The sequence below is a fragment of the Columba livia genome, chromosome 27 (genome assembly GCF_036013475.1).
Source record: "Columba livia isolate bColLiv1 breed racing homer chromosome 27, bColLiv1.pat.W.v2, whole genome shotgun sequence".
NCBI classification, from domain to species: Eukaryota; Metazoa; Chordata; class Aves; order Columbiformes; family Columbidae; genus Columba; species Columba livia.
In genome coordinates, this window is record NC_088628.1 from 4,068,469 (window position 1) to 4,205,162 (window position 136,694).

General features: G+C 54.5%; 10 protein-coding genes across 22 annotated transcripts in view; 6 read left to right on the forward strand and 4 right to left on the reverse strand.

Moving 5' to 3' along the window:
* The first annotated feature begins 9,112 nt into the window (after window positions 1–9,112).
* Window positions 9,113–21,277, forward strand: KANK3 (KN motif and ankyrin repeat domains 3). 5 transcript variants are annotated; one of them, XM_065042365.1, is made up of 11 exons: window positions 9,113–9,236; window positions 14,603–14,677; window positions 14,962–16,677; window positions 16,891–16,990; window positions 17,122–17,322; window positions 17,801–17,888; window positions 18,235–18,454; window positions 18,704–18,846; window positions 19,153–19,353; window positions 19,438–19,536; window positions 19,778–21,277. In XM_065042365.1, the coding sequence occupies exons 2-11, from the start codon at window positions 14,641–14,643 to the stop codon at window positions 19,832–19,834; spliced, it is 2,862 nt and encodes a 953-aa protein (XP_064898437.1). In that variant the 5' UTR covers window positions 9,113–9,236; window positions 14,603–14,640; the 3' UTR covers window positions 19,835–21,277. The 5 variants fall into 5 exon arrangements, with proteins under 5 accessions (XP_064898437.1, XP_064898436.1, XP_064898435.1 ...); XM_065042364.1 differs by lacking the exon at window positions 9,113–9,236 and adding an exon at window positions 9,293–9,430; XM_065042363.1 differs by lacking the exon at window positions 9,113–9,236 and adding an exon at window positions 9,980–10,130.
* Window positions 21,278–22,904: 1,627 nt separating this feature from the next.
* On the reverse strand, window positions 22,905–23,534 carry RPS28 (ribosomal protein S28). The gene is made up of 4 exons (XM_065042372.1): window positions 23,432–23,534; window positions 23,309–23,356; window positions 23,108–23,233; window positions 22,905–23,015 (listed from the first exon to the last, which is right to left on the reverse strand). Exons 1-3 carry the CDS (start codon window positions 23,468–23,470, stop codon window positions 23,111–23,113), a joined length of 210 nt encoding a protein of 69 aa, XP_064898444.1. The 5' UTR covers window positions 23,471–23,534; the 3' UTR covers window positions 22,905–23,015; window positions 23,108–23,110.
* Window positions 23,535–23,545: 11 nt separating this feature from the next.
* Window positions 23,546–25,328, forward strand: NDUFA7 (NADH:ubiquinone oxidoreductase subunit A7). The gene is made up of 4 exons (XM_065042371.1): window positions 23,546–23,655; window positions 23,765–23,814; window positions 23,886–24,035; window positions 25,076–25,328. The coding sequence occupies exons 1-4, from the start codon at window positions 23,605–23,607 to the stop codon at window positions 25,170–25,172; spliced, it is 348 nt and encodes a 115-aa protein (XP_064898443.1). The 5' UTR covers window positions 23,546–23,604; the 3' UTR covers window positions 25,173–25,328.
* Window positions 25,329–26,669: 1,341 nt separating this feature from the next.
* Window positions 26,670–30,910, forward strand: CD320 (CD320 molecule). Of its 2 annotated transcripts, none has more exons than XM_065042370.1 (5): window positions 26,670–26,854; window positions 27,056–27,265; window positions 28,198–28,275; window positions 28,623–28,771; window positions 29,180–30,910. In XM_065042370.1, exons 1-5 carry the CDS (start codon window positions 26,764–26,766, stop codon window positions 29,192–29,194), a joined length of 543 nt encoding a protein of 180 aa, XP_064898442.1. In that variant the 5' UTR covers window positions 26,670–26,763; the 3' UTR covers window positions 29,195–30,910. The 2 variants fall into 2 exon arrangements, 1 of the variants encoding a protein (XP_064898442.1); XR_010468264.1 differs by having other exon boundaries at window positions 26,681–26,854; window positions 28,506–28,771.
* Window positions 30,911–31,056: 146 nt separating this feature from the next.
* On the forward strand, window positions 31,057–36,595 carry LOC135575244 (potassium voltage-gated channel subfamily V member 2-like). Its single transcript, XM_065042369.1, has 2 exons — window positions 31,057–33,824; window positions 35,620–36,595. Exons 1-2 carry the CDS (start codon window positions 32,577–32,579, stop codon window positions 35,890–35,892), a joined length of 1,521 nt encoding a protein of 506 aa, XP_064898441.1. The 5' UTR covers window positions 31,057–32,576; the 3' UTR covers window positions 35,893–36,595.
* A 954-nt stretch (window positions 36,596–37,549) lies between these two features.
* On the reverse strand, window positions 37,550–40,472 carry LOC102098143 (bone morphogenetic protein 2). The gene is made up of 5 exons (XM_005513294.2): window positions 40,159–40,472; window positions 39,905–40,041; window positions 39,426–39,548; window positions 38,878–39,076; window positions 37,550–38,507 (listed from the first exon to the last, which is right to left on the reverse strand). Exons 1-5 carry the CDS (start codon window positions 40,418–40,420, stop codon window positions 38,101–38,103), a joined length of 1,128 nt encoding a protein of 375 aa, XP_005513351.2. The 5' UTR covers window positions 40,421–40,472; the 3' UTR covers window positions 37,550–38,100.
* Window positions 40,473–48,887: 8,415 nt separating this feature from the next.
* POLE4 (DNA polymerase epsilon 4, accessory subunit) lies at window positions 48,888–51,283 on the reverse strand. The gene is made up of 4 exons (XM_065042374.1): window positions 51,052–51,283; window positions 49,938–50,022; window positions 49,608–49,649; window positions 48,888–49,281 (listed from the first exon to the last, which is right to left on the reverse strand). Exons 1-4 carry the CDS (start codon window positions 51,250–51,252, stop codon window positions 49,268–49,270), a joined length of 342 nt encoding a protein of 113 aa, XP_064898446.1. The 5' UTR covers window positions 51,253–51,283; the 3' UTR covers window positions 48,888–49,267.
* A 760-nt stretch (window positions 51,284–52,043) lies between these two features.
* Window positions 52,044–62,306, forward strand: PRAM1 (PML-RARA regulated adaptor molecule 1). The gene is made up of 10 exons (XM_021285356.2): window positions 52,044–52,743; window positions 54,429–55,107; window positions 58,531–58,603; window positions 58,975–59,084; window positions 59,383–59,437; window positions 59,801–59,894; window positions 60,150–60,312; window positions 60,888–60,921; window positions 61,522–61,556; window positions 62,019–62,306. Exons 1-10 carry the CDS (start codon window positions 52,741–52,743, stop codon window positions 62,021–62,023), a joined length of 1,251 nt encoding a protein of 416 aa, XP_021141031.1. The 5' UTR covers window positions 52,044–52,740; the 3' UTR covers window positions 62,024–62,306.
* A 733-nt stretch (window positions 62,307–63,039) lies between these two features.
* On the forward strand, window positions 63,040–79,734 carry LOC102096782 (excitatory amino acid transporter 5-like). Its single transcript, XM_021285361.2, has 11 exons — window positions 63,040–63,358; window positions 65,563–65,642; window positions 67,887–68,099; window positions 68,831–68,873; window positions 69,760–69,982; window positions 72,521–72,620; window positions 72,826–73,059; window positions 74,742–74,936; window positions 76,248–76,382; window positions 78,396–78,495; window positions 78,595–79,734. Exons 1-11 carry the CDS (start codon window positions 63,182–63,184, stop codon window positions 78,730–78,732), a joined length of 1,638 nt encoding a protein of 545 aa, XP_021141036.2. The 5' UTR covers window positions 63,040–63,181; the 3' UTR covers window positions 78,733–79,734.
* Window positions 79,735–99,602: 19,868 nt separating this feature from the next.
* The window catches only part of ELAVL1 (ELAV like RNA binding protein 1), a 37,437-nt gene continuing 345 nt past the window's right edge, over window positions 99,603–136,694 (reverse strand). The window contains exons 2-7 of one of the 8 annotated variants that reach the window (XM_065042381.1): window positions 130,979–131,380; window positions 125,143–125,326; window positions 109,672–109,775; window positions 108,779–108,932; window positions 106,349–106,574; window positions 99,603–101,154 (exon numbers count right to left, since the gene is read on the reverse strand). In XM_065042381.1, the coding sequence (XP_064898453.1) occupies window positions 100,830–101,154; window positions 106,349–106,574; window positions 108,779–108,932; window positions 109,672–109,775; window positions 125,143–125,314 (981 nt within the window). In that variant the 5' untranslated portion in view covers window positions 125,315–125,326; window positions 130,979–131,380 and the 3' untranslated portion in view covers window positions 99,603–100,829. Of the gene's footprint in view, window positions 101,155–106,348; window positions 106,575–108,778; window positions 108,933–109,671; window positions 109,776–125,142; window positions 125,327–129,758; window positions 131,381–132,416; window positions 134,273–136,694 lie in introns of all 8 variants that reach the window. The other 7 variants (XM_065042380.1, XM_065042384.1, XM_065042382.1 and 4 more) reach the window with 7 other exon arrangements.

The window sequence follows — 136,694 nt, forward strand, 5'->3', positions numbered from 1 at the left end:
AGGCCATTCCTTTCCTATCCGCTTCCTTCCAGGGAGCCCCAAACCTTCTGCACATTCATTTCCACCTCACTATTCCTCTTAATTATTTAAACTCGCCTTCCCGAAAGCAGAGCCCTTCCATTATCAGTCCTTCCTCTGCGGCACACGTGGAATTTGGGGACTTGCAAATCCACTTGATTTCTTCGCATTCGTGCCAAGCAGCAGGTTTCTGCGGGTTCCCCCCCTGCTCCCCTCCAGCCTGTCCCCATCACAGCAGAGCATCGACGCTTTTCGCTGGGGCCCGTGATGCTGCAGCGTTTCCCGGCGTGCCTTTGATTATTGCCATTGCTCTTCTTGCTGCCGGTTTTCCCCCAAAGCCACATGGGGGGCTGGTTGTACCAATGTGGTTCACATTGCCCATAAGACACCAGAAGAATCCCTCGCTGCTCCATTGCCAGCGCTCATCAAAGCTAAAAATACCCACAAGGGCTCCCTGCGGGGTTGATCCCATCCCTGCCCCTCAAGTGAGACATCCCTAATTAATTACCTTAAAACTAGAAGGTTTGCTGAGCACAGCTCGCCAAATAATAGAAGTTAAAGCTGTTGGAGAAATGCAGTTTTCAGTAACATAGATATATAATAATACTTTCTCTGCCTGCTTCTGCAAGTCAGGACCTGTGTTCGAGCATCACCGCACGTGCCCTTCCACCTGGGGACACCCTGTGTCACCGGAACCAGCCACGGCTGAGAAACGAGGGTTCTGGTGGAGCTCCAGGGGATGCTGGCGGGACACTGGAGCTGTGGGAGGGGGTGACTCAGACGGGTTTGACGCATTTTGATCTCCTCCCTCCATGCCTGGACCTATCGGCTGCTCAAGACGGGGCTTTGCAGCTGGATTCCCACAGCTGCGTCATCCCGGCCCCTGTGCTGCGCCATGGCTGGGTGTGAGCGGCACGGCCAGGCCCTTGGCTGGAGCAGGACAACCTCAGGCAATGCTGCTTCTCCCCATCCACCTGCTGCTTAAGGGTTATTTTCTGGTTCACTTTACTAGACATTACCCTGGTAATGGTCTCTTGATTTGGCTCATCCTCTTCAAGGCCACCATGGGAGGGTTGGGGTCTTCTCGCCACAAGGGCGGGATGAGGGGTGTGGGGAGGTGCAGCGTGAGCCCCACAGACTGCCCATCTCCACCAGCACCGCGTTATTCCTGGTACTATTCATTTATGCACTTACTGGCAGGCTGGAAATGGGGTAGGGGCTCCGAGGGGACCCCAGCATGGAGGGGCTGCCAGAGCCCTCAACCCCCAATACCAACACAGTGTCACCGGAGCAGGGACACCCCACTCAGGGCAGCTCCTGGCTTCATAACCCCCCCAAAATACTCCAACAGGGGCAGAGGAGATACAGTGGGAACATCCACCAGTCCCGGGGTGGACACTGGTAAGGGGCACGGCCACATTGCTGATCTGGGACCCTGTGACACCAGCCCCGGGGGAGACCTGTCCCTTCCCACCCCCTCACTCTCCTCATGGCCGGTCCCCAGCAGTGGGACCCCCGTGCGCGGCTCTGGGCCCAGCGCTCGCCTCCGTGCGTCATTCCCTGAATTAATCATCAGCCTCGCTCTGCGTCAGGCTCTTCACTTAAAGAGATTTTTACACATTAAAAATTAACGACGCTAAATGATTGATGGTCGGGCACCCCCGCAGCCCGCGCTCTGCGGCAGAGCTCAGACCGCCCCAGCTTTGCCGTGTCCCTGTCCCTGCCATCCCCTCCACTGCTTTGGGCACCATCGTGGGGAGAACGCCAGCATGGCAGTGACCCCCCAAAGCACCCGTTAGCTCCACAGCGTTGCTGCTGTTCTGCTGGAGATGTTTAGGCGGTGGAGCACCCTCAGGGCTCTGGGATGAGCCGGTCGTGCTGGTCACCCGTGGGGAGGGATGCGCAGAAACGCGCGGTGCGGCACAGGGCTGCAGGATCTGGAGGGGAAGATGCAATTTGGGGTGTTCTGCCCCCTCTCCACCATGAATCCACCTCTGTGTGTCACCCCCATGCTGGGGCCAGGCACTTTGGAGCCACCAGTGAGGGACTTTGTACCATGGAACCACAGAACCAAATCATCATTTTGGTTAGAAAAGACCTTTAAGATCATCAAGTCTAACCATTAACAATCTTGATACCCAGCTGGTGCCTGATCTCAACAGAAAATGGTGGCTTTTGTTTGGAAAGCTTTTAATAACGTTCCACAGAAATTGATGTTTAGTGCTGGCATGTCCACTAGGATGAAATTCTAGACCCCTGTTACACAGAATGGTTAAATTGCTTTTAACTTCACGATGCCAAGAACATTTAGAAGCCAGTTTATTCATTAATATGAACTTCCAGAAGGTGAAGCTACTACATTCACCCACATTCAGGTGGGAATTGAATTAGTAAAAGAAAGGAGACTAACAGGAACTTCACATGCTGACAGTTCAACTGTGAGCCAGGGACTGAGCTCAGGGCAGGGGGGGGGGTGTGTGTATTTTTGTTTGTTTCTTTTTTGGTTTTAGGGTGTTTTTTTTGTGGTTCTTGTGTTTGTTTCAGAGGGTTTGGTTGTTTTTTAATTTTTTTGCGGGTTTTTTTTGTAGATCAGGGTGGAGGACAAAAAGCTGATTTGTGCTGCCCTGGGTTGTGCGGCCTCATGTCCCTCCTGTCACTGTCCCACGAGTCACTTGCCCTCCCCTCCTGCCCCCTGCCACCCCCAGCACCCCCCAGCGCCCATCTCAGGCTCAGCCCCAAGTGTGCGCCCCCTCCGCATCTCAGACCCCCCTCGGCACCCCCCCCTACACCCCCCCGCCCCAACCCCCCGGCCCCCCCGCCCGGTGCGCGGTTCCCGGGGCGGCAGCGCCCCCTGCCGGCCCAGCCCGGTGCCGCCGGAGCCGCCTCCTACGAGGGGACCCGGGGAGCTACGGGAACATCGGGACGGGCCCGGGGGTGGGACAGGGCGAAGGGACACGACTGTGGACGTGGCTTCGGGATTCATCGAATCACAGGATGGTTTGGGCTGAAGGGACCGTCCCAGCTCCCCTAGTGCCCCCCCTGCCATGAGCAGGGACATCTTCCCCAGCTCAGGTTGCTCAGAGCCCCGTCCAGCCTGGCCTGGGATGTCTCCAGGGATGGTTCATCCACCACCTCTCTGACCAACCTGGGCCAGGCTCTCACCACCCTCAGGGCCAGCAATTCCTTCCTCATGTCCAGCCTGAATCTCCCTCCTTTAGTTTAAACCATCACCCCTTGTCCTGTCACAACAGGCCCTGCTCAAAAGTCCGTCCCCATCTTTCTTATGAGCCCCTTTTAAGTCCGGAAAGGCCACAGTCATGTCTCCCTGGAACTTCTCTTCTCCATGGTCACCAAGATGGTTTGAGGAGTTGTGGGATCTTTGCCTTCAGAGATATTCAAGACTCCAACAGAGAAAACACAGAACAGTCCCACCCAGCTGTACCTGCTTTGAGCAGAGGTCTGCACTGGAGGACCTTCAGACGTCCTCTCCGGCTTAAATCGCACTGCTGGAGCTGTGAGCATGGGGTTACCGCCACCCTGTCACCCTTCACCCCTCACCCTGCCACGCCCTCACCCTGTCACCCCCTAACCCTGTCACCCCCTCACCCTGTCACCCCCTCACCCTGTCACCCTCTCACCCTGTCACCTCATCATTCCATCACCCTGTCACCCATCACAGCTGCTCCCAATGGCTGCCACAACCTCCTCCCAAAGCCCCCTGGCCCCACCCCGGGGGTCACACTGGGCAGGACCCTGATGTGCCGCCCACCCCACCAGTGAGCCCAGCACTGCTCCTGCAGCCCTAGCCCGGCCATGGGCCCTGCTCCCCCCTCCCCACACAGGGCCACTGAAATGTGGGGCTCAGGACCCTTCAGCCGCCCCGGGTGTCACTGTCCTGCTCAGAGCGGGGCCGGACAATCTGCACCAGCCATCACCCTGGCACTCAGAAAGGCTTTTGCTGCCCATCTCCTGGAAGCCACATCAATCCGGGGGACACACTTTCTCAGCTTTGCACTCCTACCCCAACTTGCTTGGCTTCGATGCCCAGAGCCCGTGTTGCATCCCCCAAACATACATTAGTTGCTAACAAATGTCCCTCATTTCGGCTGTCTGTCCTTGCTCAGTGCCAGCACTGATGGGTGTCCTGTGCTCAGGGGGAGACAGGTCTGGAGGGCACCCATGGGTGCTGCACTGCGTTCAGCAGCCCCTGGGTGCTGTTAGTGCTGCGGGTGCTCCCCTGCCCCACGTCCTGTGTCCGTGGGGCTGGGACATGCTGTCCATTCTGTCCTGCTCCCTGAGGGAGGAGGGACACAGGTCCTGCACACCCAGCTGCTCCCGGTGTCCCCACAGGGCTGTCCCGGTCCCTGCAGTGCACGTGGGCTCGGGCCAGTAAGTTAGTGCATCATCTGCAGGAACAAGTCCTGCAGATCGGCCACCTTCCAGCTCCTCTGCGCTTGCTGGCAAAGAAAAAATCAGCTGGGTGCTGGCACAGGGGCCAGTTCCCTCCCTGCAGTGGCCACCAGGACTCCTGGGCTCCCTGGACAGCAGTTGGCCAGGAGGTCTCTCACAGGTGGTGGCGATGGTGCGATGCTTGGGCAACCTGCTTCTGTCCGAGGTTGGGTGGGAGGTTCCCAGTGGAGATCCAAGAGCAGAACACAACAGCCGAGCTGCTGCTGGGGGGAGGATTCAGGCTCTAAACCAGCCCACGGAAGGGAGGGAGCGGGAAAGCTCATCTCCTTGGCCCCGCTCTGCTGTCGCCGACTCAATGGCTTGATTGTGCGCTGGGACCAGATGCTCCGCTCCGGGCGACAGCACAGAAAGGCTTTTCTGCTGCAGTTCAATGGCAGATCTATGCCGTTCTGCTAGGGAGGTCCTGCTGCACTGCCCCAGCTCCTGCCAGACCCCCGGCGGCCGGGAACCTGCTGGCTGCGGGCGCCGGGCGGAGAAGGGCGCTCTGTGTGCCAGACACACGCGGCCTTTCTCGGCTTCGCTGGAAATGTCAAAGCGGAGTCGGATGCCGTGAGCCCAGGGGCTCTGCAGCAGGGGGAGCACAGCTGGCGTGGGGGGAGCGGAGAGACGGAACGGGCTGGAAATAACTCCCCGTGGAAAGACTGAGGGGTTGGTTTGCTGGTGGCTGTGGCAAAAGGGCATCCACTGGGCAGGACATTCCTAAGGACGCAGTTGGCGCACTTGCTGGGTGCTAGAGGGCAGGGAGACCTCAGAGAGAGTATTTTGGGGCTGGTTTGTTCCCTCAGTGCACACCCATCTCCATCCTGCTCTGTAGGGTGAAGGGTTGAGCTGGAAATCAGTGGGTGAAGCCGAGCCCATGTCACTCGCCAGGTGACGGGGACACCTGTGTCCTCATGCAGGACAGTGTCCTCCCCTCTCACCGAAAGCCCAGGCTGCTGCTCCTGCACAAGAGCATTTCCATTGGGACAGGCAGCAGCCTAGAGCCCACCCTAAGGTGGGACCGACCCCAAGGTCGCATGAATTCACATGAGCAGATGTTCCCCACTGCAGGAGTGACCTCTCTTGGGGAGAATCAATATCGGCACTTGTTTTCAAAACACATTTTGCAGCTCACCAGCTACAGATGGACATAAGGAGACAGCCCAGAAGCTCCAGAAGAAAAATGCCCATTTTTAAGGAGCGCTGAATTTAAGCCAAGCTCACAACTTTTCAAAGCACCCCAGGCTGCAAATTCTCCGTGCGCAGGATGACCTGGGTACCAAGCATCCCGCAGCCGTTGGGGAGTGTTTATGGCCATGCCACAGCAGAAAGCCGCTGGCCGGCGGGACAGGTCCCCCGGTGCTTCTGGGCCCCAGCCAAAGCAAATCCTGGCTGTGGAAAACCCGCACGGCATTTTCCTCAGCCCTGATAAGGCTGAGCTGCAAACGTAGCCACAAAAAAAGCGCCATCCCAGCCTCACCAGGACCGGTTGGGTGCCGTGCCAAGCACATGAAATATTGCCTGAGATAAAAGGCTGTGCCGCCGTGCTGCGCAGGCATGAAATGTCACCTGCAGCCGGCTAGATCATAGGGAACACAGGAGAGAGGATGGGGGACAAGGGTACCTTGCGCTTTGGTCTTGCAGGGCCACACTGGGGGTGAGAGGGCTCACAGGGTCACACACATCAGGGGGATGTAGGAGAGGGTGGCACGGCTGGAGGTCCCCAGGGAGCGGGTGACATTGCAGGTGTTCTCTATTTGGTGCAGTTGCCACAGCACAGCCGTAAATCAGGTTCAAGGGGGTGGTGAGTGGTGGGAAATGGCAAGGGGGGAGGCTGTGGAGTGGCTGTCCCACCGTTGCGGTGCAGCTTCCCCCAACAGCTTCAGCCTCCACCAGCCCAGCCGGGTGTCACCAGCAGGTGTCCATGTCCAGCAGCCCCTCCAGGACCCTCCCCAGGTCCTATGCACAGCTGGAGAGCTGGGGCAGCTGCTCCTGCTCTGCTCTCAGCTCCTTTGTTTTGCTGCAGCATCCCAGGGAGGAAGGATCCGAACAGAAGCAACGAGAGGAAATGAGCTTCCTGCCTGCTCTGAATGTGCAGGCAGCAAAAGGGACATCCTGCGCGGCCGGGCTGGGCAGGGACAGCCAGCCTGCGGGTGGGAAGCGCCTGCGCTGGTTTGTTTTATCAGCGCAGAGGCGTTCATGCTGCTTTCCTCCGGGACCGTGCCAGGCGAAGCCCCAGCCAGGCTTTGCCCGTGGGTCCCGTGCCGTGCCCGGCCTGGCCAGCCTGTTTGCGGGCCGTGGACGGGGCGACGGAGCCGGGCTCGGAGTGGGGTGGTGGGGCTGGGGCGAGCGGAGATGAACTCAGCCAGCCAGGAAACGGCTGGAACACACCCCACCGGCTGCTTTTCCAGGTGCACCCTGAGCACACACAGCTTCTCCCGGCCATGGACACCACCAGCCAGCCCCGGACACCCGCCTAGAGAGGACTGTGATGCTCAGGGCTTTGAGAACTTGATGCCCGTGGAGGGGACCAGATGCCCAAGGGCTTGGGATCCCACCGCCCATGGAGCAAACGGGGCTGTCGAGAGCTGCAGGAGCAGTCCAGCTCACGCTGCAGCACACAGTGCAGCCCTCCCCCGCCGGCACCTCCAGCAGGCTTTCTCAGGCTCTCTCCATCCGAAGGCCACCTGAATGAGGCAGAATGACAGCAAAGCTGCTCACAGCCAGCCGAAAGCCTGGCCGAGCTTTGTGTGTTTTCTCATGTGCCGACACCACTTGGTTTCTGTGCTGGGTGTGGAGGGACGTGGACCCAGCCTGTGTGTCAGTCTGCAGCCACTTCCAGCTCCCGGGGCTCTGCTCCCCAGCACACTGCAGAGAAGCGCCCTGCCCCGCCGGTGCACGTCGCAACGCACACATACACACACACACTCCCTTTCCAGCTGCCCTGATGGGGAAACTGAGGCACGATCACATGCACAGTCCCAGTCGGGGCTGGCAGCAGGCAAAGGATTTGGATTCACAGGGAGAGCCATTTTTGAGACCCTCTTCTAGACAAAAAAAGCTTTTTAATGTTTCTGATTAATTGGAAACTCAGCGCGTCCTGGGGTTTTTTGTTTAGACAGACGCTCTTGGGAGAGTCAGGGCTGGATTCCCTGGGCAGCACAAGGTCCAGGACCGGGACCCCACCACAGTGCCATGAAAGTCTGCAGAACCCAACAGCTGAACTACAGCACTCCAGCACCAGAACAACACCGGGGTTTGGCAAAACTGCTCCTAGAGCAGGAGCAGGAGCCTGGCCAGCCCTCCTCTCCATTCCACATAGGGTGATGAGAGATGTTGAACAAAAAGCTCGGTTCCAGGCTGTGGGACCTGATTGTTACCTGTATCCTCACAGGGGCTGAGCATCTGGGCATCTTTAGCCCATGCAGCACCCACCTGGGTATCTCCAACCAGCACCTCAGAGCTCGGCACGTAGGCGGGAGCAGCAGGAAAGCCGCAGGCGCTGCCGTTTGCCTCCCAGCCTGGGTTCGGCTGCGGCTGCCACAGCTCAGACCGGTCCTGGGGTGGGTGTCCCAGCCGGGGTGAATTCACCACGCCAGCCAACAGCCCAGACTTGGAAGGGCCTTTCTCTGCGCGGCTGTGATTTACACGGCTCTAAACACCGACCAGCACTTCTGAATTCTCTGGACACGTCTCCAGACTCGAGCTTCGCAGAATTTCCACAGAAAATGGTGAATATTAGAAACAAGGTCTGTCTCTTGGGTTTAATTCTTCTCGGTCACCAGTGGAGTCTGATCAACACTGGGAACAACTCAACACCTCTTGTTTAAAGGCTGCTGTGGAGTTTTAGCCTCGAAATATCTCTGAGCTGCCCTGGTTCTGTGCTCCAGCACGGAAATTTAGGCAGACCCAGGTCTGTATTTCCTTGAGGGTGCTGGGTGGTTGGAGGCCCCCCCACCTTTTGGCAGCTCTGCCAAGGCGCTGGGGTGGCAGCAGCTGTGTGGGCAAGGTCCAAAGCTGGGGTGATGTCGCTTTCCCAAGCTTGTTTTTCCCAGTTTCTCCTTTATGGGATTTTCCCCCAGCTCCTCCTTCGCAGGATTTTTCCCACCTTCTCAAGAAGGAAACAAGAAACGCTGTGTGGTGATGGGTGACATTTCTGTCGGATGTCCAAGACCGGGAGTGAGGGACCTGACGTGAGCCCTTTGTGGAGCTCTGAGCCGGGACATGGGGCACGAGCTCTGCAGTGCAGTTGGTGAGTGGACACCAGTGGGAATTCACTCGTCACACCAGACTCTACCATTCCACATGCAGAGCGAGAAGACAAGTCGCATGGCTACAGAGGACCCAACCGATTCCTTTGCCAAGCAGTCAGTGAATTGACAAGAGCGGTGCTGTTCTAGACCTGCTTCAGAGACAGAACGAGGGCATGAAATCACCAGGTTCATTACCACAGGATGCTGGAGAGGCCAAGTATGTAAATGGGTTGGAGAGTGACAAGGTCCGTCGGTGGATGTAGATCCATCAGGGCTATTAAGGTACCTCGGTCCGGATGCGAACCCTTTCTCAGGAAGTCCCGGAGCTGCCAGCCGGCGGCTGGGAGGGACATGGGAAGCACATCTTGTTTCTCCTGCTCTTCCCATGAGTAGCGTTACAGAAGAGCCGCTGTGGAAAAATACCCGGGCGGGTGAGCAACTGGAAAGGAAAGAAAAAAACGCAAAAATCCTTGCCGAGGATTTCATTGTTAAAAGGGGTTGAAGCAGTTAGTGAGGGTGAGTTTTGAGGTGTGAAACCGCTGGGGTCCCTGGGGGATGGAGGACGGCCCAGACCTCGCTGGCTGAGCAACTGGTGCGTGGAGCAGGCGGGGAAGAAAGCTGGCAAGAAAAGGAGACAAACAGAGCCTGCTGCTGGGAGAAGGGAGAGCTGCCAAAACCCAGCGGGGCCAGGCCGGGGGAGCCCAGCCAGGGTGAGCGGCACAGCGCTCCAGCCATGGGGGGGACGAGGGGACGCGTGTGCAAGGCCAGGGGGACCAGGCAGGCTGGGGGGGCTGGGCTAGGGAGAGGACAGTGGGGCAAGAGCTGGACCCCCAGCAGCCCGCGGGCCCTGGCCAGCAGCAGCACTGAGCCCAGGGCAGCGGACATGGGCAGGGGGTCCCCCTTTCCCCAGAGCCACCATCCCAGGGGTGAGCAGGGTAGGGGCACCCCATCTCCGGGGGCATCCAGGGCAGGGGATCCCCCACTCCTGGGGTGATGGGAGCAGGGGACACCTCCCTTCCTGGGCTCACTGGGACCAGGGACACTCCTTCCCCAGGATAACCAGCATGGGGGACGCCCGGGGGAACCAGGGCAGGGGACACCCCCGTTCCCGGGTTCACCCGGACACCCCTTCCCTCCAGGTGACCGAGACGGGGATGTCCCAGCCCGGGAGACGGTGGGACCCCCGTGGCTGTGCTGAGCGGGGACCCCCCGTGGGGTGAGCGACCCGGGGCGGGGCCGGGGCCCGTCCCGACCGGGGCCCGGGGGCGATCCCCGCCCCCCCCGCCCCGCCCCGGCCGCTCCCGCCCGGCCCCGCTGCCGGCCCGCCCGCCGAGCAGCCCAGAGCCGCCGGGCCCGGGACGGCGGCCCCGCGCTGGGGCCCGGCTGCAGCGCAGACGCCCGGCCGGGACGGTGAGAGGCGGCGGGATGGGACGGGACGGGGCGCCGGGACCGGCTCCAGCTCCAGGCGCGGCTCCGGCGGCGGGGCGGGGGCTGGTCTCGGCGGCTGCTCCCCGTAGGGCCCCCGGAGCCGCCGAGGCCCGCCGAGGGGCCGCTCCGGAGCCCCCGGTAGCGCGGCGGGGTGGGGCGGCCCCGGCATCTCCCGCTCGGGGGCTCTGCCCGGGCGGCACCGGCACCGGGAGCGGGGCTTGTGCCCGCACCCCGGCGGTACCGGTACCGCTGCCGGCGGCTCCGGGCCCTCGGGGCCGGGCTGGGCCGCCCACCCCGGCTGGCGGAGACCGGGAGGCCCCGGGGGGTCTCTTGGGCTGGGGGCGGGAGCCCCGACGTGGGGGGTATGCAGGGTGCTGGGGCACCCTGGAGTGCTGTGGGGCTCCCAAGGTGACTCGCAAGGTGGGCAGTGCTGACGGGCTCTCCGGGGTGCTGGGGACCCGCTAGGGCTGGGGTGCCGTGGAGCACAGGGGACTCACAGGGCCGGGGTGCTGTGGACACCCCGGGGTGCTGGAGGGCACACGGGTGCTGCAGGGATTGGGGCGCTCCTTGCGTTCTTATGAGGAGCCTGCCGTGGGATTGTGTGCATAACCAGCTGTGCCTGTGCACCCTGGGTGTAAATTAAATCACTTCATCCCCCGGCAGCAGGGCGATCCCAGGCTGCTGGTGCTTGTGTCCAACCCCACGTGTTGTCACCAGCCCCAACGAACTGGGGAGGTGTTGGTGGAAAGTGCTGGTGGGTGACTGCGATGAGGGCGCAGGACACGTGGTAGATGTTTTCTAGTGGAGATATAGGAACCCTATAGAGCTTTGGGTGTGACAGGGCACATAGACCTGATCCTCGTGTGAGTACACCTGCGTATGGACTGTGTGCCTGCTGTCCAGGTGTTGTGTGAGCTCAGGGAAGTCCCTGAGGCGCTGGAGCAAGCGCAGAGCCCGAGCAGCCCCTGCATCCTCCCGACCAACCGGGCCGACGATGACGACAACTCCAGAAATAACAGCCCAACCCTGAAATTAGGCTGTTGGGATTGAAGTGTTTCCTTTTCCCTCCCCAGCACACCCACCCGTATGGGTCGGCCCCTCTGGGAGCAGCCCCAGTCTGGGCAGCGTGGCCAAGGCGGCCCCGGGTGAGCGGCTGTGGGGACAGCGGTGGCACGGAGCACAGGCCACCCCGTACAGCCCAAGGCAGGGATGGTGACAGGCGGCTGGGAAGGTGTAATGAACCCCGGACACCTCCCATCTGCACCCAGCCTGCAGTGCCGGCAGGTGACACTGCGAGTGACAGGCACGTGTGACGGCCGGTTCCGTGCGAGGAGCCCGAATCCCATCCGGTCGCTGGCAGCGGAGGAAACCGTGTGCGTGCGCAGTGGTTTCCCTTTAACTCTGGAACAGCCTCAGCCCCGAGCTTCAGCACTTATCGCCTGTGCGCAGCTTCGAGGGAAGCGTGCCTGGCCGAGATAAATCAAGTCGTGCTGGCCAGGGCTGCTCTGGACTCTGTTCTTCTCACATTCCTCATGACCTCAGTATTTTGGCTCAGGAGGAGAGCCGGGGAGAGCCCTCCCTGCGTCCGGCCCCGGCCCCGCCGGTGGAGCGGCTCGGGCTGCACGTGGCCAAGCCGGGGCGGGGGCTGCCCCACTTCTGCCCCCAGCGAGGGAAACAGCCCAGAGGAGCCCAGAGCTTCCAAAATAGCTCCCCTAGGCCTGTCCCCTGCCAGCCCGCGGTCTGGGGACCCAGAGGGCAGGTTGCCCCATGGGGTCCCGGGGGCTGGGCTGTGGGTACCAGATGGCATGTGAGCTGTGCCCAGTCTGTCCCATCCCTGATGTGGCTTTTCATTGTCATTGAGCAGAGCAGCTCCAGTTTTGGCCCCAAGTTTCCTGTGTCAGCATAGGTACGACAGCAAGAGGGGGAAATAGATGAAGCTCAGGGTGAAGTGTAGAGCGATTGGGTCCCTGTGTATCTTCCTCTTCCTCCTCCTCCTCGTGCTGCTGAGCCTTCCCAGCAGTGCTTCGCTTTGTACCACCTTGCTTTTCTGTGGAAACACAGGGAATAGAACCAACCCCTGCATTTCTTCTGAAGGAAGCTGGGATCGTGCGGAGTCCCCCGTCTCGAGCACCCAGGGGTGCTGCTGGGTTGGGCTGTGCCCCCCTGGGAGAGCAGCCAAAGCCAACAAAAATCAGCCTTTGGCACCAAAGTGGCCGGCATGGTCTTCCCCGTCGGGAGTTCAGCCCAGGTGGAGAGCGGCTTCTCTTTGAACCGGTGCCGCGGTGATGGCGGCCGGCGGGGACAAGGGTGGCTTTGTGCGGCCCGGCCGGCAGGTGCTGGCGGTGCCTGAGCCACAGGTGTGGGGACTTAACCCTCTCACTTCTGCATGACAGGGCCGGCTGCCTCCATTGCCCACCCTGGCCAGCTCAATTTCAGCCTCCCGCTTGCCTCCACACCCAGCCCGGCACACCGGCAACTCAGTTTGCACGTGGTGGGGAGCCCAGGGAGGTTTCCACACCGCAGGGTCTCCAGGAGGGTTTGCACATTGCAGGGTCCCCATCAGCATTTGCACATCACGGGGACCCCATTGAGGTCTGCACTTCATGGGCTCCCTGGCACGATCCGCATGTGGTTGGGAGCCTGCAGGTCCTGTCATTGGCCTCACCCTTTGTTTCAGAGCTCGGTGAAGGCAGAAGCTGCTGCCCTGTGTCCAGCACATCCCATCAGACCAAAAGTAATGGGGGCTGTGTGCTGTGGGGGAGCTGCAGGAGGATCTCACCAGCTTTGGGGACGGGCAGTGCAGCCACACGGTTGACAGCAGCTGCAGGGGCAGGACGAGGTGGCGGGGGACGAGCAGTGTGTCCCTGCTCAGCGCAGGGGACAGCGAGGCAGAGCTGGAGCAAAGGGCACCATTGCTGCAAGCGGGAGCAGCAGAGCGGGATCCATCCCGGCGAGGGTCCCGGCGGGGGCGGCTTTTCCTGGCGCGGCCCCAGGCAGGACAATTCCCGGCCGGGCGGCGGAAGGGAGCTGCCGGCCGTTTCCGCACCCGCTGGCTCCAGCTCCCCTCGCTCTCCCTCTTCCTCCCGTTTGATTTACAGCGAGCGCGGAGCCCGGCGGGAAGTTTGTCCTGGCCTGGGCGCTGTTTAATTACCTGCGGTGAGGGCACAGGCTGTGCGGAGGAGGGACCTGGATGCTGCCCAGCGCGGGAGGGATTAGACAAAGCAGGGGATGAGCAGACCCTTCGGCAATGAAGCTGGTGGCGCGGGAATGCTGGGTGCCAGCATGGAGCTGGGGTGATCCCGAGGAAAGGTGGAAGCCGGGTTGTGCGTTGGCTGCAGGCAGGTTGGTAGAGGAGCGGGAGAGCCCCAGGATCTGGCCCGTGACCGATGGGCAGCGTCTTGTCCGTACCCAGTGGACTCAGCCCCTCGCGCCCGTGCGCTGGCAGCTGCCACATCACCGGGGTGCCCACCCTGCGCCCGGCCCGGCGCTGCCGCCACAGCTGCTCCTCCAGCTTCTGGCTGTTGCGTGGCTGTGGCAGCCATGGGCTGGCAACCACAGCATGGCCGTGGTGGGCAGCGGGTGTGAGCCGGGGCTGTCACTTCGTCCCCAAGCGGGTGTGTGTAACAGGGGCAGCCACAGCATCTCTGCTAGAAAAGTCTGGATCCTCTGGTAGTCACGGGCAGAGGATTTGGGGATGGATGCGGGTGTTTCTCTGCCACCAAGGCCGGATCTGGTGCCTGTTGCTGGACAGCCCTGGGCCCCGGCTTCCCTTAGTGCCCGAGCTGCCTCTGCTTTGCAGCCTGCCTCCTCCCCTGCTTTCTGCTGAAAATAGCCCCGTGCCAAATGCTTTGCCCACCAACAGCTGCACAGCCCCAGGGCCACCTGTGCCCCGCGGGCAGGGCCCCCGCACCCCGCGCTCCTGGAGGTGACGCCGTGCGCAGCTGCCGCGGGTGCTCCCTGTGCTGTTTGTCCCCATCCCGCTCCCACCAGGAACCTGAGCCCCAGCCCCCAGGTGCTGCCAGATGTGGCAGGTCCCAGGTGCTGGCAGCTGTCTGCAGGCACATGGCTTTGCAAAAACCATCTATTCCCTTGGTCCCAAGCAAACTTCTCAGCTGAGAATCGCACCCGTAAAGGCTGCAGCCTCTTCTTTTTTTAATTTTCCGTCCTGCTCCCCCGGTGTGGCCGAGCTCTGACTCATGACTCTGCACCCTCGGAGCTGGTGGCGCAGCTGCGAAACATTCCTTAAATGTACAAACAATCCCCAGCCCCGCAGCAGCGCCGCAGCGCCCAGCCCTGGCTCAGGCTCCAGCCCCGCAGCACCAGGGCTGGAGGGAGGTGGGGGGACCCACTGGGTGGCCACAGGGTGGCCCTGGGCAGGGGACAGTGGTTGGTGGCCGCGTGGGGCGCAGCGGCTCTGCACGGTTTCGCCGCATGTGGCCCCGTTGTTGTTGCAGGTTGATGGTCCCCTGGCTGGCAGCATCCCGGGGAGAAGATGGCTCAGCCTGCGCCCCTGAACCAGAACCTCCCAGGTAACACCACTGGGGTTGTCACCGGGCACGGACAGCAGACGGGGCGTGAGGGCAGTGGCACAGCTGAGCTGGCCCATCACGACAGGTTTCCTGACCCAGCACAGAGTGTGTAACCGGTGACACTGTGACACGAGCGTGCTGGGGACAAGCCATCCACTGTGCCCACTGGCAGCAGCATCATGGCAGGGTGGGGTCTGCAGGCCGCAAATCCCAATATAACCCAGTTGAGAAAGCCTTTCTGGCTCCACCAAATCCCAGCCTGACCATCCCTGCTCCTTTTGCAGATCTCGGGGGCCCATTCTTGTACCGGGACCAGGATGATGGAGAGAAGAGCTCGTATTCAGTGGAAACCCCATACGGCTTCCTCCTGGACCTGGATTTCCTGAAATACGTGGATGACATCGAAAGTGGCCAAACGCTCAAGAAAGTGCCGCTGCCTCGCAGGGCGAAAGGGGCCCGGCAGCCGCCCAGCGCCCTGCGCAGCCCCAGCAGCCATGCCAGTGCCTGGACCTCCACCGAGTCCCTCGCCTCCACGGCCAGCGAGGACGGCAGGACCGCGCTGCTGCTGTCCCCGCACGGCCGCGTGCCCCCGGAGCCCCCGAGCAAGCCAACCTCCCACCCTGTGTCACCACCGGCGCCCGTGCGGCTGCTCCAGCCTCCCACCCGCAGGTGCCCAGTGCAAAACCCGCGGGTGGAGAAGACCTTGCTGGAGACGAGCAGGAGGCTGGAGCAGGAGCAGGGCCGTTTGCAGGATGTCGCTGGTCCCTCCCGCGGGGGCCCACCCGGTGCCCCGAGCCAGCCACCCCCCTGGGTGCCGGTGGGTGCCGAGGGCCAGGGGGGCTGGTGCCGGGGCAGCCCCGGCAGCTCGGGGCGCAGCACGCCGGCCGCGGGGCTCAGCACTGCCCCGCTGCAGCTCGTGCGGGAGCAGATGGCTGCGGCCCTGCGGCAGCTGCGGGACCTGGAGGAGCAGGTGAAAACCATCCCACTCCTGGAGACGCAGATCTGCGAGCTGAAGAGGGAGAAGGCGAAGCTGCTGGAGAAGCTGTCGGCAGAGCCCACCGAGGTTTTCAGCCGACCTACTGGCACTGAGGCTGCGGTGCTGTGCGAGGAGCCTCCCCGAGAGGGGCCGGAGAGCGAAGCGGAGCCAGCAAAGGGGAGAGCGAGCAAGATCGTGGAGCTGAGGAAGTTGACGGAGAAGCTGGCCGTGCCGGAGCGAGGCGGCCGGGCTTGGCCGGGCAGGAGCCCCAGGGCCGCTGAGAGGCTGTGCCGCTCTGTTGCGGTGGGCGAGGACCGGGCCATGACCGACGCCGTCTTCTACTACCGGTCGCAGCAGCAGGGCAGCGACGTGCCGGACGGCGGGGCGAGGGAGCGCAGGGATGTGGCCGTCTGGGTGCTGGAGTCCTCGCTGGGGGTGGCCAGTGAGGCGGAGCGGGAGCTGGAGCTGCTGCAGCAGACAGTGGGGCACCAGAAGGACGTGATCGCTATGATGGAGGGACACCTGCGGGAGGCCACGCGGGAGCTGGAGGAGCTGCGGCTGGAGGTGTGCGCCCGCCGGCCCCAGGGCCGCGCGGACAAGGAGGTGATGGCCAAGCCGCAGGTGGCCGAGGCGCTGGTGGAGGCGGTGGTAACAATGCAGAGCCGGGCGGCTGGTGACCCCCCGCAGACGGCAGAGGCGGGTGTGGAGTGCTGCCCCCCAACCGCCTGCGTGGGGGTGAGCTGCCGCCCCGAAGGGCAGGACGTGGCGGTCGGCCCCGATTCGGCTGCCAGGTGTGAAGACAAAGGCAGCCAGAGCAATGTGGGCAGTGCTGCCCTGGCGGGCGAGCAGGCAGAGCCTGGTGCGGGGGATGCTCCCGGCAGCCCCGCGGCTCAGGGCACAGGAGTGACAAGGGGGACATGCCAAGACAGCCCAGGCCACGCGGCAGCAGCACCAGAGATGACACACAGTGACCAGGACCCGTCACCAGTGTGGGATGGGGGAGCTGCCCCGAGCCCTACGGCTGGTGAGTTGGTGCTGGGGGTGACAGCAGGGTCTGGGTGGGGAAGGAGGAAGGGAGAGGTGGCCCTGTTTGGGACAGTGCTTGCAGGGCCAGTGCTGTGTGTGTCAGAGCAGCTGCCTGTTCTCTGCCCATGTCCCTGGGGGTTCTGGCAGGTTTGGGGTGCCCTGCAGGGAGGTTCCTGCTCCCTGGCCCCTGACACCATCTCTCTGCCCCCAGGAGCCCTCAAGTCCATCATGAAGAAGCGGGACGGTCCCCCCCGGAGCGAGGCCGAGGGCAGCAAGAAGAGCCTGCAGTTTGTGGGCGTGCTGAACGGGGAGTACGTGTCAGGGGGTCCTGCCACCCCCCTGTGCCAGCCCTGGCCCCCCCCCAGGCTGGGAGCACAACAGAGGGGCCTGGAGAGGACCGGCCAAGCGCCACATTGTCACTGAGCATCCTCCCTCCGTGCAGGTACGAGAGCACGTCCAGCGAGGAGGAGGAGGAGGAAGGAGACAGCTCCTCCGAGAAGGCTTCGGCCGACAGCTCTGACAGCGAGGAGCAGGGGGACAGCGAAACCTCGGACGAGGAGGCCGGGGAAACCGAGTGCAAGGCAGAACAGGAGCATGAGGGGACCAGTGTGACCCTGCCGGAGCCCCCCGAGGTGAAGGAGAAGTAAGTGCTGGTGGGGAAGGGTCCCTCCCTGCCGCCTCGGGGCATCTGCCCATGGGAAAAACACATTTAGCTCCTGCAGAAACAATTCAGCAGGAAAAATCCTTCCACTTTCTTGTGTCTGCTAAGGAAAGGATGAGACCCATGGCCCAGATGCCTCTTTGGTGGAGAAGATAGTTTGGAGGAGAAACAGAACAAAACAAAAACAGCCCTTGATGGCATTTTTCAACAAAAGGAAAAAAAAATGGCCTAAAAGTGGGTGAATTGTGCCTGAGCATGTCCATATAAGGCCGGATTCAACAGGGGTTTGCAGAGGCTGAAGCTGTCAGGAGCTGGATGAGGCACCATAGGGAGCTCGGGGAGGCCCCTGGGCATCGGGGAGAGGAGCAAAACCTCGGTGGGGGGACGCGGGGTGCCCCTGCCAGCGCGGTTTTGTGGGGGTGACACAGCCCCACACGGCAGACCCTCCTGCGCTCCCCAGGTTCGAGCTGAGCCCCAGGATGCGGGAGGCCTGTCTCATCGTCAAGACACACCTGGGCCACCCCAGTGCCACCAAGAGCAAGGAGGTGGTGAGTGGGGGTGCGGGTGGGAGGGCTCGCCCGGCCCCTGCTGGGTCCCCCCGGGGCTGGCTCTCCCCAAAGATGGGCCAGCAAAACCTGGCTCAGCATCCCCCCAAAACAGCCCTTTGCTCCAGGCTTTGTCCAAGATACCCCAAACCCACGTGGCCTCAGCTCAGGCCATCCCAGCAGGGTTTGGGGGTTTCAGGGTCCTGCCTTCATCCCGGCCCCTCTAGAGCAGGATTTCTGCTCGCTCCCAGGGGTGCTGGGGGGTGCTGGAATGGGTGGGGGGCTTGGGCTGTGCAGAGGCTCAGGGGGACCTGCAGCCCCTGGCTCAGCCCCTGCTCACCACCCACAGCTTGCCAGCAACAGCCTGGTCCTGCAGGAGTGGTTCCGTCTGTCCAGCCAGAAGTCATCCGTCCCCGACACAGTCGCCAACCACCTCCTGGCCTTTGCCGAGGTCTCGCCGGCTCTCCTGGCACACGTGGTGAACCTGGCAGATGGGAACGGCAACACGGCCCTGCACTACAGCGTCTCCCACTCCAACTTCCACATCGTGCGGCTTCTGCTGGACACGGGTCAGTGGTCCCCACCCCCAGAAACGTCCCCCTGCCACCATCCTGGGTCACATCTGTTTGTGCACGGGGAGCAGGGGGGTTGGGCAGCCACCCCAGCCCTTTGGGAACCCAGCTGTGATGGGGGAGCCCGCCAGCAGCTGTGTGCCCGTGGGATGGCTCACAGCACCCTGGGCAGGGTGGCAGCCGGGCACAGCGCTCGCTCCGTGCCCCCCGCAGCACCCTGAGCCCCCCGCTCCACCCTCCCCGCAGGGGTCTGTAACGTGGACCACCAGAACAAAGCCGGCTACACCGCGCTCATGTTGGCAGCGCTGGCGGCCGTCGAGCAGGAGGACGACATGAGCGTGGTCAGGAGGCTCTTCAGCATGGGCAACGTCAACGCCAAGGCCAGCCAGGTTGGTGTGGGCTGGGGGCCACCCTGACCCTGTCCTCCTAACCCCAAGCAGCTGCTGGGGCCACACTCGACTCCTCTAAGGGCAGGACTGTGACTCCAAACCTGGAGGGGCCGGTACATGGGGAGGGGATCAGAACAGGAGCTTCTGCCTGGCATCAGGGCTCTCGGGTGTCACCCACACCTCATCTCCAGCTGGGACCTGCCCAGAGACCGTGTGGGCACTGGGGACAGCGGTGCTCCCTCTGCGGGACCCAGCGGGTGGCATAGCTGGGGCAGGAGCAGCCTGGCAGTGTCCCTTGTGTCACAGGCAGGCCAGACGGCGCTGATGCTGGCCGTCAGCCACGGCCGCCAGGAGATGGTGGAAGCGCTGCTCGCCTGCGGAGCCGACGTGAACCTCCAGGACGAGGAGGGCTCGACCGCGCTGATGTGCGCCTGCGAGCACGGCCGCGTGGAGACCGTGAAGCTGCTGCTGGCTCAGCCCACCTGCAACATCTCCATCGTGGACAGTGTAAGCCACTGGGGCCCGGGCACACTCACCCACCCTGCATCCTGTCCCCAAACCTCTTCCCAAGGGTTCTCCCTTCCTTTCCAGGATGGGAACAACGCCGTCGCCATTGCGCTGGAGGCTGGCCACAGCAACATCGCTGTGCTCCTCTATGCCCACCTCAATGGCACGAAGGCACAGCTGCCCGTGAGTACCGCAGCCCCCCGGCGCTTGCCACATGCTCTGTCCCATACAAGGGCCACGGAGGTGGCACCAGGGGAGGGGACAGGGCCATGACACAGATGATGCTCCCCAGGAAGGGGCTGCAGGGGTGAGAACAGAGTCCCAGGTGTCACGTGCTTGGTAGCAGGGAACCAGCCTGGTGGCCCTGACCAGGATTTGCTGGAGGGGTCTCTGGTGACATTTTGTGACTCTGCCCTCTCTGCAGCAGGGGACACCATCAACAGTGACAAAGAGCCCTGGGAGCCAAAAGAAACCAAATTAGACCTTGGGATCCAGCTGGGGCCAGCCCCGTACCAACCGGCCCCCACCAGCGCGGGGCTGTACCTTACGTCCCCTCTCCTGCCACGTCGCTCCCCACAGCTGCAGATGCTTTAACCCTCCCGCTCTGGAAGCGCAGCCCACGCAAAACCACCTCGCTCCGACTGACGGGAGCCACGCGCCAAGTGACAGCGGGGTGGGAAACGCCGGCCCTGTACCCCCGCTCCCCACCGCGGCTGCTGGAACTGCAACTCACTGCAACTGCCCCCTGCAACTCACAGACAGAAGAAAACAAACCTGCACCTGGTTTCTGCTCCTGGCAGCTCTGGGAAGGCAGCGGAGCTGGGACACGGACGGGGCTGCGGGAGCGCGGGCATCAGCTCCGTGCCGGCGGGGACGCAGCGCTCAGCAGGCGAGGGGACACAAACCAGCTGGTTAACGCTGCCTTGGACACGGGCTGGGAACACTTCCAGATGGGAATGTTTGCCCTTTGCTGGCATTTCCTTTCCTGACTGAAATCTGAAATTTTTTTCTAGCATACGCACACAAAAGATAAAAATTATATTGCTTAGTCAAAGGATGGAGTTCAACAGGAAATCACTCAGTGATTTGTATTGCTCGACATGAGCAAAACTTCTGGGCACTTGGGGCTGCAGCCGGGCTGGGAGAATCATGGAATGGTTTGTGTTGAAGGGACCGTCCCAGCCCCCCAGTGCCCCCCCTGCCATGACAGGGACATCTTCAGCAGCTCAGGTTGCTCAGAGCCCCGTCCAGCCTGGCCTGGGATGTCTCCAGGGATGGTTCATCCACCACCTCTCTGGCCAACCTGGGCCAGGCTCTCACCACCCTCAGGCAACAGTTTCTTCCTTATAGAATCATAGAATGTCTAACCTGAATCTGAAACCAGGGGAGAGCAGCTGAGGGTGGCTCCAGGTAGGAAGCTGAGCCAGAAGAGCTGAAAGCAAGCCCGGGGAGATGGACGTGTATGTCGGAGGACGTGTACGTTGGAGGACGTGTGTGTGTCTGTGCGAGCGTGTGTGCGCCAGGCGGGTGGGAACAGATGAGGTAAGGACTGAGGACCGGGAGGAAGAAGAGGCTTTTGTATGTGCAGCCAGCTCCGCTCTGAATCCCTCACAAAGGTGACGCGTGTGGCAGCCCCGTGTGTGCTCCTCGGCCTCCCCCGCCATCCCCCTGCCTGCTCTGAGCCTTCTCTGGGGAAACACCCCCAGAAACACGTCCCGGGCGCCGCGCTGCTGGCCTGGCCGCGGGCCTGTTCAGCTTTGCACTGAAGTTAACACACGATGCTCACACCGCTCTAGTTCACCGCTCTGTATGTATGCCGTGCTCACTGCTTGGGTATCACAGGTTTGTTTACTGATATTTTAATACCAATGTTTATTTTAAAGATATAAATAAAAATGTTAAGTAAAATTATTTTGAAACATTACAGTGCCCAGCAGCAGTCTCCTGCCTCCTTGTGCAGCTCAAGCCCAAACCCCCAGAACAGCTTCAGCCACGGGAAGGCCTGGCCCAGCCCTCACCCGCAGCAGATGCCGCACATTTCGGTTCATCCCCTGCATGTTTATGAACTGGCTCCATCCCTCAGTCTGGTTTTCCTCCAGCTGAACCGTCCCAGGTGGGAACTGTGGCGTTTTCTGGCCTGTTTCACTCCACAGACTGAGCAGGACGCTGGGACCAGACACAGCCCTTCGCTCCCCCTGGTTCAGCTGCTGCTCTGATATGAAGCTGCACTGTTAAACAACCATCAGATGGGGAGCGGGGATGCAAAGTCACCTCCCTCACATGGCCGAGGGCCACGCTGACCCCACGGGGACACGGGGGAAGGGCTGCAGCTGCTGAGCCACCCTCGGCTGGTGACCAACTCGCAGCTGACGCCTCCTGTCTCGGTCACTCAGCTCGGTCAGGGCTGGCAGCACCGCAGCAAGCGCTCTCCGGCCATTGCCAAAGCTGTGTGGGGAACAACCAGCAGCCAGACAAGTGAATCCAAGTCTTCTCACCCCCAGAGCTCGTTCCCCAGAGTTCTGCTGTGTCACACGCATCAGGGGAGCACAGACTCACCCACTGCTCTGAAACTGAATTGCCACTGAAGGGGAATCAAGAATTAGATCAAACAGCATGAGCACATATTGACAAGAGCTTCCTCCAGGCATAAAACCCACCTCAGGCCACAACACCCACAGCAGGGAGAAAAGCCAGGCCTAACAGCAGCCCCCCCATCTGCAAGTTCAGCGGTTTGAACATCTATTCCTCCTCAGCTTTGGGATACTCAAACTCTCAATCCCAACTGCCACTAAAGTGCCTTAATCAAGTTCAGGACATTGAAGGATGAAGAAACACAGCAGAGACCACAGGGCCAGGAGCTGCAGACCCGACTGTTTAAACACCACAAACCAGCATCACTCTGTTACCAGATGGAAAACACCACTATTTAAAAAACAGCCTTCGAACCATAAGTTTTCAGGCTCATTCCTAATCCTTTCAGCCTTACTTTTACTTTGTGTAATAGCCTAAAGGAATAAATCTAGCTGATCGTGTGGTGGAAGGGAAAGCCAAGGAAGAAAATAAGTGAGATTGATTTACTAACTCCTGTAAAAGGAGAGGGACAAGCGCACAACCTCTGTGAGCAACTGCCAGGAAAGACAGTGAGCAGGTGTATTTATAGCAGCATTTATAGCACAGCTTGCTCAGGACAGAAAAACAAGCAGCAGGTTGCTCTTTTGCAAGCTGGTACAAAGCTTGACTTTCAACTTGTAATGGAATTCCACATAGTCCTGGAAGTTTAATGGTGCAACTTTACCAGTTACATACAGAAAAAATCGTTCCAGGAAGCCCAGGATTAAGGTTACTGTAATCAAAAGAGTTATTTTTGTTGTGACAGGTTAACAAAAACGCAAGAACACAGTAATATTATGATGAAGGCATTATGTGCAGTCCCAGTAATAAGCAGAGTGTGCGTTTGTCTCTCCGCTGAACCGAACAACAAAAGGCATGTCCATAAGTACTAATACAAACCGGACCACTTGCGTTTAGTAAGTCAGACCCAGGCAAGGGACTATGGGGAAAAGCCTTTATTGCAGTAACACAAGCACCACGCTCCTCTCCATCCATGACCCCGCGCAGAGGCCAACCAGCCGCTCCAAGTAAACGCTGTAAAGCTTCATCACCTGCAAGAGAACAGGGGAGGCCGCGCTGGCTGAGCCGAGGGCCCGGCTCCCCGGGGGCTCCCCGGCAGGCCCCGGCCGAGCCCCGGGCTCACCGCTCAGCGCAGCCGCCGCGCCTCCCGCTCCGACTCCAGCAGGGTGAGAACGTCGCCTTCCCGCACCGGCCCCTTCACATTGCGGATGATGGAGCGGCTAGTGTCGTCCATGAACTCCACACGCACCTGCGGGCCCAGAGCGCGTCAGCTCGGCCCGGCCGCCCCGCCCCGGCCCAAGCCCGGCCCGGCCCGGCCGCTCACCTGCGTGCACTGCCCCTGGGAGCCAGTCCGGCCCAGCACCTTGGTCACCTGCGGGGACAGAGCGGGGGATGAGCACACGGAGGGACAGGAGGACACGGAGGGACAGGGGACCGCTCCGCTCACCCTGGCGAGCTTGATGGGCTGCACGCGGCTGGTGTCCATGGCGGCTCCGGGCGCTGCAAGAGGCGGCCACGCCCACCGCGCCGCCTTATATAGCGCCGCTAAGTCTCGCGAGACCCCGCGTGCTCCCGGCGTGCCCCCCGCGCGCTCGCCCGCCGTCCTTCAGAGCGGCCAAGATGGCGACGGCCACTCGGCTCATCCAGCGCTTCCGCAACTTCCTGGCGGGGGTAAGAGCGGCACCGGGCGCTGCGACCCCCGCGGCCCGCTGAGCTCGGCAGAGCCGGCACCGCAGCTCAGCGGCCCGCGGGGGTGAGACGCTCTGGCCTTGCCTTGCAGCGGAACCTCCAGGCCAAGCTGGCGCTGCGCTACACCGAGATCTCCAAGAGGTACCGGCGGGGCGGGCGGGGCCCGGCGCGGAACGGCCGGGGCTGACCCTGTGTCCCCGCTCTCTGTGCAGGACGCAGCCGCCGCCCCGGCTCCCGGTGGGCCCCAGCCACAAGTTCGCCAATAACTATTACTGCGGGCGGGACGGACGGCGGGAGGCGCTGCCGCCTGTGGTGGTGGCGGCGGGACGGAAAACCCTGGCGGCGGGGGCGCCGGCGGGCAGGTGGGTCCTGCTGGGCTCTGCTGAGCGCGCTTGAGCCTGGTTTGGCTTAGGCCAGAAGTGCAGAGCTGTTTCTGTAAGCAGTGTGTGATTGCACAGGTGGTAGGGGAGCACTGAAATAATTCTTTGTGTCTGCATTGCCTATTGAATCAGTGACATATCCCAGAATGTCAGGGGTTGAAGGGCCCTGGAAAGCTCATCCAGTGCAATCCCCCCATGGAGCAGGAACACCCAGATGAGGTTACACAGGAAGGTGTCCAGGCGGGTTGGAATGTCTGCACAGAAGGAGACTCCACAACCCCCTGGGCAGCCTGGGCCAGGCTCTGCCACCCTCACCCCAAACAAGTTTCTTCTTAAATTTAAGCGGAACCTCCTGTGTTCCAGTTTGCACCCATTGCCCCTTGTCCTGTCACTGGTTGTCACCAGAAGAGCCTGGCTCCATCCTCCTGACACTCTCCCTTTCCATATTGATCCCCAGGAATGAGTCCCCCCTCAGTCTCCTCTTGTCCAGCTCCAGAGCCCCAGCTCCCTCAGCCTTTCCTCACACGGGAGATGCTCCACTCCCTTCAGCATCTTGGTGGCTGCGTTGGACTCTCTCCAGCAGTTCCCTGTCCTGCTGGAACTGAGGGGCCACAACTGGACACAATATTCCAGGTGTGGTCTCCCCAGGGCAGAGCAGAGGGGCAGGAGAACCTCTCTGACCTACTGACCACCCCCTTCTAACCCACCCCAGGTACCATTGGCTTCCTGGCCACAAGGGCCCAGTGCTGGCTCATGGTCACCCTGCTGTCCCCAGGACCCCCAGGTCCCTTTCCCCTACACTGCTTTCTAATAGGTCATTCCCCAACTTACACTGGAAACTGGGGTTGTTCCTGCCCAGATACAAGACTCTACACTTGCCTTTGTTATATTTCATTAAATAGCTGGGAGCGGACCTAAAAAACCCCTTTAGCACTAATAAAACTTGTACTACTGCTTAGTGTGGGTCTGCTTTTCCATAGTGTCACTAAGGCCTCTTCTCTCTTTTCCTTCCTCTACCCCAGTTCGGGCTCTGCAGTGACAACAGCTGAGAAAAAACCCGTGACGCCAGGACCACCGCTTAGGAAGTGGGAACTTTCGAAAGACCAGCCCTATTTGTGAGAAGTAAACGTGCTGAGGTGGGATGCGCAGGTCACGGTTCGTTACAAAGCAGCACTTTAACGGGGAGGCCTGCGGTGGACTTTGCTGCAGTGATGCTGCATGGAACTTGTCCTCATGCTGCTGGTGCATGACTAATAAATGTATTTAAAGCTGTGATTATCTTTCCCCCCTGAATTTTGTCTGTTATATTTGAGGCACCCAAATTACTACTCTTTAATATTGTTTTGGGTGCAAGGTTTTCTTGAGGGAAAAGCACCAAGTATGTGCATTTGAGCTACACTCAGTGGATTTGTAAGCTGTGATTCTGCTTCAAGACGAAACCCAACTATACACCTGAGACACCACTTGAGGATAGAGGTGCATAAACCACACTCCAGCCACAAAGGACGTGATGCTGGTTTTGCAGTAAGAGATGTGGGTTGCTTGTGGCGCTTTTACCATAAGCGCCCAACATCCTGGTGAGCCTGTACTGCCACAGCTATGCACTTTTTAGCTGCTGAGCGCTGTGATCCAGCCCATCCCCAGTGACAGTGGGTCCCCCAGGCTCCCGCTGTGGTGACACAGTGATTGCAATGGGGTGACCTTGTACGTGCGGTGAGCTGCACGGAGGATTTTCCGGTGATGTGCTGGAGCATGTGCCTGTTCCCTGGGGCAGCGGGAGGAGGCTGGAGCAGTGCCAACCATAGTTAGGCTGAGCTTTGGCAGCGGGTTTATCTGGCTGCCTTGAGGGGAAGGTTTAAGAAGGGAGAGGCAGAGGTGAATGCAGGCACAGCTCAGCTCCACAGTGGCCAGGGAAGGCTGTCGTTGTGATCGAACCACTAGAGCAGGGCCCCAGCCCTCGGGACAGAGCAGACACTGCACACGAGCAGCATGTGGGGGAAGAGATGCTGTGCTGCTGGTGGATAGGAGCCCCCGGGGAGGACAGGTGGGGGTGTCCCCATGAGCCTGTGGCCCCACACACCCCCTTCCCACCCTGGGGTGAGCGGGAGCAGCCAAGTGGGCAGAAAAGCAGAGGGAAAGGAAAGGGAGAGGAGAAGGGGCTCGTGTCTGGACAGTGGGTGGGAAGAGCCCCCGGACGGGAGGAGCAGGCGCGTCTGGAGCTGAGCACCAGTGTGAACTCACCTGCTGGAACGAAGCTTCGATGAGATTGGAAGGAAACATGTTTCTGTAAGAGCAATTGTGCAGGGTTAGAGCGTGTGGTGAGAACACAGGAACAACCGGGGACGGCCCTTTGGCCGGCAGGGGGCCAGGGACAGCCTTGCAGCAGCATCGGCTGGGTGTCCTGAGCAAACCGAGGGTGAAGGCTGGAAGGTGAGTGAAGAGCAGGACTGTGAGCCGCGCCTAAGCCGGACTCACGGAAGGCCAGGGCCGGATGGGCACTGCCGTGCCCGGCCCCGCGCAGCCTGTGGCGCCGCCGCCCCCGGGGCGCTGGGGAGAGCGGGGGGGCGGGGCCTCCTCAAGGGCACGCGGCTGCGACCCGCCCACCCGCCCACCCCATTGGTGGACGTTCTACCCGTGCGCATGCGCCCTACCAGAGCGCGGCCAGCGGTGTAGGGTCGCGGCGGCGTGTCCTGCCGGTGGAGCCCGTGGCATGGCGCGGCTCCCTGTGCTGCCGCTCCTCTTCCCGGTGCTGCCACTGCTCCTCCCGGTGCTGCCGCTCCCGGCGCCTCCGTCAGAGAACGGTGAGCGGGGGGGGGGGGGCGGGTCCGGCCGCGTGCGCGTGCAGACACACCGTGTCTCGGATGTGCCTATTGGCTCCCCGCACACGCCCTTCGCTCTCATTGGCTGATGCCCTCGTGCGCCCTGCGCGCGGGCTCCCCTCAGCGAGGGGCGCGGGAGGTGCCGGGGGTCCCTGGTCCCCCTCACCCCCGTCACCGCCGCAGGGACCCTGCCCGGCTGCCCCCCGCACCAGTTCCAGTGCGAGCCCGGCACCGTCTGCCTCCCCCGGGAGTGGCTCTGCGATGGACACCCCGACTGCATGGACGAGGGGGACGAGCGGGGCTGCGGGACGGCGACCCCGGCGGAGCCGAGTCCTGACGGCGTCCGGGTGACCCCGCGGCGGGTCTCGGCGGTGCCGCCCGCCGGCAGCGCAGGTAACGGGGGTGCGATGGGCCGGGGGGGCTGAGCCCGCGGGAGGTGGTGCCGGAGCCCCGGCTGGCCCGGCCTGCTCGGGGCGGTAAATGGACTGAGCCTTTGATCCTAGTCCCTTAGCGGCGTCCGTCCCGCTTGCTTGCAGCAGAGGAAGCACCGTGGGGACAGCCCCACCTTCAGCTTCCTCCTGCCGACAGGCGTTTGAAACCCCCAGGGCTCCCTCGGGAAGGGCCTTTGAAGAACCTTCTTCCGGAACGTGCAATTCTGGCGGCTTCTTCCAACGAGCCAGTGCCGCTGGAGTCTGTGTCTGCGTGCTGAGCTCCTCTGATCTCCGAACAGGATGGGGGAGCACTGGGGGCTGTGCGGGCACGACTGCGTAGCAGACACTGGTGTCTGTCCCGCTCAGGGCTCTCTGCCTCCCAGGTGCTGTTTGTGTCTCCAGCACTGCTCCAAGACGCTCTGGAGTTCCTTTCTCACAGACCTCTTGGTTTGTCCGAGGTGCCTGGAGGTGCCGTTTGTTCCACTTTCCTCACCCCAGGGGTTCCGTGGTGTCCGGAGCTGAAGTTCCATGGGTGTGGGGAGGACGGGATCACTGGGCATGAGGTGCTGGATCTGCATTCGATGCCCACACCACTTCAGCAGGGAGATGAGCTGCATTTTGGTTGTACCTGGGGCTTCCCTGTGCCATGAGAAGTTAAGGTGCTGCAGCTACAGCTGGGAAATTCCCCAGCTTTCCCTATTATGCATTTCCCGTAGGACTTTTTTTTTCCATTGCTGTGGGTTAATCACAGTAACGACAGATAAGTTTTTGCTTACGTTGAAAAAGGCCTGTTGGCAGTCTTGAGGTGAGTTGGGAGCTCAGCCAAGTCCGGACTGGAGACTGCTCTGAATGCTGAGCTGTGAGCCTGATGGATTTCTTGCTCTTTCATCGCAGAGGCTTCAGCCACGCCTGTGTCTGGGTGTTCCGTGCCATCGAGGAGTCAAAGCCACACATGGACCTTGATTATTGCAAGTATGTGACAGTCAGGGTGCTGCATATAGTTTTGGTTCTGGTTTGGGCTATAAATTGAGTATCCTGCTGGAGTTAATTCCAGACGTGTATCAGTAGCTGGACTGGGGAGGGCTAGGCGCAGCTTACACCACAGTTTAATCGTTCCTCTGACTTGGACGCACTATGTCCTTGGAAAGGCTGTTCCACGGGATCTGGCACTAACTCACCTCCCTCTGTCCCTTGTTCCCAAGGGAAGCTGCTGCTCTCCAGCTGTTGGCTGAAACTGTTGGGCAGCAGAGCCCAGTGCTGATGTCGGGACCGGGCGCAGTGAGCGGATCTCTATTTGTGCACTCTCCTCTCCTCTCTAGTGCTCCTGAGCATCCTGGTTGCTCTGGGTTCTGTCGCTGTCTGGGGCCTGTCCAAAGCAAAAAGCAGATCTGACATCTTCAGTCCTGAAAAAGCATCCAGGGAACAGCTGGTGCCTGACAAGAACCCGACAGGCTCATTTCCCTCAAGGGTAAGTTTCTTGTGCTTGCTGTGCATGAGGGAGAAATGCCTTCTTGCCCTGTTTCTACTCTCTAGAGCTTTCCCCTCTGAGTGCAGCTTTTCCCAGCGGTTCCTGCTGCTGTCAGCCACTTGCTTGGGGTTTCACTCTGCCCTGAAGCAGCAGAACTCTCTCCTTCCTTCCTTGCAGGCTCTTGCTTGGCTGCAGAGATAATTGCGCAGCCTAATCTGAGACACTGACTGCTTTTGGTAGTGATGTGCTGGTCACTGTCCCTCCTCTGCTGCCAGGGTCACTGAGCGCTCACGCTCAGATACTGATCTGCTGTGGGTTGTTTTTCTCCATGTTGCACAAACTCAACTCAAACCAGGTTTTTGCCCAAAGGACTGTCGATAACCAGGTGATTTTCTGTTCTTGTAACAGGGATCTTTACTGTGAGGTGATGAGATGGGACTAGCCTGCTCTCTCCTTCCTGCTCACCGCAGAGACTGACTGAATTGGACATAAACTCGCAAATCTGCGTTGTTACACTGGAAAAACAAGAGGATGCTCCCCATGGAAATGAGTCTTAGATTGTGGGACAACTTTGGCACTGGAAATAATGCAGGACCTTCCCTGGTGCTGTGAAATCACCATCACAGAGGTGGTAGAAATTCCTTCATGGTTCTTGCCTCCAGCGGTTGTTAATACTGATTCTCACCAGTGCAGCCTTGGACCCAAATATTTTATTCTCCATGACATGACCGGCACTAGGTGCTATTCAGCTGTTTTCTTCCACTTCCAGCCAAGAGACGTTTTTCACCTGCCCCATTCTTCCCTCTGGGTTTTGTCGGGCAACAGAGGCTTTTCATCCATTCCAGCAGGAGCTCACTGACCCCGCACAGATCAGATGTGTAGTCCATGTTTGCGCTGTTGTTTTGATGCTGTTCGTTCCGGTGTACAGGCAGCTTTTTACTGACAGGTCAGCACAGGTGTGAAAGTTGAAAATCTCTCTCTCTGCTCTGGCTTTTGCTGCGCTGCCACCCCCGTCAGCACAGGGCGAGCAGCTCCTGGGCTCACTCCCTGCCAGTGTGTTGCTTCTCTAACACTCTTAAAGGTTTCTTCCTTAAAACTATTCTGACATGAGTGGTGTACTTCAAGGATCCATACTGGGACCAACGCTATTTAATATCCTCGCCAGTGGTGTGTATAGTGGGGTCGAGCGCACCCTCAGCAAGTTTATGGGTGACACCGAGCTGAGCAGTGCAGTCGATTCACTGAGGGAGGGGACACCCCCCCATCCAGAGGGACCTTCAGTGCGCCCGTGTGAACATCATGAAGTTCAGTAAGGTCAAGTGCAAGGTCCTGCACCATCACTGGAGAAGAGAAAGCTCTAGGGAGACCTTGTTGTGTCTTTTCTATATATAAAGGGGCTTGTAAGAAGAATAGAGGGTTTTACCAAAGCCTGCAGTGACAGGACAAGGGGCAATGGTTATACACTGAAAGAGCGGAGATTTCACTTGCACATAAGGAAGAAATGTTCAGTGAGGGTGGTGAGCAAGCTGGTTTAGTGGAAGGTGTCCCTGCCCATGGCAGGGGGTTGGACTAGGTCATCTTTAAGGTCCTCTCCAACCCAGTCTGTACTAATATGAGACTTTGAACATTTGTCCTTTTTTTTTTCAGCTTGAAATAAGTCGTGTCTTGAATCAAACACTGCATGTCATGGCACGTGTAGCTCTTTCTGCACAGCTCAGTGCTGTTTGCTTTCAGAAGAACTGACAGCGGAGGGAGGAGATTCCTGACCAGTGCCTCTAGTTCAGTGCTGACCACGTGTTCTGTGCACAAGCATTCACTGGGTGCGCAAAGGACTGAAAGCAGCTGCCTCGGCGCTGATCTCTGTGCCTTAGAGGTGAGAACTCGCCTTGCCAAGCAGACACCGGTCAGCAGCCTCAGGGCAGGAGTCTTCCCCTCCTAGGGGGTGTGCAAGTGTGCTGCTGCACCCGTGGGGAGAAACTTCTCTTGTGGTCTGGAGTGTTAGTTATTCCAGTGCTGCTGGTTTTAGTACCAAGGGTCCTTTGCAAGGGTGTGCAGAACCTTCCTTCTGTTTCCATAGGGACAAGTAGAGATGCAATAGTTGTTGGTGAATGGCACAGGAGAATAAAGAACTTGAAACTAGTGAGTTCTGGATTTTTTTGTTTTTCTTGGATTTGTGCTTTAGCTTGAATTCTGTAGTTGGGAACTGTATCACCTTTGGATTGTCACGACTCGTGGAGGGTGGGCAGACAGGGAAAGCGAGCGCTGCCGGGGAACGAAGTGACTCGAGCACACATTGGCTGCCACAGGAAAACGAAATACAGGGAGCAGAGTGAATGGGGAGGGAGAAGGAGAAGAGAAACTGCTTGTACAAGCACCAGAGGTGCTGCTGCAGAACAGAGGACAAGCGGGAAGCTTAGGTGAAAAACTTAAGGCTGTGTGAGCTTATTCCTCCTTCATTAGCACAGGTGAAAGGAGGGGAATGCCCCGCAGTGCAGGATGGGGCCTCAGTGATCCCAGCGGGACAGGGCTGAGCTGAGGCTGCTGGAAGTGCTGCCAGGGCTGTGTCATCAGCTGTCACCAGCCTGTCCCAGGTCTAATCTGAGCTCGAGCTGCAGAGCTGAGACTGTTGACGGGGCAGAGCCGCCTGCTGTGTGCAGTGGGGAGCACAGCCGGGGGGTAAATGCAGCAGTCACACCTCTTCCTACTGCAAGAGCATCCAGGTTCTGCTTCCTGATCTGTGAGCTGAGTGTTTCAGGGTTGAAAGAAATAATGCTTTTATGGATCTTATGCCAAAACTTGCGACCATGTTTGTGACAGCAATTTCCCTTCCTCTGTCTGGTGCCAGAAGCATTTTTGTTGTCCTAATCCCCAGGCTCAGCAACTTCAACTGTGGAGCCTGAGCTGCTTTTCAGCCTGGAAGCAGCTTTGTACTCCAGGTCTCTGTATTTAATTAGATCAGCTCATGGAAATCAATGTGGTGGTTCACATGCCGGGGTAGAGTTGTGTCCCAGGGTGAGACATCAAAGATCAGCCCATTTAATTTTTATTCCCCTTTCACTTGCAAATCCAAAGGATTATTTCCTTCTCTTCAGTTGCCATAGCCCAGGGGAACTTTTAGTGCACACCTGCATCTCTGGTGTCCCCCTCCATGTCCCCGCTCCTGCCGGTGGCAGTGATGGGGCTGACAGCTCCACTGCCTGGAGGGCGAGATAGTTCCTTCACCTCTTCCCTGTAAATCTGTACCATGGCCTTGAGGGACAACCCGGGAGGTACCGACCGTTTCCTTTCTCAGAGCTGCACCCGTGTGTTTAACGAATGGCTGGTGCCAAGAGCAGCAGCTGTTGTGGGGGTACAGAGCTGATACAAATCCTGCGTGTCTGCACCTCTTTGGGCCTTTCCAGGTTAAATCAAGGCAAGTTCATGCTCTCTGTTCAGCTTGCTGCGGTGGGTGCCCTCCTTGGAAACAGAGTAGTGTGCGACAAATGCAAACAGCTAATAAGAACAGACTAAGGAAACGTGCAGCGCTGGAAATAGTTCCTTACATAAAGGAGGACTAGTGCTTCAAGCTCATTATTGTCTTAAGGAGCAGGCACTTAGCTGCCTCCGACTCCTACGACGCAAACGGCAATCGGCTTTGGGAGCCGGGCAGGTGCCACGTGGCACCGTGACACAGGCAGTGTCCTCGGGCAGCGGCTCCTCCGAGCTCCCACCCCTGTCCCTGCGCTGGGCAAGGGTGTCCCCATGGAGCCAGAGCTGCCGTCCTGCAGCCCCTAGCGGGACTCACCGCGTCGGAGGGTCAGGCACAATGAGGCAGCCGGGGCCGAGACGCGCGAGTCTGGCTGCCAGCCTGAAGATCGGGGCTCGCCGGGGCCGCCGGACACCCGAGGAAGAGGAGGTCCACATCCCCTTTGCGCAGGACAGCCTGGTGAAGCCATGGAGCTCCATGCAGAACGTGACGGACAGAAACCAGGAGAAAAGCAAGACTCCCATCCAAAGGAACAAGTGCCTGCTCAACATTAACGTGGGCGGCAAATTGTTCCACATCGCTTGCAAGGTGGTGGCCCGGTATCCTGTCACCAGGCTGGGGAAGCTGGCGCTTCACACAGACCCCATGAAGAAGCTGCAGCTCTGTGATGACTACTCCGTGCAGAAGAACGAGTACTTCTTTGACAGAGATCCTTCCATTTTCCACTACATCTTCCACTTCTACCGCAGTGGGGTCCTGTGGATCATGGATGAGATGTGCCCCAGTAACTTTGTGGAGGAAATCGAGTACTGGGGAATCCATCTGAAATACTCCCAGCGCTGCTGCCGGATCCTGTTTGAGGAAAAACAAGATGAACTCAGTGAGTACCTAAAAATACAGAAGGAGCTGGAGGCAGAACTGGAGCCCCTGGACTCAGCAGGGCAGTTTGAGGGCAAATTTCTGGGTCGGTTTCGGAAGATGATCTGGAACCTCACTGAGAACCCATACTCTTCTGTCCCAGCCAAGATCATCGCTGTCATGTCCAGCTTATTTGTGCTTATCTCCATTGTGGGCATGACACTGAGCACCGTGGAGGAGTTGAAACACAAGACCGGGAAGAGGTGGATGGAGCATCTGGAGATGATCTGTGCCATCTTCTTCACTTCTGAATACCTCATGCGGCTCATATCCTCCTCCAACTTCAAGAACTTTTTGCGGGCAGCATTTAACGCTGTAGACCTGGTGGCCATCCTGCCCTTCTACGTCCAGATCCTCTTTGAAAACCTGGACGAAGCAGACACGCTTTACCACGAGGAACTGCACCGGGTGGAGAACGTCAGCAAGCTGGGCAAAGTCCTCAAGATCATCAAGCTCATGAGGATCTTCCGCATCCTCAAGCTGGCGCGCCACTCCACTGGCCTGCGGGCCTTTGGCTTCACCATCCGCCAGTGCTACCAGCAGGTTTGCTGCCTCTTCCTCTTCATCGCCATGGGGGTCTTCACCTTCTCTGCTCTCATGCACTCCGTGGAACATGATGTCCCAGGCACTAACTTCACCAGCATCCCCTACGCGTGGTGGTGGGCAGCGGTAAGGTGTGGGTGCTGCTTCCAGAGGGGGCTGCGCTGGGGCTGTCTTGGGGCATGAGGGGTTCCCTACTGCTGCTGGCCAGGAGGCAGAAAAGGGCCCAGACTTCCCGCCACCTCAGTAATGGTGGGAACCTGAGAGCTCTGCACACTCTGAGAAAAGAGATCAGAGATTTAGACTGAGCTCAGAGGCTCAAAAGTTGGTGCTGGGGTGGGATGGTGGGACAGAGGTGGTGACCTGGGAACCTCCAGGGCTGGGTTAGTGACAAGGGGGACATGACTCAGCCCTGACTTCATCTGTTGTGGGACTCAGGTGTTGGGTGGATGTGGCCCAAACCCATGGGCAGCTGCTTGGGGCAGCCCGAGGCTTGTGCAGCGTCTGCCCAGCTGGGCTTGGGGGGCACGAGGGGCTCAGAGCTCACGGGGCTGAGCCAGGGAACCAACGGTGCCTCAGCCCCTGACCCGAGAGGGGGCACGGCATGGGCCGTGCTGCAGCGGGGACAGGAGCCTCGCTTGCTGCCCTGCTTGTGCGAGGAGCCAGCAGCTCTGCCGAGCCGAGCGCTATAATAAACCTGGGATTAACTCTGAACTGAGGAACAGCTAAAGCGCTTGAGAGACAGGGGTTACAAGGGCGTTTTGATCTATGGATGAAATGATCCCACAGGTCACTTCTGCTCTTATAATCCCCTTTGGCCACCACCAGCTGCCTCCTTCAGACTCATCCCTCCTCAAGGAAGCGCAAAATCACTCAGTAAAATCACCAGATTTGAGTATTTAATTGTCACAGGCTGATCCTGTCCTTGGTCAGAGTGGCTCCGTGCAAAGCCCAAATCTCTCTGCCTCAGCTCTCACCCTGTCCCCGTGGTCCTACTCCCCCATCACCCCAAAACGGCTCCTCTGGCTGCATTCCGGGGCTGTGCTCCGTTTCCTCGGTAGAGGCTCTGGGAAGCACCGTTCCTGTGGGACCAGGCAGCCTTCGGCCAGGAAGCACCGGGGCCGCGGCTCCTCGGGGCAGGAAGCTCCAGCAGACAGTCTGGCTGTGGGGAAAGTTCAGCTCCACGATGTCCAGCTGCTCTGGAAGCGGCACACATGAAGGGGAGGAGGAAGCAGGGGGGGTTGCCTCTGGTCTCTGCTGCCAGGGCTCACACAGCCGGGTCCTGGGGCTCCCCCCGCCTGCCCGTGCTGCCCGTGGAGCTGAGCCCCGGCTGTGCTGGCTGCCGGAGCAGGGACAGCCCTGCTGGTTGCAGTCGTAGTGTGGTTCCCAGGTGTCACGGCCCATTCGGCGGTAGACTCGTGATGGTTTGTTTATCTTGATCTCCAAGTGCAAAATTAAGGCGACCGAAATGCGAAGGGGTTATAATTCAATCAAACAATGTAACTATATTATTTTGCCCGTGAAGCAGCACGTGATAAAGCGGAGAAAAAGGGAAAGGGAAGAAAGGAAAGAGGATTATAGCTACCACCATGGGTCCAAAGGCATCCCTATGGTCCCAGATCCCAAACAGCATCCTGCTGGTCCTTCGTTGTGATCCGTGATCTTTTGGTGGGGAGTTCTCTCTGATGTTCGGTTCCCAGGTCAGAGAGTCCCTGTAGCACACAGTTCTTTCTCTCAGGCCATTTGTTTCTTGGTGTCTCCAAGTTCCTGATGGCGATGTTGAGGCAAATACTGTACTTTGGACCAACTCTTACACCAGGTGACTCCCGGCTCCCACGCCGGGTAGGGAGGTGGTCCCAGCGCTGCAGGCAGGGTCTGCAGGGTTTGCTCACGCCGGGTTTCATCCTTCCCCCTCCTCTCCCAGGTCAGCCTCTCCACGGTGGGCTACGGAGACACGGTGCCTGACACAATACTCGGCAGGATAGTGGCATTTGGCTGCATATCCTTTGGCATCATCCTCAACGGCATGCCCATCTCCATCCTCTACAACAAGTTCTCTGACTACTACGCCAAGCTGAAGGCCCACGAGAACGAGACCAGCCACTCGCTCAAGCTCTCCAGGAGGTTCCGCCTGAAGGAGCGAGCCCTGCGGAAGCTGTCGGAGTGCTGCAGAGCTGACCCGCCCTGTCACCACTGACCTTCACCTCCAGACACCCCCCTGCCCTGACGTGTCCTGCCCTCCAGCCTGGCCGTGCCCAGCAGGTCCTGGCCCCTGGGGAGGCTCTGCTGCTGTCGTGCAGGTGCCACTGCCAGCTTGGGCTGTTTGGGTGGGATGAAATGTGCCCCTGATGGTGTTGTGACTTTCCTCAATATCACGTGCTGGAGGCTGCTGTCCCGCAGCGTGGTCAGTGAAGGACCAGCTGACGCTGTACAGCCAAGGCAGGGTGTCTGTCTGTCTGTCATGGTCAGGGGCATGGGACACCCTGAGGACACGTGGAGTGAGCAGGGAGGGTGGATGGGGCTGAACTCTGCCACCTTTCTAAGGATGGCCCATGTGGACACCTGTGATGTGACGAAGGCCAGCGTGACACTGCGCAGGCACTGCTCTGCTCCCAGGTTGAGGGGACACAGACAGAGCCCTGTGACTGTCTCAGCATTCAGCCCAGGCTGAGTCCAGCCTAACAGTTTGGGTAGAAGCCCCTAGAAAAGACCAGCTGTGCATCCTTCCAACCAAGGCTGCTTTCCTCCCCCCTGCCCCGGAGCCTGGTCCTGGCTCGGGGTGCTGCTGCCATGGAGCCGCAGGCACCCGGGGGTGCAGAGCTGGCAGTCACAGCATCCCCAGAGACAGACGTTGAATAAACCGGGCCAAAACCATTCTCTGGCTCGGATTATTGACCAAACACTTTGTGTAGCTCAGTAAACTGCTCCTAATTCAGTGGTGAGGAGGGAATGTGGCTCCAGGGCTCATACCACCTCTCCTACCCACCAGTGGGAGGACGGGGTCTTGTGTGGTGCGAGTGGGCCTGTCCACGTGCTGCGTTTGGGATGAGGTGCCCAGCCCTGAGTGTGCTGGAAGCGGAGCTGAGACGTCTGCGTGGGCTGGGGACACACGGGTTGGCTCTGCCCTGTGCTCATGGCCCGTGGCAGTGGGCGACAGGCCTGGGGGCACAGGGGAAGGATTTGCCCTCCAGTGTGGGACCGCAGCCAGTCAATGGGCTCCCAGAGGGGACTCACCCTTCCCTGGGTGGGGTGGGGAGAGGGACCCCAGGCTGCAGGGCAGGCAGCGGCTGGAAGGCCCCGTCACCTGCAAACTGGGCTGGGAGATGAAGGAGCTGGGCGGTCTTGATGTCATCCTGGGGCCACTGTCAAGTGGCGGCTGTTGGGAACGGTTGGAAAATGGCCTGGGGGAGGCGAGCCCTGTGGCAGGGACAGCCCCGCTCCCGCCGTCCTGGGCTGCAAGGCTCAGGGTCTGTGCCAGCGGGTGCAAGACAGGGACCCCTGTCCTGACCCCCAGCACCTGCACCCGCTCCCAAGTACTCACATGGACACCCGCCCTCTGTACCTCCCAGCACTGATCACCCCCAGCTTTGCTCAGCTCTGGTTTCCACCCTATTTCTCTTCCACGAGGAACCTTCCCTCACCACCGCGCAGCCTCCTCTGGTTACCTTCCCCCAGAGCTGTCCTTCCCCCAGCAGCGTCACCTCCAGACACCTCCACACCTCCCCTCGCCCCCAGACCCCATCGCTGCATCCCCCCATCTGCCACCATCGCCTGCTCAGAGATCCCCCCGGCTCTGCAGCCTGGCAATGGATCTGACATCGCTTGACTTCCAAGGAACAGGGCTCAGCAACTGAACCTCCTGCCCACCGGAGACTGTGCTGTGGCTGGATCTTCAACTCTCTGCCTGCACCCCCGGCAACCACCGCAGCGTGTCTGCTCGCCCCCGGCCAGCCAGCAGTCCCACAAGCAGACCCTCAGAGAACAGCACTTTTAATAGTTCTTCTGAGTTCATTTTGCAAGTCCCAACAAAGCAGAAATGTAAAGACATTTACAGGACACTGTACAGGCGCTTTCTGTCATATATTAGTGCTCTCACTATATACATATAGTACAGCCTGCGGGAAGCCTCTGCCTGGGCCAGGAAACCTGCACCCCCGTGCAGGGCACCCCAAAACGGAGCTGCTGCCCCGGGGCTGCCGGGTCACACGGGCTCATTCAGGCCGATTTAACCAGCGCTCAGCCCTGAGCCTCCTGGGCGCTGCTGGGGGTGATGCCACCCGGGGCAGCGCTTTTTGCTCACCCTGGTCTCTTTGGGGGGTTTTGCAGGACAGACACCCCCCCAGAGATGCTCCGGAAGGAGCGGGAGCCTCCGCCACAGCATTTCCACCTTCCTGCTCCTCCTGCCTCAGTGGCAGCCACAGCTCCCGGCCACCATGTCATCGTACTGCTTGAGGACAACGTTCTCGTCATCGTCAAAGTAGAGGAGGTTGATGGAGTAGAGCTTGTCAGGCACGCAGCAGGGGCTGCTGACGCCCTCGCTCAGCTTGAGGGCGTTGATGATGGACTGCACTGTGGCGTGGTTCGTCGGCCGCATGTTCTCACCCAGCGGGAAGGGGCAGGAGCCCTTGCAGTGGTAGGCATTGTACCCCCGCGGAGAGATGATCCAGCCGGACCAGCCGATCTCCTCGAAGTCCACAGACAGCGGGTGCCTCTGGCAGGGCTGCAGCCGGTCCAGCGAGCGTGTGCGGCGTGACCCAGCCACCCTGGGCACCGGCATCTTGGCGGGGAGAGCAGGAGCCTGGGGCTGTAAATCTGCCAGAAATGAGGACCCAGTGCCATCAGCCATCGCATGAGCCTGGGAGGACGGAGAATGTGGGGCAGCCCCCCGCAGCCACCCCTCCCCACAGGTTTTGTCTGCAGCCGTTTGGTGTAGCGAGCCCTTCGATCACAGCCCAGGCAGAGCCACAGGAGGTGACAACCTCACAGCCCCAGGGCTGCACTCAAGGCTAAATCCAGATTTAGGTCTGTGAACCTGCACCCCAGTACAGACCAAACCAGAAAGGAGATGGCGTCTCCCTCTGCTGGAGAAGGAGCTTTGGGTTTGAAGGAGCCCACACGTGGGGAGCACCCCACAGGCGAGGGGACAGCGGCACCGAGCTGTGCCGAGGTGCACGGGACCCACCTGGGAAGCTGACCGCAGGCTGAGACGCTCCCCGGCGCCCGTCATCAGTGAACAGCACCAACATGGGCTTCTTGCTCTCGTGGTGGTCCTTGCCAGATGCAAACTGCAGCGGGGAGGGCTCGAGCAGGCTCCCTCCCAGGCCCTGGACCGTCACCAGCAAACCCTGGTTACTGCTTTCATCTTCAGTCCAATCACGAACCTGGGGAACCAAACTGGGGTCACCACGGTGCTGCCGGCCAGGACAGGCACCGCGGTGGAGTCCCCATGGCAGGCGCCAGGCCCTGCCAGCAGTGGGGTGGCACCAACCAGGAACCCCCGTGGCCACACTCTGTCCCCCAGCCCCAGATCTGCCCCAGCAGCACAGGAAGGGCCTGAGCTGCTCCAGGGCTGTGACACAGGGGACATGGCGGCAGGAGCTGGCACCAGCGTTACCTGCAGAGCAGTGGTACTGGGGAGGATGGAGCAGCCCCCTGGGGCTCTTGCGGGGCTCTGACCCCCCTCCCAAAGGCTGAGGTTCCCCTGTCACCGGAGCAAGGACCAGCACTCACAGCCTGTGTGATGGCAAAGACCTCCCAGCCCGAGCCCTGCAGTGGGACCAGCCGGGCCGCCAGCAGCTTCTTCCCTCCCGGCGCGTCCGGCTCGCTCTGCTCCAGCACTTGGTAGACGCTGACCTGGGGGAGGCAGCACAGGGGGGTCACATTGCGGGTCCTTCCCACAGGGACAGAGCGAGGGCACAGGGACTGGTGGAAAATAAGGTGGGAGGTGGGAAGTTGTCAGCTTGGATTTGCCACAACTCGTGTGTGCCTTGGCCGGTGTGTGCACGAACCAGAACGATATTTAAGAAACATCTATGGATAAATCAGCATGAGTCTTTGTGCAGCACAGTGGCACTTTGGGTGCATGAATTTCACAGAGCTGTGCTGTGCTCCTGCTGCAGGCGGTGACCCCAGCGCGCCAGCGGCATCCCCAGGCACAGGTGGGGACACCCCCCTGCCCGTCCCCATCCCCTTCCCACGCCCCTCCTCACCTGGCACAAGTGGTGCCTTTTGGGCCCCTCTGTGGCCCGGGGCCAGAGGCGGAAGAGGTGCAGCTCTGCCGTCAGGATCTTCTCGTTCTTGCCCACACTGGAGAGGATGAAGAGGAACCGCATCTTCTCCCCGTGAGCTGCGGGGAAGGACGGGTTGGGAAGCGGAGCCAAACTGGGGGTGGCACCTCCGTCAGCCGCGCTTGACCCCTCCCCACAGCCCCATCCCCAGCACCACAGGGACCCCCCGCCCTTACTTTTATCCAAGAAGCTGCGGACCGTGTTGCCCTCCAGGATGTCGGGGTTCTTGGTGACACCGTCTGCGTTGGCGACGGTGTTGAACAGATCTACCATGTACTGGGGCGGCTGCTTGGAGTGAGTAGGGGGGGGTGGAGGGTCCTCCATGCCAAAAACTTCCAGGAGCTTCTTCAGCGCCTCAGCCCGCCGGCTCGCCGCACTGGCCGCACTCGGGCTCGCCGGCTTGGCCAGGGCCAGCAGCAGCAGGACGGTCCCCAGCATGGCTCTGCTGTCCCTGCTCCAGCTCCACTCCTCCCGCCTCCCCCGCGCTGCATTTATAACTCACTGCAAAGATGGATTGGAGTCAAATATGCACATGAGCAATCAGGAGGGTAAAGAGAGCTAATTGCCATGTTAACAAGGTGAGAAGCTGAGCTCCTGGGCACTCTGCACCAATTAGCCCCAGTACACAACTGGGGAGAGGCCGCTCAGCCCAGCACTCCCCGGGCTGGGGGACTCGGGGTCTGGGGCTGCGCAGCCCCTGGCAGGGCCTGTCTGGGCTGTGTTTGCTCGTTTGCTCTCCGTAGGAGACTAACAGGTTTTTAATGATGGCACTAATGGGACAAACAGAAGGACCTTTGTGTGGAGGAATGTAGCTGCTCCAGAGCCCAGCTGTCCCATCCTCATCCCATCCCCATCCCATCCCATCCCATCCCATCCCATCCCATCCCATCCCATCCCATCCCATCCTCATCCCATCCCATCCCATCCCGTCCCTTCCCATCCCATCCCTGTCCCATCCTCATCCCATCCCCATCCCATCCCCATCCCATCCCATCCCATCCCATCCCATCCCATCCCATCCCATCCTCATCCCATCCCATCCCCATCCCATCCCCATCCCATCCCCATCCCATCCCATCCCATCCCATCCCATCCCATCCCATCCCTATCCCATCCCCATCCCCATCCCATCCCCATCCCATCCCATCCGGTCCCTTCCCATCCCATCCCATCCCTATCCCATCCCCATCCCATCCCCATCCCATCCCATCCCATCCCATCCCAACCCATCCCATCCCATCCCATCCCATCCCCGTCCCATCCTCATCCCCATTCCCATCCTATCCCCGTCCCATCCCATCCCATCCCCCTCCCGTTGCCCTCCCAGCCCTGTCCCATCCCCGTCCTGCAGCTCACACTGTCCGGCACCACAGCCACTGCCCGGAGCGCTGGGAGACTCAGTGTCACACTGGTGTCCACATCCCATGTCCCTGTTGAGCATGCAGGGTGGGTGCTCAGGGACCCTTCATGCAGGGACAGCCCAGGCTGCGTGTCACCCATGCAACACCCGCAGAAACTGGCATCCTGGGGATTAAAAGGCATTTGCTGCTAATTCCTGAATGCTCGATATTAATGAAACAGCATGAGAAACCTACAGACTCTGGATTATGTGACAAAGGCCAATTTCTTTGCTCTTACTCCGAAGTCCCAAAGAAATTGGGTTGGTGAAGGCGGACATGGTGACACTATGCTTGGACTCTATACATTTACCATTAGTTTTAATGCCATGCGACTGAACAGAAGAAAATAGCGTTATACAATACCCACCAGTGCATCAGACAAAAAGAGCAGGGTTAGGAAAGCCTTTAGATCTTACAGAGAGCGGGGAAACCCCCGGGAATGAGCCCTGCGGGTATGGGCTCTGCAAGCAGCTTGGCACGGGGCAGGGAAGGTGCAGGACAGGAACCAGCACCGTCCGTCTGTCTCTGCTGGCAGGGACCGAGCAGCAGCCCCAGCCCGGCCAAAGGCTGCTCGCCCAGCTGGCATCTATAATTATTCTAACCCAGCGCATGGTGGGCAAAAGGGCTATTGGTTTTCCAGAACAGGCAGGGCGGTAATGACAGGCTTGAGTTAATCGATAGAGGAAACTATTCATATCCTCTGGCTCCTTCCCTTCCCATTCCCGGCTCTCAAGCCACAGCGAAACACCCTGTGGGACAGGGCCGGGCAGCCCGGGGCTGCCGCAGAGGGGACATCCCTGTTCCCACGTGCCCGCTTCCCTCTCCCCTCCAGCTCCTGCTCCACATTTTGTAAACGGGAGCAGCTGTGTCCGCAGCCCCGGTCCTGCCAGATGGTCACATCCCCTGGGATGCTCCCGAGCGAGGGGCTGGGGCGCTGCACCGAAACCCAAGGAGCTGCAAATTGCCCGTGATGTTTATTTTACAAGCCGCAAAATATTTTGTAGAGGGTTCATTTATACAAGCGCTGTGTAAAGCAGCTTTTATTCAAAAAAAATAGCCTTCTCTCATTTACACACAGTACAGACAGTCTGGCGGGGGTCTCGCAGGAGCCCACCTGCAGCTCCGGCCCCACTACCCCCGGCACTTGCGCTGCCGGATGGACATGAGGGTGCGGACGTGCTCTCGGCGGCTCCGAACATCAGCCCGGTGAGGGACGCGGTGGCCGAAGGCACCTAGTGTCAAACCAGACATTTCTCTCCTCCCGGTGACTCCCTGCAGTCAGACACAAAGTTCCTCTGTCCCCTGGGCCCCACGGTCCAGCAGCTGGAAAAGGCGGGAGAAGGGAGGCAGCTTCGTCCCGGCAGCATCGATTCCTTGCTCCTGCGCAATGGGGTGAACTCTCTGTGCAAAGCCGGGATTAGTTCTGTCCTTGTGGTTTGATTTGCTCCCCTTAGCGTTTGCCATGTTTTTGTGTCTGCAAGTGACACACAGTGCTGTCCCCCTGCCCTGAAACAACTGTCTGGACCAATCCTGTCCCCGAGCATCCCCCTCCTCCTCGTCCCACCCCGTCGCAGGAACGGTGCTTTCCAGGACCCCCTTCCCACCCGTGTCTGCTGTCACAGGGACCACAAGCTCTATAAGCAGCTGCCCAACAGGCCCAAGTTGGCATCATCATCAGCAGGTGATGGTTATCCCTTGAAGCGAGGGCTTCAGCTGTGCCCCTGCGTGGTGACACACAGCGGTGGGTGCCACCAAAAAACAAGCTCCTGCCCGGAGTGGGGACAGCACTGGGTGCGCAGCCGTGCAGGAGTGGGGACAGCGCTGGGTGTGCAGCTGTGCCGGAGTGGGGACAGCGCTGGGTGTGCAGCTGTGCGGGAGTGGGGACAGTGCTGGGTGTGCAGCTGTGCCGGAGTGGGGACATCTCTGGGTGTGCAGCTGTGCGGAAGTGGGGACAGCTCTGGGTGTGCAGCTGTGCGGGAGTGGGGACAGTGTTGGGAGTGCAGCTGTGCCGGAGTGGGGACAGCTCTGGGTGTGCAGCTGTGCGGGAGTGGGGACAGTGCTGGGTGTGCAGCTGTGCCGGAGTGGGGACATCTCTGGGTGTGCAGCTGTGCGGGAGTGGGGACAGAGCTGGGAATGCAGCTGTGCCGGAGTGGGGACAGCTCTGGGTGTGCAGCTGTGCGGAAGTGGGGACAGCTCTGGGTGTGCAGCTGTGCGGGAGTGGGGACAGTGTTGGGAGTGCAGCTGTGCCGGAGTGGGGACAGTGCTAGGAGTGCAGCTGTGCCGGAGTGGGGACAGCTCTGGGTGCGCAGCCGTGCAGGAGTGGGAACAGCGCTGTGTGAACAGCTGTGCAGGAGTGGGGACAGCGCTGGGTGTGCAGCTGTGCGGTCCCGCAGCTGTGCTTACCTAAGGAGCGGGGATGCCCCGAGGAGCAGCTGCCCAAGCACCTTCCCACATCAATTTCCTGCAAAGATTTGCAAAACAAAGGTATGAAAATCCCCTGCAGCACCTTGCTGGGGACACCCAAGGAGGCCAGCCCCCATCACTGTGCCCTCCATCACCCTCCATCCTCAGCTGAACCCTCCAGAAAGGGCAGCAGCCAGGCAAAGCCTATAAGGAGAAGTATTTTGGGCGGCACGAGTGTGTTTTTTGAGTCAGAGCTCTGTGTTCACAAAAGCTGTGGTGAAGTAGAGAGCAGAGTCTCCATTGAACTGAGCTCAAGACATACTTGATGATTAAATATTTTTAAAATTAATATCTCACTGCTCCTTTAAGTATTTTTAAAATAAATCCTCACCCCAAAGAAAAGGCCGTTTGTTACTTCATGGCACTGATGCATACACAAATGCATTTTATAGCATAATACAAATGTGAGACGTTTTTGTGGCCAGGATGTGCTGAGCTCTGCCCGGGTGATGCTACCACGGGGGAGGCCAAGCTGGGAAAACCAACCCGCAGCCGTTCCCCCCGTGTCCCACAGAGCTGCGCGCTATCTCATAATATATTCCACCTGGTGGTAGCACTTTTCCTTCATTTCTCAGTTCTCCCGTGTCTGAATGACGTCCCCTCCCTGCGGGTTTCTGACCTGAGCTGAACTTCGTGGGCACTCAGAAAAGTCCATCTGCAAGGAAACAAGAAATAAATTTAATCTGGGGGTGCATCTGAGGCCATTGAAGCATCTGACCCCGGGTGTGCATGTGGGACAGACCGTGTCACCTCCGGCACCCAGCGTGGGAAGTGCTGGTGTTGGTGTGAAGGTCCAAGCTGAGAGTTTGGGGCTTGTTCCTGCACCAGCTCAGGGCCTCAGCAGCAGGTTTTGTTCCTCTATCTCCCCATCTCTAGGGAGGCAGCCCAAGCTGTTACACTTCTCTTTGAGAATAAAAGGTCTTTGAACATAAAATATTAATGACAGCGCTTTTTGCGGTGACATGTTCTCACACCGTGGAGCTGGGGAACGTCATTTATCGTTCACTCATTCAGATTTCTGTCTGGATTAGCCAGGGCGCTGGAGCGGGTGTCACCGGCTCCTCTAGAGACGTGTCCCCAGGGTTTGTGTGGCCGGGCTCTCAGCTCCCCGGGCCAGCAGAGGAGCCGTTCGGGGCCGGGGCAACGGGGCAGCATCTCCCGCCCCAGCAGGAGGTGTCACATCTGCCCCCTGCCCCACGGGACAGGGGAGGCTGGGCAGGCGGGGAGGAAAGGTGCGCAGCTGTGCGGGAGTGGGGACAGAGGCAGGAAAGAGGAGGCAGGTGGTGGCCGTGGTTCTGGGGGCACAGGACCGAGTCTTGCTTTGCCTTTTCCTTCCCTGTTCAAGCTTTAATTCAATGAAAAAATCCCAGGATAAACAAACACACACGTTACGTTCAGATTTGAGACAGGCAGCCTGTTGGGACAGCCAGGCACAGAGCAGGGGAGCGCTGGAGGGACACCAAAGGGCCACGTCCGTGTCACCCCCAGGCCCGTGGGCACCAGAAGGTCCCGCTGACCCAGGGGGGCGCTCAGAGGCTCCTCCAGCAACAACTCACGTCCCAGGGGAAGGAAACGGGCACAGATCACCCTGGCTCTGTCTGAGCGTACATTCTGCATACAGAGAAACAGTTTATCTGCTAAACCTGCTGCTTTTTCTCTCCCTCACCAAGTAAATTAGGATTAAAAACTTGGTTGCATGAGCTAGAGGAGGGGAAGAGGGATGGCTAAGTTGATAGTAAGTCAGTCTGGGTCTGGGCTCTAAATAGGACCTAGTTTTGCCCTGATCCAGCCCTTAGTGCAGGTCCTTCATGGTTTGGGTTTGGTTCCAGGCTTTAAAATGGTTCTGAGAGTTTCCTGCCCCCCCGGCTCCGTCACCAGCTCCTGGAGGAGATGATTTCTGTTTTCCAGGGTGGGGCTGGGATTTCTGGGCAGGGAAAAGTGTCTTCTGAGAGCAAATCTCCCCGGGCTGCCTTGAGAGGGGGACACCCCATTTCTGGAGGCCGGTACTACGGGGTGAGATCTGAACATCCTTCTCCAGCCCCCCCTCCTCTGGTGCTCCCAGTCTTTAACATGACACTGGAGGTGTCAGCCTGACTTCACAGGGAAAAGCCAGAAGGAAAGTGCCAAGACCTGCCCCGGGGCGGAGGCAAAGCCTGGGGCGAGTCCACATTTCCCAGCCCTGGGCCATTGTCACTGAATGAGCCCCGGTCCATTAACCACCCTGGGGACAAACTCATCCAGCACCTGCTGGTCACACGTCTGGAAGTAAATGCTGATTCTGCCACTTCTGGAAAAAAGCACTTCACGCTGCCTAATTTTCTTTTCCACCGGCCGTGCGGTGCAGAGCACGACGTACACGATGCGCAGGGCTGCGCGGACACGGCAGAGCCCGGCAGCTCTGGTTTCGGTGCCCGATGCGCAGGGCTGCGCGGGGCTGTCCTGGGTTTGTTAAAAAACAAGTTTCTCTTTTAGTGAATTTGCCTGTCAGCTGGAGCTTCATATCAGCTGCATTTTCCTGGAGAACCAGATGCATGTTTTGGTAACATAGCAATGGAATGAGAGGTTATTGATAAGCGTGGATGGACATCTCGTGAGAGGGACAACAAGAAACAGGTGACCAAGAAACTGACCAACTGTGTATAACATCCCATTCATGTGATATTTCATATAAAAGTGGGAGATCACAAGGATCTCGTCCCTCTTTCCTTATGGTGACATTAGGAGAAGACCTTGTGAGTCGTCCCTGGGAACTGAGGCCAGTGACAGACTGAATCCAGCTCCGGTTGGCTGCAGAGTCCAGTCCAGGACTTCGGGTGCTGGCTCTGCAGTTGCTGAGACTTTCAAGATTGGTTTTGTATATTTTGTATTATTTTCTCTATTCTTATTAGTAGCATTAGTAAAACATTGTTAATTTTTCCAGCTCTCTCCTCTCTGTCCTCTTTCCCTCCTGATCACCTGTGCTGAGTGCGAAGGGGGAAGAGGGGGGGGCTGAAGGGGGGTGAAGAGGTTAAAATACATCTGCCAGGGTTTTATTGACACCCCGCAATCAAAACCCTTGGACAGGGGCCTGTGCGGGCACGGCAGAGCCCCGGCAGCTCTGGGTTCCCTGTCACCCGTCTGGCTCCCGGCCCCTTGGCTGCTGTTCAGCCCCATGTCAGGACTGGCGCTGGTCTCTGTCCCTCTCTAGTGGCCGCTGTGTCACAGGAGCTGCCGGGAAGGTTTCAACGGGATGGGTTTAGATGCAGAAATACCAATAAAATGACATCAACGAATTCCAGTAGAACTGACTTTATCAGGCACTTGTGATCATTTCAGCAGGACTTTCCATTCTGATAAAAACAGATCAGTTCATCTTCACTGACGTGACTCTCGGGTTATTTTATGTGTGAACTCACAAGGTTCAGGACAAACCACTGGAAGGTTTTGACGCATCTGGAACAATTTAGTTTGGACTTTCCATTGCCAAGTGATTTTTGAAACATCAGTGTAGTTCACTGATGCCAACACGAAAAGGGCATCAGAATGAAAACTCAGTGGGGTCTGTTTTCAGCACAGCTTTCATCAGCAGGTTGGTGTTCTTGCTGTTTATTCCCCCAAACCTGTTACAACCAGCTGGCTGAACAGCCCCCGTTTCACCTCCTCACCTGGAGGGTCGGCGTGATGACAGCGCTGCGGGACGACTGTGGACCTGCCCCCCTGGGGATGCTGCACCAGCAGTGCCACAGCGGTGACAATGGTGGAACAAGGGACAACAAGGGTGTTCCCAGGTCCAGCCTCAGGACACGCAGCAGCAGGCAGAGCTGGCTCCTGTCCCCTCCCAGGGTTCGTCATCCTGGTGCAGACGGGACTCCAGGCAACGTCCTGGGACACGTGGAGCGTCGCTGTGTCCCCAAAAGCACGGGCTCCTTCTAGTCCCCCCGATGAGTGACACGTGACACGGGAATGACAAGCACTTCCAAGGCCAGATATTCATCACAAAATCATGGTTCTTCAGGCAGGAAAAGGCCTCCAGACACAGCCTGGACCCGACTGAGGCCTCAGACCTGGCGTCGCCTCTTGGCTTCCCCGCTGCCCCCGCCCCGTGAAGGCGATTTGGCCAAAACCGTTCGCTTCTGGGCCCGAAGCGCTGCCTGGGGGCTCAGGTGGATCCTTCAAAACCCGTGCAGCTGTGCCCTTCAGGGCAACAAGGAAATGAGAACTACCAGCCCCCAGCCCTGCGAGTGCCGTGGGTGCTGGCGCTCACCTGTTGATGACTGATGGAAGATCCTGTCCTGACCCCTGGAAACCAAGGGGCCAAACCCACAGATGGAAATTCATGTCTGCTGGAGAGGTTGCTGGGTTGGTTGTTTTGGTTTTTTTGACTACAATTAAAGGCACAAAGATGATGGAGTGGAGCATCTCCTGTGTGAGGAAAGGCTGAGGGAGCTGGGGCTCTGGAGCTGGACAAGAGGACACTGAGGGGGGACTCATTCATGGGGATCAATATGGAAAGGGGGAGTGTCAGGAGGATGGAGCCAGGCTCTTCTGGTGACAACCAGTGACAGGACAAGGGGCAATGGGTGCAAACTGGAACACAGGAGGCTCCACTTGAATATGAGAAGAAACTTGTTTGGGGTGAGGGTGGCAGAGCCTGGCCCAGGCTGCCCAGGGGGTTGTGGAGTCTCCTTCTGTGCAGACATTCCAACCCGCCTGGACACCTTCCTGTGTAACCTCATCTGGGTGTTCCTGCTCCATGGGGGGATTGCACTGGATGAGCTTTCCAGGGCCCTTCAACCCCTGACATTCTTGGATTCTGTAATTACTTACAGGTGCAGCAATCACAGGAATTTAGGGAAGCCGGACACCCCTGGGAACAAGCCAAGTCTCCCTGGAGCTCATACACAGCTCCTGGGCTTCACTGGGGTAGGTGCCTTGAGGAGACAACTTAGCAAAAGCACAGTGCTGTCAGAAGGCATCAGGCAAACTGCGCCGTTCACCGCAGTGCTGCAGGGGCACCATCCCCTCCAGCCCAGCAGCACGGAGCAGAAATCAGGACAGCCGTGTGACAAAAGAAATAAAAATAAATTTAATTGTGTTTGGCCAAGAAACAAACGCGTACAAAGACAAATACATTCCCACTAAAAAACATCCCCCGTGTGAGCCCAGCCGGTCCCGCTCTGTGGGGCGCCGGAGGGGCCGGGATGGCTGCGCTGAGCGGCCCCGCGTCACCGCCACGCCGGAGAGCGGCCTGCGCCGCCAACGTACAGAACCTCATGGAAAAATATGCATTTTAAATAACGAACTTACAACAACTTGAACTTTATACAAAATATTACGGTTGCCATTTCAGGGTGACGATTCTAGGAACTATTTTCGAACTCTCAACATCCTATTTTCCAGCCCACGTCCATCTCTTCGGTCTCTGTCTCCGTCTCTGTTCAGCTCAGTCCAGAGTTCCTAAACATTAAACGAAAAAGAATATAGTCTCAGGAATCAGAAATGCAACGATGTGAATAAATGAAACTTGTTTACGATTCGCCAAAGGAATACGCAGTGACTTTTTAAAGTTTACACAAATCACACACAAGCAAAACCAAATGTAGCTAATGTATGTGTCAGGCTCCACCTGATCTGTGTTTTACCTCTCAGAGAGGGACACAACAAGTTACACTATGGGTTATTAGAGATGTGGAAACAGAGGGCTCTGCAAATGATTATGTTCCTTCTCTCCCAAGAAAATTACACAAAATATTGAAACCAAGTGAAACCAGGTAGAGACTCACCTTCCAAAAAAGCGAATTCATCAATAGCTTCAATGGCATTGTCTGCAAAGCAAATTGAAGACAATTAACACAGATAGACACACTCCATATTTGCATCTGCTTCAAACAGCCAAATTTGAATTGATACCACAGCACAGTCACCAGTTTCAAAGAGGCTGACCTGTTTTGGAGCTGGTGTGTGAAATTATTAGCGTAATATTTAGTAGGGTTTTTTTCTCTGATCTCCAGAGAAAGCAAGAGAAGCACCTATTGATTGATCACCCCAGGGTGGGCAGAATCCCCCATCCGAGGAACAATCAGCTCAGGACAGCACAGAACACGCGCTCGTACCCAGGTCTTTTCTCTGCAGGGTTTTCCTCTTTCCTTGCTGAGCATACACATAGGCGTCTTTGGCTATGGTTTCAACAAACAACTCCTGCAAACAAAACAAGACAGTTTCACACAGGGGATGAGAGACGGAATAGAGAATATCCTGACAAAAGGAAAGGTGCTATGACCCTTCAGGAAGAAACCAGAATCTCCATCTGAAAATTTCCCCTTCCCAGTAAGTAGCTCTGAAAATAACAAATGAAATTGTTGGGCGGTGATGCACATGGGAAGTAACAAGGGAAGAGAGAAGGCTGAGTGTACTGGACAGAGATGGTTCCTCTGAACACGTCTGGAAGACGAACTGCTCCCGGGCACCTCCGGAAGAAGGAAACGTGTCCTGCGCCCAGTGAATGAAGAGGATGGAGCCCGACTGTCCCCCCGTGCCTCCCGGCAGGTTCCTCAGCTGCAGCGGGCCCAGGAGATGCCAAAAGGGAGAGCCCAGCGGCTGCATACGGGATGCATTCACAGAGCCGAAGCCCTTCCGAACACACCTCCGCTGTGCAACAGGAGACACCTTCCACAGGAGGAAAACTCCCGGTCACGCTTTGCTCTCATGTGCACATCGCAAACTATCGACGCGCATCAGGGCGAGCTGGAAACCCAGCGGAGCGGGCGTGGAGCCGCCGGGCAGACACAGCGCCGCGGCACTTCCCTGCCGCACCGGGCCAGGCGGACGGGCTGCGGAGAGCAGGGCCCAGGGCCGCGCTGTCTCCGGCGGCTCTCTGCCGACGGCGCCGAGCGGCGGCAAACGCGGCCCCCGCGGCGGGATGGGGGTGACGGGGTGAGGACCGGGGTGACCGCCCCGCTTCCCCCGGGAGGGCTCGGGTGCCCAGCTGTCCCGGGCAGCTCTGCCCGCTGCTGGCCGCGGCACTGCTGGGGGAGCTGGGGGAGGAAACCCCTCAAACCCCCACACAGAAAAAAAAGCCCCTTAGAAGACGCCGAGCGAGCAGCCCCACGTCCCACAGACATCGAGCGCAGCCCCAGGGGCCGCAGCTCCCCGAGCGCCCGCTCAGCCCGGGGCCGCTCAGCCCCGCAGCCGCCCCGGCCCCCGCGCCGGCCGCGCGGCGCCGCTCACCGTGGCCCGCGCCAGGACGAACACGGCCTCCTGGCTGGCCAGGCTGACGTCCGGGTCCGCCTTCACCAGCGCCTTCACCCGCGCCAGCGGCAGCCGCGCCAGGCGGGCCGGCCCCGGGCATTGCGGCCCCGCGCCCGCCGCCTCCTCGCCCGGCCCCGCCGCCTCCACCACCGGCACAGGGACCGGCGCCGCCGCCGCCATCCCGCGCCCAGGGCCGCGCCTGCGCGGGGGGAACGGGAGGGCCGGGGAGGGCCCGGCAGCTGCGGAGTCTCCGCCCGGCGGGGCCGGAGCCCGCGGAGCGGCGGGTCCGGAGCGGGGCTGCCCGCGGAGCGGGGGTTGGTCCCCGCTGTCCCCAACACGGGCTTTGAGCTCTTCATCGGCCCAGACATGGCCCTTGAGCTTCCCGGCACCCTCATCCCACCGAACACGGCCCGTGTGCCTCCCTGCCGCCCCCATTCCCCTCAACGCCTGTCACCCCTGTCCTCCTCAGAGATGGCTCCTGGGTCCTCCCCGTCACCCCTTGTCCCCCAGACACGGCTCTGCAGGTTCTCCCCCCAGCCCAGCCCGTGGCAGCAACTCCGGAGCAGCAGGGCAGGTGGTGCTGGGGACCCACCTCTGGGGACATGTCTGTCCCTGCCCTGTGCCCCCGCATCAGTTCCCCATGGCCCAGTGTGCAACCTGACACCCCCTCTCTGTCCCAGCCCCAGCTGCTGGGATCAAACCCTCCAGTGTCCCCTTTGAGCACCTACCACCCTCCACAGATCCCCCGGGGCCACCGCCCTTGGCCACCACGGGCCCCTCTCAGCCTTCCCCACATCCTGGACACACCATCTTACCCGTAACACCACCCACGGGCAGGAGCTGCCGTGGGCACTGCAGGTGGGACACCTTCCCAAAGGACTGGAGGGATGTGCCACCCCGGGCAGGGACATCAGTGCTGCCCCGGGGCCGGTCAGAGCATCCCAGCCACAGGACCTGACTCAGCCTCTGAGACCTTTCCTGCCTCTGGGGCAATAAGTGGTGAAACCCAGATGTTTCAACATGGAGATGGCCCAACCGGGCGCCACGCCACGCAGAGCACTTCCCCTGCTTCCCGCTGCAGCTCGGCTCTTCAGTGGGAAAACCTCCCGTGTTTTGGACACACTGGAAAGCCGCAGCCCCTCAACCCTCCTTTGCTCCCGCAGAGCTGGCTTTGCTGGGTGACCCCTGCAAATCGCCTCCACTCTCTGCAGATCCCGCGGGGCTCTGAAGACGTGACCTGCAGCGAGTTCACGTTGGCCACCATCAGGTGAGGACATAACCCGCATTCCTGGTCCTCACAGCAGCTTGTCATTCACATCCCGAAGTTGCTCCGTGAGCTCCAGGCTTTTTTCTGGATGAGCCGTCCTGTGGGCAGCAGGGCTTGGTGCGCTTCAAGCTTCCCACCAGCAGCAGAGCCAAGGTAGTGGTGCACCAAGAGCTGCTCCTCCTCTTCCTCCTCCTCCTCCTTCGCCTCCTCCTCCTCATGCTGCTTCACACTCAGGCGACAGCGACTTCCTGGCATTGCAGAGAGCTTCTCAGCAACCGTTAGGAAAGAGCTTCTCGTTTCAAGGGAGAACAACTTCAAAGAGCTTTGCCTTGCACAAGTCCTTCTGCTCAGATGCCTCCCAGCAGGAGGTGAGCGCGCAGGAAAGTGTCTGCTGATGGAAAATGGTGAGTAAGGACTAGAGCTGGGCTGTGCTGGACCTGGGGACGGGGCACGGGGAGCGGAGCTGTGTCTCCTGCTTGGGAAGAGTGCAGTGGTGTCCTTGCGAGGGGCTGGATCCTGCCGAGACCCTCGCTTCTACTGGAAGACAAAGTCCTGTACGTCTGAGCTGGCAGGAGCTTCAGAGGTCTCTGACCAGCTCCTGGGGCAAACGCAAGATTTACTGGGTGACGTTGGGCTGTGTGTAAAGTCTATGAAGGGCGGAGGCCACACTCTGCCACTGAGTCCAGGAGAGCACCCACCAGTGCCAAATGTATTGAAAAGGCTGGCACTGATCATGGTGACAGTGGTGCTGCATCCCACGGGGGGACCCGGGAGCTCTGTGCAAGTCCCAGCTTGTGGAATGGCTCCAAAATTGATGGTTACAAACCTCTGAATCATTCAGGTGCCAAAATCCTGGTGACATGTTTAGAAATCTGGACAAAGTTGCTTTTTTCACTAGTTTGGGTAAGAGCCCCACTGCCTGGTCTGCAGGAAACTGCAAATTGATGCTGCTCTACCACAGGCTCCGCTCAGAGTGCCACGTTTGCAGCATTTATGGGTGAAACGGGGGTGACTGCGTGGGGCACTTATGTAAAAAAATATTGCGCTAGCTTCTTTGCACACTAGCCCTGCTGTTGTGAAAGAAAACAATTACACAAGCACAAACCCGAATTGAAATCCCAGGGGGAGGAGAACTTCAAAATCAAAGCCTGCGGCTTGCTAAGGGCGAGTGGAGCGGACAGCTCCGGTGCAAAGGGGCACCGTGGTCCAGGGACAAGGGGACAAGGGGGGAAGAGCCCTCCCTGAGGGTCCATCTGAGAAGCTTAGGAAAAGCCTTATGCCATCCCAGCTGACTTTGGTGCGGTACCCCACACCTGGCACTCTTCCCAAAGTCACCCAGACTCCTCCTGGCAGCTTTTCTCTGGAGGCTTCAGAAAAAGGTGCTTTTTGGTCATTCAGGAAGCCCAGCTCTGCGCTGGGGCCGGCGTGGCCCAGTTCACATGTGCACGGTGTGAGCTGCACAGGAAACACACTGGTCAGAAAAGTGGGGCAGATCTGCTGCCTCTTGGCCTCTTCGTTTTTCTGCACGCAGGCTTTGGCAGGGTGGTTTTCAGCAGCACTGTCTGGGTTTTCCTCCCGGGGGGGATGCTGACAGCTCTGTGTGGTCTTGTCCACCAACTCTTGCCCAACTGGATGATCTTAAAGGTCTTTTCCAACCTAAATGATTTTATGATTCCATGCATGCCCTGAGTTCACCATGGACCTCATGGGAATCAGGACCAGGCCAAGGCAGGTCGCTCCCATCTGAGCTCTGGATAGTCTCTAGATCTCAAATTCTGCCCTCAGGAGCTTTGCTACTAATAGGGTATAATCCCCCACCCCATCCCTCTGTTTTGATGGTCCCTGGCAGTGGAAAAAGGGTGGATCAGACCAAAATACTCTATGAAACCGCTCCTAGGTGCCCTCAAGGTGGTGGGACCTGTTCCCAACGTGGTACAGGCACATTCCAGGACCGCTTTGAGCAAAGAACACACTTTGTGGAGGCAGCTTAGTGTCAGGCCATGGTGAAGGAATACAGCATTCCCCAGGGGATGCTTTGGCTTGTTGTCCTCCATGGTGTTCTAACTGCAGCTTTTCTTAATGGTCACAGGCGCATCTGGAGGGGAAAGAGGCTATGGTGAGGCACCTACAGGCAAAGCTTCAGGGCAAGAGGAAAGACCCTCCTGAAGGGGGTGGCTGGTGGGAGAGTCGCTCTGCAGCATCCCCTGCGACAGAGCCGGGACAGACCCCCGCGCCGGGCTCCAAGGGCGAACCTCCTCCCGAGCATCCCCGCAGCAGGAGGGTGGACTTCAGCAGAGCTTCTCCATCTCACAGCAAAGGTCCGAGTGTGGGACAGCATTCGCCTCCTCAGCCCGCCTGTGAGACCCCGGGCTGGATGGTGCGACTGAAGAAGGGGATTCCTCAAGACACCAGCTGCCACCCGGCCCCTGCAAAGCCAGGAGGTGGAGACACATCGAACAAGGAGGGGGGAGCCACCTCCAACCGTCCCCAGAGAAACCCAGCCCAGCAGCCATGGCCACTCGCCAAAGACAAGGGTGCTCCGGTGGTTCCTGCCAAAGGCACAGCTGTCACAGCCTCCCTGGATGCAGCGGGGAGCCCCCACAGGACAGGACACCCATCTCTGCCTCGCAGGAAGCCTTTGCCACACGTCAAGGTGCTGGGAGCGAGGCCGGCCAAGCCCAGGCGCCCGCCTGTTGTGGATCTGGAGAAGTTTGGTGCTGGGAAGCTCATCCATCCTGCCACGGAGCCCCCAAGGAGCGCTCAACCAGGTAGGGCCACGTGCCTGCAAGTCCCCCAGTGAAGGCAGCTGCTCATTCAGGGAGGAAAATCTCCTTAGTCAGAGTCTGGAGCTCCTGGGAGATGGAAATATCGGGGGGGCTGATGAAGAGGTGCGGGCTGGTAATGCCAAAGGGGCATTGGAAAGGAGAGAGAGAGAAGGACAGAGGGTGAAGAGGTGAAGGGCACTAAGTGCTGTCCCTGGCTGGGGACAGGAATCAGGCTCTGGGGTGCTTGTAGGGTGCAGGGTTGGAGTCAATGCCATGAGGGACGCTGACAAACTGGAGTGAGCCCAGGGCAGGGCACTGAGGTGGTCGGGGGCTGGAGCACATGGGGAAAGAGGCTGAGACCCAGGCTGGTTTGTCCGGGAGGAGAGCAGGCGAAGGCGAGATCCGCTCACTGCCCACAGCCCCCCGACAGGAGGAGGAGATGGAGCCAGGCTCTTCCTAGAGGTGCCTGGGATCAGGACTGGAGGTGACAGGCGTGAGCTGCTCGAGGGGAAATGTCTCCCCTGTGCAGGTGGTGCAGCCCTGCAGCAGGCACCGGGGAGACGGGTGTCTCCATCCTTGGAGATCTTCATTTGTCACGTGGATGAGGCCCTGAACAACCTGCTCTGAGTCTAACCCTGCACTGAGCAGCACGTTGGGTGACGCTTCAGATGTCCCTTCCAACCAGCCCACCCTTGAGTGGCTGTAAGAGCAGACAAGCTGAGAGAGTTGGGATGTTCAGCTGCAGAAGAGAAGCTCCACAGAGACCTTATTACGGCCTTTCCAGACTTAAAAGGGGATGATAAGAAAGATGGGGACAGACTTTTGAGCAGAGCCTGTTGTGATAGGACAAGGGGTGATGGTTTTAGACTAAAGGAGGGAGATTCAGTCTGGACATGAGGAAGGAATTGTTGCCCTGCGGGTGGTGAGAGCCTGGCCCAGGTTGGCCAGAGAGGGGGTAGATGAACCATCCCTGGAGACATCCCAGGCCAGGCTGGACGGGGCTCTGAGCAACCTGAGCTGGTGAGGATGTCCCTGCTCATGGCAGGGGGGGCACTGGGGAGCTGGGATGGTCCCTTCAACACAAACTATTCGATGATTCTAAGCCTGACTGGTGGGAAGCAGAGCTGGTCTCCATCCCATGGGCAAGAAGTACTTTGGCCGAGTGGCAGAGACTCTCTGAAGCTGCAGCATGTTGCCTGCAACACCATCTGCCTCCAAGCCTGAGGGAGCCACCGAGACTCCCCAGGCACAGCCAGAGCTATGGCCACAGGACCACGGTGCTGGCTCGGTGTTCCTCCTCACCATGGGGCACAGGGCTCGGTGCCTCTTGGACATGGTGGTTCTCCATTCAGCGTGAGCCCTGCAGGCTCCCCAGTGACCTGCCAGATCTGTGTGGATTTGTTGGTTTCTAAACACTGCCACTCTGCTCTTCCATACTCTGGGTAATGAAACTCAATTCAAATCCTGTTTCTTCCTCAACTCAAAGTTCTGGTTCACCAGCCCATTTAAAGGACGGTTCTTAATTAACCAGTTAATGCCACAGCTGTGGGGTGGAAGACAGCTGTGGGAGGAGAGCCTCTCTTCCCTTCCCTATGAGAATTGCAAAGCCTAGCTGGTTTAGGGTGTTATTATGAGATGTAATTATTGTGTTAGCACTCTGAGGCCACTGTCAGGCCCGGCCGTGCCGTTGTGCCGGGAGATGCTCACCCACTGAGAGTGGCCATGGCCCTGACAGAGGAGGGAGTCATCTGCTCTCCATATGTCCTACAAACCAGTAGTTTTCAAATATTTATTTGTCTCACAGGTACTGAGGCAAGTTCGAACATCTGGAATTACACCCCCACCCTGATTTGGGTATTTTTGTTAATTTTCAGGGCAATCTTAGAATTTTTAGAGCCTGGTATATGATTGCACATTACTTGGTACAATAACCCGTCAGAGCTGTGGTGTTCTACCACCGATCTTTGTGCTGGTTTTCGGTTGGTCTGGTTGACCAGGCCGGTGACAAGAACAATGAGATCCTATCGGGGATGCGGGTGTGCTGGTGATCATACCGGTTGCAGCAGCACGTTCTGCCTGATGATGTTCCTGAGCACATGGAGATCATAGAACCACAGAATCCCAGAATGTCAGGGGTTGAAGGGCCCTGGAAAGCTCATCCAGTGCAATCCCCCCATGGAGCAGGAACACCCAGATGAGGTTACACAGGAAGGTGTCCAGGCGGGTTGGAATGTCTGCACAGAAGGAGACTCCACAACCCCCTGGGCAGCCTGGGCCAGGCTCTGCCACCCTCACCCCAAACAAATTTCTTCTCATATTCAAGTGGAACCTCCTGTGTTCCAGTTTGTATCCATTGCCCCTTGTCCTGTCCCTGGTTGTCACCAGAAGAGCCTGGCTCCATCCTCCTGACACTCCCCCTTTCCATATTGATCCCCAGGAATGAGTCCCCCCTCAGTGTCCTCTTGTCCAGCTCCAGAGCCCCAGCTCCCTCAGCCTTTCCTCACACGGGAGATGCTCCACTCCCTCCAGCATCTTGGTGGCTGCGCTGGACTCTCTCCAGCAGTTCCCTGTCCTGCTGGAACTGAGGGGCCACAGCTGGACACAAGATTCCAGGTGTGGTCTCCCCAGGGCAGAGCAGAGGGGCAGGAGAACCTCTCTGACCTACTGACCACCCCCTTCTAACCCACCCCAGGTACCATTGGCTTCCTGGCCACAAGGGCCAGTGCTGGCTCATGGTCACCCTGCTGTCCCCAGGACCCCCAGGTCCCTTTCCCCTACGCTGCTCTCTAATAGGTCATTCCCAGCTTACACTGGAACCTGGGGTTGTTCTGCCCAGATTCAAGACTCTACACTTGCCCTTGTTCTATTTCATTACATTTTTCCCTGCCCAGCTCTCCAGCCTGTCCAGGTCTCTGATGGCAGCACAGCTTCCAGTGTCACCCACTGCTCCCAGCTCGGTGTCACCAGCAAACTTGTGACAGTCACTCTATTCCCTCGTCCAAATCATTGATGAATATATTGAATAGGACTGGTCCCAGCGTTTGCCCTGACTTTGGTACAGATCTGGAGTTCAGGGTTTTTGCCACACACAAAACACCCATTTTGGCCTCTTCCCCTCCCCTTTCATCACTGATCCAGGGAGAAGGTGACATTAGGGATATAAGATGGGAAAATCCATATTAAAGCTCTCCGGTGAGCTCCCCGATGAGCTGTGCCCCAGCCTGCTGGGACGAAAGAAAATCTCCAGATGGGCCATGAAGCAGAAACTCCTCACTGGACCTAAATGTGCAGTCAGTTTTATGTCCCTGCATCCCTCTGCACTGAATGTGGCCCAGGGCAGCTCTGACCCTCTGGGTGGGTGATAGATTCAAGGAGAAAATGTGAAATAACCCTTGCTGCTGCCTCCCATTCCTGTTTCTACCACAGGTTATGTGAAACCAGGCCATGCTGTGTCAGCCCTGGCGCGGTCACCACCACAGGGTGCTCCCAGTGACACGGGGTAAGGACCGAGGCAGCAGTTTTATTCAAGGTGGTTTTCAGGTTTTCCCAGCCTGGTGGCGAGGGCACGAGATGGAACAGTAAGAGTGTCCGTGTGTTTCCCTGCCCGCTCCTGGAGCCCAGCGTGGGACGGCACCTTGTGCAGAGCACCGTCCTCCATGGGCTGCGTTACCGCGCAGCTCCAGCCGCTGCCATCGCGCCCCTCTGCCGTCGTGCCGTGTCACCAAGCCTTGCAAAGAGCTGCTGGCGTGTGGCACAGAGCTGCTGTCCCGCTCTGCGCACCCACCCATTGCCCACCCGCCTCCTGGCAGCCTTGGTCCCCAGTGCTGTCACTGCAACAGGGCGTCCTAATCGCTGTCTGCCTCATCGCAGGGATGAAGAGATCTATGACGACGTGGAGCCCATTGGGCTGCTTAGGAGAGGCCAAGGCTTTCTGCTGCCCCCCGTGTCCCAGCCACCAGCACATCCTCGCCCCGGCGGAGGTGGGTACAGGAGGGGCTGGGATGCTGCTTGGGGTGAGTGCAGCAGCTCAGGGAGCCCCAGGCCCCCCGAGCCGTGGGCGGTGGAGCCCGTGCTGAGCACACTGCTCCCATGATGGGTTTCTGTGCTGCCCTGTAAATGGGAAACCCCGATCCCCTCTGTGCTCGGGACGCAAACTCAGCGTTTGGTCCCAGGAGGAAAAAGCTCCTGCTGCTGTTTCGGACTTGTGTGCTGTCTCAGCGGGTGTGTACACCCTACAGCAGCCTCACGGCAGCAGCTCTCCCGGGTTTGGTTTTGCAGGTGGAGATGCTGGTCAAGCCTCTAACAGGGTTGCCTTGCTGGCTGCTACACAGAGGTAACAGGGGTTTTTACTCTAAGGGTCCCAAAATGGTCAGGGCTCCTTGCTGCTTTGACAAAGCTGGTGGTTTAATGGTCTCTGCTGGGCTCGCAATAGAAATGTCCATGGTGGAGAACACAAGCAGCAGCGGGTTTGAACCCTGCCTGAGAGCCTCGGCAGCCCCGGAGGGAGAGACCTTGGGGTGCTGGGGAGAGCTGGGCAGGGAAACATGATGGGGCAGCAGCCAGGGGGGAATTGGGAGGGGAAGGGGAAGGGAAAGAGGAAGGGGAAGGGGAAAGGGAAGAGAAAGGGGAAGGGGAAGGGAAAGGAGCAGAGGGTGGTGGCCCCTGAGCTCCCCCATGACTCACAATGACTCTGCAGACAAGCCCAGGTCCCCCGGAAGACGAAGCCAATGACACTCAAGGAATGCAAGAAAGAAGAGAAGGCAGACAGGGAGTTTCAGAAGAAATTCAAGGTATGCAGCAAGGAGTGATTGCTCATCCCTCTGAGCTCGCCCTCACCTCCCAGGGAGGAGCTGTGCTCCGCAGAGACCAGCCCAGGTCACACCTGCCCTGTCCCCCACTGAAACATCCCCAGATCAGACCAGTCCCACAGACCACTTGGATAAAGAGGGATCTGCTTTTTCCAAGAAGGGAGAGCGGTTGGTGCTGCCTGGCTCTTGCTCCCCTGGGCTGGCTGCCGCGCTGCAGCGCTGCTGTTTGTGTTCCAGTTTGAAGGAAGCATCAACGTCCTGACTCAGATGATGGTTGACCCTGCAGCAACGGAGAAGAGGGGTGGAGGGAAGAACCTGCCACTGAGACGTGGAGAAATCCTTGATGTCATTCAGTTTACAAATCAGGAGCAAATCCTCTGCCGAAACAGCCAGAGGAGATGTAAGTCTGTGGGGTCTGATGCTTTGTCTGCAGCGGGGATCACAGCACACACAGTTTGGGAATAAGCTTCTTTGTGCACACACACCCCAGGAGACAGCAGGAAACATCCCATTGCCGTTAGACAGACCTGACACCTACCTTGGGTCTCAAACGTTCCCACGTCTCTTTGCACAAACATCCTGCTCTTCCTCCTGCTCGGCACCAGCACTTCTGCTGTTTGCTGGGCTGTCACATCCCTCTGCCAAAAGCCTTTGTGGTTCCTGGAGCCTCTTGGCCACCAGCCTGGCACGTCAGACTCCACAGCCAGGTTTGCACTGACGGACGCTCAGGTGGAATGTGCTGCAGGTTCCGCAGGCAGAGAGACTGGGATGAGGCTCTTCCCTGGTGGGCTCATTCCCTGCTGAGGGTCCAGCTCAGCTTCCCACACCCGGGCTCCTCCTTGCCCCCAGTGCTCCACGGGGAAGCGAAATGTTGCTAAAACCTCCTGCCCTGGGCAGGGGCAGGTGCTGGGGTGAGACCTCGCTCACCTCCCGACTCCTGGCCAACCTGACATGCTCTTCCTTGCTCTGTTGCAGATGGCTACGTGCCCCGGGCCGTGATGCTCCACCTGTGAGTACCGCGTCCTCAGCCCCTTCCTCCCCACTCCACAACCTGTAGCAACTGCCCAGCACCAAACCGGCCCTGACCATTGGGTGCAGACTCAAACCCATCCAACCCAGGTGGTGACCATGAGCGTAACAGCGGCTCGTTACCCTGGGTGGGGAATCTGCCATTTCTGGTGTCAGGAGGTTCTGGCGCTGGGAGCCACTTCCCGGGGTGCTGCGAGCCCTCCCCAAGCTGTGGTACTTCACGTGGGACCTGCCAGACACTGTTCAGGTGCTGCCGGTGGCACAGCACGACGGGCCGGTGCTGGCCCTCTGCGTAGCCGGGTCTGTGGCTCCTGGCAGCCCAGGATGGGGCCACCGTCCATGTGCAACATGAGAGGGGCCAGAGTCAAGCACACCCCACGCTGGAGGATCCGTTCTCTGTGGGGAGAGCACGAGGCTGTGAGGAGGCGAACGGGGCTGCACGGTGACAGCAGAGCCCGTAGACACGTTAGGACGGACGGGACAGAGGTGGCAGCAGGAGCTGGGCCTCTCCTCAGCGTCAGGAGGTGCTGGGGACATGGGAGATCAGACTGCTCACAGCACCCTGTCTTTTTCCTCGCAGGGACACTGACATCTATGATGACGTTGAGATTTACGGTAGGTGCAGAGGGACCCACTGCTGTAGCCCCTTTGCCAAGTGCTGGGCAGTGATTCCACATAAGCATCCAGCACCGGGGCATCCCCTCCTGCCCCCTTGCTGTGTCCCCTCTTTCCCCCTCTCTGATTCCTCACCCCCGCTCTGGGACATCCCTTTCTTTCTCTCAGTTCCCCATGGGTCCTCATGTTCCTCCATTCCCAATTTTTCAGATTTCCCCACACTCTTTCCCTTCTCAACTTGCTCCTCCACTTGCTGCCAGACCCAGGGACCCTTCCATGTCCTTTGAGATGTCCCTGAGCCCCCAGACAACTCAGGATGCCCTTTCTCAAGCAGTTGCTCACTCCCAGCATGCAAACTCCATCCCCTGGCTCACAGACGTCTCTGAAGATGGAGCTGAATAGAGACAACTGTATTTTAGCTGTGCCGATGAGCAAACATCTTATCTAATTCTGCCTTGGCAGGCTGAGTAATCCACGCTAAAGCCAAAGGCACAAGACAGCATCAACACAGACCTCCCCAAGGACCAAGACATGATAAGTACTATATGCCACACTCCTGCTCTGGAAGGAGCTCTGTGTCCTCTGAGATCGCCTGTGAAAGGAACAGAGAGAGCCTGCGAAAGCCACCGTGTCCCTGCCGAAACAGCGGTGAGGCCACGCAGCACCCTGCAGGGCTGCGAGGAGCCTGTCCGCAGGAGCCAGAGCCTCCGCTGTGGCTTTGCTTTGTCTGTGTAAAAGATGGCAATGGTTTGAGAGGGTTTCGTGGTCTTATTTGGGAAGAGAGGCGGGGGGGGGGAGCGAAAATCTGGGCCAGAGAGGTTTAAATTCAGAGATATTTTAATATTTCCCCATTCCCAGAGCATCCTTAGCCTGGGAACAGCGCTGGATCCCTAAACCCATCCCTAAGCTCCATCCCTCCACGCCTCCTGCACCGCTCTCCTGCCCGGGTCACACTCCCGGCCTGAGCCGGAGCCAAGCTGGACATAGAAATACTTGAAAATACTGTGGGCAGAAACGATCAGTGACCGGGCACCCCAGCAGCACCCCCAGGCCCTGGGGCTGCTTCCCTGCAGAGCTGCCGCGGGCGGATCTGCTGGGGCAGATCTTGCTGGGGGTATATTCAGCATCGTCCCTCGTTGCTGTGGGCTGGCGGTCTGTGCAGGTCGCATGGGGAAATTCTTTGATTAGCAGGGAAACAGTTTTCCTTTGCAAGCTCTGCCCTCACAAAGCCCTTGGAAATGTGGGGTGGGAACGGGCTGCGCTCACACAAATCCTGTGGCAGGACCCAGATCCGTTTGGGTCAGAACCTGTGACAAAGGGGGCTCTGGGGCTGAATTCCCACTCTCAGCCCGCAGTGTGTGGCCCTGACCTGGGGCCGGGAGGGTTAACATGGGCGGGTTCGGCACCAGCACCAGTGGGATGCCAAGCCCAGATTAACCAGTTGAAGACGTCACTTTCCATTACGGGAAAGGCTCCCGAATAGCCCCGAAGCTCTGGGTCCCGGGATTAGCCGCCAGCGTGCTGGGCTCCGGCACAGAGCAGGGCAGGCCGGGAGCGGAGCCCGGGGCGATGCGCGGGGCGGGAGCTGCTCCCAGGGGCATCGCCTGGGCGGCTGAGGGGCCAGCATGTGGGAGCAGGTGCGCAGAGCTCTGCTGAACTCGCTGTCCACGACCTCCCAGCGCGTCTGGAAGTGGGTTCGGGCTTTCTGGCAGAAAAATGGCCTCTTGACGCTGTCGATGCTGTCGGTTGCCACCGGCTGCCTCCTGGGGTTCCTGCTGCGGGCGCTGGAGCTGACAGAGCTGGTGAGTCTGGCTGGGATGGGGATGGGAGTGAGGGGGACGGGGCAGCCGGGGAGACCAGCCTGGGTGCTGCAAGATGTCAGTCAAGGGGCACAGATGGACTCCAAAAGCAAAGGCTCCTGCTCAAGAAAATGAGCCCTCAGGGCAGGTTTCTCCCTCTTGCCTCCTTCCACTGGGACCGGGGGCCCCTGGGACAGGCCCTGCGGGGCTGCAGGAGCCTCCGGGTGGGACAGGGGTGGGAACTGGGGGAGCGGATGCTTGGCTGCCCGACGCTTGGCAACGGGCTCCCCCAGCACAACCACCCCTGGGGTCCGAGGGAGGGGCTGATGGGCTCCTTGACTTCCACAGCTGCGCGGACACTCACCCAAAGCCCATTTCCAGTCACTGGAGAAGGCTCAGGAAATAAGTACAGGGCTGGTGGAGAGCCTGGGGGCTTCCAGGGTCGCCTTCCTCCAAGGACCCTTGGAGAGAAAGGGATGGGAGAAAACGCACCTAAAATCCATGTTCGTTCCGCGCTTTCTAGGAGCATTGCACTGTTACATTCACCACAGTAAATTCCACGTGGCTTTAATGACATTGAGCACCTTGGCTGTGGCTCAGCCCTGACCTTCGGCCAGGGGGTGCTGCTTCGGGAGGGCTCGGCCGGTGCTGGAACATCCCCACGTCACCCACAAGGATTTAGCAAGTCTTGTCGTTCCAATTACGCCCTCCAGCATCACTCTCCGCAGCGGGGATGATCTGGTTACTCAACTGCAGGGGGTGTAATCCCGCTGTGCCCGCAACAGCCCAGCAGCCTCCCCACCATCCCACCACGTACTGAGTTCATCCATCCTCTGCCCCATCCCGTCCTCTGTCACCACAGCCCTGCACGTGGTCCCCAGCAGACACTTTTCCCCATTAGAGAATTTTGTCCCAAAATCCAGGCCAGAGATGAGGTGCTGGAGGAGCCCCTGGTCACCGCTTCCCCCCCACGACGGGAAAGTGTCCCGAAGCAGAGAAACCTGCTGCCAAAGAGATACTGTTCCCACCTGTTCCTGCTCCTTGCACCCGGCCGGACCCATCGCAGCTCCGCTCTACCCCTGGGGAGATGAGCCCAGTTTAGGCCACATGGGTGGGTCAGCACCAGGACTGCAGTGTGAACGTTTATTTAAATAGTTTGCCTTGGCATCCTGCAAAGCCTGGTGGTGTTGGTTACTTTGGAGAAACCAAAGGTACCTGCTTGGCTTGGGGCCACCTCAGATCCATCCCTGACACCTCTACAGTGGCCCAGCGAGACACTGGGGGAGGAGAGAGGGAGAGAAGGTGGATGGATGGATGGATGGATGGAGGGATGGAACTCAGCAGCAAGGAGGATGATGGATGGATGGAGAGATGGATGGAGGGATGGATGGATAGAGGGATGGATGGATGGATGGATGGAGGGTTGTATGGAGGGTTGTATGGAGGGATGGAAGGATGGATGGATGGAGGGTTGGATGGGTGGATGGATGAAGGGATGGATGGATGGAGGGATGGATGGATGGAGGGTTGGATGGAGGTGTGGATGGATGGATGAACGGAGGGATGCCTGGTGGATGCTGCCCAGGTGGCTGCTGGTCTACAGACCCCTCATTCTTCCCTGGGTCATGGCTGTGGGACTCAGGCTCTGGGGGTCTCCCCGACGTGCCCATGTGAGGAGCGTAGGAGGTGCACAGATGCCATGGGGTTGAAAACTCCCGTGGTGCAGCGTGAGGCTGCACCACAGCTGGGCTGACACCTGGGCTCTGCCTGAGCTGGGCTTTGCTGTTCGCAGCCGCAGGGTATTTGGGGTATTTCCACCTCTTGCTGCCAGCACCGGGCTGCACCCCACAGCTTCGGGGCACATTTGCATGTGCAGTCCAGCCTCTGCTCCCCAAAACAAGCGCGACGACATTCAGGAGGAGTCAGCGGTGGGGCCGTGGGGACCATTTCCTAGAGGAAAATGGACCCAAGGGTGTTTTGGGGAGGGGATCAGCCCCACACGCCTCTCTCTGGGTTTCCCATGTAAACAGTGTTTGCCATCCCGACCCAGACAAACAGTGTCTGAGTGTGGCAAGGAACATGCTGGGAACTGAGCTCAGAGCTGGGTCTGCTCAAGGAAAAGCCAAATTCATCAGGTTTGAGCCGTTAAGCCATGATCAGTGACTGCTCCCCAGCTCTCACTGACAACAGCTCTGCTCTCTGTGCAGGAGAAGCAGTATTTCTCCTTTCCTGGAGAGCTCCTCATGAGGATGTTGAAGATGCTGATCCTGCCCTTGATCACCTCCAGGTAAGACATCATCTTCTGCTTCTAAAGCACCATCTTTCACAGACTCACAGAATGTCAGGGGTTGAAGGGCCCTGGAAAGCTCATGCAGTGCAATCCCCCCATGGAGCAGGAACACCCAGATGAGGTTACACAGGAAGGTGTCCAGGCGGGTTGGAATGTCTGCACAGAAGGAGACTCCACAACCCCCTGGGCAGCCTGGGCCAGGCTCTGCCACCCTCACCCCAAACAAGTTTCTTCTCATATTTAAGTGGAACCTCCTGTGTTCCAGTTTGCACCCATTGCCCCTTGTCCTGTCACTGGTTGTCACCAGAAGAGCCTGGCTCCATCCTCCTGACACTCCCCCTTTCCATCTTGATCCCCAGGAATGAGTCCCCCCTCAGTCTCCTCTTGTCCAGCTCCAGAGCCCCAGCTCCCTCAGCCTTTCCTCACACGGGAGATGCTCCACTCCCTCCAGCATCTTGGTGGCTGCGCTGGACTCTCTCCAGCAGTTCCCTGTCCTGCTGGAACTGAGGGGCCACAACTGGACACAAGATTCCAGGTGTGATCTCCCCAGGTCTCACCAGAGTAGATCACATCTCCATCACATTGAAGAGATCACCCCAAAACCTCCTGGGGTGAGAATAACCCCGGCCCCAAGCACATCCCCTGGCTTCGTGTCCATCAAACCCCATCACTTCCCAGCAGGTCTCTGGGACAAACCCCCCGCAGACTGGGCGGACACCTGCGCCAGGGCAGCCGCTGCCCCAGCCGGGGGTTCCCTGCTCTTTGGGCCCAGCCAGCTGGGGGTGCTGGGACCACCCATGGCAACGGGCAGCTGCTTGAACTCAAAGCAGATTTCCATATTTGGAGAGTTTTGAGAATGTTCCAGTAGAAACCACGTTTCCCTCAGTGTTGTGTCTGTGTTTGCAAATCCCACTTTTATCAGCCTGTCCAGATCTAGAAATAAGAAACAGAGCTGATAGAGTCACACTCAAGTCTAAGCAAGGTCTTGAAAAGCTTACATGGATTTACATATTCAGTTGGATTTACATGTTTCAAACAATAGCTGGCACATGCTCATTAGAAATACCCAATTAGCTCTGCTCTTTGTCTCCTTGAGGTTGTGTCACTCCTCGATTGTTTTTGAGTCTGCTTGCTGTGCCATTTGCCTTTGGCTCATTTTGGGAGCTGTGTGGTCTGTCCTGACCACTCTCAGCCTTTTCGGTATCAGCCCTTGCGGAGCTGTTTCCTTTTCCCCCGGTGTTCACAGCCCCTTCCCTGACGCGCTGCCCGTGTTTCCCTTGGCTCTCGCACGCTCTTGGCCGTCCCTGCAGCCCCGTGACGCTGGGTTGTCCCCCAGGATGTTATTACTCTTCTCTTATTTCATTACTGAATGATGAAGCGGCATTTTCCCTGTATGCGCCGCCCCAGAGGGGACCGGGCACGCTCCGGGATGGATTTGTCCAGCTGGGGCTCCCCAAGCCTCACACTGGAACGTGTCACCCGCCTCCGTGGTGCTTTTGTGACCTCTCCCGAGCCCCCCCGGGGTCTGTCTCCTCTGGACATGGGGGCTGCACATCACACGAAGGACCTGTCCCTCGTGTGACCCAAGGGCGGCATTAACCTCCCAGCACCGCGTCCTGCCCAGGGCTCGGTGTGGGTCTCATGGGTCACGCTGCAGCCCCCAAACATTCCCATTTGTCCCCAGTGCCACCACTGCTGCCCGCTGTCCCCACTGCCACCACTCACTGACAGTGCAGCCTGTAAAACCACCTCTATTTTTATTCCAGTTTCATTTAAAAGTAGCTTACGGGCTGCTACTTAGGCAAGCTTACATGAATGTGAAATCTGAATGAGCAGCTTTCTCCTGGGGGGAGTGGGGTTCATCCCCACCAGGATTTTATAAACCTTACTAATACCCTTCTTGGCTTTCGCAGTGTCATGGAGCAGCACAGGGCGTCGGAGATTTAAGAGAACAGCATCACACACACAAAAGTGCAGCATTAGTTATTCACCATCAAAATATACTAAGAATGTTCACTTCTTATCCATTAGAGAAAACAGAAAACATGGCCAGACCTCAAAAAGGGACTTGGCGAGGTATGTCCTGCCCTTTGCAGCCCATCCTGGGCATGAGATGCTGTGGCCACAGGCACACGATGCGCCAGAGGTCGGCGTTGGTCAAAAAACAATCATTGGAAACTTCTCCCCTCTTGGAGATTTTGCCCATCAGCTCCATCTTCACCACGATCTTTCCTGCTGCAGCCTCATGTCCGGACTGGCCACCATGGACTCCAAGGCCTGCGGGAAGATGGGGGTGATCACCATCACCTACTACCTTTGGACAACCTTCATGGCGGTGACGGTCGGGATCATCCTCGTGGTCAGCATCCACCCCGGCGCGGCTGCACAGAAGGACAACTATTCTGTAGGCAAAGTGGTGCTGAGCTCCGCCGACGCGCTGCTGGATTTAATCAGGTATGTCGCGGGATTTCAGGAGACGGGTTTGTGATGGTGTTTCACCGAGGTCTCCCACAAAGCACTGAGTTTGCAGGAGATACTCAGATCTCTAGGGAAACGGCAGAACCATTGGCCACGCTGCCCAGGCACCGGCACCTCTGAGCCTGTGGGGTTCGTGTCTCCCCACATGTGTCCCTCTGGCCACTCTGTCACCCCCGTTGTCCTCCCAGAGCCACCAGCAAAGAGGGATGTGGCAGCAGAGAACAGGACGATGTGAATCCCCTGCAAAACCCAGCGGTTCTCCGCTGCGGCCCCAGCCAGGCTGTGCCAAACCCTGCAGCTCCTTGTGCTTCGCCAGGTTAAACCAAGCAGGACCTGGCCCAGGGCTGGAATAAAGCAGCAGACAAGGGTGAACTGGGGGTGCAGCAAACCCAGGGGCTGAGGGAGAATCGTTTGTGGAGGTATTTGGTCAATTGGACGAGGCTCTGAGCATCCTGCTCCAGCGCCACAGGCTGCGCGGGGCCGGGCACGGCAGTGCCCATCCGGCCCTGGCCTTCCGTGAGTCCGGCTTAGGCGCGGCTCACAGTCCTGCTCTTCACTCACCTTCCAGCCTTCACCCTCGGTTTGCTCAGGACACCCAGCCGATGCTGCTGCAAGGGTGCCCCTGGCCCCGTGCCGGCCAAAGGGCCGTCCCCGGTTGTTCCTGTGTTCTCACCACACGCTCTAACCCTGCACAATTGCTCTTACAGAAACATGTTTCCTTCCAATCTCATCGAAGCTTCGTTCCAGCAGGTGAGTTCACACTGGTGCTCAGCTCCAGACGCGGCTGCTCCTCCTGTCCGGGGCTCTTCCCACCCACTGTCCAGACACGAGCCTCTTCTCCTCTCCCTTTCCCTTTCCCTTTCCCTTTCCCTTTCCCTTTCCCTTTCCCTTTCCCTTTCCCTTTCCCTTTCCCTTTCCCTTTCCCTTCTCCTTTCCCTTTCCCTTTCCCTTTCCCTTTCCCTTTCCCTTTCCCCTTCCCCTTGCCCTTCCCCTTTCCCCTTCACTTTCCCTTTCCCTTTCCTTTTCCCCTTTCCCTGCCCACTTGGCTGCTCCTGCTCACCCCAGGGTGGGAGGGGGTGTGTGGGGCCACAGGCTCATGGGGACACCCCCACCTGTCCTCCCCGGGGGCTCCTATCCACCAGCAGCACAGCATCTCTTCCCCCACATGCTGCTCGTGTGCAGTGTCTGCTCTGTCCCGAGGGCTGGGGGCAGAGGCAGAGGAGGAGAAGCTGGGGACATGAAGGGGAGAGGCCAGGGAGGGGCCGGGGGGGTGGAGGCGAGACGGGGAAACGAGCAAACTCAGGGCACTGGGAAAGCACCCGCACAGCCCCCAGAAGGAGAGGGATGGGTGCGAAGGGGTCTCTCCGTGGGGACCACAGCCCTGAGCCAGCGCTGTGCCCGCAGGGACCAGTGTCACAAACGCCACGTCTGGCCCCAGGATGGTGCTGAGGCTGCAGGAACACCCACAGCTCCCCGAGCCTGTTTCCAGCTTCATTTCACCAGCCTTTTACTGCCCAAAAAACAAACTCTGAACATTCAGTGCCAGCTGGCCCGTGACGGCTTTGCCTCTGTGTTCAGAGCAAGATGCAGCCCATTGCCACAGGACACTAACCTCACCGCTCTGCTTTTGTTTCAGTACCGAACCGTTCTCGTCCCAGTGGTGAAGTCTCCCGGTTTTCCAAAAATCCCAGGGAAATCTCTCAGTTTCATTTACTTTGCACCGGACGATGAAAACCCTGAAATTCACCGGCCTGTGTTCCTCGAGCTGACCCCATCTCCTGAGATGACCTACAGGACCCTGCCCGGGACCAGCAACGAGATGAACGTCTTGGGAATCGTCATCTTCTCAGCAACTATAGGTACCTGCTCAGTAGAGAGGCCGGTTCCAGCCCTGGGGAACTGCTGCAACCCCAGTGGGGATGCTCAGAGGGTGGTTTTAGCTCTACCTGCTCAGGGTCCTGGGCAACACGGAGCTTGTCCCAACACCTCTGTCAGTACCACCCATAGCAGAGGGAGCTCACAAAGGTGCTGGGCACTAAGAAGGCCGATTCCTCCTCAAATTTTCCATATGAACCTTCACAGTGCAAACATGGGTCCTGAGGGTTTTCAAATCATCACATAAGCTGGAGGGCCCTTTCTATGAATTCTGCTGACGTGACAGCTGCGCAAACGTATGGAATGTGTAACAGGACGTTCTGAAGAAGGTGAGAAGATTCCCACGTTGGAACAGCTCACAATCCCACATGGACAAGGTGCTTGGCAGCAGTTTAAGGAAGGAAGGACCGGAGGTCGGATGGAGAGAATATGCAAGGGATAGATAGTGAGGAAGAAGGTTTAAAGGGGAGAAAGTCATGGGAAGGAGGAACTTGTAGCTGACTCAAAGGGCAAGAAAGACAGAAGGACACGGGGTGCGTGGCTGAGTGAGAAAGGGAGGAACCAGCAGGGAAAGAGAAGGAGGCGATGAGGTGAGCATGGGGCAGGATTACGTGCAGATTAAGAGGTGAGGGCAAGGAGCTTGAATTTAGTGTATAAGGAACCAAAAAGCCTATTAGAGGATTCGAGGGATGGAGGCAGCACCAGCACCGAGCACACCAGGAAAGGCCACGATACAGCGAGAGCCTGGAGGAGACGGGCACAGGGAGCCCAGGCAGGGACAGACTCACATAAAGATCCTTATGGACAAACAGACGTCGAAGGCTGAGTCCTCTGCAGTGACCAACCCCACGGACACAGGGAACACGGAGGACACGCGCTGCCCTCCGGCCCCACGAGCCCAGAGAAGCGGCTTTTCTCTCCTGAGATTAACAGCCGCCCCGGCCGCGTGGGAGCAGGATCAGCGCCGGGCGGGACACACGGGGCCACGCCAGTGAGGCCACCAACCGCGCTCCCCAGGGTGCGCATGGGGTGGATCAGAGCAGAGCATCACCTGCACCGGGCAGCTGCGAAAGGGCATCCAGACATCCACGGGAAGCTTTACCTGCCAGGAGAGGTGGAATTAACGGGGTTTGCCTGGCAGAAGCAGGAGAGGGACGGGGACGGGCGGGCAGCACAGCCCTGTGCTCACGGAGCGGGGAGCAGCTCCTCCGCAGCGAGGGGGAGGCTGCGGAGGCTGGTTGTCTCAGCAAAAGGTTTTGTGTCCAGCACCAAAATCAGACAGTGTGTGGGACTGAGACCAAGGTGTCCAGGCAGCACCCGCTGGCTGCCCAGGGTGCTTTGCTGTGACCCCACAGAGCTGCCAGGGCTGCGCCATCTCCTCACTGACAGCACACACCTCCAGCCCTCCCCACTGCTTCCGAGATGCAGAAAAGGGCAGAGACTTCAAGTTACTTGGAGTAAACTCACCATTTTTACAAGGCAATCTTCTACAAATCAGCTGTCTGTAGCACCAGAAGAGAAGTGGATTTCTTTTGAACCAGCTCTTATGGCCACTAAATCCTGGATGAACCTCCACAGAGCTCAGATTTAAATACGCCAAGTCCTGTCTCATTTCTGAAAGCCCTGGCAAAGGTGACCTTATCTCATCTGTCTTCTGAGGAAGCCAAGAGGCCCAGCCCTGCCCGGGGTGTCGGGAACCCCAGTCCTGGAGACTGAAGAGCGATGGGAGGAACAAGACAAGATTCTGACCGTATTTTTCTTTTCCAAGCCAAAGCAGACACTTGTACAGACCTTCGGAAACAACTTTAGCTAATGGCACCACACAGAAAGCACATGCACCAGGCTGAAAACTAGATGGGAAAATACTCAGACTCATTTTTCTTGTTCTCAATGGGCACCTTCTGATCTCTGAACTGCCTGAAAGGAGCTTGGAGCCAGGGGGGTCGGGCTCTGCTCCCCAGGAACAAGCGCCAGGAGCAGAGAAAACGGCCTCAAGTTGCCCAGGGGAGGTTGAGGTTGGATCTGGGGAACAATTTCTTCCCCAAAGGGCTGTGGGGCATTGGAACAGGCTGCCCAGGGCAGTGCTGGAGTCACCATCCCTGGAGGGCTGGACAGACGGACATGAGGTTCTCAGGACATGGGGCAGTGCTGGAACTGGCAGCGGTGGGTTAATGGTTGCTAACCTCAAAGGTCTTTTCCAACCTAAACAATTCTATGATCACACCCTCAGCCATATATAACTCCACTGAGTTTATCAGTTATCTGTGCAAGAAACAGTCCAAATCCCAGATTTTGGTTTGGTGGGTTTTTTTGAGAAAACGTCAGATGCTCGTGTTTGCTTGGAGCAGAGAGGTAAGTACCATGACCCGTAAGAGCATCTGGAAATCTGCACTAAGCCTGACCTGCTGTGAGTTTGCCCCGTGGAACCCATCCTGTGGCCACCAGGGCCTCAATGCCCTCGGCCCGAGACGCGATGCTGCCGCGGCACGGTCAGTAACACAAACCCCTGTGCTTGGTTGCAGGACTTCTCCTGGGAAAAATGGGCGAGCGAGGAGCCCCGCTGGTTAACGTGTGCCAGTGCCTCAACGAAGCCGTGATGAAAATTGTCTCCATGGCAGTTTGGTAAACCTGGTTTTGATTGATTCAGTTATTTTTTGACCTGCTATCTAATGGTAAAGCCGGCCATATGTCTACAATCTATTGCAAGCACTGGATTTATTTGCATATGACTGTACCTCATGGTACCAAATACTGTAGTGACTGTCATGTAGTGCGTTGGTGACTCCTGTATCCTCATAAATGATTATTTTATGCTTACTCTTTGCAGGTACTTCCCCTTCGGCATTGTTTTCCTCATCGCTGGGAAGATCCTGGAGATGGAAGATCCATCGGTGATAGGGCAGAAGTTGGGACTTTATGCCATCACAGTGGTGTCGGGGCTTGTCATCCATGGACTCATCCTCTTGCCGCTGCTTTTTGTGCTCATCACCAGGAAAAACCCCTATGCTTTCATCCAGGGGATACTGCAAGCCTTGCTCATCGCCTTGGCTACGTCTTCCAGGTACGAACACACGGCTGAAACACCTGATACCACTAAGGTGGCACCTGGTTTGGTTGTGGGAGACGCGGCTGTGTCCGCCAGGCGAGCTGTGGGAGAACACGGATCATGCAGACAGAGACAAATTCTGCCCCAGCACCATTTGAAATGAGATCCCTTCTGGTTTTAGCAGTTGGTGGGAGGCTCGGCCCTGCCCTGGTCCTCGGCGGAACAGCCCCAGAGCATCTTCAGCTCATGTTCCTCTTCCGCTCCCGCTCTCCTGGGTTTTGGGAGAGCAAGGCAGCACTGTGTGTACCTGTGTGTGCTGCTTTTCACGGCTGCAGTCCGTTTCCTTTCAGGGAATTCAAAATAGTACCATTGTAGGTGCTTTATAAAGCAGAGTGGGGTTACGATCCTGGGTTTTAACTGAAAACATCAGGAGCTCTTCTGAACACTTCACCGAAAAGTTTAAATCAACTCCTGGCTACCCCAAGCTCCTCCAAAGAAAACTGTTGCCTACTTTAATAAGATTTTATAATTTTATATTATTTTTATCTCTTTTATTTTCATTGAAAAATATTATTTATGAAATTGAAGGAACTTTTCATTAGAAACCACCATCCTTTCCGGAAGACACACAATTTAAAACATTTTCTTAGAAAACAAGTGACTGGGGAAAGGGTTCTTCTGGCCTCCCTAATGTTGCTCCTTCACATAATCCAAATGAAACCCTCCAGGATGGTGCTCGGTGCTGCAGGTCTCTCTGCCGCTCTCGGCTGCCCGAGCTCCTCAACCTGTGTCTCCAGCTCTGTCTCCATCCCTGAGCCACCCGGAGCTGCTCCCTGGGGCACTGAGACCGTCCCGCTGCTCGTGCTGGGGCCAGCACAGCCCGTCCCGCAGCGGGTCTGCTCAGAACAGCCGCCCCCGCCACCGAGGGACCCAGGGAACGGCAGGAGATGTGCCAGGAGGGTCAGTGGGACATGAGGAAAAGGTTCTTCCCCAGAGGTGCTGGACACTGAACAGGCTCCCCAGGGAGGTGTCACGGCCCAACCTGACAGTGTTCAAGAAGAGACTGGACACCGTCCTCAGACACACGGGGTGACCTGTGGGGTGTCCTGAGCAGGGACAGCAGTTGGAACCAATGATCCTGTGGGTCCTTCCAGCTCAGGACATTCTGTTGTTCTGTGAGAGTCTATCACAATCCCATTGGCCTCTTTTCCATGCTTGTTTCCTTTCCTCCACTCCTTCTTTTTCCTCCATGTCCTCATCCCAGCTCCTGTTGTCATGCCAGAAACAGGAGAGAAATCTCGGGGGTGCAAGAGCCATGGCGGCTGCTCCATGTACAAGCAGCGCAGACGGACAAGGAGCGTGGGTCGGGGCAGGCGCTGCCCTGCGCTGATGCTCGAGGTGCTGCGGCATTAACCCGGGGACGGGATGTACAACGAACCGTAACTGGCGCTCAGCACCACTCATACAGCGGTGCCTGCGGCCACCGAAATTCCCTTCTCACATTTTGACTACTTAGCTAATTGTGTATATTCCCCAGGTAGTGTAAAATGAAGAAACTTCAATTGCTGTAGCAATTTGTATAATATTGCCACTGTATTTACCCTCAGGAGGACTTGTATTTCTGTCCCTTTCTGTCGATTCCTATTTATAAAGCCCACGGTAAAGGACAGAGTTACTGCTCCTTTCTTGTTCTGCAGCTCAGCCACCTTGCCCATCACGCTCAAGTGTCTCCTGGAGAACAACGGCATCGACCGGCGCGTGGCGCGATTCGTCCTCCCCGTGGGCGCCACCATCAACATGGACGGCACCGCGCTGTACGAGGCGGTCGCTGCAATCTTTATTGCCCAGGTCAATGAATTCGAATTGGATTTGGGACAAATTATAACCATAAGGTACATGTGTCTTTGCAGCAGCTGAATTATTTATCTGTATTAATATTTATAGACGTTATAACAATCTCTCACACCTTTCCCATCGTGCTACCAGAGTGAATTTTGCTGGCAAGCTGAGCACAGGGAAAGCTGCCACATGTCACAGCCCCTTCCCCGTGCGCCAGGGACGGTTTGGGCTCTGACCCCCAGAATGTGCTGCAGAATCAAAGACCTTGCCCATGGGTAAAAGCCAGAGTGTGAACCAACAGCATGGCCAGAGCAGGTCAACACCTGCACTGCAGATGCATCACAGAATCCCAGGATGTCAGGGGTTGGAGGGCCCTGGAAAGCTCATCCAGTGCAATCCCCCCATGGAGCAGGAACACCCAGATGAGGTTACACAGGAAGGTGTCCAGGCGGGTTGGAATGTCTGCACAGAAGGAGACTCCACAACCCCCTGGGCAGCCTGGGCCAGGCTCTGCCACCCTCACCCCAAACAAGTTTCTTCTCAGATTTAAGTGGAACCTCCTGTGTTCCAGTTTGCACCCATTGCCCCTTGTCCTGTCACTGGTTGTCACCAGAAGAGCCTGGCTCCATCCTCCTGACACTGCCCCTTTCCATATTGATCCCCATGAATGAGTCCCCCCTCAGTCTCCTCTTGTCCAGCTCCAGAGCCCCAGCTCCCTCAGCCTTTCCTCACACGGGAGATGCTCCACTCCCTCCAGCATCTTGGTGGCTGCGCTGGACTCTCTCCAGCAGTTCCCTGTCCTGCTGGAACTGAGGGGCCACAGCTGGACACAATATTCCAGGTGTGGTCTCCCCAGGGCAGAGCAGAGGGGCAGGAGAACCTCTCTGACCTACTGACCACCCCCTTCTAACCCACCCCAGGTACCATTGGCTTCCTGGCCACAAGGGCCCAGTGCTGGCTCATGGTCACCCTGCTGTCCCCAGGACCCCCAGGTCCTTTTCCCCTACGCTGCTCTCTATTATTATTATGGTAGCAGAGAAGGGTTTGTGGAGGTATAATTTACTTCTGTTTGGGAATAGATTATCCTCATTTTATAAGCAGGGAAATGAAGCACCTATCTAGACAAAAATAAGTATGGATGCGAATATTTAGTGATTTTATGCACTGGAAGGCAGAAGCTGTTGAAGCCAAGGGCACCTGCTGCAAGCGCTCAGCTCTGATGAGCACGGGGAGCGGGAAGGTGGAGGAACCCAGATCCAATCCAGTCCTTCAGTACAGAAATAACTCACTTTGTCACACAAACATGCTTGTTTGTAAAAAACAAGCAAACAAGCAATAGTTTTACAGCTGCCTTCTCTTTGCAGCATAACAGCAACAGCAGCGAGCATCGGGGCGGCCGGGATCCCCCAGTCCGGGCTGGTGACCATGGTCATCGTGCTGACTTCTGTGGGGCTGCCGACCGACGATATCACACTGATCATCGCCGTGGACTGGGCTCTGTGAGTATTGCCCAGATGCAGCATTGCGGGTGGGTGCTGGGTGCCAGTCCCTGGTGGTGTATTTGAAGCAGCTCTCCCGGAGACACATGGAGATTGAGGCACCACAGGACAAGGCCAGGAGCCAAGCATGAGATTCTTCATTTTCCCACTATTTGCACAAATAGCCCCGATAACTATAAGCAAACAGTCTTCTAAAGGAGCGTTTGACTTGAGGCCTTTCCGTTCCGAGGTGGCCGTCACATCTGGGAGGAGGGGACGTGGTGCCGGCGCTCGGCCGCTCTCACGTACCGTCCTCAGTCTGAAATACCAGCTTGTCCTGATCTTTTCTCTGAACCCTTATCCAATTGCACAACACATCTTTGTGGGAGGTCTCAAACAGGTTTCACAATCTATCTGTTTGAAACACATCTACATTTATACTTTTAAGAGACCAAAAGGATGCTCCTCTCTGCAGCGAGAGGCGAAGAGCAGCGCGGGCGCGCAGTCGCGTCCCCGGGAAGCGCTGCTGTGCAAGGCAGCCGGTTAACCTGCCCCCCAGAAACAGGTCGGGTCCTGGTCCTCTCCGAGCTGCCCCGCTGAACAAAGTGTGAAGGGCAGCACAGGAGCCAAAGCGAAGTGCTGGGTGGTGCAGGATTTGTTTGTGGAATATTATCCCTGGAAGAGGAACAAAGTCAGTAAGGCAGGGTGAAGGGTGTCTGGCTTCATGCAAGGAGAAATGAAAATTAGCCAGAAAGATGCTAATGATGACATGAGAGGGAAAAAGGGGTGGGAAGATGCAATTGTTTAGGAAAAAAGTGAGAAAAAAACACCCACAACACACACACACAAAACAAACACAAACAAACACACAAACACAACAAACATCACCCCAAAAACCCCAAAAAAAAACCCAAAACCCCCACAAACAAATGAAAAACCCCAATAATAAACCATAAACCACTGGTAATTATTTACAATATGTGCTCACCAGTCTGCTGTTGTTGTTTCTGAAACATGGGAACACGGGCATGTTCACAATTAAAAAGCAGAAAGGAGAAACAGATGTCACATCAACACAGTGACAAGGTGAGGATGAGTCGGTTGCACAGCAAACCAGAGCAGAAAAGGAGTCAGTTCTTGAACAGATGTAGCAAAAACCCTCTTGCATTTAATAAGCAAGTTCACTCTCAAACCCATATGGCACAGAACTAAACCATCCCAGAGTTTCTAAATGTAAGGACGACATTTCCCAAGGACCGTATCCAACGTGGGGAGTCTGTCTGTCTGCCACACCACCGTTCATCTCGATCGGATCAGACGGAGCTTGAGATGAAAATTGCTGCTCGGTTACATTGTCACAGACAGAAGTCAAACACACAGTTTGTTAAATGTGCCATTTTAAAATACCAAGAGAAAAATGAAGCAAATGAGCAAGGTGACAAACCACACAGAGTAGGTGTTGACATCTATAGAATTAATGCACGTGTTGCTGGTTTGTACCTCCCGGTCGCCCCAGACAGAGAGGGAACAGCACCGAGTACCCCGGCTGCTCTTCTCTTTCATGTAAAACAGAGTTTAACTTTTCTAAGATGAGAACACAATGTGGGTTCAGTCTTGGGGCACCCGGGGTACCAGCACCGCCACAGCACAGCGGCAACTCTGGTGCGAGAGCTGCTCGGGAAACGAGAGCCCCTCTGCTGGGCAAACGAGATTCGGTCCCCAGGAGGAGGTTTGTGACTCGCTGAGCCCACACGGAGCTAAAATGATGATGATGATGCCTCAGTTTGGGGAGGAGCATGGGCAGGGCTGTGCACTAAAAAGAGGCACGATGAGGCAAAAGCCCTTCGGGGGCTCCCAGACCTCACCCGTCCCATTTTCCCTCTGTCCTCCTAAGAACGATATTGCACTTGTCTCAACTTCCCATTAGCAAAACCAGGGACAGACACGAGGGACGGCGGCCAGCACCTTTCCGAGCACTACAAGGCGCGTGGACTGTGGCCACCAACCGCATCCTCACGGTTCTTTCTCATCCAGGGATCGGTTTCGAACCATGACCAATGTCCTCGGTGACGCTCTGGCTGCCGGCATCATCGCACACGTCTGCGAGAAAGACTTCGCCCCCAAGCCCCCCACGGTAGGTGAAGCGTGTCTGGGACAGCAGGGGACGCAGGACACGGCGCACGGACACGTGTGCTCGCCTCAGAAATCACAGTTGTGCTGCTTCTTTTTGCAGCAAGACCCTGCAAGCAACACGGAGAAGTTTCCTCCTGTAGAGGCCTCACACCTGCACCCCAAAGACCACGTCATTGAGATGATCGAAGAAACATTGTTGGATCAGACGGGGGTTCACTACAACATCTGTCAGGTGTAGGTCACAGCGTTCCTGCTCCCGGGAGCGGGGTCCTGGTGCTAAACACTGACATGCTGAATGTCACACGTGGATGGTCTGCGGGGTCAAGGCCTTACCTGGCACACAGTGGGAGAATCCTCTTGGTCCTCTGAGGACGCGGGACTGCAGCTCCGGGACACGGCCGGACCGGCGCCCCGACCGCAGCAGCCGCCGGCGCCTCGGGGTTTTCCACCTCGCTGCTCTTCAAGCCCGGCTCTTTTGGAAGCTTAGAGGCTGCTAGAAAACTGGAACCGTACCAGACGAGAAAGCAAGAAATATCAGACAAAGTCAGACACCTTAGGTCAGCTGCCCTTACCTGCTGGCCAGGCTGCACTTGATAAGGTTTTATTTTCTTTATTATAGAGTGTTTTGTTTTTTTTTTTTTAAATTACTAGGTTCTCATCTAAAAGCTCAGATTAAGTGAATTTTGGTCCATAGCTCAAAACCCAAGTTGGACATAACCGGATTTTCCAGCCGTCACCCACACAGGGCAGCCGGCTGGAGCGTCCCCCGCGCTGCCAGCGAGGCTGATGTGAACGGGGCCGCAGGGACCAGCTGCTCACGGGTTTTACTCCAACTAACTGACCAGGCCAAGTCGCAACTGCATTGATTTTCCCAGCGGAGGATCAGTCCCTAAGTCCAAATTCCAATTACAGCCTTAAAATCCAGGCTTCCCAGGGCAGCCCTCTCCACAAAAGCCTTTTATACCAATGATTCATGTCGCTGAATTCATTTCTCTCTCCAAATGCCATCTCACCACCTTCCCCCCTCTTGCTTTGTCTTTGCGCCCACAGCGTTAAGTCATGGAAGCAGCTTAAGCTCCTGCTAACATCACCGTTCTTCAGTTGCACATTCAGAAAAAACTCCTGTGCATAATCTTTCATGTTGGAGTCGGGTGTTTTAAAATATTTTCTAATGTAGAAGAAAATATTAATTGCACTTTTGCCAAATGAACAGCAGAAGTTATTAAACATCATGAACCAGCGCCTGCACAAGAACTAGTCTTCTTCTATTAACTTCAAAAAGCCTTCAAAGAATCAGAATCACAGCCACGGGAAGGTTGGGGTGCTGTGATTAACTTCGGCCTTTCTTACCCTTTTCTCCCTGCTTGGTGTTTATACCTCCTTCAGCATTCCCGGCCAACCGTGGGGAGCAGTTCTGTCATTTGTAAAAAGAATAATCATCACATTTCAGATCTGTGCAGCACCCCGGGCCATGCCTGCCCCCCGACGCTCGGTACCCGCTGGATGTGTCCTATACATCGGGGTCCAGCGCCCCGGGCTGTTCCAAAACCCACGGGCTGTGTCTGTACCGGGCGCAGCTCGTGCACACAAACCCGCCCAGGGAGGCTCCTGCAGGTCCCAGCACTGGGGCAGGGACACGAGCACCATCACCCCTCGCTCCTGCACGTCTGCACCAGGTACAGAATCACAGAATCACAGAATGGTTTCACAGAATCACAGAATCACAGAATGGACCGGGTTGGAAAAGACCTCAGAGCTCATCCAGTCCAAGCCTTGGTCCAACTCCAGTCCATTGACTAGATCATGGCACTAAGTGCCATGGCCAATCTCAGTTTCAAAACCTCCAGGGCCGGTGAGTCCAGCACCTCCCTGGGCAGCCATTCCAATGCCTGACCACTCTCTCTGCAAAGAATTGCTTTCTCATCTCCAGCCTCAATTTCCCCTGGCAGAGTTGAAGCCCATGGCCCCTTGTCCTATTGCTGATGCCTGGGAGAAGAGACCAATCCCCACCTGGCTAGAACTGCCCTTCAGGTAGTTCTGGAGAGTGCTGAGCTCAGCTCTAAGCCTCCTCTTCTCCAGACTAAACAAGCCCAGCTCCCTCAGCCTCTCCCCATAGGGCTTGTGTTCAAGTCCCTTCCCCAGTCTTGTTGCTCTTCTCTGGACCCGCTCCAGCACTTCAATCTCTTTCCTGAGCTGAGGGGCCCAGAACTGAACACAACACTCCAGGTGTGGCCTCCCCAATGCAGAGCACAGGGGAAGGATCACTGCCCTTGTCCTGCTGACCACGCTGTTTTTGATACAGGACAGGATACCGTTGGCCTTCTTGGCCACCTGGGCACACTGTTGGCTCACGTTGAGCTTCCTGTCCATTAGTACCCCAGGTCCCTTTCTGCCTGACTGCTCTGCAGCCACTCTGTGCCCAGCCTGGAGCGCTGCAGGGGGTTGTTGTTTGGGTTGAAGGACCTTCTCAGCCCCCCAGTGCCCCCCTGCCATGACAGGGACATCTTCACCAGCTCAGGTTGCTCAGACCCCGTCCAGCCTGGCCTGGGATGTCTCCAGGGATGGTTCATCTACCACCTCTCTGGCCAACCTGGGCCAGGCTCTCACCACCCTCAGGGCAACAATTCCTTCCTCATGTCCAGCCTGAATCTCCCTCCTTTAGTTTAAACCATCACCCCTTGTCCTGTCACAACAGGCCCTGCTCAAGTCTGTCCCCACCTGCATCCCCAAACTACACAGCGGGAAAGAGATGCTTTTGAAGCATGTTGTTCCAAGGCAGCCATTGACAATGGGCAAGATTAAAAGGGTCATTTCTCAGCCCTATTTGGACATCTCTGTTCCAGGGTGGTGACGGTGCCAGGTCCTCACGTCCTGCACCGGCTGCCCCGGGGGAGCCCAACCCCCAGCACCGGAACCAGCACCGACGGCAGCCGAGATGAATCCAGCTTTTCCCATCTATTCCCCTCTCATAATAAGCTCTGGAAACGACAGCGCAGAGTCGTAACCCTGCAACACGAGACGGGACAGAACGTCCCTGCCGCAGGTTTCTCGGGTCGCTGCTGGGGCTGCGGGACCAGGCTCTGGGTGATCACCAGCTCACCAGCCGCGCTGCTCCCAGTCCCACCAGTAACGGCTTAAACCAGCCCGTCCTCGAGCCTCCCTCCGTTCTAGCGATAGCAACACAAATCCACTTCTGTTGTATCTCCATGCAACTGGAGGCTGTACAGGCAGTGCAAGGCACACATACCAAACAACAAAATCCGGTGCACACAAGCTACAAACCCAAGTTTCTTCCTTGGAAATCCTTGTTTTCCTTACAAATATAAAAGTCTCAGCTGGCCTTGTGATAGAAACGTTCCCCAGATTATGGCTTATGGGTATAACATCCTAATAAAGTTGGAAAGTACCTGGGGAAAGGAACTTGTGAAAGACACTCAGGGGTTCTGTGGTTGTTACACAAAAGGCTCTGTGGCACCTCCCCAGTGCTGGCAGAAAATCCACCTATTGGCCACATGAGGTTGTGTTAGGGAATAAAGTTCACCAGTGGTTCTGGTGAATCCAAGGACGTGATCCACCATAAACACGGAGCCTGAAGGAATCTGCATCGAACGGACCCTTCAGCTCAGGCTTCGCACAGGGGATCCCGGCGCGTCCACCTCAGGGCGCAGGTTCCGCCCCGCGCTGGGACTCTTGCAGAGCGTGAATTATTTTTACCTACCCGAATCTATAAAAGTGATGAGTTTTGATTGAGGATTTTCGCTTTTATATTATTTTTACAACTTTTTAGGATTAAAAGATAGTGTGAGCACAGTGGCAGCGCAGTGAGGTGGCAGCGCAGTGTGGTGACAGTGCAGTGAGGTGACAGTGCAGTGAGGTGGCAGCGCAGTGTGGTTACAGTGCAGTGAGGTGGCAGCGCAGTGAGGTGACAGTGCAGTGTGGTGACAGTGCAGTGAGGTTACAGTGCAGTGAGGTGACAGCGCAGTGAGGTGACAGCGCAGTGAGGTGACAGTGCAGTGAGGTGACAGCACAGTGAGGTGACAGTGCAGTGAAGTGACAGTGCAGTGAGGTGACAGTGCAGTGTGGTGACAGCGCAGTGAGGTGACAGCGCAGTGAGGTGACAGCGTAGTGTGGTGACAGTGCAGTGAAGTGACAGTGCAGTGTGGTGACAGTGCAGTGTGGTGGCAGTGCAGTGTGGTGACAGTGCAGTGAGGTGACAGTGCAGTGAGGTGGCAGTGCAGTGAGGTGACAGCGCAGTGTGGTGACAAGGCAGTGAGGTGACAGTGCAGTGTGGTGACAGTGCAGTGTGGTGACAGTTCAGTGTGGTGACAGTGCAGTGAGGTGACAGTGCAGTGAGGTGGCAGTGCAGTGTGGTGACAGTTCAGTGTGGTGACAGCGCAGTGAGGTGACAGTGCAGTGTGGTGACAGTGCAGTGAGGTGACAGTGCAGTGAGGTGACAGCGCAGTGAGGTGACAGTGCAGTGAGGTGACAGTGCAGTGAGGTGGCAGTGCAGTGTGGTGACAGTGCAGTGTGGTGACAGTGCAGTGAGGTGACAGTGCAGTGAGGTGGCAGTGCAGTGTGGTGACAGTGCAGTGAGGTGACAGTGCAGTGTGGTGACAGCGCAGTGAGGTGACAGTGCAGTGTGGTGACAGTGCAGTGTGGTGACAGTTCAGTGTGGTGACAGTGCAGTGAGGTGACAGTGCAGTGAGGTGGCAGTGCAGTGTGGTGACAGTGCAGTGAGGTGACAGTGCAGTGTGGTTACAGTGCAGTGTGGTTACAGTGCAGTGAGGTGGCAGCGCAGTGTGGTGACAGCGCAGTGTGGTGACAGTGCAGTGAGGTGACAGTGCAGTGAGGTGGCAGCGCAGTGTGGTGACAGTACAGAGAGGTGACAGTGCAGAGAGGTGACAGTGCAGTGAGGTGACAGTGCAGTGTGGTGACAGTGCAGTGTGGTGACAGTGCAGTGTGGTGCCAGTGCAGTGAGGTGGCAGTGCAGTGAGGTGACAGTGCAGTGAGGTGACAGTGCAGTGAGGTGACAGTGCAGTGTGGTGACAGTGCAGTGTGATGACAGTGCAGTGAGGTGACAGTGCAGTGAGGTGACAGCGCAGTGAGGTGACAGTGCAGTGAGGTGACAGTGCAGTGAGGTGACAGTGCAGTGTGGTGACAGTGCAGTGTGGTGACAGTGCAGTGTGGTGCCAGTGCAGTGAGGTGACAGCGCAGTGTGGTGACAGTGCAGTGAGGTGACAGTGCAGTGAGGTGACAGTGCAGTGAGGTGACAGTGCAGTGTGGCAGCGTGTGAAACGGCGTGTGCACTCAGTAGCGCTGCTGCCTTTCTGCCTTTAGATCAAAATGCACCTTGGTTTGTGTTTTACTGAAACCGAACAAAAAAGAACAAACCTCAATGGTGGAACACATGGCAAAACAAAAATCAAAGCAACAGGCGTGAAAAAGGGCCCAAACTTCCCGGTTTTTAAATGTAAAATACCATCAGTTTCCAAATCACCCTGTGCAAGTTTTCCAGAATAACGTTTTGAAAATTCCATTCCACGAGGAGTTTTGAAACTCTTTATTTAAATCTATGAAAACACCAAGTTTCTCTGTAAAATCAGATTCCCAATGCAGCTCTAAGCGATACACGTGGCTTAATTACCTTTAAATTAGCAGCGCATAAGCTACACTGAATACTCCTTTTGGGAGCAAACACCTCCCGAGCGTGTCTGTCTTTGCCCCTTCCCTTCTGCTTCAAATATCTGTTTATTTCCTTAAGGAATTTCTCATTTTGCCTGATGCAATAATAAAACCTTCTGGAAAAGCTGAATAGACAACCCCAGCCCCCCCGGCAGCTCCTCCCCAGCCACCCTGCGGTTACTGCCCACAGAACCAGCGGGTCCCACCGCAGATGTGCTGGTACGACAGCAAAAGCAGCAACACCTCTGCTTGTAGTGTCACCTACAGCCTGTTTCACAACAGGGCAGATCTACTTGATAAATCCTCTTCATAATCCACGCAGGAGTCCCGTGCACACGCAGCCGTCCTGGCGCTCAGCTGTGCACCCAACACTTACCTTTGTCTTCTACAAGTTACGCATCGCACTCAAACGACACAAACTAAGCCCCTGTACTCAACAGAGAGAGCAGCACCTTCACAAGCACTGAATCTCATGTATTTTAGCAGCAGATGAATTGTCTTCTGAAGTCTCCGATGGGCACTAAGATTTTTAATTGCTTGAGTCAATAAAATCACAGAATCCCAGGATGTCAGGGGTTGAAGGGCCCTGCAAAGCTCATCCAGTGCAATCCCCCCATGGAGCAGGAACACCCAGATGAGGTTACACAGGAAGGTGTCCAGGCGGGTTGGAATGTCTGCACAGAAGGAGACTCCACAACCCCCTGGGCAGCCTGGGCCAGGCTCTGCCACCCTCACCCCAACAAGTTTCTTCTCATATTCAAGTGGAACCTCCTGTGTTCCAGTTTGAACCCATTGCCCCTTGTCCTGTCACTGGTTGTCACCAGAAGAGCCTGGCTCCATCCTCCTGACACTCCCCCTTTCCATATTGATCCCCAGGAATGAGTCCCCCCTCAGTCTCCTCTTGTCCAGCTCCAGAGCCCCAGCTCCCTCAGCCTTTCCTCACACGGGAGATGCTCCACTCCCTCCAGCATCTTGGTGGCTGCGCTGGACTCTCTGCAGCAGTTCCCTGTCCTGCTGGAACTGAGGGGCACAACTGGACACAATATTCCAGGTGTGGTCTCCCCAGGGCAGAGCAGAGGGGCAGGAGAACCTCTCTGACCTACTGACCACCCCCTTCTAACCCACCCCAGGTACCATTGGCTTCCTGGCCACAAGGGCCCAGTGCTGGCTCACGGTTATGAATCCCACTCTAAATCACGTCTGAGCAGAGATATTTATTTTTGGAATGCTGAGCCTTCAAACTCTGTAAAACCAGATTTTGGCTTTGATTTTGAGACATGGACTTACCCAAACCACAGCTCGACACAGGCAGGAAAGAAAAACAGGGTTCAGACATGACACTCGACCTAAAACTTGCTGCTTCACCCACCAGCCATCACACTGCAGAGAATCTTCTCTCTGTCCTTCCTTGAGCTGAACCACAACCAAGGGGTACTCGTCCATTCTCCTTGTTTCCCTTTCAATATTCCTGAAGTCTTCAACCATCCACAAAGCGTTACCTTAAACCACGTTCTGGTGCTAAAGGGTTCACAGCAGCAGTACCGTGCGCCCCAGCTACAGAATGCTCTCGTCTTTCGACACCTTAACTCCATGTTGCCATCCGTCTGCTCTCTGAAAGCCACATCCCAAAGAGTTATTTGCCTTGACAGGCTGCAAGTGCTGGAGACAGACAGAACAAATGTCCCCTGCACTTCCAGCCTGGCAGGCGTCTGCTGCTCTCACCGGGCAGAATTCCTCACGATTCTCCTCCTAATGCCAACAAAACACCAATTCTGACCTTTATTTGTTAGCTTCTGTGGCTCATGCACCGGTGGTTGTTCCTGAGAGGACACCTGCACCCAGTCATTTATTATTCAGAGTTATTAGCTGCTCTTTAAGATCATGGTTTCTTCCAGCCTGAGCACCAATTTGCATTTCCTATACACGAAGCCTTAAGGAGGAAATAAAACACTCATCCTTTGCAAGTAACAGTTACTCACTTGCTCCTAACTAGAGTTACAACAGCAGAAATCTGTCGTTGTGCTCATTCACACCTTTGCTTTTTCAACCAGGTACAAGAAACGCACACGAGGAACTGGTCAGAGTGTTTGTCACCTATGGACCTGAATAATTTCACCTTCTGAATGTGCGATCCTAAAACCTTCCTCTCCCCTTAGGAGCTGGCAAGAGCAGCTGCTCCGTGCACAGGGGCCGCGTGAAGCGTCCCCGCTGGGCGGACACGGGCAGTACCGGCCAGGTCACCCTGCTCGGCGCTGAGCATCCTCAGGAACGCGGCGCTTCCCGGCTGCCCCTTCCCCATCAGCGGTGCCAGAGGAGACACAGAAAGGTGCAAAGCCCCATAAACAGGCAGATACAAAACAACCAGCGAAAGATGCAAGAAATAAATAGGCAGATAAAAAACCTGTGTCCCCTCTTCCCTTCCCCATCCCTCCCCCAGAGCAGCCCGAGGCTGCTCTTCCAGACATGGTTGCTCTTCAAGACATTGAAGTGCTGGAGCGGGTCCAGAGAAGAGCAACACGACTGGTGAAGGGACTTGAACATAAAACCTATGGGGAGAGGCTGAGGGAGCTGGGCTTGTTTAGTCTGGAGAAGAGGAGGCTTAGAGCTGAGCTCAGCACTCTCTAGAACTACCTGAAGGGCAGTTCTAGCCAGGTGGGGATTGGTCTCTTCTCCCAGGCATCAGCAATAGGACAAGGGGCCATGGGCTTCAACTCTGCCAGGGGAAATTGAGGCTGGAGATGAGAAAGCAATTCTTTGCAGAGAGAGTGGTCAGGCATTGGAATGGCTGCCCAGGGAGGTGCTGGACTCGCCGTCCCTGGAGGTTTTTAAACTGAGATTGGACATGGCACTTAGTGCCATGATCTAGTAAACGGACTAGAGTTGGACCAACGGTTGGACTCGATGATCTCTGAGGGCTTTTCCAACCCAGTCGATTCTGTGATTCTGTGATTCTGTGATTCCCAACACAACAGCTGCTCCCCCGGGACCTTTTCCCACCTCCCACACACCAGCAGCAGCTCGGGGCTGTGACCGTTTCTCTTCAGCACATGGAATATCAAGCGCCCCGGTGGGACGGACACGGCTGAGCTGCAGCTGCTGCCCATCCCGGCAGCCAGCCGGTAAAGATGACGGCACCGGAGAAACCGACGGTGAATCTGCCCCTCCTGCCCATGCAAGACCCAGGCTGGGACTGACACGGGGCCAGGTTCGTTGTGCTGTAGACACGGGCTTAGCGGGCTGGGGATAACCCAGAACGTGCTTCCTTTCTCCAACTGTTTTAATTTTAACTACCAATCTGTGAACTAAAGTATTAAGTTCAAAGCACTGAAGAGGCTGTAACAACACACACGCCAACTCTGGAATACAGCAAAAAAATCATATAATATCTAACGGGTCAGAAGAGGAGAAAATCAGAATAAAGTAGCATCTCCTGGCCAAAGGCTACAGAGCAGCGGCAGCCGCACGGGTGTAAATGAAGCGCTCACGTTAGCACTTGGAGAGCCTGTGTCAGAGGATGTAGGTCATGACCAAGAGCTCTGTAGGTCATGACCAAGAGCTCTTTAGGTCATGACCAAGAGCTCTGTAGGTCATGACCAAGAGCTCTGTAGGTCATGACCAAGAGCTCTTTAGGTCATGACCAAGAGCTCTTTAGGTCATGACCAAGAGCTCTTTAGGTCATGACCAAGAGCTCTGTAGGTCATGACCAAGAGCTCTGTAGGTCATGACCAAGAGCTGTGATTCATCACACGGACTCTCCTGTTCCTACAGGGCCCTCAGCAACTGACACCAAACCTGCTCTTCGCACAAGCGTGCACGTCCGCACCACCACGGGCTGCGCTCCGGTTCCTGTGTCACCACGTTGCACCCGCTGCCCTGGGCTCTCCAAAACCTCCCCTCGCACTCACAAGAATCCAGGGATGGGGAATCCGGGAAGAGCTGCAGCATCTCTCGGCAATTTCCAGCTGAGGATTCCACAGCACATCAGTGATACTTCGACATGCTGAAAATACACCCAAAATGCTGAGAAATGCAGTGTCCCCCGCAGCTGGAAATCTGCTGCTTCGCTTTCCCTGCCATTGTGTTTCCTGAACGCAACTCCCACCTCAAAACCTCCTGTAATTACCCACGTCTACTTAGTGTTATGCAACACCATAGCAAATGTTTTATACAAATCAGGTAAATGAGACTTACTGAATTTTATATAAAATTTACAAATAAAGAACTTATCAAAGAAACGCACCAAATCAATGATTCTGTGATAAAATCTGTGACAGTCTGTCACAAAATATATTTGATCCATTTCATTTACTTCTGTATCTTTAAATCTGTTATTCAAAACTTCAAGTATATGGCACTAGAATAAGTTTTTAGGCTATATGCTGGCAGGATCAGGGCACAGCCCCTTGGAAGGAGCTGCCGCGGCCCTCCCTGGTTTAGCACTTTGCAGGGTTAAGTGTCCGGTCTATTAAACACATCATGTAACACAGAGATCAGATCAATGGGGGGTACCTGCCCAGGCCCCACTCCCCGAACACACATTTGCTCATTATTTGCCAGTCGAGGGAGGGGACCGTCCCGCTCTGCTCTGCGCTGGGGCGGCCTCACCTGCAGCATTCACTGTGTGCAGGGCTGGGGACACGGGAGAAAAGGAGATAAAGCTGCTGGAGAGTGTCCAGAGGAGGAACACGAAGCTGGTGAAGGTTTGGAGGGGAAGCCGGATGAGCAGCGGCTGCAGTCCCTGGTCTGTTCAGCTGGAGCAGAGCAGCCTGAGGGCAGAGCTCATGGGCTGCAGGTTCCTCAGCAGGAGCAGGAGGGGCAGGCTGAGCTCTGCTCTGTGACAGTGACAGAGCCCAGGGAACGGCAGGAGATGTGCCAGGAGGGGCAGTGGGACATGAGGAAAAGGTTCTTCCCCAGAGGTGCTGGACACTGAACAGGCTCCCCAGGGAGGTGTCACGGCCCAACCTGACAGTGTTCAAGAAGAGACTGGACACCGTCCTCAGACACACGGGGTGACCTGTGGGGTGTCCTGTGCAGGGACAGCAGTTGGAACCAATGATCCTGTGGGTCCTTCCAGCTCAGGGCATTCTGTGACATTCTAAGACAGCACCTGGACCAACAAGTTGACCACCAGAACCCCAGTGCTAATGACACGCTAACACTCAGGAACACAGGCTCGTTTTACACCCACTAGCACGCCGGCCCCCGCAGGTTCGCTCACTCTCATCCCCCACTCCTTTTGCCAAATACACAAATCTCACTTCAGCTGAAAACGGAATTTCTCTGTCCCCCCTTGCAGCACTGTGACCAACTCCCTCCTGTCCTGATCTTCCACATAGATCTTTTGGCACCAACAAGTCCTCCCACACCTCCATTGACTCTTATTTTCATTTAATATTTTGGGCTGGATTTTTTCAGTGCAGATTTTTATCTACTTTTTGCCACCAACAGACTGATGATCGCACTCATTCTGAATAAGAAGCAACTCAACTGTCCCTGACATCCACACAGCCCAGCTGCCCCGGCAGCACAGCCGCTGTCTATATCCCTGCGGGATAACATGGAAAACAGACCCAAGAACCGATCCAGGTTTAAAGTGACCACTGGTGAGGCTCATCTTCATGAATTAGACCAACATCAACAGCACAAATAAGATTATGGGGGAGGGTTGGTATAATATGCTGGAGATTGGAGCATTTAGAGTGACACCATCACCTAAAGCCATATCCAGAAGTCACCTTTGGAATCTTATTTATGTTTACAATGACTTAATATTACTACTACTATTATGACTTGGATACTTAAAATCCTGTTGTAATACGAACCCATTTTTGAAGCCCTATTCCATCACATCACTTTAACAACCTTTCAGACAGATGTGAGCGGCGACAACGTGACAGTGAAGGTGTTGTAAGGAGTTTCTGGTCCAGCTGGTTCCCGTCAGGACAGACGGACAGGCCGGTGCTGACAGCACAGCTCCCGCAGCAGCGCTGCCTTTCTGAGCAAAACCATTGCATCCTTGTCGATCACACCATGGCCGCTGACTCTGGGCCACGGACGCCTTCCTTGAATATGACCAGCTTGCACAAGGCCCTCACTCCAACCCCAAACGTGCACCAACAAAGCACCAAGGAAACTGTTTTCCCCACAGTGGATCTCAGAGCTGCGGGGTTGGTATTTGCGACATGAACGTGCAAAGGCCGAACTCAGGACAACCATTCCTTCCCCAGGCCAGCAGCTCAAACCTGAGACGCCACCGGGAAAGCTGCACAACGAGTCCATCTTGCGCTGCCCTGGAGGATTAGTGTATGTCCTGGGTTTGTTAAAAACAAGTTTCGCTTTTAGTGAATCTGCCTGTCAGCTGAAGCTTCATATCAGCTGCATTTTCCTGGAGAACCAGATACATGTTTTGGTAACACAGCAATGGAATGAGAGGTTATTGATAAGCACGGACGGACATCTCGTGAGAGGGACAACGAGAAACAGGTGACCAAGAAACTGACCAACTGAGCATAACATCCCATTCATGTGATATTTCATATAAAAGTGGGAGATCACAAGGATCTCGTCCCTCTTTCCTTATGGTGACATTATGAGAGGACCTTGTGAGTCGACTCTGCGAACCGAGGCCAGTGACAGACTGAATCCAGCTCCGGTTGGCTGCAGAGTCCAGTCCAGGACTTCAGGTGCCGGCTCTGCAGTTGCTGAGACTTTCAAGATTGGTTTTGTATATTTTGTATTGTTTTCTCTATTCTTATTAGTAGCATTAGTAAAACATTGTTAATTTTTCCAGCTCTCTCTTCTCTGTCCTCTTTCCCTCCCGATCACCTGTGCTGAGTGGGAAGGGGGAGAGGGAGGGGCTGGAGGGGGAAGGGGGGAGAAGAAGTTAAAATACATCTGCCAGGGTTTTATTGTCACCCCGCAATCAAAACCTCGCAAAGTAACATAAGATACTAGACAAATGAGCACAGCCAGAACAAGAACTGTCCCAGCACTGCCCAGGAATCCAACACCGGCTGCAAGCCCTTGTAAGCAGCTGAGTGACTGAACACGGCAAAGACAGCCAAGTGCGGCTGACAGCACACCCGGGTTTGCCCGGTTCAGGAAAGCAGCACCTCAGCCCCCGGGCCGGGCCGGGGGTGTCTGGTCTGAGCCCGCACGGCAGCCAGGACGCGCCCTGGATCCGGGGCGGGAGCAGCGGCACGCGGCTCAGTCGCTGCGGTTCGACCGTCCCCGTCCTCCTCGGAGCTGAGCTCTTGTCCTTCCTCCAGCCCTGCAGCAAGAAAGGATTAGAACATTAAAGCCTGTGAAACACGGTAAAACGTGAAGGGGAGAGATGCAGTAAAGGTGGCTTGAAACAACATGAAAACAATATCAGAAGTCACTTTGTCTACCAAGGAGAAGGGAATAGGAGGTGCTCCCTGAAATGCAGTGATATTGTGCATCACGGGACCCCTGTGGGCAATGGTGAGATCCAACAACAGATGTGGGCACCTTCTCAAGTCATTTCAAGAGAAACTTTAGAAAAATTTGAAGGTTAAATTTTTACCCAACTGGAGCTTCATTTTCTTACACTTCCACAGCTCACCCACCACATCACCGCGCCACTGCTACCGGCTTTTATATAAACTTGGACTTTTAAGGATATATCTTCCTATGAATTACTTCTATACGGTGTAGACATGTGGAATAGCACGTGTGCATATAGAGCAGATAAACAACGCTATTACATCCAATTAACAGTCACAGTATACATATATATTTGTATATGCATGTACACACCCATGTAGTACATATGTGCGTATCAAAATTACGTAGACTGTATTTATAGTTTGTGTAGAAAACGCATCTCTGTTAATTGGATGTAACAGCGTTGTGTATCTGCTGCTCATTTTGATTAAACTCAGTGAAGTTCCTTTTAAGTTCCAGTTGAAGTTGAGAACGTGATCTTTAACAAGTGCTCCAGCTTCACTGAGAATCCACTGTGAAAGTTCAACATTTAAAGCGTTAGATGCTATATTTACTATCCAAACTAATAAAATCTGTATTTTAACTGACTTTCTTTTTTAATAAAGAAAACAATACTCGCCAATAAGACGTCAGTGGAAGTTACGCTGTGACAAACTAGGTTCAGATTCCCACGTTGCTAAATTTGCTGCTTCCGTGCAGAAATACTGGAAAGGGAAAGCATGTCGCAGTGCAGAGTGAATCATCGCTGCTCATTCCCCTTCACTCAATTACCACCACCCAGGAGGATGGTCCCTGTACTGATGGTTTCCCGTGTTTCTTTTTAAAGACGGGAGATACAGAGAAAAATATACAGGCAGGATGACGTTTTTCCACCTTGTTCCCCAACGTACCGGTGCGATGGGAATCGGTGCAGTTTAACACCTCTCTTGCTTTTCTGCCCTCGCATTCTGGAACCGAAGGGGTGGAATCCAGCGCCCCCCCGCAGGGCGAGAGCCAGAACCTCGCCTGCGGGTTAATGGGGCCGCACTAAAGGTGTTTTGCTTTACCTTTGAAAACCAGCCGCTCCCGAGAGGGGCGCGTCCCTCACGCGGCCGTACCTTGTACTGAGCTGTTGTGGTGGTTCACACACGTTCTCGTGGTATTTCACAGAAGAAAACACAGTGGTGGTCAGAGCGAACCCGCGTGAACGAGCCACACGGGCCCAACAGCTGGTGGGACGGAGACTGGAGAAACTGCCCCAGCTCCATCCACAGGAAAACCCAGGAAAGGTCTAAATCGGTGATGAAGCATCCCTGATTACAACGGATGCCGCACGTTCAATGATCTGTTGTTACAGCGGCAGCAAACGCTCATTTCTGCTCTTTCCCTAAGGAAGGATTCCAGCCCGGTGACCAGCGCCGGGCGGCGCGATTCCCAGGGCAAGAACAAAATACCTGGGAATCTCGTTTTCCGCTGCACGGAGACGCCCGAGGCCGCTGGCGCCACCTCCCTGTGCTGTGACACGGGGGACACGGCACGCGGGGCTGGGGACACAGCACCCGCCTCCCGCACCGGCCACTGCCGCTCCCAGTGACTTCCAATGCTTCACCCCGCGTCTCCGAGCCCCAGGGATCCCGGGCTCTGCGTTTGTTTAATGATCAGCACCGGGAGACGGACATGACTTTGTTCTCCTGCAAAGCAGTCCCCACGCTGCTTTAACCCCGTCTCGCTGAGCGAGCTCCGAGCACCAAAACCTGGAGCGGGGCAGCTCCATGAGGCCGCTCAGCAACACGGCCCAGGTTCTGCTGCCAAACCTGCCAATCTCCAACCTGCACAACAACATCCAACTCCTGGAGGGAAAAAAAGACAAAATATGAACAATTATGTAAAAGCCTAATTCTATTTGGAAGGACATCACCGTTCATTGAAAAACATCACCAGTGTGTTCCAAACAAGCACTTAACAGAACCAGCAACGAACATGTGGCAAAGCACAAAACTCCTTTGCACTATTGACAGAGAATTCCACGTCTTAACACTCGAGTAAAATATCTAAGCGTTGCTTCATTTAATTTGGAAAATACCGTATAGAAAACAATGTGCATCGTTGCATCCACAGGATTCTAAAAGCTGCTTCGTCCAACACATCTCGGAACTGTTTCAATATGAAAATTCCCGGTTTTCAAATTGCTCCAACGTCATTGCAGAAGATTTCCCAGCACTTGAATTGAAGCAAAACCAAATGTGAACTTGGTCCGTTTTGGCAGCTCTTGCTAAAATACGTTAATTTACATGAGTAGTCTGAAAATAACACAATGGGATTCCACTTCATTTTAGACATTTGGAAAGCAGTGTCATACTTTATTTAAAATAAACCCATGTAAAAACAAAGTTTAAATGAAAATGGTACCTGAAAAATAAATTATTTGATATAAAACAAATCAATAACTTAAAAACACACTAAATATACAAAATGTTTAACCATATACTGTACAGTATGGAAAACAATTGATAAAACCTTCTGTCCCACAAACAGATTAATTCATAAACCAAAAGATTACATAAGGGAAATCAAATCAATAAAAAGACTAGAAGTACAGGATTATTCAAAATTAATGGTCAAATAAAGGCTCATTATGTTTTAAACGCCTCGCGTCATTTGCTTAATGACCAAGTGAAAAAGTTCAGCTGAAAAGTTGCTCAAAACCGTCTAAAAATAAGGAACAACAGTATGAAAATCAAGACTCTAAACCATGAACACAGTAGCAATTTTCCCAAGGTTTCAGGTGGCAGCTCCACTATTTCTCCACGGTTACCAACAAAAGGAACGTTCGTGCTCAAATCCCACTCAACAGAAAAATATTTCTAGTTCAAGCTTTGGAAAGGTTTCCAAGTGCGACACGTAACAAAGAACTGCAGAGGACGGGAGGAACCAGCCCCAGCTCCACACAACCCGCTCGCTGGGCGCTGCGTGTCTGGCTCTAGCGCCCAGAACGGCTTCGACTGCTCTGTGAGCGGTGCGGAGGGAGCAAGCGACACGTAAGGGTGGGTTTACCACGCAGCGTCACTACGAGAAGCGAGCACAGAGGTGAGGGTGCACCTGGTGACCTGCGGGCGGGCACGGCTAGAAATGAAGGGGAGCTTCTGGTCGGTGCGATGGAGCCGCCGCAGGGCAGGCGGGACGGGAGGGAACCGCGGCCATTGAGGGACTTGGTAATGTTTTGAATTGGGAAGCAGGGACTCGAGGCGGTGTAAGGAACGCAGAAAACAAGCGCTACGCTCTGGGTCTTCGGCTGGAGCAGCTCTAGGGTGCCGAGCGGCCCACGCGGATGGGAACCCCACGGCACAGCCGCGCTGCTGCCCAACCCGGGGAGGGGAGAGAGAGGAGAGGGGAGAGAGAGGGGAGGGGAGAGAGAGGGGAGGGGAGAGAGAGGGGAGGGGAGAGAGAGGGGAGGGGAGAGAGGGGAAGGGAGAGAGAGGGGAGGGGAGGGGAGGGGAGGGGAGGGGAGGGGAGGGGAGGGGAGGGGAGGGGAGGGGAGGGGAGGGGAGGGGAGGGGAGGGGAGGGGAGGGGAGGGGACAGAGGGGAGAGGACAGAGGGGAGAGGACAGAGGGGAGAGAGGAGAGGACTGAGGGCGAGAAACCGCGCGTTTGTAAAATAACATAAAACAACACAAGCTAAACAAAGCGAACCGAGTGCAGATCCGCGAAGGGAGCTGCGTTTTCTTACTCCAAAAGTGGATTTGATCCCTTGGCTCTAAAGCTATCTTTAGGAGCCTGAAAGTAGAAATGTTACAATAAGGTGCTTCGCTGACAGTGACGGATTTCCTCTGGATGGTAAAAATACAGTAACCTTGTGAGCACTGGGACAAATCGCTCTGTGTTCAAACCCTGGGTGTTAAAACCCTCCCACAGCCCCTGACGTCCTGCAGAGGACCCACTCTCAATGAACTATTGCATTATAAGACCTGTTTATCTTGGTAAAAAAGCCCATGTGGGGACGTTCTCCAAGTTTGTCAGGTTATTAAGTACATATGTAACTATAAACTATCCAAAAAGTAACTTTAGTTACTGCAGTTTGGAATACACTGCAAAAAATCCCTCCTGAAATATTTGAAGAATCTACTTTCTTGACCTCACCCAGAACATTAAAGCAACAGAAGGACCTTCTTAGGGACCTTTGGGACTATTAATTTCCAAAACGTAACATTCAAACTACTGATCACCTTTACAGTTATTGCATCACTTTGGTTTGCACTGCTGAACATTCTTTCTATAAACGTAGCGATGTTTTGGTGTTGGTTTTTGTCTTTTTTAAAGATTTTTAAATACTTTGTGTCAACAACATTTAGCACCCCTACAAGAACGGGTGTCCCCTCCACCCTGACACCCTTTGCTCATCTGGACACCGTCAGTGCCCGTGAACCGCAGGGAGAAGTTTCTCGTGCGTTAGAGACTCGTGGGTCTGAATTTCCAGTGGTTTTCCCACTGTTGCGATGTGGACGGGCGGAACAAACTGCACCGAGCACGGGGAGGCCAAAGGCTGTTCTGGCCTGGGGTGGCTCCTCAATTCTCCTTCCACCCTATGGATGGACCCTCAGCCCCAGACGGGGCAGAAGGGAAGGGACACGCGGGGACCAGCGGTGACAGCGGCCGCGCTGCCCCGTGGAGCACAGCCAAGGCACCAGCGCGATGACGATGTAGCTTGAAGAACAAACTCAACCCGACGCTTGAGTATGTGGACACGTCTACAAGAGGACCGAGCACCGAGCCGCCGCGGTTCCGCTGGCGTCACCGCTCTATGTGCCGCCTCGGGCGCAGGGTCCGCCCTGCTCTGCCCAGGGACACGGAGGCGCCGCCTGTCTGCAAACGGGCAACACGAGGTTGAACCTGGACCAGCTTCCTGCACGGGGTGAGCTCCGGGCACGGGGGAATCTGGGAAACTCACTGAGCAGGAATGAAAAACTCAGAAATACATCAACAGTCTGGAGAAGGCCAGGTCTGAATAAAGCCTGCACAGAATTTGATTCTGACAAAACTCAAGGGTTTTTTACACACTAAGAAAACGTCATTTCTTTCTTTCTTTCTTTTTTAATTCTGTACAACACAACCAAAGCCCAGAACAGCTTGAGCGAGGCTTGAGGTGATCACCAACCACGCTCAGGCCAGTTGTACTCACAGCATTGTCTCATTTGAGAGTGAAACTCTACGGGCCTGCAAAGAACGAAGACTCAGGTTTGAAGCAGCCCATAACCCTCGTGTTCAGCAGCCATGCCCGAGCCTGCCAAGAGTCTTCCCAAGTGCCAGATACAACTAGAAAGTGGAAAAAGGTGGAGAAAAGGACAGAGGTACGGGCAGCAGAGCTTCCCTTGCACCAGAAATATCAAGATCAAAGTGATGAAAGTAACACCAGACACTCAACAGCTGGTAGAGTTCCCTGAATAAGGATGACCAGCTTCACAGCCAGAGGCGGATCGAGTCCCGACGCTGATCTGCCCGGCCAAGGAGCCGTTTTATTGCCACGGCTCAACGGTGACGGTGTCACCAGAGGGAAAACCCTGGGGACCCACAGCTGGAAGCGGCTCAGCACTGACACGCAAGTTCTCTTTTGTAAAAGGGAGCTGTGGACACAGAGTAAACCGGTCCATTGGAAAGAGCCCGGCTGACGCCCGACCACAGGATCGCGGCTCCTCCCTTCGCACCACGACCGACAGATCCGAGGTTTGCTACCTGCACCTCAAAGCTGTCTCTACCCTTTTCTTCTACAACCCAGGCAGATGAACTTCTCATTTTGCACCGTATTTGTCTGCCTGATCAAGTGGGTATAGAAGGGGAATGCAAGGCAGGTTGATCCCTCCAGAACTGCGGGCACGAAACCCACGCGCCAACCCCGAGACACGTCATTCTCTCTGCCAGCTACAACCCCAAAACCCTGCAACGGCCGCACGGCCGTAAGCATGTGTTTTCATCAGGAATTACGCCTGATCCTTCAGAAACGGGGAACCCGGGGTGTCCTGTGAAGGGCCCCGGGACGTTCCCAGTGCAGCTGTTCCCGTCTCCAGCACGGACCAGCAAATCCAGGTTGTCAAACCCTGATCGTCAGCTCATCCAGCAACCAAGACCGCGCGTTTGTGCCCTGCTGAGCCGCCCTCAGCAGCCACGTGAGACCTCGGGGGTTCACACCTTTGGTTTTGCAAAGATCTCGCGAGCCCTGAGGAGACAGAAGAGTCACCTGAAAGCCACATCTGCACTTTCGGATGAGAAAGCAGAACGTACCCATAGCTTTTGTAAACTCCCCGAAAATTAAGAGGCCAAAGGTCTCTGGAGACAGCTGTGTCCATGGGAGAGCTTCACAGGGGCTGTGCTGGGTGACCTGGGTGGAAACCAGTTGTTCACACCTACTGGCTAGAAAAACAGATCACCTGTTGTTAGAATTTAGTTTCCAGATTTTCATTTCCATAAGTTTTCCTTTTGGTCTTTGGCAGCAGGATGCAGGGGACATTGTTCAGCACCAAATCACCAAGAATACACACACATTTTTTCCCTGACTTCAGCTATTTATGCCAAGCACTGACTGTCGGAATGACGCCGACCATACACTCCAGCTATCAGCTCCTGGTATCCCAGCAGGATTTCCCTGTCCCCTTTTCCTGACCGAAGCAGCAGCGCTTTGCTCAGATAAACCACCTGGAAACTACTGTCAGAGCAACGATCAAGGGAAGGTGGGATCAGACGATTCCTACCAGAGATGTTTTTATGCCGCTTCTGCTGCAATACCCCGCATTTCCTTCTTATCTAGCAAAGAATGAGAAATGGAAAAATAGGGGAGCAGTGAGATGATACGATGGCAAAAAGCCCCCAGGAAAGGATTTCCTGGTGGGCTCAGAGTTGTACAACGGGCAGCACGTTTGTAACCGTTCCTGGCGCACAGTCCCGCGTGGGGTGTCGTTTGTTGGAAGTCTGGACCCCCACCTAAATCCTGCGAGAAAACAGCAGCCCCGCTTTGCTTTGGAAATTAATCTTATAGGAAATAAAGATGAGAACGACAGGAGATTTGAGATCATTGCAGAGCTGCTCCCGTGGGCCAGGACAGTGCTGAGGTCAAGAGGCCATGAGTCCCTGTGCTACACCTGGGAGAAATCCCCCAAATGCTTCTGATCACAGAAAAGAAGTATTTGTTAAAGTGATAAATGAATGATGAGAAATTGGTGGAAACATCTGGAAGAGACGGCTGGAAAGGAGCCTCTGGGGGGTGGGAGTCGGTTGGTTTTACAGCCCAGGGTGCTTCTCCAAGGACGGGCAGGGTAGCTGGGCTGGATGCGCCAACAGCAAAAACCCCTCTGAACTGTGCAGAGCAGCTGGAAGCAGCGGAGGCTGCTCGCCGTGCCAAGGCCTGGCCAGAAATAGCAGCAGTGGCTGGTATTTCTTCTGATCAGCGGAGACGGGCGCGACTCCTCCGGGCTGCGCAAGAGTCGGATCCCAGCACAACGGGAGGAGAATGAATTGGGAACGCAAGGCAAGGTCGGGGGATGGAGGGACAGGAGCAGGCGGCACGGAACGGCCTCTGCAATCCGCACATCAGCTCTGGGACTGGTAGAGGTTCACACACAAAAAGGAGACGCTGCGACCAAACCGCCGCTGACCCCGCTGGTCTGTTTGCTCTGCACCTCTGGCCAGCGGAGGGAAGCGCAAGAGCGAACGGTGCCCGGGGGTAAGGCTGTAGTATCCCTGACAAAGCGCTACCTGACGAGTAACCGCCCCTGAGGTTTCCTACCAAAGAGCTGCGGGTTGTGCCGGGCTGTGGCGCCTCGTCTAATATGCGACGGGCTCGTCGCAGCGCTCGTGTTCCACAACCTCCTCCTTCCACTCAGCTGCAACCTCTGCAAGACGAACTAGAAGCTCTTTAGAACAGCGCTCGGGGAAGCTGGACAGGCGTGCAATACTCAGCAAAAAAAAGAACAGAAAATAAAAAACAAAACAAAATTTGAGCAAAACAAAATCAAATTTAATGTCTTAAATGCAAAAGTAAAAACAAAACAAAAAACACAAAAAAGCAAAAGAAAATTAACAGAAACAGAACAACTCAAAGTTTCAAGGCAGTCTGCAGAAAACTTGGGGGATTCATCTTTAAATCTACAAATCAAAGGGGGTTTTGTTAATACCTAACTTGCAAGTCGTAAGTACTTTTCTGCTGAGTGTTCAATAAGTAAAGCTAGTCGTCAAAACAAAATCCTATTAAAATAGAAAAGTCTAGCACTCATTAGAAGGGATGCGAGAAATACAATGCTCAAATGTTTATAATTGGTTTTTCTTTACAAAACAGAACTACCAAAGGAATTCAAACTACAATGATCTTCGAAAATGAGTAAGTATCTTGCTGCGTTATAATGTACCAGTAAGTAGTGCACCATGCATTAAATATTTGGACAGAAGAGGTTCGGTTTGATAAAGTAGCGACATATATTCACACTCTTTTTGGAGTTTCATTTTGACTCTGAAATCTTCCCGGAGTTTCTTTGAAACTCTTTGGTCCATTCCTATCAGAAAATGGGCTTTAAAAGTCTCGTGTTTCTAAAACCTTTGAAGGCGGCAGCTCGGCCGCTGCTCCGTGTGCAACTTACCTCCCAATGGTGTTAAAGTTATGCCGGCATGCTGCTACTTACAAGACCTTGACTTTCAACAGGCTCATCCTCAACTCTACACGTAGCAATGAGTATCAATTGATCAAACGATTTACTGGCAACTAAAACATGAGCATTTTCTTCCACGCTACCGAGTTGGGGGAGGAAAGGGCAGGGGAAAACAACAGAAAAACAACAAAACTAATGAATTCAGCCTGATATTTTTCAGGAAATTCCAGTTTTTGCAGACAACATTCAATGGAGCAAATGTTAGTCTCATAAGTGAAAGCATGCTTCAATTTTACCACCATCCAGAGGGTCTAGGTAATGCAATCTACTTCAGATTTCAGGGGATTTTTAACATGTTTTCAAATGAAATAACTTAAAGGAACTTAAAATTGGTCTAACATAGTGGGATTTCAAACATTTGAACATGTCAGTTGCATCCCAGAATATAAAACCTTTTTCACTTCTCATTTAGACTAAGACAAACACTTGTGAAAATTGGCGCAAAATGAGTTTTACACTAACAAAAAGGTTTCAACTTCTGTCACTCCATTATCTACTCCATACAAAAAGCACGAGCAAGTTATTTGTGGGACTTGTTGGTTTTGAAGGAAACCTGTAAGATTTTGTCCCCCAGGCGGTAGCCATTAAGACTTGCTATGGCCATTGCAGCTTCTTCATAGTTTGTCATGGTCACAAAACCAAAACCTTTGCACTTGTTGGTGTTGAAATCTCGAATAACTTTCACATTGGTAACCGCACCAAAGGGGCCAAACATCTGCCAGAGGATTCCCTCATCAGCATCTTGACCCAGGTTGTAGATGAAGATACACCAGCCAGAAGATGCGTTTCCTGGAACATTTACACCAGAAAGCCCACTCATGTGATCTACACCCATAGGAGAGAACCTAGCAAATAAAAAGCACAATATTTCATGTAAAAGTTCAATTCAATTCAGCAAATTCACTTGAATGGGAAGCGACTGAGAATGAATATTTTCTACATGGACAGCAAAACCACCAGAAAGAAACGTTTCCCCATTCAAATTGACAAGCAAATTGACAGATGCTGGGGGGGAAAAGTTATGTATTCCAAGTAGTTTAGCAATAGGGAGCAATCCTTACAAACAGGCAGCGGAATGGTTCAAGGCGAGACTCCGTGCTCACCTTGGAGGGCACCCGGACTGACCTCTGGACCTGCTGAGATGCTCAGTGGCACCGTGCGGAGCCCTGGGACAGCTGACAGCAGCCCCAGCCCCGGCTTATTCTGCTCATCCACCTTCTCTTGCCTCTAAACCAGCAAGTTGGGGACTCCAAGGGTTCCTCTGGGTGTGTTTTGGGTTAAGGGTTTGGTTTAAGATTGTGTGTATTCATTTCGATCTCTTTTTTTGTGGAAAAGAACCAAAGCTCCTCTCTTTTCCAGGATCAGGCAGCACGTGCAGGCAAACCCTCCCAACACGCACGGGCACGCATGCTCGGGGCAATTAAGCAGCTAAGGAAACATCAGCACTTTCTTAATCAATTCTCCCTATCTGCGACGCTCCACATTCCAGCTACAGAATGTAGAGCTCAGGGGTTTATTCCTTAATACCAGTTATGCAGATATTTTAACTTTTGAGCATCAAAATAGCAAACCACATTTCAGGACACAGGTTGACAATTTCAGTACGCGTGGATGGTTTTCTTATTATCAATTTTACATCAGGAAAACTTATCTGACTTTACTGGACTGGGTTTTTCCAACCACTTACCCACTCTTGTTACACCTCCTGCACAGCACCCCGCAGTCGTTGTGCAGAAACCCTCTCATTTTTGTGTCTTGCTCGGTATTAGTTTTTTTTCCTCCTAGAACTCACATCTCTAATTCCCCTTTGATCTATTTCTGGTCTCCACCCTAGAAATCCGGAGCTTCAGAATATTTTAATGCAATAATATGGTTGCACAGCTGAGCGCTCAAAGGTGAGGAAACGTGGAGGGTAAAATCTCTATTTGATCCCATGTGCTTACGGATTATTTAAAAATGTGAGGTAGAAATATAACGAAACTCCAGGGGTCCCCAAGCTGTGGGGTGTCCTGGTGCTGTGCAACCCACGCGTGCTGCTCCGCGCCAACACCACGGCCTGGCAGCTCCTGGTATCTGCTGAGCTGGAGGAAACGGGGACGGCCGCCCGGGCAGCGAACGCCGCGGTGAGAGCCCAGCGCTGCCCACCGACTGTGCTGCTCCCGCCCTGCACGGGGAGCCGAGCTGCTGCTGCTCTGGCCGAGGGGACAGCTGGGCGACGCGCGGGGAGGACAGAGCTGCGCACGGGGACCCGCGGGGACGTCAGCTCCCGTCCAGCGGGGCGCCTCGGGCTGTGCGCTTGGACAAGGGAACCGCTTGGTCACCGTCTGCAGGTGCTCTGAGCTCAGTGCCGGGGCTACGGGAGCCTCCTGTGCCCAGGGCCCTGAGCGCGTCCCCTCCTGGCTGCTGTCCTTGGAGCCCCAGCTCCTGCTGCTCGCACTCGCTACCACTGCGGGCCGCCCCACGCAAACCCGCGGGTGGGAATCCTTGTGCTACATAAAACTGAAAAAAGCAGCTGGAGTATCAAACGTGAATGAGACACACTAATCTGCGGGAGCTGCTGATTGCGTGACGGATCTACTATTTATTTTGCTTTTATATAAACATGTTCCTGTGTTTCCAAACTTTACACACTTACTTTTTTCTGACAGACACCTTCAGCTCTGTAGCTTCTTTCTATGTGAGTAATGATCTGGTAGGATCTGGTAGGATGTATTTATCTCAGTAACGGGGAAGTTTTCATCTCAACAGATCACCAGTCTTGGGTTCCTGCTCACGCGGACGGGGAGCAGACAGTCACTAAGCTCAGACCTGCAGCTGTTGGTTCCAGCAGTCGGGGTAGCTCTGGACCTGCCTGCGATAAACAGCTTCACTGGGACAAACCAAACCGTCCGAGCAATAACGTCAGTGACAGGGCTCAGCACTCCGGAGTCTTCCTTCATCTCCCCTCCATCAAAGAATGAGCAAGAAACAACAACTTCCCTTCAGGCACTTGGGACCCAACTCACGGACTCTGATATCAACAGAAGTACGTCCATTAAAATAGGTGGGAACTGGCTCCAACCCTGCCCGAGTCTGAAAGCAAAACCAGCTGAACCGGGAATACTTTGAGATTCGAAAGGACGTTGTTCTGGCATGAGGTGAACTGTAAAGCCCAGGACTCCTCAGGACTTTGGCCCAGCCTTCGACCTTCAGGGGCTAAACTCCTTCATTTCATCAGTTCAACACCTGAAGATTTGCTGTTCTAAGCAAACAAGTCTTACACCTGAACCCCTCGCCCCAATGCTTTCTGGGTCCTCCCCACACAAGCCCACGCTGCAGGGTTGCTCGTGGGTGGGACCGGAGCTCAGGACCAGCCCAGCGCCGGGGACACGGCACCGGGACCAGGTCCTGACGGAGCCGCAGATACCGCAGAACTACACCGGATTAACGGAACGTTAAACACAAGGGGTCTGAGCAACATCGGTAGGAAAATTATAATTACAAATTAGATACTAAAGGCTTAATCCTGGATTTACAGGGATATGATGGAATGAAATGAAGCGCAATCAAAATGTCAGTTTAAGTATTTGACCTCTGCACAGTGTGACCACAACTGTAATTTATACAGACCAGGAGCTCTTTGGAAGCAGCTTATCCCATCATCCGGTTCTGTTCGCTACACAAACAAGAGCCATGGCAAGCCAGGGGACCAAGGGTTTGCCACAGGAGGGATGATGGCAACGCGTTTAAGGAAGACTCACCAGAAAACCTGCAGCTAACACCAAAGGTGGGAGTTAACACAAGAAGGGCTGTGGGATGGTGTGTGTGGTGCACACGCGTAGGGGTGTGTGCACAGGTACAGATGTGCACGTGTAGGGGTGTGTGCACACATACAGATGTGCACACATGTACAGATGTGCGCGTGAAGGGGTGTCCACGCGTACTGATGCGCACACTTGTGGGGCTGTGCGCACACATACAGATGTGCACATGTGGGGGTGTCCACACGTACTGATACGCACACTTGTGGGGCTGTGCGCACACATACAGATGTGCACATGTGGGGGTGTCCACACATACTGATGTGCACATGTGTGGGGTTGTGTGCACACATACAGATGTGCACATGTGGTGGTGTCCACACGTACTGATGGGTACACGTGTGGGGCTGTGCGCACACATACAGATGTGCACATGTGTGGGGGTGTGCGCATGTACTGATGTGCACGCGTGTGGGATGCACACACGTACAGATGTGCGCACATACAGATGTGCACATACGTGGGTGTGTGCACACATGTACAGATGTGTACACATACAGATGTGCACATACATGGGTGTGTGCACACACACAGATGTGTGTACATACAGATGTGCACATACATGGGTGTGTGCACACACGTACAGATGTGCACATACATGGGTGTGTGCACATATGTGGGTGTGTGCACACACATACAGATGTGCAAATGTGGGGGGGTGTGCCCAGCACCTAAAAACCTTCAGCTCCCTCTCCAAGCCTACAACTAGGGGCAGAATTTGGCCAAAAGTTGTTGCTAAGCGAGCGCTGTGCGCAGGCACAGGCAGCACAGGGGCAGGAACAGGGACAGAGCGTTTCTTTGAAACTCATGTCCCTAGATACATAGAAAATGCACACCAATAACATTAATGCTGCTCTTCACGATGCAATAAAAGAACAACCAACTCGTCATTGAAATTTAGTTTCACCTGCAACTATTAACATCACTGCATCAATCATTTTTACTATTACTGAGCGATTGTTACGGGACAGAATTAAAGTTATTTGGTATCTTAATTATGGATGTGAATCTTATTTGCACTGCTTATTCTGATGCATCTTAATTCTGTTGGAAATTTTAAGGGGAAGAATGACGATGGAAATGTCCAGTTACATTAAGAATGGAAAGGTGCCGGGTACATCAGCCCTGGCTGCTCAGGTGTTTTAGTCATTCGCCTCACAGCCAGCAATGCAGTTTCACTCCCTGGGTGGCTCGCGAGGTTTGGGTGCGGAGATGCGGATGATGCTGCAGGACAGGAGGAGCTGCTGCACCAAAGCGGCCTGAGCTCCGGCGCAGGAGAACGGGAGAAGCGCTGATTGGGAAAATATCCCCCAGAAACCCTCCTTGTTTAACACAGAGACACCAGAGCCGCGTTTGAGCAGCTCCGAGCATGGACGCTTGAGTGTCTGGGGAACATGTTCTACCTCCCTCACCATGAACAACAGAAGACTCCAAAGCACTAATTCCCGCGTCACACCCGCTGTTCCTAAAGCGCTCAACTACTTGAGGTTTTAGTCCAGTTTTGCCGAGCTAACTGGAAAAAGAAAACCAGAAAAGTAAATTCTCAACAGGGAAGCACTACTGTCAGAAACTCCCGTGGAAACATCTCACAAAGCCAATTACTTATCTGCAAGACACTGAATAGAATGCATTTGCAGAGCACAGCCCAACTCTCTGTCAGGCAACCAAGGCAATGCAAATTCAAGCAACTGATATTCAAAGCCACCAAGGCATCACTCCAGCCTTCCACAGGTCTGCAGGCAGACAATAGGTTGCAATTAATAACCTGAATGAGTGAGGACTAACAGAAACACAGGGCACTGCAGAGCTCGAGGCGCAGGCAGGAATCCCACAGAGTCCCTTAATCAAAACCAAGGTTTTCCTATTTATTGTGACACCTCCCTGCTGGAACCAACGGTTCAGAGCTCGAATTACGTTGCTAAAACGCACCTGCACTCAGGTCTCTGGACTCCAGACTGGGGATCTGTTGAGACGGGACCTGGCTCTGTCCATCCCTCCCTGCACGCTCCGGGCACAGACACCGCACCGGCTGCACCCTCACGTCATTGACTTCCATAGCCATTTTACAAGTCAGATTTTACTTTCAGCGCATTTTAATTCAACAGTTTATTTACAGGACGCTGGCGGACACGAGCGCGCTGGGCGGCCGTGGGCACGCTGCCAGGGGGGAATTAGTGCCCAGTTTCGCAGGGGGACCCGGGGACACAGCTTTAAATGCATCATTTTCTTCCTAACCTACCTGAATCTCTGCGCCTGGTGGTGCACGGGCCCTCCGAACCGTCTAGCGGGCGAGTGACACAGCTGCGACAACAGGGCCACGTTTTTGTTCTGGTTGGGGTTGGCTGCAAACTTCACCGTAATGGGTTCGGAGGAACCTGGGGGTTTGTGACCATTGAAATTTGTAATTGCCTCTTCTGCTTCTGACCTTTTGTCAAAGCGGATAAATGCGACCCCTCTGGACAAACCTTTTAACCAAACCAATAAAAAAAAACAAACAAAAAATGGAGTTCAGGATAAACTTAAAATAACTTAGAAAGCAAAAAACAAAAAAGTTAAATATTTCTGAGGTCATGGCTTTCAAGTTTTCTACAATTACTAATGTTTCTTCATCAGCTAGAGGATAAAGTACAAAATTAACAAACAAAAGGCAAAATAACACATTCATTTCAGCTGTAACAACCACAGTGACTAAAACGCTTAATTAAGAAACGGTACAATCCCATGAAATCCATCACCAAGAGACATTTCCAGAACAAAACCAACCTCCCAGCATTTTAAATTCACTCTCCATACACACAAAATCCAGGCGGTTAATCCTTATAGCTTCGATGACTTGATCGCTCAAATCAAACACAAAACTGACACCAATTTCCCCAAGTGTTTCAGTTTCACACACTGAGAACGCAGCGGGTCGGTGGATGGGGCAGGAAGGTCTCATGGAGTAAAGTGGTTTAACCTTCAGCAAGTTTCATCGGCATCATAGCCCTTATTTCTATCTGTCACAGACCTGCATTCTAATTCATTAAAAACTAATTAAGAATGACCTCTAAGTAACTGCACTGAAATAACGCCACCGCTGCTCAACATCTCCATCTCTTTTGTCTAGTTCCAGACCCGGCCACTTAGGCCACGATTCAAGGGCAGTTTCAAGAGTTGTTGAAGCGTCTCATAAATGACTGAGTTGTTAGTAACAACGGGACGTTATTTCCGATGTTCTGCAGGAGGAAACGCGGCCCGACGGGCCCGGGTGTGCGGCACAGGGAGCCCAGCCCCGCCGCCGTGAATTTAGCATGGAAACAGAATGTGTTCTTCAAACGATCTATTAAGTGAGGTTGTTTGAAGGCAAGCGGTATATTCTGAGCTGACTGAATTACAGCACCACGGCTCCATGAAAACTGGGTTATTCCCAGGGAGATTTTCATCGTTTGACTCCTGTCACCTCATTGCCAGCTCAGTCCAGCTCCTCTGCCCTTGTCCCCAGGGAGGATTTTCCCGCTCAGGGTCAGGGGGTCTACATGTCAGTGTCTGGGTCTCAGTGTCCGGGTCTCATCCAGTCCCCTCTGACTCCTCTTACGCACAATCATGTTTACGGGGCAGTCTGACCAAAGCAAAGCCCTTCAATCAGCTGCCTACAGAAGATGGAGCCACTAAATGTTGGTGACTGGAGCATTTAGTCAGATTAATCCCACCAAAAGCTGCTGATGGCCTGTTCTAAATTACAGGAGATTCCTCAGAGCGTGAAAGTTGCTGCTTAACTACTTGTGTACCAGATAGAAATATTAAATGTGGAACTGCTAGAGTTATATTCTCTCCTGTGCTAATACAGCACATGCGTAATCAATGAGAGAGGGTCCTTCTGAAAGTTCTCTCCAAACTCCTACATGCCGGATGGGTGAAATACAGTGAAATACACAACAGCCGAGGTGAGAGGACAAGCCACGCTCCTCAGTTGTACAGCCGGACATAATTAAGAAAGAAATTAAACCTCTGTGAAAACACATTGTATCACGGAGCGAGAATTGTTATAAAGGAAAAGCTTAACTTTGGTCTCTCCGGAGCGCTTAATGAAGCAACTTCTCCCTTTTCTTTATCTCTTTTTTCTCTTTTTAAATAAACAAAATGCATTCAGAATAGTGAAGAGGGCAGCACTAAGTGCTTTAAGTTCAGTCTTCTGGTTGGCAGCAAGCACAGGGGACTGTGAGAGACCTCAAAGGTTTTACAAGATGAGAAAACTGCGTGAGTGAGTTCCAAGTTGGTCTAAAAGACAAATCACGACTGGTTTGCTTTTTAATACACAACTATGACCTGGGATCTACCTGTGGGTCATAACTGCACTTGTGTAAGGTCAGCAGGCTCCAAACACTGCGCTGCGGGGGTATCAAGGGTCATAGGGAGCAGATCGGGCAAAGCAGCTCAGCCCAGCTAAACTGACAATAAGGGCACAAAACCTGATACAAGGTTTAGACTGAGCCAGCAAAGGAGGCAGTGCCAGTCATCCTGTGTATAAAACAAAACAGGAAAACATCCCATTCAAACGCTAGCAGTGGGTGACGCTGGATGTCACAGTTAGTTTGTGAAAGTCTGACTTCATTTAGGATCTACTGGTCTCTGAAAACTGTCCACCGTGCTCTCCACTACAGTTTCATAAGGCTTGTGCATCAGAACTCACCTGTGGTTTGATCCACGAGCACACGCGAGTTGATGATGCGTCCAAAACGTGAAAACATATCTTCTACGTCTTTCTGTGTCATTGACCTTGGCAGTCCACTAATATATAAATTAGCATCCTTGATAACTTCAGAACTTGGGCGAGCATAGGAAACCTTGGAAAGAAAGAACAAAGGTACGTTCAGAGTGCAAACAGGAAAGAGCAATTTCTTTTGTCACAAGTCACTTGGATTCACGCGCCACTAAACAACACGGGCTTTCTAACGGGAGCTCAAGGCAGTGGAAGAGGGAGAAGGTGGGAAAACTGCCAGGACAAGAAGAGAAAAGTCATTCCCCTGTAGAACTCCGTTCATCTGGGGCTTAGACGAGAGATAACGAATACCGGGGCAGCAGACTAACGCCAGTGCTCCCAGCAAGCAGATCTGCTGTGCCGACGTTCTGACTCGGACACTGGACCCAGCAGTAGCCACAGGACACACCAAGAACCTGCGCTGTCCATGGATCTCTTAAAGCCTCATTAAAAGATGTTACCAGCTCAAGTGCAGCTTTCTATTTTAATTTCTGCCCCTAGAGAAAGTTACAAAGACGAGGTGTGATTTCCTACACGTACTAGTAGTTATTTTTCAAAAGGAGTGCAGGTGTATTAACACGGTTTAAACCAGAGATCAGGTGTCCGAGCTGCACGTGAGTTCAAAAGCCCGGCAGCAATTTGGAATGATGTGGGAATGGAAAACAGGGCGTGTTGAAATCCAGAGCTGTTACCAAACGCAGGACACTTCACCGTCCTCCCGGGCCGCCCGCTCTCCAGCTGCAGAGCACACGACTTTCCTCACCGAATGAACTTGACCAGAACGGCCCTTTTCATAGAGGGTGGAAGAAATCCCAACATCCTACCTTGATGGTTTTTGACTGGAGTCTGAGGCCGTTCAGTGTGTTTATTGCTCTTTCAGCATCTTTCGCAGTAACGTAGTTCACGAAGCCGTAGCCTAAGCTGTGTCCTACAGGGAAAAACAGGTTTCTGAAATTAATCCTAACAAAAGGAAGTTCTCACCAGCCAAATTAAAGGGAATACAAATGAGAAAAAGCGAACGACACAAATATAATCCACGCAGCAATGGTTTAAATAAGCCAAAAGAGGTTTCTCCAGGCTGACACACATTGGACAGAGTAACTCCAAATGTGCCGCTCGGGACGCTCCTCTGTCCTCAGGCCGGTGAGACGATCCATCCACAGGAAGAAATTCAAGGCTAAAATACCAACTCTGAACAGCCTTGTTAATGCAGACATTTAATATATTATTGCTTTGTGTAAGTTCACTCTTAACTCTTACAAAAAGAACTTGAGAATAATAACAAAGCTTTAAAACATTTAAGGCAAAATACATTTACTTGGGTACTTATCCGTTCTGCTTCTACCTCCAACCTCCACAAATGCTGCTATCAATTATAACATCGCATATTAAGAACATTTTGGGTAGCATTTTCCCAACAATTAGAGGCGCTTATCACTGTACACCTAAAAATAATTAAAATACCTTCAAGGCTCAGTGCAATAAAGCAACTCCCATTCAACAAGAGAAACCTTCACACGGCTGCTCCTTGTCTCAGCCAGACCCATGGGATTTTCCAAAGAGGGGAGAACGTGCTATTGTACTTTAGCTATATAGCGTTTTGAAGTTATTATTAAGCTCCGTTGTTAGGTTTGAGGATGATACGAGACAGAGCTCATCACAAGGGTAGAGGAGTCTCTCCCTTTTCTAATAACCCCATATGGCTCCACAGCAGTCCTGCCCGGCAAGGGAGTTCTCACATTTTCCAGCCATTCCAGAACACCCAAAGCACCCCCAACCCGCTCCCAAAGGACTCCAATGGGGATCATCCCAGCACAAAGTAACTGCAGAAAAGGGCTGAAAAGAGAACCAGGGAGGGAGGGAAGAGAGACGAGTGTAAAGGCAGGAGGACGGAAAGAAGCTCCAAACAAGCCTGCGGGTGTTCCTGCCAGGCGCACACAGGTCACGGCAGAACAGCCGCAGAGCAGCAGCCCCCGGCGGCTCCTCCGCGTTGTTGTGAAACCTTAGAGAGCGGTAACTCATCAGAACCCAAATCATGTCAGCGCCCGCTTCCTAATACGCTCCTTGTATAAACAGCCCAGTTAATTTGCGCTGTCTGCTAAAGCTCTTGAAGCAGGCAGAGCTGGTACAGGACACACAGCCCGCGCTCCAGAGCTGGCGTTAAAACATCCCATGAGCGCAGACCAAACCTGCAGGACAGCAGACAAACGGCAAACGGCTCTTTGACAGCCAAGCAGAACAAATCAATGCAGTAAAAGATCTTAGACACCAGCTTCTGTGCCGTTAAAGATCTACAGATAACACAGAACGGGATTTTGCAGACATATTTTATGTGTAACTACAGCATGGTTTTTATTGATTGATAACGTCAGTCAGAGATAGTCAATCATTTAGACAAAATCCGGTTAGTCCAGTCACTGAGATTCTCTTCCCCCGATAAAGAAAATTAATAATGTAACAATTAGAAAAATGTTAAGCACCTGGACCCGCTTATTCCCCCAGAATCCGACCAAGAAAACAAAGCCAAGTCTAAGAGGGAATAAACATCCCACAGCCAGGGAATCGCTGTGTCCCTCCCGAGGGGGTGGGAGAGCGCAACCCCTCCCAGGCACAGCAAACAGCGCCGGCTCACAGCACCCACTGCGCTACGGATATTTCCAGCCTGTCCCGAAACCAACAGAAACACGAGGATTCCAGCAAACTCCTGAACAGAACCAGGTGCTGGTAAAGTTTCTGGAAATAGGCCCTTGAAGAGCAGGGAAACTGATTTCAACAAGATAAACCCCGCAAGCGTGAAGGGGGACCCCAGCGGGCAGGGCAGGCGCTGCTGGGGAGGGGGCGACGGCGTCTGCAATTGCCCAGCGGGTCCGTTTATTGAAGTGCGGTCGGTGCCGCGGGTCACGGCGCTCGGGGCTCAGCTGGGACCAGAGCGGGTGTCCCTCTGGATGTCCTGCTGGCGAGGCCCCAGGACCCAAAGCGTCACCCACGTTACGTGTTCACGGACTGTTTGGGATCAGTGATGCAGAAGGTGAAACTACTTCGTTCTGGTTTTATCCTGTATATAAGTAACAGCATTCCTGGACGCGCAGGACCAAAAGGAACCACATGATCCAGGTCCAGTCCCTGTCAGTCCAAATTCCCTTTCCCTAAAAGCTCAACAAGCTTCACATTAAAAATAGATGGATTTTTGTCCCAGGCACTCTGACATGATTAACAAACCCCTCCTTTCTAACTGCGGGTCTTCAGAGCTGGTATCTAACTGTTCCTGCGCAAATACGGCCCCTTGGCCCTTCCACTGCTTCAACCTGCGCAAATTCTGCTCCTTTGCCACTGCGAATCTTATACAGGTCGCTCGACAGCTCATCCTTCAAAAGGGTTTGAACGCCCTGGGATGTAATGAGGTTTACAGAAAGAAACACAGATTGAAAACACAAGGGTCTGCACAGTGCCAGGATTACAACAGTTTGCAGATTTTCTCCTATTTACCGCAGGCTTTCAACAATAAACTTGTACTAAACCCCAGAAATTACAGTCCTGTTAACTTTTACCTGACACTAGGTAAGATAACATCAATTATCTCTCTTTCTCTACAAAACCTAGAACACAAACCTCCCCTCTCAGGCTGCTCTTACCACCTCCAAGTTATATCAGCATAACACGATTTACAGTCCTTCAATGTCCAAAAAAAGGCAACTTACACAAAAATGGCAACACATATTAACTTAACTTGCTCTAAATACTTAATGCTATCAGTCCCAGCCACCTCCTGCCCTTCGGTTACAGGTTTTCTCTCTGAACAGCTGGGGTATCTAACACTGCAGGATCACTCCTCAGGAACACCCTGCTGCACTATTTTACTCCATGTTCCCTCCTCCTAAACACCACAAACCACCTTCATTAGGGCACCCCAGGAAATCTATAGGGAATCAGCACTTACACAGCATTGTGGTTTACGTCAAGTGTTTATCCCAGGCAAGGAGACAAGCTATTCGCTTTAGCACGTTAAGAGCCTGCTAGAAACCTAGAGTGCAAGACAAGGCAGTACTGCAATCATTTTTTGAACTATTTTATTAGATATTAAAAACCTTTCCAAAAGTTTGCATATACATAAACGCAAATCTACTCAAAAGATTAAAAACCCCAAACAAGCAGGTCCTTATCTGCATGAATAATTAACAAAGTGACCATAAAACCTAGTTTTAAGCAAAGCGCTATGCGCCTTCAGCAGAAAGAATCTAGTTTTGTTTCGGTGATAAAAAGCCCATTCAGGAAAGAGGGCACTGGTTTTCTTTCTGTGCATCACTTGGGTTTCTGGCCATGTCCGCGCTTCCTTCCCCAGCTCCTCGCACACGCTGCTCCGCTTCTGGCTCCGGTCTCGTGCCTCCAGCACCAGCGGCCACATCCGGCTGCACCGGCAGCTCCACGGGAGCTTGTGCTCGTTCCGCTCGGCTCCAGAGCCCTCGGGCAGCAGCTGATGCAGGTTCCAGGTTCCCTCCATCCTTCTCATTTAAACCTGGCTCCTGTGGGGTCAGAGCACCTCAGTACAACGGTGCTTTACTTTAGAATCTGTTTTCTCAACTGGGATACGGTATTTTGAGATGAAATTAAAAAGTACATGTAAATAACACAAAAGGAGGGAGACCTCCCCAAATGTCACTTGGGGGAGTGGAAAGATAGTTGGGTTTGGGCTTTTTTTGTTTGTTTGGCTTTAAAAGTTGTGCTGTGAGTGATAAGCAAATAGCTCCAATATGTATGAAGGCATCAAGAAGTCCCAGGTCCAAATACCAGCCACCAGTGTGCTGAAAAAGCCGCAGTCGAAGCAGCGACTCTGTAGTTCCGAGGGACAGGAACAGATCAGAAGTGCTTGGATGCGCCTGCTGTGGGATTTCTCCAGCGACGCTGCTGTATTGCTGAGGTGCAGCCAGACGGGACCGCAGAGCGGAGCAGGCGGTGAGAGGTGACGCTCTGACCCCCCAGACAAGTTAACATTACACACAGGGCACCTTTTGTTTCCGAACATCCTGACAGCAGCAACACGAGCGGATGTGCTGGTGGAGCCGCCGCGCTGAGCGCCGGGCACACGGGGCGGAATTCAGAAACACAGGCCGCTCAGGAAAGCCAGAGCTCAACTGAGGCTGAGACTTGAATGGAATGAGAGAAATAATAACAAATAACGGCAAGTTGCTTTGCACAGCGAGTCCCAGAACACTACAAAACATGCAGCTTGAGAGGGGACTAAGCACAGCAGCATCGCTGCAGGTACCGCAGCAGCACGTTAATCTGCAACATCGTTTTGCGCAATACAAATATTCTACAGCCTTTTATATGGAGTTCGGAAAATGGAAGCAAGGTGTCTTGTTTTCATTTTGGTTCTTTCTGAATAACTTCCTAAAGCTACAATTAATCATTCTGAATGACCTTTTACAGTTCTGCTTCAGCCCCAGTTTAGGCATAAACGCTGCCCAAAACGATCATGAGTCACGCTGGGAGCACTGCAGGAACTCAGCATTATCATGGTGGGCACGTTGCGGGTAAAGCTCGGCCTACCCGGATAGTCTGGCCCTGTGCCTAAGCCAGGCTGACACCTGCAGCACTGGCTGTAGGGCTGGCTTAGTCCATCAACATCACCAGGAACCAGCACACCTGCTCCACAGACACTTTAAGTACAGCCTTTGGAGTACAAAACCCAAAGCTTAGCTTAATACTTAAGCATTTCCACAATATTTGCCCTTTAAGCTCCTCTGTGCCCAGTGTCAATGCTCCGAACTTTCTTCCATAGTAACTGAATTCAGCTTTATTACAGTTTCTGTGACTAAGGCAAAGGTGGCAACTCCTGCTTGAGACTTAAAACCAGAATGTCTTACTGAACAGGCTTTTGATTGCAACAGAACGGCAGTAGAAAGGGAACAAAGAAAATCATATCTAGCTTTACTGATAATGATTTCCAACCAGAGTGTGTCCCCACGGCTCCCTTTGGCTCCATAAACCAGGACACAAGCCACTTTCTGTTCCACGGCCAAACGATGAATGCTCTCATTTGTGGAAGTTTAAATGCACATTTACCAGGTTTGAAAAGCCTGACCTTCAGACAACTCAGGAAACCATCACACATTACAATAAAGCAGCTTCTCTATTTGCAAAATAAACGGCATTTGCCTTCAAACAAAGATGACTACAAGTAAGTCAAACAGACACTTCAGAAAACAATCAAACGCTACAAAGCTACCTCGACACGAGTCTGTGCTTCATCGCAGCTCCAGCTCACTGTCCCCACAGCTAAACAACTCAACCGTGCGCAGCAAGGGACAGCTCTGAACCGTGAAAACAAACGGGTCGGTGAGGTGCATCCCAGAGTCCCGAGGGAAGCGGCTGATGTAGTTGCCAATGACAGTCCATGGTATCTGAGAAGTCCTGGCAGTCGGGCAAAGACCCTGTGACAGTAAACGGGAAACGTGGCACCCTTTGTAAAAAAGGGTAGAAAGGAAGAGCCCATGAGCTACCGACCTGTCAGTGGCACCTCTGCCTGGGGAGAGCAGGGAACAGACCTGCCGGGAGCTGTGCCGAGCCCAGGGAGGGGATGACAAGGGAAGGGCTACGTATGTCACCTGTCTGGACTTGTGCAAGGCCTCCACAGGGTCTCCCACAACATCCTTCTCTCTAAACTGGAGAGAGATGGATCTGATGGACGGACTGTTTGGTGGATGAGTCACATACACGAGGTAGTGGGCAATGGCTCCGTATCTGGATAGACACCGCTGACAAGTGGTGTCCGTACTGGGACCAGTATAGTTTAATATCTTCATCAGTCACACAGACAGTGGGATCGAAGGCGCCCCCAGCAAGTTTGCAGATGACACCAAGCTGAGAGGTGCAGGTGACACATCCGAGGGACGGGATCCATCCAGAGGGACCTGGATAAGCTCAAGAAGTGGGGCCATGTGAACACCATGAGGTTCAACAAGGCCAAGTGCAAAGTCCTGCACCTGGGTCAGGGCAGCCCCCAGTATCAATCCAGCCTGGGGATGGAGGGATGGGGAGCAGCCCCGTGGAGAAGGACTTGGGGGTGCTGGTGGGTGAGAGATTGGCCATGAACCGCCATGTGCCCTTGCAGCCCAGAAGCCAATGGTGCCCTGGGCTGCATCCCCAGCCCCGTGGGCAGCAGGTTTGGGGGATCCTGCCCCTCCACCCCGCTCTGGTGAGACCCCCCTGCAGTGCTGGTCCAGCTCTGGGTCCTCAGCACAGACACACATGGACCTGCTGGAGAGGGGCCAGAGGAGACACAGAAATGACCCGAGGCTGGAACAGCTCTGCTGGGGGACAGGTGAGAGAGCTGGGGTGTTCAGCTGAGAAGAGAAGCTCTAGGGAGACCTTAGTGCGGCCTTTCTGTGCTTAAAAGAGGCCCATGAGAAAGATGGGGACAGACTTTGAGCAAGGCCTGTTGTGACAGGACAAGGGGTGATGGTTTAAACTAAAGAAGGGAGATTCAGGCTGGACATGAGGAAGGAATTGTTGCCCTGAGGGTGGTGAGAGCCTGGCCCAGGTTGGCCAGAGAGGTGGTAGATGAACCGTCCCTGGAGACATCCCAGGCCAGGCTGGACGGGGCTCTGAGCAACCTGAGCTGCTGAAGATGTCCCTGCTCATGGCAGGGGGGGCACTGGGGGGCTGGGAAGGTCCCTTCAACACAAACTGTCCTATCATGCTCTATGATTTAATGAAGTCCTTCTGCATACTTATAATTTCTGTATGTTCTCTTTTTATTTTTTCCTTTAATTTCCAGAAAATTTTTCTATTGAAATTTAATTCCAGCATCTTAGATGCTGTGAAGTTAAAAGGATTTGTGAAGTGAACATAGAAAATGCCAGGTCCAAAACCGTGCATGAACCACAGGCTGATTTCCTGAGGAGTCTTTGGGAGGAAAATGCCTTGCCCGTGTATTGCAAGATCACATTCCTTTAAAGTTTAGGACAGATTTCATTGATCTACGGCTGAAACAGAAACTTGACTATCCAAGATGCTGAGGGCTGAAAAACCCACTCCCTCCATTTCCTTGGGAAAACACTTCAGCTTTCAAATAATGAGACTTTTTTAGCTGCAGACACAACAACGCAAATGTTCAGAGACAACACGATCCCAGGTTAAGATGAACAACCGTGTCCTGGTGCATCCAGCACAGCACGGCCAGCCGGGCAGGAGGGGACCGTCCCGCTCTGCTCTGCGCTGGGGCGGCCTCACCTGCAGCATTCACTGTGTGCAGGGCTGGGGACACGGGAGAAAAGGAGATAAAGCTGCTGGAGAGTGTCCAGAGGAGGAACACGAAGCTGCTGAAGGTTTGGAGGGGAAGCCGGATGAGCAGCAGCTGAAGTCCCTGGTCTGTCCAGCTGGAGCAGAGCAGCCTGAGGGCAGAGCTCATGGGCTGCAGGTTCCTCAGCAGGAGCAGGAGGGGCAGGCTGAGCTCTGCTCTGTGACAGTGACAGAGCCCAGGGAACGGCAGGAGATGTGCCAGGAGGGGCAGTGGGACATGAGGAAAAGGTTCTTCCCCAGAGGTGCTGGACACTGAACAGGCTCCCCAGGGAGGTGTCACGGCCCAACCTGACAGTGTTCAAGAGACTGGACACCGTCCTCAGACACACGGGGTGACCTGTGGGGTGTCCTGTGCAGGGACAGCAGTTGGAACCAATGATCCTGTGGGTCCTTCCAGCTCAGGGCATTCTGTGATTAAATTGCTATTCTGCAGAAACAAACTGCCTCTGTTGGAAGAGAATGGAAGTATTCTAGGAAGATGTGGAACAATAACTCCCACTGAAAACATGTTCAGAAGTATTGGAATACAACTGAATATTTTGCTATACGGCTCATTTTTATGGCTTGCTGAGGGAAGAAGCAAACAAACTGACCACGTCAGCTTTTATAAAGCACAGCACTTCATGCAACCGCTGGCCCAACTGCGTTGGCCATTTTGACTTTATGGTCCTATGTATCATAAGGAAGGATATGAACCATGAATATACTTAATCCTTTCAATGTCTCCAGATACAATAAATCGATACTCACAACCCTAAAGCAGTAGGAGTCACCCTCCTTTCCACCAGCCCTGCTCTCAGCACAACCCCAGGTGCACCAGCCACTCCTCCCAACTGGTACCAGCTGCAAATACCCCAAGGGTGCCACCTGTCCCAGTCACTGACAAACATTTTAAACAGAACTGACCTTGATATCAAACCTTTGGGTACTTCAGTAGTGACTGGTTCAGCTGGACTTTGTGCTGCTGTTGACCAACCTCGGAGAGCAGCTGCCCAGTCACCCCAGGCCCTTCACGGGGTGCCATGGCTCCTCCGGCAGCAATAGGACGGGTCTCTGCCCAGCCCAGGCCCTCCCTGCAGCCCCAGCCCTGCACAGCTGCCCCCTCTCTTTCGGTCAAGGCTCCTGCTGTCACACGGACGGCTGCAGACCGTGTCACCACCGCTCCCGAGAGCACCCAGGCTGATTGCGACACAGCCCACAGCCCTACCTGCATGGCTACAGCAGCGCTCTGAGCTCTGCGTTAGGCCTGACTGTTACACAGGCCTGTCCTAAGCAATAGTTAAGAAGGTGCTTGATGTTCCCTAACCAGCGGTCAACACAACAAAAGCTCCAACCTTCCATTGGTCAAGTACAGCTGACAGAGCTCAGAGCTAGAGCTAGAAGTCCAGGTCTCCTTTCCTGGCAGCAGCAACACCCCCGTTCCCCAAAGGCTCCCGAAGCCCATTGACAATCCCCAAAGCTCCCAGAACATTCAGCAGCAGAGCCCAGAACTGCTGCACCAGCTGCTCCTTCTGCAACCTGTGCTCTGAACCCACCTGAATGATACAAGCAACCCTGGCATTGTGTTCCCATTCCCTTGCTGGAGCTCAGTTCTCACCTCTCAGGTAGTTTATATGGCCACGCTCATGATAAAGGAAAGCGAAGCTGGCAAAGCTATAAACGTGTTATCGTTTTCAGTATTTGACCAATTTGTCTGCAAACCATTTGCACTCTGCATTAAGTTAACCGTAGTCGCTGGGTGTTCTTGAATGCACATTTGAAGAAATTGCATACCACCAAATGTGATTAAAGAGGCAGGAAAAAATCCAGGGGTAATGATGCATTCCAATTACACGGTTAACAGCAAAACTGCATAAGCAATTTCATGGTGGTTTTCCACGCAAAAGGAAACAATTTCAGCTAAAGAGAATACTTAAATACCTTCCACAAAACAAGAACACTTAAGAATTCTGTTTCTAGACTGAAGTCCACTGCACTAATGAGAGTTACCCCGTCACGTGAGCTAGAAGGCTACTGATCGCCCTTCAGCATCTGAAAACAGCGCAACGAAATCTTCCTCCCCTTTTTGCTTTCAAAGCCTCCAAGGACACAGCCATTCATTCCTCTTCCAGCTGCACAACTTCTGTGAAAGAGCATTCCGGAGAACACACCACGGGAAGGAAAAGACGGGGAACAGGTGAAAACACGCACCTGTCACAGGGGCACCCAAAGGTCACACCAGACAGGCAGTGGTGGCTCCATTCACACCCCAGTTCATCTGGGCTGTGGCCATTTCTGGGACTGGTCCAGGAAGGTCTATTAGCCAAAGTGTTTCATTGTTCAGGGCAATGTCTGTCAGCCGAGGGGCGGGTGTGTGAGCAGACTGGCCCATCACGGAGAAGTTTCTGGTGCTCTGGGGTCAAGCGAAGTGCATACGCCACAATACCAGCTCCTGAAGAATTCCCAGTACATAGAAGTGATTTCTTTATGGTCCTGTAAGCGACATGCCCTGTGCACACCTGCAGCGCGAGTGAGCCGTAACAGCAGTATTTTTCGAGACAGACCTCACATTTCTGCACAACACCTTACAAGTCGCCACAAAATTCCAGGTGGCCAAGAGGCCACCGGCATCCTGGCTGGTACCAGGAACAGTGTGGCCAGCAGGCCCAGGGCAGTGACCGTCCCTGTGCTGGGGCCCGGGGAGGCCAAAACGTGAATCCTGTGTTCAGTTTTGGGCCCCTCATGACAAGAAAGGCCTTGAGGTGCTGGAGCAAGTGAAGAGAAGGGAACGGAGCTGGTGAGGGGCTGGAGCACAAGTGTGATGGAGCGGCTGAGGGACCTGGGGGGTTCAGCTGGAGAACAGGAGCTGAGGGGAGACCTTCTGATCTCTGAACTGCCTGAAAGGAGCTTGGAGCCAGGGGGGTCGGGCTCTGCTCCCCAGGAACAAGCACCAGGAGCAGAGGAAACGGCCTCAAGTTGCGCCAGGGGAGGTTGAGGTTGGATCTGGGAACAATTTCTTCCCCAAAGGGCTGTGGGGCATTGGAACAGGCTGCCCAGGGCAGTGCTGGAGTCACCATCCCTGGAGGGCTGGACAGACAGACACGAGGTTCCCAGGACATGGGGCAGTGTCAGGGGTGGGTTATGGGTAGACTTGATGATCTAAAGGGTTTTTTCCAACCAAAATGATTCTATGATAAAACGTCCATTCTGATTCACATTAGTCAGCAACAGCAGAGCGAGATCTTTGTCCCCAACAGCTGCTGACCAAGGAGTTCAACTGCAGCAAGATCCAGAGCTCAGAGCTGGTTGTATTTTGGCAGCTGGCAGGTACAGATGGAGCCTCCGGCACAGGCTGAAGAATCATATCCTAGATTTCCTAGAGAAGAAAGCCCTGAGTATCACAGGGACACCCTATTCCCTGCTTGAGCAGTACAGAGGGTGTGAGGGAAGGAACAAGAACCATCAAGAAGTTGGATGCCTCCCTAACAAAATCAACCATCAGACAGAACATTTTTACAGAGAGACGCAGCCAGCAAACGTGTCCCCAGGTACTCGGAGCAGGGCTGTCCGTGTCATGAGCAACAAACAGATCCCTCAGCAGTCCCAGACCCTAAACATGCAGGAAAAGTTTAACTCAACCTTTTCAGAGCTTTAGAACAGGGTTTGGAAGTACCAAAACCTGAGCAGGGTGAAGGGAAGACGGAGAAACTAAATCCATCGGCCGCTCATGGCAAACTAACTTTCAGCTTTAACATTTGGTCCTGAAGGACTAAAAGCCTGTGTGCACCTGCACGAACAGCAGATTAAAGATGAGCAGGTTCTCTCAGAAAACTTCCAGGTATTGATTAGAAGCATCCACGTTGTGCACCATCAGATGTCCTGACACAAGGAGCCACCCACACGCGTGCGGCGAGGAACCTGGCGAGAGCAGAGCGCCGCAAAGGGCTGGATCCTGCACTGAAGGGAGAAAAACACTTCAAAAACATTCACATGTAGGAGGAGCCCAGCACAGCAGATTGGCTGGAATCTGGATGTCCCAGCAAAGACAAGCACCCCCGATGCAAAATATGGTACAGGACATACTTATTCTGTTGAATCATCTATGGCAGGAGGTGGCAGCTGCAAGAAACAGAACATATAACACTGGGCACATTGCTGGCTGTGAAATCAGCACAGAGCAGAAGTTTGGTGCTGCTGTGGCTGAGTCAGTGCCAGAGGCTGCGCTGTAACCGCTGCAGGCTCATCACACAAAGCCCAGGACTTCTCCTTCCTCTCAGCCAGAGCCACACAAGAGAGGATTTAATCAACTGAACTGGGGAGCAAATACTCACAAGCCTCAACAATTACCGCGAAAGGCCATGAGATGCAAGAGCATGAAGTTACATCCCAGACTTGACGCCGTGCCACACAATATTGGGAAGCAACCTTGTGATGGATCCCCAGAGCTCACAGCCCCGAGGCTGGTGCTGGTTTTAAGATCAGACAAAAAGAACAGGATCCAATATGAGTTCTGCAGCTCTCTTATGAAAATCCTGGATGTCCAAGTCACGCTCACCATAAACACAAGTGCAGCGAGCAAGAGAGCAACAACCAACCATTCGCCCGCTCACCCTGAGCACTGATTCACTCAGCACAGGTTGAGTGAAGTCTGGAAGTGCTTAGGAATGCAAAGCACAAAGCGGGGACTGGAGAGAGCAGCAGCATGGCCCTCCAGAGCGGCAGGAGCTGCAGGAGCCCCGCGCCGCGCACCCTACCCAGTGCCCAGCTGCCCAGCCAAGCCCCGCACCCTGCCCAGCCCCGTGCCCAGCCCAGCCCCGCGCCCCGTGCCCAGCTGCCCAGCCCAGCCGAGCCCTGCACCCTGCCCAGCCCCGCGCCCCTTGCCCAGTGCCCAGCTGCCCAGCCCAGCCGAGCCCCGCACCCTGCCCAGCCCCGCACCCTGCCCAGCCCAGCCCCGCGCCCCCTGCCCAGCCCAGCCCTGCGCCCCTTGCCCAGTGCCCAGCTGCCCAGCCCAGCTGAGCCCCGCACCCTGCCCAGTGCCCAGCTGAGCCCCGCACCCTACCCAGTGCCCAGCTGCCCAGCCCAGCCGAGCCCCGCACCCTGCCCAGTGCCCAGCTGCCCAGCCCAGCCGAGCCCCGCACCCTGCCAAGCCCCACGCACCCTGCCAAGCCCAGCCCCGTGCCCCCTGCCCAGTGCCCAGCCCAGCCGAGCCCCGCACCCTGCCCAGCCCAGCCCCGCACCCCCTGCCCAGTGCCCAGCTGCCCAGCCCAGCCCAGCCCCGCGCCCCCTGCCCAGTGCCCAGCTGCCCAGCCCAGCCGAGCCCCGCACCCTGCCCAGCGCCCTGTGTCCTGCCCAGCCCCGCTGCCCTGCACAAGCTGCTCTTACACTTGCAGGTAAAACAAAATAAAACACAAAAACAACAACAAAAAACCCACAGATAAAGAAGTTATCACATCACAGACAGCAAAACAAATGCAGAGTTGCACTCTTACCAAGTGCCACAATCCATACATGTACAAAGCAGAAAATTTCCATTCTATTGCTACTTTCAGCTCCCCATAGCGCTCATCAAGAACAGAACAAAGGATAAGTGCTCTAGTGGCTTCAAAGAGCTTCTCTAAATTCTATAAACACAATCTAATACCTGGAACACAAAGTTGTTCAGTCCCTGGCTGTATTTGAAAGAAAACTCATGTATATTCTGATCCTAATGAAATGCTTTGCTCAACAACACAAAACTTTGGCTTCCAGATTGATTCTCGAATCACAGTCATCAGTCTCCAGAAAGTTCATCAAGTCACTAAAAACTGCGCTCCAGACAGAGCACATTTCTGCCCTGCATGTTTCATTAACAGAGAACTAATTGAGGAAAAAAAACCCCAACATGTCATTGTTTTATGAAAAATAAGCATTATCGAATATTAACTCTGCAAATACAGTCGATAAAGGCCGCTCTAAAGACAAAATGCTTGGATTGAATAGAATGACATGGGGGCACCAAAGCTGTGATTTCATTGAAAATAAATCATCTAAAAACGTCTAATTCCACCAAACGGAGAGGGTGCCTGGCTCGGGCCTCTCAACCCCAGCACATCTTAGGTGCCGATATGATGACTTATCTGAGCTGACAGAAACCAAGGTGAGGGAGCTGAACAGGTTGTTCTGGCAGCTCCGGTTCCCTCCCCATCTGCCATGGGGTCAGAAAAACGCAAGTGGTGGCACAGGGAAGCAGAACTTGGCCACGAGACTGTTCTGCAGGGGCAGCCAATCGTGGAATCTGCAGAGAGGAGTTTTACAGCACAGGAACCTTAATGCAAATGTTCAAGGGCGGAAAGAAAAGCAAAAGGAAGAAAAAAGGTGGTACTTTTAGAAGGTTCCCGAAGAAGCCAGTTCTTAGTTACTGGTATTCTGAATTAATGAGCATGGAGAAGACTGGAAATCACTCCTAACGGGGATGCAAGTGGATGAAAAATGAGGTAGTAACAAAATGAAGTGGTCTGACCACCAGAGCCACGCAGAATAACACCTGCCATCACTCCACAGAAGAGCGAGAGCCTCGTCCACAGGAGCTCAAGGACTCGGCAACGCTGACAGGAGCTTTACTTTGGATTCTTTGGAGGGCTGTTAAGAAAAACCTGAAGCACACAAGCACATGTTTTGGACGTTGAACTACCCAGCACTGTCTGGTTCCAAGTTCAGGTTACACAGACTCCACCATTCGGTGCTACAGGGAAGCGGGAAGCCGACTCCCAAGGTGTCTTGCTCCCCATTTAAACCATCCTTTCCTCCCACACGGACCTTTCGGTGCGTATTTGCAAGTGTCAGGCGTGCATCAGCCGTGACGCTTGATCAATGTCTTGCTCTCATCAAACAGAGCAAGGCTCTACTACTGAGCATCTCACACTGCGTGACGGCATCGAGCCTGAACACCCGGCTATCAAAACATTCAAAGGAATCAGTATTGTATGGAACTATTTCACGATGATTTTACATATATAATCCATAAGTACAGACTGAGGTAGACGGCATACTTATCTGAAAGAAATCAGGAAAAATAAAGCTGTGGAAATCAGAGAAGCCATTCTGAAAGTAAATTATAGTGTCTTCAGTTATTCAGTTCTCATGTCTATTCTGGAGCATGTAAAATAAAGTACTAAAGTCAGTTAAGACAACAGATGTTTTCTCACATGTTTCATCAGCGTTCGTGTAGTTTCTACATCCAGATAAGTAGTTTCAGGTCCGTGTTGTTATGGATTAGACAATGATCTAAGTCAGTATTGCTAGAATGTGACATACAGGATTGAGCAGAGAATTCCCCGAGGCGCCACGTGCAGGCTGAGCGCAAACAGGCGCGTTTGCCACTAAACCCGACATCCCAAATTCTGAACAGGAATCACCAGAATTCGTAAATGCAGATTTTTAACAGTGCAAGGATTAAAACATCTTCACACAGCTTCTGCAACTAAACAGATACGGCTTATGGAACCAGTTGCTCTACCAGCATGTGTTTGTTTTCAAGGAAACACTGATATTCACAAATTCCAACAATTCATTCCTCTCATTTTTAGAGCTACTACTCATCATGTTATTTAAAGAACCTCTGTAAAGAACTTGCGCAGAGCGATAAGGCCACAAGTGTTCCAGACACAGGCCGCACCTTCATTGTACTGATCAAAATCAGATCAGAAGGTCTGTTGGCACATTCAGAGCTCTGGGAGAGTCAAAACTGCTCAGAATGAATAAGCTGGGGACCAAATCCGAGCCAGTTTCAGCCATGCCTATTGACTGACTTAGGAACTGTACTTCCCGGATTTCTTAAACATATACAAACCAGTCATTGATTCAGCCTTAAGTACGGGATACGCAGCGTCCAGTCTCACCATTGCTACACTTAGATGCATATTTGTTAACAGTTTGATGACACACAAATATTTAATATTTCTATGTTAAAGTGCATTCAATTATTTGCTCAAACAGTCCACCACAAAGCAAAACATTTCTTATACATGAGACTATACCTGCAACTTTGTCTCGAATAAGTTTTGCAGATTCCACTTCGCCGATACTGCTAAATAGACTCCGTAACTCATCCTGCGTCATGTTCTGAGGGAGGTAGTTCACAATTAAATTTGTCCTACCGATATCATCCCTGCAATCTTCAGCCATGTGATCTTCATAACCATTAGACATTTTATATTATATCTGCAAAGAGAAAAGTCCCAAGTAAGTTCCACATCTCTGCGCTTCAACAAGCCGAACTTTTTCCACCCGAAAAACATTTGAATGTTTATTTTTAAAAACTGAGAACAAGCAACTGTTTCAACTCCACATTTTTTCCACTCACAAACCGAAACGTTACTTACTGAAAATCCAGACAATTCATTCTTTCAACCGACAAGCGCGGCATTCTACAAAACTATGTACCATTCGAGAACATATTGGGCTTCTTTTAACATTAATAAAAAGCATCGAGCCAGGGTGTGCACACACTGCTGTCAACACTAAGGCATTCGCAGCAGCAGAATTAAAGATCAGGGTCCCCAAGTCCAAGCACTCGAGCAGCCAGAGCCAAAACTGCCCCCTCAACCTTCACCCCAACCTCTTGGGCGACAGGAGGAGCAGCAGCCAGCTGGACCAGAGGCGGGTCCCCATTTCAACTGGGGACTGGGTATTTTCAACTGTTCGCTCCTTTACACATTGTTAATCCTGCACCTTAAGGCCCTGTTATTGTTACACAGTTGCCTTTGGGTGAGCGTTTAATTGCATATATGTAACAGATTAATCTGTACACTCACTTTGGGCGTGTTGAGTGTTTGATACAGTTTCTATTTTTGCATCTTTTTAAAGGAAGCCTTGAGAAAACACCCAGAAATTCCCCCGTGAAGATGCTTTGCTTAGCGACCCATGTGCAGGGCCATCGGCTCCCCTGCTCCTCCGTGCCCGGAACAGCAGGTTTGAAACGGCTTTTACAAGCACTTAGAAATAGTCAAAATCAGGATATCTGCTCCTGCACCAGGAGAATCGGGGTGTCCAGGGGGCTCTGGGAGCCCAGACTGGCGCGTTCTGGCTGGAAACACCATCGGACGCTCATTTCTCGGATGGTTCCAGACTCTGATTCTCCAGTTTGCTGCTGCAGGTTTGTCATCCTCTCAGTCCAAGAGACTGAAACATCTCCAGCTCCAAAACAACAACTGTGTCATGGTTAAGGAGGAATGTGCCCCCAGTTCAGGCTCCACCAGGAAGGGAGATAGGACCAAGCACTTATTTGTGGATGAATTTAAGGCTAATCTGCAAGGATCACATTTTCTCTTTAATGCAGAGCTCTCACTACAGGAATACCATCAGGAGTTCGGCTGCATAAACCAGCAGTGGTTGCTTAGCTAATCATCTGTCCTTGCTATACTCCGTTTACTGACTCTAAATTCAGACTCACCCACTGTATTTCCCCAATAAAGGTCAACGAGCATGTCACCTGCTGCACGAGAGCAGCCAAATGAATAACCCAAGGCTCTGTGTAAACCTTCTGGGTTCAACGCGAAACCCACTTCTCATTGAATCTCTCGGTGCCACCACAGAATAATTAATTACCACAGGCTCAAAGATGAACTTTGTGTTTACTTCACTAGAACTTTAGGCCAACGTGCTCATTTGGCCAAAAGAATAACAGCATGTTGTACATAAGCGACAACCATTGACACTCCCGCAGCTGCGGTTCAGTGGAGCGCTGTGCACAGGGGCTGGAGCAGGTGTCACCAGCACCAGGCTGGTCCTGCCTGAGGGGATGATCAATCTGAGCTGAATCAGAACATTTTAAGATATTATTGCTCCTCAGCCACCAGCAAAACATCAGGTCAGATGTTCAGAGAATGCAAAAGCTTCCAGCTCCACCCACGCAGCAAGCCCTGCAGTGCCACTCGGTCACACTGCCTGCATTTCAATGCATTTTTGCGCTGAGATGGGTCAGAAGCACTCACATGACCACAGGTGCTTCTCAAATAAGGCGATTTTAAGTTATAACACCACAACTTAAGTTAAAACACCACGAGATAAGTCTGTAGCATCAGGTTTCTGTCCAGCTACAGACCCCTCTGGGCTCAGGGCCTGAGCAGCAGTGGCACTCAGGTTCAATTCACTGAGCAGGATCTAACAAGGATCAGCATCGCCAGGGAATAACAGAGTAAGTCAGCAATGGCAGCTGGAAATGCTAAGTCCCCAAAGGGAACGCCGCCTGCAGGGAGTGCTGAAAGTCCCTCCACAGGAGCGATTGTTAAGTCACATTTGGCATTTATTTCCCACTTTCTTCTTGTGAAGGTCAGGGTTTTTTCAATGGCAATAACAGCGTACAGCATTTTAGAATAAACCCCGACTAGACTTATGTTGAGATTTAACACGGTAGATATCTAAACAGAATCTGGTTTGAATGTGTTGAAGCATCAGCGGCTGGCAGCTCACAGAGGGGGTCCTGCCCCCCACCCGCTGATTACCCTCCCCTGCCCCATTTCTGCGTCTCAAGTGTCGGCAGCAGCAACCCCAGCACCTCCTGCCCCGGGAGAACACACTTGTACAGGAAAGCACAGGAAACACCACCGGGAGGGAAGCACTTTCTGCTGTGTCAGCAGTTTTAAGCCGCTCTCCTCACAGCAGGATAAGCACCCAAGGGGAAACCACACAGCCGGGAGCACCGAGGATGTTCCCTCATGTCATTAAACACACATTCCCTTCCAGCCCCGTTAGAACTGCCTGAGCACAACCGCAGAAAAGGTTCCTGTTCTGCTAAACGATGCTCAACCAGCTGAACCTGCTCTGTTCAACATATCTGAGCTATAAAACCACACAAGTCACGTTTTCAAAAGCGTTTTACCGGAAGGCGGCCGCGCTTGCCTTTGTCCTGTGTAAAATTCAAGCCCTACAAGCACAACACACCAATATGTTGATGAGTAGGAAGTTGCACAGTACAATTATTTAGTCAGCAAACGAAGAAACGTTGAGATTTTCCCACCTTTACAAGACAGAAGTTCAAATTTCCTTCACTTTAACCAAATTTGCCTGAGGTATGATCCAAAACCTTCCTGCTGCCAACATTTTCCACCTGCCAAGTTTAAGAAGTCACTATATATTTTAATGCTTTCCAAACCCCAGACCTTAATTTTAAGATGTTTATTTTCTTTTATCCTCCAAGGTGTATCTGCTGCCTAAAAAGGAGGCACTAGAGCTGGATAGCGCACACAGCAAACTCCATGGCATGCCACGATGGCACGGGACCAGCTTAGATCCAGCATTAAGCAAAACTGACAGGAGTTTGGCAAGTGGCTCTGAACTTTAAATGATTTTACCACAGCCTCTAATCTCACTGTCTGCAATCCTCACCATCTCCATCTCCCTGTGATAAACAGGTTGTGCCTAGGGCACTGTTGATTCAGAAGCAATTAGAGCTGTGAAGGAAACCTGCCATCTGCTTTTCTTCTGCCATTAGGAAAAAAATGAGAGGAAGCCTTGGCATAAAGGCGGGGTAAACACTGCCATGGAGAGCAGGAGAAAGCACCCAGAGAGATAAAGGCAGAGTGGGGGAGAGGAAAATAGAGTGCTGATAAGAAGATGCCCCGTTCCCCCTGATCTTCCAGCAGGCACTGACACAACCCACCGCACCACCAAGGCTTCTGGCCAGCCTGGCAGCGCCAAACCAGTTCACCTGCTGGTGCCGAACCTCTCCCGCCACCGAGAACCAAACCAGCCCCTGAGGAGCTGCTAACCTCTGCACACTGAGCAGAGCTCCAAAAAGAAAAGGCGGTATAACGTGGCTGATATGAATGAAATGAGAAATGCTACCTAAGGAAACAAGTTTTTCACTCTGCTGTCGCTGAAATATATTGAGGGAATCCCCGGGTCTTCCTTTACCCAAGAGGGAACAATCAAATTGTATCAGTAAGTATCGCAGACATAAGAATCAGGCCTAGAAACTAACTTGGATCTGTCACTTCATTAACTGATGTGTATCAACGCACACTGACATAAATCGGAAGTCCAAAGGCAAGTGAATTCTCAGCAGGGACGGACAGGAGCCCGGCTGGGACGGGCTGCCTGCAGTGACACCGGCTACATACCACACAGTCTTCCCAAAAGGCCTTCAGCTCTGTGTGCCCCAAAGAAAGACATTTAAGACTAAGTTCCATGGCACAGCAGTTCCAAAAATGAGAATTTTTTTAAAAAACAATCAAACCCTGCACCAGCTTGTTTTAAAAGGCAGTCTTCTTCTTCTTCCTTGTGTAAGATGCCCTCAAGCTTATAAGGTCAAGGATGCATCAAAGAACCAACGGAAACCAGATGTACTTTGCCCTAATCTTCCTTAATTCTGGAGACGCTCAAATTCATATTGTCCAACACTTTACTACCTGCTTCAAAGACTCTTTGTTCACCAACAGCCAGGTCTGCATTCTCAGGACTGGACTGAAAAGCTCTCCAAAGGATTTTTTTACAGAAATGTTGCACTGACCATGAACACCACCTGCTCACAAAGATCCCAAAAGGTTTAAAATAAAAATCATTATTGCAAAAACAATGCCCCAGAATTCTATGACATGGTGCTAACAAGTCTTTCCCTGCGAGATGTTTGCTAAGAAGGAAGATCTATACCAACCTGAGGAGAGCCTGAAACAGGAACATCAGCAAGAAAGATGTGTCTTCAGGATCAGAAAACAGGCCCAGGACACCTTCACCATGTTCCCAGGTCTGCAAAGGCACTAGAGCACTACTGGGATCAAAAACGTGAATGCAGACACCTAAACCCACGACAAATATGAGCATCACAGCTACTAAGCACAGCACGGCCAGCCGGGCAGGAGGGGACCGTCCCGCTCTGCTCTGCGCTGGGGCGGCCTCACCTGCAGCATTCACTGTGTGCAGGGCTGGGGACACGGGAGAAAAGGAGATAAAGCTGCTGCAGAGTGTCCAGAGGAGGAACACGAAGCTGCTGGAGGTTTGGAGGGGAAGCCGGATGAGCAGCGGCTGCAGTCCCTGGTCTGTTCAGCTGGAGCAGAGCAGCCTGAGGGCAGAGCTCATGGGCTGCAGGTTCCTCAGCAGGAGCAGGAGGGGCAGGCTGAGCTCTGCTCTGTGACAGTGACAGAGCCCAGGGAACGGCAGGAGATGTGCCAGGAGGGGCAGTGGGACATGAGGAAAAGGTTCTTCCCCAGAGGTGCTGGACACTGAACAGGCTCCCAGGGAGGTGTCACGGCCCAACCTGACAGTGTTCAAGAAGAGACTGGACACCGTCCTCAGACACACGGGGTGACCTGTGGGGTGTCCTGTGCAGGGACAGCAGTTGGAGCCAATGATTCTGTGGGTCCCTCCAGCTCAGGACATTCTGTGATTCTACTGCAGAACTTAAGACAGGAAATTCTTCCACAGACAATGACCTCTGTGCTCCTTCATGCCAGCAATTAGCACCTTTATTAAAATCCAGGCAGCAGGTCTCATCACTCCAGCAATTAACCTGTTCTCATTCATGCCATACAAATGGGAACATACGAATGCCATACATTCTCCAGGCAGTGGAAGCCCCATAGGGCTGCAGATGCTCAGGTGAGCACTCGCTGTGCTGCACACAAGGTCAGAGCTGCCTCAAACATATTTCCTGTCCTTGATATCAGAAGCACGCAGACCGCCCCCATACCTGACACTTGGCCAAAGAGCCAGATGGACGCACCGACGGCCTGTGGCCCAGAGCTTGCGGCAGCCTCGCTGCAACACCAGCAATGGGCCCCACTGAGCCCAACAGGGTCCTCACAGCCCAGAACTGAGCTGCTGACACCCTTACTGACCCAACTCCTCACTTTGCACTGAAGTGCGAGTTCACATCACCTCAGACGTGCTCTGCAGGACGTGCTGCGGGAGACAGTGGCTCACAGAGTCCCAAAAGTGAGGAAGTCTTTGTTGGGGTTAATACCAGTGAACGAACAGGGATCCTGCACTGAAACCAGTGAGGCTGGCAGAGTTCTGCTGGTGGGCCGCCTTGACCAAGGGTTTACTCTTGAATACACCTGCTGACCTCAAGAATCTCGATGGGATGCTTCCAGTAGAACTTGGGGGCTATCCAGAGAAGAGACCTCCTGTTTCTTCAGCACACAGATGATATTTGTTGACATGCCCCTCCGGTAAGTCCTGGTTGACTCAGAGGCAAACAACAAACCTGGCTCTCTCTCTTGGGTACTGCTCTGCCACTCAATTTTGAAGCTGCTGAATAGTGTTCCTTGGAGATTACACCTGAAATAGAACCAAAAGGATGCTACCACATCAAAGGAAGTGCCAAACCAACCCACACAGCTGCAAAAGGCAGATGCAGAGGTGCTGAGGTGTCTGGGTCTGAACACATGCCTAAAGCAATGCCACACACAACAGGGCCTGCAGAGTCTCTACTAGTTTTAACTGCCTCAGGAAAACAGTTTTCAAGAATGATCCAACGTAGCATTACCACGCAAAGACTTACTTTGCAACTAGCTGTCATGATAGGACTGAGAAGCAAGAGTTTAATCGAGACACAGAATGGACAGAGACTGGGGAAAAAAGAACCCGTTTTCTTCTCAGAAGTCACTGTACGGAATGGAATATGTTTCACCTGAGAAGCAGAAAAAACCCCACTAGGCCCACCTGCCTCCCAGGAAAACAAAAAAGAAGTTTCCCAATGTTCCAGAGCCGGAAAACATCTCTACTACTTAATCCAGAGTCCTCTACTTACACCACAGACTCACCATAATCTCCTAGAAGAACTCTTATTCTTTACACCACCTCTTTTTAGTTCCCCAGCAGCTCTTCGCCCACAAGCACAGACCTGTCCGTGAACACCCAGAGCACGGCTCACTGACAACACAGTGGCAGACCCATCGCTGCCTGCCCCTGCTGCAGCCACACAGCATCGCTTCAAACAGCAGAGCATTCGCATCCTGACCAAACACCAAAAGCCAGCTGGGGAGGGGACATCACCAAATCCATAGATTCTCTCTCTGATTCAAGAATAACATTTATAGAGCACACAAGTGGGAAAATAGAAGTTTAACATAAAACATCACCCTAGTGTGCACATGCACAGAACAGGCCACACACGTCAAAACCTCAACTCAGATCTGAGTTAGATGCTTAAGTCTTTCAACAGATTATTTCAGTGTAGACTTGCAAAGGCAGGTGATAATCCTTAAGCTTTCCATAGGAAATAATTTAGGTAGGAAGTAGTGTGCCTGTGTTTGAGAGATGCCCAATGCTGTCTCCAAAAAGCAAATGCATGACACAAAGGAAGAATCTTGACCTTTTCTTGCCTGTAACGCTGGCTCGGGCTGACTGGCAGCTACTCCATTTCACGAGCATGAATCTTGTGTTTCGTTGAAACAGTCGTTGTCCTGAGCTTGAAGTGTGTTTGGGTACAGATGAAAACAAAGGTTTAACGTGAGGTGTCACAGATTCATCCTTCCCAATGGTACTTTTACCCTACTGCTCTTTTTATTGTCCCACAGCGATCAGTATTCTCTCCCACGCAGCCGTTTCACACGAATCCCTCTGCCCTGCAGCCACAATATTTTAAATCAGCAAACAGGAGAAATTCAAATTCAGCAGTCAAATTGCTCCATTTGGCATTTGTGTTCTTTCCTCCCCCAAGAATGAAACAAAGTCCACTACAGATGCTAACGGAGGTCACTTGGAAAAAGGGTTTGTCCTTAGATGGGAAGATTCTTTGACACTGAAACTCTTGAGCATTAAGCCACAGAAGTCGCTTAACTTATACACATATGTTCCTTCCACACTGATATCCAGGTGACGTTTGTAAATCTGGCAAACAAATAGATCCTTTCTGCCTTCAGATTATTCAGATCTCACCTTTTTATTGATTCTTCTCCCCCTTTGCAAACCCGGAATGAAGACACTGCCCTTTTTCTCCTTAGTGTGACTACATTTAAAATTCCAACGTTTTTGGCCGTTCTGACAATAAAAATATCTCTGCACCAGAAGTGGCCGTTACTGAAATCTGCTACTGCATTTCAAACTATTTCCACATGCTAAATCAATGATTTCTAGTACAAGATATTTTAAGCTCTTTTTTTGTTTTGGTTTATAACATTGGCCATAAACTTAGTTTTAAGCATATTACTAGTCTAACGGGTCTCAACTATCATAATTTTAATACTTTAACAAAGTAGTTTCACATATTGTTTAGAGTAAGATTTGTCTAAAAAGTTTTTATATGCTTCTCTCACTGTTTTTTATTCACGTCCATATAATAACATCAAGCTAAATGTTTTTGCCAATCCTTATCTTGTTAGAGATAGAAGTATTTGAAGCAAAAAAATAAGCTGCATTCTTCAGAGGAACGACCTCATTTTATCATCAGGCTGATGAACTCTACACAATTCACAGGAGCAGAATTAATCATCGTTAGGACGCTGTCAGAAATAAGTACGGACCGGCCACAGCTCTTGAGCGTGGTGGGGGATCAGGGCGCCCGACACCAGCTCCGCTTGATCCGGCCGAACAAAGGCCAGCTGGAAATCCTGCAGCTCAAGATACTCCACATGTGCAGCTCCAGCCGAGATTCCCCATTTCCAAGGTGAATAGACAGAGAGAGCAGGCGACAAAGCTCAGAGCTTCACGTCAACTCCTTCCACAGTTGTTTTGTCCCTGGGTCAAAGATGCTGATGGCTCCATAACAAAGATCTCCGGCGGATGTCTTGCAGCTGACAGCATCCCACCTTCCACACCGGTATTTTAAAAAGGACAGGTTTACAATAAAATGATACAAAACAAGAAATTATTATCTCCTTTGTTTGAAACAGCGTCAAACTGTCCAACAATTTCCTCTGGCAATTTTTCACCTACAAAAAAAACAACCTCTGGAGACAGCTGTGAGGGAAGAGCCCCTTTCCTGTGCACAGGACGCTTGCAGGAGGCAAGAAGTGGAGATAACGAACTTCGGAATCCAGACACATGCTGACAACAACTGCCCCACACATCGCTCCATCCTTGGATCAGCAGCTGGCACACTTGTTTGGATGGGACAGGAAGGCATGTGAAGCAACAGGAGGAGGGAGCAGCATCCAACTCATTCACCAGCACAAGTCAGGTACCTGGAAATCCATCCCTGAAGGCTTGGAGAGACACCACAGCTCGCTGCTGCACTTCCATGCAGATGCCATGGAAGTGATGGGTAGGAGGAAAATTAGACTTTATACTTACTATGCCACTGATAATAATATTTTTAAAAAGCAACAAAAATCACACATGAAGAATATCTCTGCCCGCCCAGCATGGCTTGCTTCCACCCTACCCACCCCCCAAAAAACGAAACAAAACAAAAAATAGCTTAAAGATCTATGTTTTCATTTATCACCTACCTATAACAACACTAAATAATCAAACGGATCACTTAGACCAGCAGTTTGAAGCTTGCAGTGATAGATCACAGAACTACCCATCGAAAAGGAAAAGTGCCCTGAAAGTTTCCAATAGATGGTAAAAATTAACACCCTCATTGGCTGAACTATGTCACCCCTCCCAGAGGCGAAGTTGGCCGGAATCTCCTGCAGCTGCCTTCCACGCTTTTTCGGAAGTACTTGGAAGTGCAAAAAGAACAGCATCTCTAAACTTTTTTTTCAAGCTGCAAATACAGCAAACTTGAGTTTTCTGTACCTAGAAGTCAACCACCTTCATAGGCACTTCATCCACAAGACATGTAGTCAGTGCAACATCTAATAACATTTTATTGTCATCAATTCACAGAGGGGTAGTAACAAATAAATGAGAGAACAGCGATCAAAGCTTAAGGAAAGAAAGCAGGCTGGTGCAACAGCTGAAAGAAACAGATTCTGAAAGTAAAATCGCATGTCTCTGAGAGGTCAAGACAAGGAGGGGTTTTTCAGAAAGAAAAGAGGGACAGAACATGCAAGAACCAGCAAACAGAAAACAGAGTGCTTCAATTAGGAGCACAGAGCACATTGCATGGTGAGCTAATGTCAGCACTACCCACCAGCCACATTCGACAGATACGGCTAAGTCAAGAAAGATCCTGTACACAATATTGGCATTTCCATTTGGACTGTGCTCACTGCTACCACTGCTCCCCAAACCTGCGCTGCACGAGACAACTCGGACAGTACAGCAGCGCAACCACGTTGATCTGGGGCTACATAACTATGGCCACATAACTATGGCCATTAACTCACTACACAATATATTTAACACCACCAGCTTCAGATGCTCCTGTTCACATTCCAACCAAGAGAAGCCAGTGCATCGCAGCTCGGTAACTCAGGACCGCTGAACACTTTGAATCAGGAAACCACAGACTCATTAGCATCATTATACAAATACAGTTACACGGCTGCAGAACAAAATCTAGGACAGTCACAGGGTAATATATCACACTGTATAAACTCACAGGCTCAGGAATAGAGACTCTATTATCTGTCACACAACACAGGCATAATCCAAGAGTCAACAGGAATCTAAGAAATTATATCAACCACGTGGGCTTGATAAAAATCTATGGAACATACGCATCGGCCCAGTTTTAAATAGAGATACAGAAGTCGGAGAACTCTGTTCACACAGATCTAGAAAGAAAAGTGGTTAAAACATGAGTATTAGGGAACAGGAGGCTGGTGAAGAGGTAAGAGCTGAACAATATGAGCAGCCAATATCCACATTCAAGGCATAAAAGGAAAAATAAACAGAGGGACCACAAAAAGTGATCAAATGTCAACGCCAACAACCAGCATTAATAAAGGGAATGAATCTCTACCCTTCCCATTTTTTCCTCCTTTATTTTTCACACTCAGTGGATCACATGACCCTGGTACAAGGCCTCACGCAACAAAACATGTTTTCCTTCTGGGCAAGTCTCAGATATAAAGCTGTGCCCCACAGGTAACGCTACCCCAGGGCCCAGCGCTCCAGAACACGGCAGCCAGACACAGCTCCTCACAACCGCTGCACCAGCGCCCAGGGGCCCTTTCTCCCGCCACCTCCCCTCACAGCCCTTCACCCACCAAACGCCCCCAACACATTCTCGCCTGTTCCAATCAGTAGGAGAGGGGAAGCGCTCGACTTTGAAAAGTCTCCCACGAGCACTAATAATAGTGGGCTGCCACTTTAGTCATGATTTCTCCCGGCCAAAAGCACTTAACACAGTGTTACTTAATCCTGTTCCGAGCAGACCCAAATTAGTATTAATACTAACATATATTGTCCGCATTGGGAAGCCCACCCACAGACACTGCCCGTCAATAAAGATGTGCCAGTCTTAACAACGGTGGGAGATTTAAAAGCTGCGCCCGTGCAAACATAGGCAAAATAAATACGAAATACAACGACATTAAGCAAAAGAAAAGCTCCAAGCCGGGCCGCGGACCCCGGCAGCGCATCTGCCCCCCAGGGCCGGCCCCAGCGCGGCAGCTCCGGGCAGCGGGACCCGCGGCCTTGTGGCCCAGCAGCGCGGAGGCCTCGGGCCCGTCCCGCACCGCCCGTGCCCCATCCAGCTCCCGCAGGCCCGGCAGCCCCGCAGCCGCAGCCCCGCCCCGGCCCGCAGGCCGCAGCC

Coding starts and splice junctions, on each gene's coding strand:
- POLE4 (XM_065042374.1), bottom strand. CDS start 51,252: ATGGCGGCGGCGGCGCCGGTCCCTGTGCCGGTGGTGGAGGCGGCGGGG. Junction 50,023..51,051: donor TCGTCCTGGCGCGGGCCACG/GTGAGCGGCGCC, acceptor TTTTGTTTGCAG/GAGTTGTTTGTTGAAACCAT. Junction 49,650..49,937: donor CCTGCAGAGAAAAGACCTGG/GTACGAGCGCGT, acceptor TTTGCTTTGCAG/ACAATGCCATTGAAGCTATT.
- RPS28 (XM_065042372.1), bottom strand. CDS start 23,470: ATGGACACCAGCCGCGTGCAGCCCATCAAGCTCGCCAGG. Junction 23,357..23,431: donor AGCCCATCAAGCTCGCCAGG/GTGAGCGGAGCG, acceptor CTGTCCCCGCAG/GTGACCAAGGTGCTGGGCCG. Junction 23,234..23,308: donor CCCAGGGGCAGTGCACGCAG/GTGAGCGGCCGG, acceptor CTGGGCCCGCAG/GTGCGTGTGGAGTTCATGGA.
- PRAM1 (XM_021285356.2), top strand. Junction 58,604..58,974: donor GGTGCTCCCAGTGACACGGG/GTAAGGACCGAG, acceptor GCCTCATCGCAG/GGATGAAGAGATCTATGACG. Junction 60,313..60,887: donor CCGAAACAGCCAGAGGAGAT/GTAAGTCTGTGG, acceptor GCTCTGTTGCAG/ATGGCTACGTGCCCCGGGCC.
- LOC102096782 (XM_021285361.2), top strand. CDS start 63,182: ATGTGGGAGCAGGTGCGCAGAGCTCTGCTGAACTCGCTGTCCACGACC. Junction 65,643..67,886: donor CTGCCCTTGATCACCTCCAG/GTAAGACATCAT, acceptor TTCCTGCTGCAG/CCTCATGTCCGGACTGGCCA. Junction 72,621..72,825: donor ATTGTCTCCATGGCAGTTTG/GTAAACCTGGTT, acceptor TACTCTTTGCAG/GTACTTCCCCTTCGGCATTG.
- NDUFA7 (XM_065042371.1), top strand. CDS start 23,605: ATGGCGACGGCCACTCGGCTCATCCAGCGCTTCCGCAACTTCCTGGCG. Junction 23,815..23,885: donor TACACCGAGATCTCCAAGAG/GTACCGGCGGGG, acceptor CTCTCTGTGCAG/GACGCAGCCGCCGCCCCGGC. Junction 24,036..25,075: donor GCGGGGGCGCCGGCGGGCAG/GTGGGTCCTGCT, acceptor CCTCTACCCCAG/TTCGGGCTCTGCAGTGACAA.
- LOC102098143 (XM_005513294.2), bottom strand. CDS start 40,420: ATGCTGGGGACCGTCCTGCTGCTGCTGGCCCTGGCCAAGCCGGCGAGC. Junction 40,042..40,158: donor CCGCAGCTTCTTGGATAAAA/GTAAGGGCGGGG, acceptor CCTTCCCCGCAG/CTCACGGGGAGAAGATGCGG. Junction 39,077..39,425: donor TCTTTGCCATCACACAGGCT/GTGAGTGCTGGT, acceptor TTGGTTCCCCAG/GTTCGTGATTGGACTGAAGA.
- CD320 (XM_065042370.1), top strand. CDS start 26,764: ATGGCGCGGCTCCCTGTGCTGCCGCTCCTCTTCCCGGTGCTGCCACTG. Junction 27,266..28,197: donor GCCGCCCGCCGGCAGCGCAG/GTAACGGGGGTG, acceptor CTTTCATCGCAG/AGGCTTCAGCCACGCCTGTG. Junction 28,276..28,622: donor ATGGACCTTGATTATTGCAA/GTATGTGACAGT, acceptor TCTCCTCTCTAG/TGCTCCTGAGCATCCTGGTT.
- LOC135575244 (XM_065042369.1), top strand. CDS start 32,577: ATGAGGCAGCCGGGGCCGAGACGCGCGAGTCTGGCTGCCAGCCTGAAG. Junction 33,825..35,619: donor ACGCGTGGTGGTGGGCAGCG/GTAAGGTGTGGG, acceptor CTCCTCTCCCAG/GTCAGCCTCTCCACGGTGGG.
- KANK3 (XM_065042365.1), top strand. CDS start 14,641: ATGGCTCAGCCTGCGCCCCTGAACCAGAACCTCCCAG. Junction 18,455..18,703: donor GCGGCTTCTGCTGGACACGG/GTCAGTGGTCCC, acceptor CCCTCCCCGCAG/GGGTCTGTAACGTGGACCAC. Junction 19,537..19,777: donor GCACGAAGGCACAGCTGCCC/GTGAGTACCGCA, acceptor CCCTCTCTGCAG/CAGGGGACACCATCAACAGT.